At 39.9% G+C, this 144,179-nt stretch overlaps 1 protein-coding gene and 3 pseudogenes across 6 annotated transcripts; 1 reads left to right on the top strand and 3 right to left on the bottom strand.

Moving 5' to 3' along the window:
* Positions 1-19,219: 19,219 nt before the first annotated feature.
* LOC105481459 (tRNA (guanine-N(7)-)-methyltransferase non-catalytic subunit WDR4 pseudogene) lies at positions 19,220-19,990 on the bottom strand (annotated as a pseudogene).
* A 14,560-nt stretch (positions 19,991-34,550) lies between these two features.
* On the bottom strand, positions 34,551-74,078 carry LOC139360663 (histone-lysine N-methyltransferase SETMAR-like; annotated as a pseudogene).
* Positions 74,079-75,761: 1,683 nt separating this feature from the next.
* LOC105481389 (integrator complex subunit 6 like) lies at positions 75,762-138,684 on the top strand. 6 transcript variants are annotated; one of them, XM_071088783.1, is made up of 18 exons: positions 75,762-76,201; positions 76,339-76,416; positions 101,242-101,391; positions 102,202-102,291; positions 102,521-102,704; positions 102,964-103,092; positions 105,449-105,612; positions 108,018-108,170; positions 112,158-112,290; positions 125,541-125,635; positions 126,646-126,756; positions 128,989-129,207; positions 130,107-130,230; positions 131,246-131,388; positions 133,381-133,615; positions 135,974-136,348; positions 137,237-137,330; positions 137,715-138,684. In XM_071088783.1, the coding sequence occupies exons 1-18, from the start codon at positions 76,091-76,093 to the stop codon at positions 137,821-137,823; spliced, it is 2,697 nt and encodes an 898-aa protein (XP_070944884.1). In that variant the 5' UTR covers positions 75,762-76,090; the 3' UTR covers positions 137,824-138,684. The 6 variants fall into 6 exon arrangements, with proteins under 6 accessions (XP_070944884.1, XP_070944887.1, XP_070944885.1 ...); XM_071088785.1 differs by having other exon boundaries at positions 75,809-76,201; positions 133,381-133,483; XM_071088786.1 differs by lacking the exon at positions 126,646-126,756 and having other exon boundaries at positions 133,381-133,483.
* Positions 138,685-139,824: 1,140 nt separating this feature from the next.
* Positions 139,825-141,328, bottom strand: LOC105481388 (protein C-ets-2 pseudogene; annotated as a pseudogene).
* Positions 141,329-144,179: the final 2,851 nt, after the last annotated feature.

The raw sequence follows: 144,179 nt of genomic DNA, 5'->3' as shown, positions 1-144,179 counted from the left end.
TTCCCGAGGAGGACGTGTGCCTGAAACACAGGGTGTGCAACCAAAAAATCCAGCTCTTGTCCTTGTATTCATGGTGCTTAGCATAAAGACTAATCTCATAGTAGGTGGTCAATAGTTACTCCTCAGCAGGGATCGTGTGTATACGTACGTGTGTGTGTGTGTGTTCATGTGTTCATGTGGGTATGTAACATTTTAGGGATGACAAGTTCTTCTCTTTTATGTTATGATATAAAACATTATATTATAAATTATTAGATTATGATATAAAAGAGAAGGACTTGCCATCCCTAAAATGTTCACAATGATGGTTCATATTATAATTTATCATAGAGTTTTTTGAAAATCATTGCTACCAGTTATTCATTGCTTACCTAGTGATGCCAATCATTCTGCTATACATATTACATTTATTCATTCATTTAATGAATATTTGTTCAGCACTGACTATGAGCCAGATACTGTTCTTGGCACTTGAATTAATCGCTGAATAAAAGATGCAAGTATCTTGGCCCTGTGGAGGTAATTTTCTCACAAAAGGAGAGTAAGGGAGAAAACAAAACTAAAAAGTAATAAAATACATGATACGTTAGGAGGCAATAAATGCTACAGAAAAATTTAGCAAGGCGAGGGGGATCCACAGTGCTGGGGAGGGGGATTGGCTCGCATTTTAGAATAGGATGGTCAGAGTAGGCTTCATTGGAGAGCAATAGTTGAGCAAATATTGAGGAAGATGTTGGAGTTAGTGAGGCAGCTATTTCAGAAGGAGTTATCCAGGCAAAGGGAGAGGCCTGTGTAAAGATTGTGTGGCAAGAGTATGCCTGATGTGTTTAAGGGAAAACTTAGTGATTGGAGCAGAGGAAGTGAAAGCTAGAACAGGAAATGTAATCAGAGAGGTAATAGACATTCAGGTAAGAGACTTGTAGGGTCTTGTAGGGCAGTGAAAGTTCTTTGTCTTTTACTGTCCATGATGTGTGAAGTCTCTGAAGGGTTTGGAGCCTTCCAGGGATACCTCCAGCTGCTTGCTTATGAGCACGCTGGAAGGGGCCAAAGCAGGAAGCAGGAAGAACAGTTAGCAGGGTCCAGCTGTAATCCATGGTTGCCATGGATGAAACTTGATTGTCCTTCCTCTTCTGCAGAGAAAACAGGCAAGACAGCTTCAAAAGATGATCAGCTGATGGAAGAGATGGGTAAGGAGGGACTCAAGTACCAGGTCGGAGCAGTGCTGGGGCATAAGGGGAGGCTTACAAGGAGGGGGACAACAGTGCCCCGAGAAGTGGGCTGGAAGTGTTCCTTGGACTTCAGGGATTATTGTGGGGAGGGGTGCGTGGGAATGGATTAGGGAAGCTATAGGTCATGAAGAGAGCATAGAGTGTGGTCTGTCCTTTCAACAAGCATCTGCCTGAAATACATGAGACAAGGGAAGAAGGATGAAGACAGGGTCCTTCCTTGTGGCATTCGTAATAGCTAAGACTTATAGAGTATACTCTCTGCTGGGCACTGTTCTAAGTCCATTAGGTGTGACAACTGATTTAATTCTTAAAGCTTTGCAAGGCAGGGATAATTATCATTGCCTTTGTGTAGATGAGGAACCTGATGCCAAAGGAAGTTGAACAACTTGCCCGAGGGTCCCAAGTGAGGGAGAAATGGGATTTGGTGCGAGTAGCCTGACTGTGTCACTACAGCCCATAAGCACAGTGTCATATTCAGCAGCCTGAGTGGAGTTAACTGCTTAGTGCAGACACCCATCATTCTACTCCCTTCTTCCTCCCTTCATTCAAGAAACACTCTCCAGGGAGAGGTAAAGACCCCAGAGAGAGGGGGTGGTTAACAGATCAGGATGAGGTCAGGTGTGTGACCGTGGCCATCCAAAGACATGGTGGAGGCATTAGCTCCTCACAGAAGGAGGTGATGGGATCCTTAACTAGGGCATCATGACTGCACTTCTGGGGATCTGTGGATTGCATCAGACATGTGGGTGTGGGCATCTTCTGAGGAGAGGGTCCACTCCTTCATCAGATTTTCAAAGACATGGAAATCCCACCTGCATCCCAGCCCCCCAGAATAAAAGTGTGAAGCTCCACTGCTCTGAGCTTTGGAGACATGGTTAGAACAGAGTATGCTCTTTAAAGGTACATATATACATACACACATAAATATACATATATATATGTTACAATGCAATAAGAAGACAATCCAATAAAAATGTGCAACAGATTTGAGCAGGCACTTCACTGAAGAAAATACATGAATTACAGGCCGGGCGCGGTGGCTCAAGCCTGTAATCCCGGCACTTTGGGAGGCCGAGACGGGCGGATCACGAGGTCAGGAGATCGAGACCATCCTGGCTAACATGGTGAAACCCTGTCTCTACTAAAAATACAAAAAAACTAGCCGGGCGAGGTGGCGGGCGCCTGTAGTCCCAGCTACTCAGGAGGCTGAGGCAGGAGAATGGCATAAACCTGGGAGACAGAGCTTGTAGTGAGCTGAGATCCGGCCACTGTACTCCAGCCTGGGTGACAGAGCGAGACTCTGTCTCAAAAAAAAAAAAAAAAAAAAATATATGAATTACAAATGAGAATATAAAAACATGCTCAACCACCATTAGTCATTAGGGAAATAAAAGTTCGAACCGTGAGGAGATACCACTCACTATACACGGATAAAATTGTCTAAAAATTTAAAAACCCACTATACCAAGTATTGAGTAAGATGTAGAGCAATTGAAACTCTCATACCTTGCTGCGGGGAATACAAAAATTATACAATCACCATGGAAACCAGTATTTCAGTTACTCAAAAAGCTAAACATACACTTCCCATGCTACCCAGTCATTCCACTCTTAGATATTTGCTGAAAAAGAAAAGGAAAAAAATCTACAGAAAGGCTTGTACATGAATGAATGTTCAAGGCAGCTTTCTTTGTAATCGTCAAAAATTGAAAACCACAAAAATGTCTATGAACAGGTGAATGGATTGACAAATTATCGTATACCCATACAATAGAATACTCTTCAGTAATATATATAGAAAGAATTATTGATAAATACAACAAATCAAGTGAACCTCAAAATCTTTAGGGGGAGTGGAAGAACACTGGTGAAAAAGAAGTACATACTGTATGATTCCATTATATAAAATTCTAAAAAATCTCAAACTATTCTGTGATGACAGAATGTAACCATTGCCTGGGGATGGAAATGGAAAAAGGGATGAATTACAAAGGAGCAAGAGGAAACTTTTGGTGGTAATAGGAATATCCGTTATCTTGACTCATTGTGTATATGGATGTCAAAACTGACTTCAAATACATGTAGTTTATTGTACATAAAAAACAAAATTGTACATAATTAACAAAGCTGTTTATAAAAACCAATGATGACTTCAGGAAGATGGTGGAATAGGGCTCTCCAGCACTCATCTCCCCACAGAAACATCCATTTGAACAACTATCCATGCACAAAAATGCCTTCACAATAGCTAAGGAAACTAGGTGAGAGATTATGGCACCTGAATTTAGCTCAAAAACAAGAAACCCTCATTAAAAGAGGGTAGGAAGCACAGTTTCATTTTACTCACATCACTCCTCCCCAAGCCTCAGACAGCACAGCATGGAGAGAGATACTCTCTGCTTGGAGGAAGGAGAGTAAAGTGAGCACTGGACTTTGCCTTGGACCTTAACACTGGGTCTGCCCTCAGTAGAAGGTAGTGCCAGAAAGACCCTGATGGCCCAACACTCCAGACTCACCTGGCCTCATGCTTTAGAAAATGATCAGAGCATTCCTCTCCCACCCCAGCAGGCTCACCTGCATTGCGTTTGGGCTGGGCTCTTGGCTCTGACCCTGAGGTCTTCTCCTTGGACACAGATGTCCTGGCCTTGTGGGTACATTGGATGCCACAAACACATGACTGCCTGCCCCCGGACCTAACCCTACATCATCTCACATTCTCAGTTCCTCCCAGGAAGAGGATCAGAGGGGCAAACAGGATCCCAGACAGCAGCCAAGGGGGCTTGGTCACTTGCCACAACATTCCAAATATGACCTCATGGAGAACAGACATTGAGTCTTACAAGCAGGGTGACCAGACTTGCAGAGATAGACAGTCTTGATGCAGGCTGTACCCCATGAGCTTTCCTTCCATTGCCATGCTGCTGGTGGCACACACAAGTCACTATTGCCATCTGCTCCACTCAGCCACCTAGAGATCAGGCTGAACCTCGAGCCCTCTCCCAGTTCTGTAGAGCAGTCCTCCAGGTCCCCTGAGGCTGGATTGACCCAAGCCCTGCCACTGGCCCTTTCTCAGCAGGTTCCCTCTGTGGCTGTCATGACAGCACACTCCCTCTCCCTGGCCACCAGAGTCCATCTGTAACAACTGCAGCTGTTTTTCCACTGACAACACCCCTTCCCACAGATATCAGGGGTCCTCTCATTAACCAAATCTTTCTTCTTTCCCTACCCACACAAATATACACCAATTCATGCCACGCTCTGTGCTCCAGGGAAGGCTTTCAGGACACCCTGACAAGGGACTCCTGGCCTGTTCCCTGATCCCTTTTTACATCTGACACTGTGGTGGGCCGCAGGCACAGATTCCCTGTGGGCAATTAGAGGAGGAGCTTACAGGAACAGGTGAGTGCTGAGTAGGAGCCAAGGTGTGCATGCAGGCTCTGCCAACAGGATTGCAACTCCCCCTACCAAAGAAATAGTATGGGGTATGGGTGTCGTCATTACCTCCAGGGCAAAAGTTAACTCAGAAAAAAAATAGACCGCCCAGTCCTGCGGAGCTACAAGATGGCCTTCCCAGTTCTCAGAGATGGGCACCCAAAGATTTCTTTTTTCAAATTACGAACGTTAAAAATAAATGTCAGGGCACATGCAGCAAGAACCCCAATGTACATACCAGACACCATGGCTGGAAAGTGATTCCACTTATACTCTAGAAGTGCACTCAATGCAATTGTCCTGGAATGTCTTTTCTAAAAGGCTTTCCATGTGAACACCATGGCAAATCTGAGTGCTGGTTAAAGCAGTTTTTGCTCAGATGTGATGCAAAGCCTCACCCCAGACCCTCTGTTGTGTCTCTCATACTCTTTTTCCCACTTCCTTCTTCCATAGGCTTTTGCTTATGGGAGTGCAGAAGGCAAAGGCCAGCCTGGGAGCTCAAAGGCTGGCATGGGGGTTCAGCTCCTGGTTCACCAGCTCTGGGAACATGGGCATGTCACTGTGTCCCTCTGCACCTGCCTCCCTCTCTGCCCCATGGGCGCAGCAGTACATAAAGGGGAAACAACGTTCACAGTGCCTGTCAACATTTGAAACTGGCAGGCTCATCTCTCTTCCACTTCCTAGTTTCTCACTTTCTATGACATTTTCAGGTGACAGCAACTAGCCACATTCATGCCACCTGGGAATCACTGCAGGTCCATTGTCAAATGTAGTAAATTGTCAGATCATATTATCCTGGGAATCACAGCAAAATGGTTAAAGCTGAGGCTCTGCAGCCTCACACTGACACCTGCTTCCCTTACTCCCTTCCTGTGTCCCATGACCTCATGGCCTTTCTTCTCTTTCGCTTATCAAAGCCTGAGGTGCAGTGGTGGCTGTGTCTCTTGCTGAAAGCTTTAGCAATACCCTCCCAAGGGCCTTCGGATGTAGTTCAAGGGAGTGACCAAGAGATGACGCTATTCTTGTTAGTGCAAGCCAGATGAGCTGGGAAAAAGAGCATTTCACCAAACAGCTTTGACAAAATTAGCCTTCTGTAGTTGAACAAACCATAAGAATGAGATAAATGGGTTTTCAAAAGTTATACGAGGTGCCTGATCTTAAGCAAATAAGCACCCATGAGGTTGTTACGTGCTTTTGATTCCTACAAACACTACAGCAGAGATGTGCAAACAGGACTGGAGACCCAGATACCCAGATAAGTCACAAGGGCCTTCTCAGGACACCAGTAAACACTGAGAGACAGTCAGTTCCATGCTTTAAACTAGGCACTCTGTGGTTCAAGCAGGCTTTGGAGGGAGAAACCAGCTGGGCTTAAATCCTGGCTTTTCAGGTTATGAGCTGGGTGACATTGGGCAGGTCACTCACACTCTCTCTTCCTGGCTTCTGGTGGCTGCCAGCAATCGTTAATGATCCTTGGCTTATAGGCATCACTCTAATTGCTGCTTCCATCATCACATGGCTTTCTCTCCTGTGTGTCTCCGTCTTTGTTCTTATGAGAACAGCAGTCTCATTAGATTCAGGGCCCGCCCTAATCCAGTATGACTACATGTAAATGTAACTAATTACATTTTTAAAGACCCTGTTTTCAAGTAAGGTCATATTCAGAGGTTGCAGGTGGACATTGACTTTGGGGTCACAGTATTCAGCCCAGAGCAGTGCTTGCCACATGGAAGTACTAGTCTTTTTTTGTCTTTATTAGCTTTTAGCTTTACTTGTAGCTGTGTCTTGGGGACATCAAATAGGCATCCACCCTGCAGGCTGCCATGGAAACCAAGTACAGCCGTGCTTATACAAGTGTCTGGTACGCAGGGAGGGCTGCATACATGGAATTGGCTGTAGTCATATGCAAAACAGAAGCACCACTGTGAGCGCTCCTGCGCGTGAAAACAACTGATATTTATCCAGCCTCGTCTGCACCTTGTTCATCTATTTGTTACCTGCCAGCCCTCAGTTGCAGAGAAGGGGTAGTGGACACAGAAGGCTTAAGAAAAAGAAGAGAAAAAAGAAGGCAGAAAATAGGGGGCATTCTACCCATCAGCATTGTTTCTGGTTTTGGAAAAGATAGACATTCTCTGACTTTGATGGTTGTACTCCAGCTGAAATCAACAGTGAGCCTTCCTGAAGCTCACAGCCTTCCTCTGCTAGTCCCCAGCTCTGTCTGTGTGTGCCTGAACCCTTGGCTTCCTGCAGCCATTGAAGCAAGCGTCTTGCTGCTGTCTCTCCTCACGAGTTCCTCCAGGAGGAAAACTTAAGGAGAAGAGCTTGGCCACATTCCTGCCCCGGCTCCATTCCTTCCTGTGACTTTGCCTTTTCCCCTGCCAGAGAGAAGGCCTTGGAATGCTTTGTGCTGTTTCCTGTCCCTGCTTCCTGATAACTCCCTAAACCAGGCCCATTTACTCCCCACTTGGAAGTGCAGCCCTGCCAGTGAGGCTCCGGAGCCAGGCTGTCTTTGTACTGGGAAGAATTTTGAATCCCAGCCCAAAGATAATCTGTTTGCTTCTCTTTCTGTTATTTAAGTTCTTATCAGATGGATATAAAGGGAAATGTACATGTACTTATTGACGTTGGGTAGTGCCCATATGGGAATTTCTTAGACTTTTGAATTTGGTGTATATTTGAAATTTTCCATAATAAAATTTAAAATATTACCCCCCCTCCCCCTGAGAAAGGGCTATAATCCATTGCTTTTAAGCTCTTTTTATTTTTCAAATAGAATCTTAGGTGAAGCCCTAAAATGTAAAACAAACCAAAGACAAGCTACTCCTACTAAAACCGGGGAGGGGGTGATGACTTCTAATCTTCAATCCCTACCAGCAGATAGGTAACTGAGACACTTCTGTGGTCCTCTATGCTTGCCTGCTACTCAAAGTGTTGTCCAGAGACCAGCAGAACATAGTCATCTAGGAGCATGTGAGAAATGCAGATTCTGAGGTCCCCACCACAGACCTGCTGAACCGGGACCTGGATTTTGACAAGATCTCCCATTGATTTATGTATATATTAAAGTTTGAGAGGCATGGCCCTGTAGTAGGTTGGGGCTCCAGAGGCTGAAACCCACTGACATAAGTGAATTTCTTTATTTTACAAGAGAACTAAGTGAGATTCATAATGTTGTGCATAAAGTCATACAACTTTTGAGTGGGAGAGCCAAGGCTAATAGCCAAGTTGCCTGGCTTTCACTGCATGGATTTCTGCCCTATTCTTGCTGATTGCACCCTGTGGCAGATCGTCTTCTAGTTCCAGAGGTTGGGATCATGATTTGTTTCTAGGACAAAGCACCAGGTTTATTCCTGGTGCCCACAACGGGGCCCCTCTCTCATGTTCCTGCAGGTAAATCCATGACTTACTTCCTTATTGTCTTAGTCAGCTGAGGCTGCTATAACAAATTACTATAGACTGTTTGTTTAAACAACAAACAGTCATTTCTCACAGCTTTGGAGGCTGGAAGTCCCAGATTAGAGTACCAGCATGGTCGTCCTCTGGTGAGAGCCCTCCTCCTTGTTCATAGATGGCTACCTTCACCTTCTTGCTGTATTCTCTCTCCACATGGTTGAGAGAGAGAGAAAAAAAAGAAAGCTTTTTCATGTCTCTTCTTATACAGACTCTAATACCATTCATGGGGGCTCCACTCTCATGACCCAACCCAATCACCTCCCAAGGGGCCCACCTCTTCATACCATCACGCTGGGGGTTAGGATTTCAACATATGAATTTGGAGGGACACAAATATTCAGACTGTAAAACCTACCTAACACCAAGTTCCACTAGAACTGTGGTCAAACCTTGTCTCCACTCCCTATTTCCCTACCCTCAACACATTCCTCACTCCTGTCCTTGCTAGAAACTATTTTTGATGAGCCTGACATCCTAAAGGAAAAAGGTCTAGGAGGATAGGCACTTGGCATCAGGAAGTCTCAAGACTGGTTGGAGTTCAAGGTTGGGATTCCAGTATCTGGCAAGGACTAGGATGAGCAATGTAGAGACTGCTGTCCATTTTTCCTGCTTCTTGATTAGAGTACTCTTTGGACATGTAATCACCAGCTTCTGCTTCTGCCAAAACTGTGAGGCAGAGCAGCTACCAGCAACAATAGACATTTCAAACTTGTTCCTTCTAAAGACCATTTTAAAACATAATAGAAAATAGAATACTTTAAAATAGAAAGCCTTATTTTCTTAACTCCTGACCCCCAGCTGAGGCCAGGAATGTTGTGTTGGGTCACACTGACTTGGGTGAGAAAAGAAGCAGAGGGTCATGGTAGGTATGGTGTGGCCCACAGGACTGCAGGAGGATGCCTCTATAAATTCCTGGCACCCTGTGGCCAGCAGCAGACTGGTACTAAATATTTAATTGGGCTCCATGCACATCTGAAGTGATCTGAAGTGCATCTATCAGCAGATGGGGGTAAGGAAGGAAGGAAACAATCCCAGAACTTCTTATGTCCCCCTAGGTGTCATTCTGTGAAATCTCAACATCTAAGTGATGATAACCTTGCCTCAGGACTCTCAGCATCCACTGAGCAGGAGAGGCTGGGAGGGACCTCTGGCTACTACCAGATATTTTTCCCAGCATAAATGGGATGTGAGTGTGTATCAGGAGAGGAGCACCCTACATCATAAAATAACTTGAAGCTTTTATAGGCATGATTTGGTGGAAACCAGTGATTTATGTTAAGGAACTGCTATGAGGCATTTCCAAAGCTCAAGTTCATGCATTTCTTCAATTGTGAAAGTAAAAAAAGAAGTCTGACAAAATTTGAATGTTTATGGGCCTTCAATATATATACATCTAATGGCCCAAACAATACAGAATTTACGAATACAAGATGCATTACTTTGCTGGAAAGAAGGCTGTGGTTCTTAGGGTGGTGAGATTAGCTAGAGTACGTTTTCACTAGCTACCTATTGCTGCTGATCAGCAGAAGAAAAAGCCTTCATCTCTCTGGTGAAGTTTTAAGAATTTGAGATAGGTCCAAGGTGCTCTTGGGTGTTCCTGCTAGATTTCCACATACAAGGCAGAGTGTGATTTGGGACATGAACAGCTTAGAGTTGTTTGTGTCCTTTGATGTCTGTATGAAGTTATTAGAATAACATGGAAGTGGCTGCTGAAATCTCTGTAGCCCCTGGATGAAGCTGAAGAACAATGATTTCTGAACAAGAATAATTTCTCCAGGCTTCTGTAAATTATGTGGGACCACTAATATCCCAAGGGTGGGGTAGGGAAGTAAGTGCTACTCCAGCAGGGGAAATTATTTCCTTACCCCGTGACCATTTTGCAACAACTACTAGGAGTGAAAATCTTCTTCTGGTTTCCATAGATCCTAGAAGAGATTTATGAAAATTGACTGAATTATTGCAAAGCCCCATAAATGTGTTTGATTAGGAGTATCAGTTCTGAACTAGGGCCTTGGTAGGGAAAGGGGTATACCAAGGATAAGAAGGACAAGTGTCAGGAGTCTGAGAACAGGTTAGCCAGGTCCTGTGCTCTGGGTCTAACCTAGGCTGAAGCCAAGTTTTTGGTCAAGGCTGCAATTTTCATATGAGGTTCAGTGTCCTCTACAAAACTCACTGATTGTTGACAAAATTCATTTCCTTGTGGTTTAGGACTGAGGTCCCTGTTTTCTTGCTGTCTGGCAGCCAGGGGTCACTTTCAGCTCCTAGAGGTCACCCACAGTTCCTTGCCACATCACCTCCATAGACATTCACAGCAGGACTGTCTTCTTCCTTCTAGGTCATCAGGAACAAGTCTCTTTGAGCTTCATTTTCTTTTAAAGACTACTCTGGTTAGGTCAAGCCCACCTAGGATAATCTCCTTTTAATTAACTCAAAGTCAACTGATTAGTGGCCTAATCACTGGAATGACATCTCATACACTCACAGGTTTCTGTCCACACCCAAAAGGAGGACATTATACAAGGTATGTATACCAGGAGCAGGGCAGGAATCTTGTGCATTGTTTCAGAATTCTGACAACCCCACTGATACATCCCAAATTTGGAAAGTTCTAAGAGTTAGATAAGGACTGATTGTTCCTTCCACCTCAGGGAATATAAATGGCTCATGACCTGTCGGTAAGGTTCTCGTTTGCATAATAATTCCAATGCTTCTAGTAGGGGTCACCTCTAAGGACCTGGAGGGACAACTCTCAAAATGAGGAAAATTCTTATCCTGTGGTGCCTGGTAGCAGCTCCGCCATTAAAAAGGGCACACAGCAGTTTCTCTACCCTAACATTAACTAGAGTAAACAAGCCTGGATCCTGTCCTTCCGTAAACATTCAAGCATGAACAACTATGGGTACTGCACACTTCTACACTGTTGCCATGGCATCCTCAGTGATCTTTTAAAGAAACTGTACAGAAAGACTTTTGTTCTTTACAGGAGTGGAGAGCCCTGGAATCTTATTTTTTATTGTGGCAAAATACATATAACATAAAATTTATCATTTTAACCATTTTAAAGCATACTATGTGATGGCATGAAGTACCTTCACAATGTTGTGCAAACATCACTAATTCCACAATATTTTCATCAACCTGAAAAAAACCCTGTATCCATTAAGCTGTCACTTCCCATTCTCCCACCCGTCCCTGGCAAAAAGTAATCTGCTTTCCATCTCTGTGGATTTGTTCATTCTGTATATTTAATAAAAATAGAATCATCAATATGTTATATTTTGTGCCTGCCTTCTTTCGCTTAGGATAATGTTTTCAAGGATCACCCATGTGGTAACATCTATCAGTACTCCATTGCCTTTTATGGCAGAATAATATTCTGTTGTACGGATATACCACATTGTATTTATCCATTCATCTGTTGATAAGCATTTGTCTTGTTTCCACCTTTTGGCTGTAGTGAATGAATAGTGCTGCTATGAACACTCAGGTACAATTTTTTGTTTGACACCTATTTCCAGTTCTTTTGAGTCTATACTTAAGAGTGGAATTCCTGGGTCATATGGTAATTCTATGTTTAACTTCTTGAGGAAACACTAGTTTTCCTTAACAGCTACAACATTTTACCTCTCCCCAGCAATATATGAATGTTCTTATTTCTCCACATCTTTTCCAACAGTGTTTTCCTTCTTTTCTGTCAATCCTAGTAAATGTGAAGTGGTATCCCCCCGGAGTTTTTATTTTTGTTTCCATAATAACTAATGACATTGTGCATCTTTCCATATATTGTTTGCCATTTGTGTATTTTCTTTGGAGAAATGTCTATTCAAGTCCTTCACCCATTTTCTAATTCGTTGTTTGTCTTTTGTATTGTTGAGTGGTAAGACTATTTTATATATTCTGGATACTAGACCCTTCTCAGATACACACTTTGTAAATATTTTCTCCTATTCTGTGGATTGTCTTTTTAGTTTTTGACAATATCTTTTGATGCACAAAAGTCTTAAAATTTTGATGAAGTCCAGTTTATCTATTTTTTTCTTTTGTTGCCTGTGCTTTATTATCCTATCTAAGAAACCATTGCCAATCCAAGATCATGAAGATTTACCCTTATGTTTTCTTCTAAGAGTTTTATGGTTTTAGCTTTAGTACTTAGGTCTTTGATGAATTTTGTTTTTTGTGTTGTATGGTTTTTAAGGCAGAGTTCCAACTTTATTGTTTTGCATGTGTACATCCAGCTATCCCAGCACCATGTTTTGAAAAGACTACTCTTTACCCTATTGAATTATCTTGGCACTCTTGTTGAGAAGCAACTGACCATAGGTGTATGGATTTACTTCTGGATTCTCTATTCTATTCTATTAGTCTATGTGTCTATCCTTACATGAATGCCACACTGTTTTGATTATTATGACTTTGTAATAAGTTCTGAAATCTGGAAGCGTGAGTACCCAAAATTTGTTCTTTGTCTAGGTTGTTTTGGCTATTTGGAGAGTCTCTTGCAATTCCTTTAAAAATTTAGGATCAACTTTTCAATTTCTACAAGAAAAAGGGCCATTGGCATTTTGATTCTGTCGAACATTTTGGGCAGTATTGCCGCCTTAACATTGTCTCCCAATCCATGCAAACAGGATATCTTTCTATTTATTTAGGTCATCTTTAATTTCTTTCAGCAATGTTTTATAGTTTTCACTGTATAAGTAAAAGGTTACACAGTATACAAGTGTAAGCTGCATATCAAGTGTAAATTTATTCCCATATATTTAATTTATCTTCACAGCATTGTAAATAGAAATTTTTTAAAACTTCCATTTCAGACTGTGCATTGTTAGTGTATAAAAATACAACTGATTTTTGCATATTGATCTTGTATTCTGCAACTCTGCTGAATTTTTTATTAGTTCTACTTTTTTTGAGAATTTCTTAGGATTTTCTATATAAAAGATCCTATCTCTGCACATAGTTTCCCGTTCTCCTTTCCAACTTGTGTGCCTTTTATTTCCTTTTGTCGCCTAATTGCTCTGGGTAAAACTTTCAGTACTATGTTGAATAGAAGTGGTGAAAGTGGGCATTTTTGTCTTCTTCCTGATCTTAGGGGGAAAGCTTTCAGATTTTCACAATTGAATATTATTTTAGCTTTGTGTTTTTCATGAATGTCCTTTATTATTTTGAGTTAATTCCTTTCTATCATCTTATAATTCACTTTTTTGTCTTTCAATTTTTTATTTTGTACTAGCAGGTTAAACATATCTTTAAATAGAGAGCTGCTATATTTAAATATTTTTGTAGAAAAGAAACATAACGAAATTTACCATCTAATAATTTTAAGTGTGTAATTCAGTAATGTTAAGTATATTCACATTACTGTGAAGCAGATCTCCAGAACTTTTTCATTTTGAATATCTGAAACTTCATACCCATTAAACAATAACTCTCCTTTTCCCCCCTCTCAAGCCCCTGATAGTCACCATTCTACTTTCTGTTTCTATGAATTTAACTACTTTAGATACTTCATATATGTAGAATCATACAGTATTTGTATTTTTGTGACTGGCTTATTTTACTTAGCATAATATCCTTAAGGTTTATCCATAATGTATCATACAAAAAGAGTTTCTTCCTTTTTAAGGGTGCATAATAATACATTGTTATGTATACACTGCATTTTGTTTATCTATTCATCTGTCCATACAAATGTGGGTTGCTTACACCTCTTGGCTCCAGTGACTAGTGCTGCTATGAACATGGGCATGTAAATATTTCTTGAAGACCCTGTGCTATGGTCTGAATGAGCCTCCTCCCAATTTGTATGTTAAAACTTAATCACCAATGTGATAGTATTAAGAGGTGGGGACTTTAAGAGGTGATTAAGTCATAAGGGTAGAACCCTCATGAATGAGATTAGGGCCCTTGTAAAAGAGCTTGGAGAGTTGATTCACTGTCTACCATTTCTTCTGCCATGTGAGTACACCACATTTGTCCTTCCAGAGGATGCACCAATAAGGTGCCATGGTAGAAGTGGAGAGTAGGCCCTTTGTACCAGACATCAAATCCTGATACCTAGATCTTGAACTTAGCCTCTAGAACTGTGAGAAATAAAGTTCTGTTATTTATAGATTACCCAGTCTGAGGCATTTTGTTACAGCAGTGCAAATAGACTAAGACATCCTGCTTTCAATTCTTTTGGCTATATATCCAGAATTGGGATTGCTGGATGACACAGTCATTCTATTTTTAATTTTTTGAGAAAACTTCATACTGTTTTCTACAGCAGTTTTCCCATTTTTCAATCCCACCAACAGAGCACAGCGTTCAAATTTCTCTTTATCAACACTTGTTATTTTCTGGGTTTTAAAAAATAGTAGCCATCTAGGCCAAGCACGGTGGCTCATGCCTGTAATCCCAGCACTCCGGGAGGCTGACAGGCAGATCACTAGAGGCCAGGAGATCAGATCAGCCAGGGCAACATGTTGAAACCCCGTCTCTACTAAAATTACAAAAATTAGCCATGGCATGGTGGCGCATGTCTGTAATCCCAGCTTCTTAAGAGGCTGAGGCACTGGTTCTGCCAAAAAAAAAAGTCGTCATCTAAATGGTTGTTACTCTCGTAATTCATTTTTGAAGTACTTTACAAAACTATTTGTTTATACTGGATTGAAAATCGAAAAGCCACAGGTAGTTTGTGGAGAAGCATTGCTATCAAGTCTGGTACTGGGGAGTCTTGGAACAGACACTATGTAAAATTTCAGGCACAGAACTTAGGCAAAGTCAGAACTAAATTCTTGAGTCCCAGCATATTAGTACTTCTTTCCAAACTACCGAATTCTGTGTTACCACTTTTTCATGACTGAATTTCTTAAAATAATAAACTTGAATCCATTTCACATTCACACGCTTTCTCAGGCCTAAACATTAAGTTCTTGATCTTCCCTGGCCTTCAGAATTGTTCCTGTTGTCATTCCATTGGCTTTGGAGGATTTTATATCTCTTTTTTTTTTTTTTTTTTTTTTTTGAGACGGAGTCTTTGCTCTGTAGCCCGGACTGGAGTGCAGTGGCCGGATCTCAGCTCACTGCAAGCTCCGCCTCCCGGGTTCACGCCATTCTCCTGCCTCAGCCTCCGGAGTAGCTGGGACTACAGGCGCCCGCCACCTCGCCCGGCTAGTTTTTTGTATTTTTAGTAGAGACGGGGTTTCACCGTGTTAGCCAGGATGGTCTCGATCTCCTGACCTCGTGATCCGCCCGTCTCGGCCTCCCAAAGTGCTGGGATTACAGGCTTGAGCCACCGCGCCCGGCTTTTTTTTTTTTTTGAGACTGAGTCTGGCTCTGTCGCCCAGGCTAGAGTGCAGTGGCCGGATCTCAGCTCACTGCAAGCTCCGCCTCCCGGGTTTACGCCATTCTCCTGCCTCAGCCTCCCGAGTAGCTGGGACCACAGGTGCCTGCCACTTCGCCCGGCTAGTTTTTTGTATTTTTTAGTAGAGATGGGGTTTCACCGTGTTAGCCAGGATGGTCTCGATCTCCTGACCTCGTGATCCGCCCGTCTCGGCCTCCCAAAGTGCTGGGATTACAGGCTTGAGCCACTGCGCCCGGCCAGGATTTTATATCTCTATAACTCATCTGTGAATACTGTGACTGCCTGAAAATGTTCACCTTGGCTTTGCTGGCTGTGCCTGCCCAGAACTGTCTTCTCCACTTCTGCCCTAGACCAGCAAATTCCTAACACATTTAGAAAGTACAGGCAACAAAACCTTTCAATCCTAAATACCCATCTTCTATGTTTGTACTTAAAAGTATGGTATCAATGACATATTTCTATTTGTTTCTTCGGCTATGGGGCAAGGTGCTAATGACCACTGTAGTCATGGGAGAGTGTGCCCTTGACACAGTCTTTGGTACAGCAGCAGTTGTTGTCAGCACCAAGAGATATGGATGACCACAGTGAGGGGAAGCTGGAGCTGAAGAGAACTGTTCTTCAGAGCACACATGAGAAATCCGTGAGATACACCAAAAAGTACTTAGAAGGCATTAGGGAGGGGATCTGGGGCTTCATCAAAGCAGGTTCAGTCAGAAAAGTACTGATTTGAGTTCATCATTACTATGACCCTATTTTTATCTCTATGCTGGTGTCCTGAGGAACACAGGTATACTAGGTGGTTCTTGCATTGCTATAAAGAAATATCTGAGACTGGGTAATTTATAAAGCAGTTTAATTGGCTCACAGTTCTGCAAGCTATACAGGAAGCATGGTGCTGGCATCTGCTTCTGGGAAGGCCTTAGAGAGCTTTTCCATGGTAGAAGGCAAAGTGGGAGCAGGCATGTCACAAGGTCAGGGCAGGAGCAAGAGAGAGATTTGTGGGGAGGGGTAGGTGCCACACACTTGTAAACAGCCAGACTTCATGAGAACTCATTCATTATTGCAAAGACAGCACCAAGCCATGAGGGATCTACCCCATGACCCAAACACTTCCCTCCAGGCTCTACCTCCAACATTGGGGATTACAATTCAACATGAGATTTGATGGGGACATATATTCAAACTACATCCACAGGTTACATTTTAGGAGCCTGATTGAATTGAAATATTTTAAGGAAGTCATGTTTCTTTCCACATCTGCTCAGCTGCCAAACTACCAGAAAGGTGCCTTGGGAAACAGATTTACTTCTCACAGGCTGTGAAGGTCTTTGAGGCACCATCATGAATGCCTTTTTTCCTCGCTCTGTGGGTTGTCCATTTACTCTACTGACTGTTCCTTTTGTGATGCAAAAGCTCTTTAGTTTCACTAAGTCCCAACTATTTATCTTTGTTTTTATTGCATTTGCTTTGGGGTCCTTGGTCATGAAATTCTTGCCTAAGCCAATGTCTAGAAGGATTTTTCCAGTGTTATCTTCTAGAATTTTTATAGAAAATCCTCACAATCTATACATCTGACAAAGGAATCTAATATCAAGAATCTACATCAAATTCAAACAAGTCAGTAAGGAAAAAACAATCCCATCAAAAAGTGGGCTAAGGACATGAATAGACAATTCTCAAAAGAAGATATACAAATGGCTAACAAACATATGAAAACATGCTCAACATGACTAATGATCAGGGAATGCAAATCAAAACCACAATGTGATACCACCTTACTCGTGAAATAAAGGCCATAATAAAAAAATCAAAAAACAGTAGATGCTGGCATGGATGTGGTGATCAGGGAACACTTCTACACTGCTGGTGGGAATGTAAACTAGTACAGCCTCTATTGAAAACACTGCGGATATTTCTTAAAGAACTAAAAGTAGAACTACCATTTGATCCAGCAATCCCACTACTGGGTATCTACCCAGAGGAAAAGAAGTCATTTTATAAAAAAGATATTTGCACACGTATGTTTATAGCAGCACAATTTGCAATTGCAAGTTCGTGGAACCAACCCAAATGCCCATCAATCAACGAGTGGATAAGGAAACTGTGGTATATATATACAATGGAATACTACTCAGCCATTCATAGAAAAGAATGAATTAAAGGCATTCGTAGTGATATGGATGAGATTGGAGACTATTATTCTAAGTGAAGTAACTCAGGAATGGAAAAGCAAACATTGTATATTATCACTGATATGTGGGAGCTAAGCCATGAGGACACAAAGGCATAAGAAGGATGCAATGGACTTTGGGGACTTGGAGGGAAGGGTGGGAGGGGGGCGAGGGATAAAAGACTAACAATAGCTATGGCAGCTATAGATTTTTCTACCATACTCGTAATGCTGTTCATGCTGGACATGTCAGAGTATATACTGCTCGAGTGATGGGTGTACCAAAATCTCACAAATTACCACTAAAGAACTTACTCATGTAACCAAATACCACCTGTACCGCAATAACTTATGGAAAAAATCAAAATAAAATAAAATAAGAATGACTTTTTTTTTTAGGAAAACAAGGCACTTATGAAAAACTTGAAGCACTCCAGCTTTTGATACAGCTTTTGTTTCTAAGGCCCCAGCAAAACCCCACACCCAAGTTATCACCAACATGTACAGTCATTCCTGTGTTTGAAACTTCATCACTGGAGAGTGGGTAGAAGCTCAAATGAACAAATTACCTGATGTATCTAGAAGCCAAACCATCACAGAATCTTTCTTCCCAAATCACCTCCCAAAAGTGTTCAGTTTGTAACTGAACACTTCAGTCACAAACAGTGCATGCGCCCAAATGTTTTGCTCAATATGTTTTGAGTCTAGTTCCATATATTGCTGCTAAAGATTTCCAGAAAGTCGCAAAAGTTCATCCTTATTGATAGGTGATTGGAATTCAGTGACACCGCTGCTGCTCTGTAGTGTGTGCAAAGGTCAAATCAAAGTAATAAATACGATATTCTTGATCATTTCCCTCTAAAACTGGGTTTCTAGCCAGGGCACATGTCTTCACACTTGCTGAAACAAGTTCACCTTTTGCACCAGTGCTGCCAGAGAGAGCTCCCTGTGACACGGGAATTATGTTTCTGTACTTCCCACACAGAAGCCACTCACCATATGCGGCTCCTGAGCACATGAAGTGTGACTGGAGCTGGGGATGGCTGAAGAGTTAGTTCTATTTGAGTTTCAATAGCCCCGTGTGGCAAGTGGCTACTTGGAGAGCAGCATACCACCTGAGATGGCAAGAACAACATGAAAACATCCTCCATGCCACTACAAAAATGTCTGCCTATACATCTTAGAGGAAGATATGTCCAGCATGAACATCATCACGAGTGTGGTAGAAAAATCAAAAACTGCCACTGCTACAGGTTAGCAGATTGCCTTCAACATGAAGATAAAATGCCTTCAGCACTTCCACTCTGCCCCATAGTCTCTTAGTTGAGCTAATGCCCTGGACAGCTTCTCTTCAACCAGAAGGGGCACAGACACCAGGCAAGAGCCTATGATCAGTGGTACAGAATATTCTAGAACCCAGGAGACCATTCCATCCACTGAGCTGAGCTGGTCAGACCTAATTAATGTCATCTTTTCCTTCTTAAAGGGAGATGTCAGGATGAGGAGGGAACAAATAAAAACTGCTTTTGCTGTTTCAGGGTTGTGAGAGGCACTACCAACCACCAAGGTCAGCAACTCAAAGCCACCTCACTCGGCCTCAACTTTTTGGTTTGGGGCCCAGGTGGGGGACTTCTCTAGCTGCTACTGCAGTCTCTCCTCTTTCTTCTTCAGATAGAAGATCATGTTATCGAAGATGGCCTTATAGAGACTGCTGAAGTTGGCATCTGTGACGTTAGAGCCTTCCAGCATGGCCCAGTTCCCACGAATAACACTGGAGACTTTTTTTTTTTTTTTTAACACAGTGCATTCAGGAACAGAATGCCACTGGCCACCCACAGGCCTGCAGACCACCAGGGGGATTTCATGGCAGTCTGGCAGCACCCACAGCCCCTGGGTCTCCTCGAAAGCCACATCTCACACTTGGTGTTAGAATGACAGATGCTGCCTGTACACTAAGTTAGCTGTCTGAGAGCATCAAGCTGGAAGATGTGGATTACAGGAATACAGTTGCACAGAAGTGCCATGCAGTTCTCCTAGCACCAGAACGTGATCCAGGATGTGACAAACCTCTGGGGCCCCAGGGGCCCATCAGCTCTTGCAGACTGGCCAGGTGACAGCAGTGCAGTCGATGGACCACTTCTGTACTCCCAGAGCCTAAGAATGCAGTCCCTGGAGGAGGACAAGAAACAGTTCGGGCTAAGTGGGCACCACAGAGATGTGACTCACAAACTCTGTGTGCCCGAGGCAGAAGGACTCGATACTGTGAGGTGCTGTGGCCTAGCTGACCTGGATCTTCTCATCCCGGTTGGCGGTGAGGATGAATCAGTTATCAGGACTCACAGTCACCTCTAACAACATTGACAGGTGTGGCAGGTCAAGTCTGCCACATCTGTGTGGCTCTGAAACCAAAAAGGAGTGCACATCTCCAGATTTGTCGGCCACCAAGACCTTCTCTTCAGAGGCTGTAAGGTCAGGGCCATACACCTCCTTACCATGGTCCTGACACTCAGACATTGCCATGGTTTTGTATGGAAAAGAATCAGCCAACTACTTACATTTCATAAAGCACATAAGGTATTTCAGGCTTCCATGTCTTTTCTGGTTGTTCCTTCTATATGGTAGAAAGACATTCCCACATCTGGCCTCAACCTTTTCAGACCCAACTAGAAAACTCTCCATCATGTTTAAAGGCTGAACTTAAGGGTCCTCCCTCCAAGAGCCCTTCCTTGATGGCCCTGTTAGGCATAGCTAACCACTCTCATTCGGTGAACAGTCAAACAAGCTTCTACAGATGTCTTGGGGGGATTCAGTGAAGAGCATAAAAAGTTCACACCAATCCAGGCTCTGGATTCCTTGTCTCCCATCCAGGATGCTCCAATTCCTGACTGCTACTGCTTTTCAAGTGAATTATACTGGAATGGCAACCAGCCTACGTTAAAGACTTGTTTAAAGCCATGGCCAGTTGCAGAATAGACTAAATGCATCATTTAACTATAGGTAAGAAAACCCCAGCATGGCCCCCTAAGGGATCAGTGCAGAGGCATGCCTCTGTTTTATCTGCCTTGGAAACTTTTCAGGGCTGCAGCAGCCTTCTGAGAAGAGTTTGATGAATTAATTTCAAAACAAATGTATTACTCTTAGCTATCTAGTGTAAGGGATAACAGACGGGGCAAGCAGTAGACAAATCAAAAAAGCCTGGGAAATAAGAGGCTAGGGGAAAAGATAGAAAGGAGACTGAAGGCTTTGTAAAGCTTCTGAGTACATTAAGGACTCTATAAGCCCATGCACTGGCCCAGGAATGGATGGATACTCAAAGAAGACCTGAGAAGACCTTGATCTTTCACCTATGGCTGACGTTTAAGCTCTGCACAAGCATATAGTGTAGGCTAGGTCAGAACTGTAACACAAGACAATCTGCTATTTTTATTTTTGTCTCCTAGCATGCAAGGAAATCTCGGTCCTATTATTAGTGGACCACTAAGCTAACAGAACAAAGACTTTAGTGAACACACACAACAAAGAATAGAGTCTTTAAAAATGTTTCTAAAAGTCACCAAACAAAAGAACAAACAAACCTACAACCCACGATAAGCAGTAACAACAAGTCCCGGAGCAAGAGAGAATCTGATTCCCTGAGTTACTGCATTATAATGTTTTAAACGTTCAATTTTCACCAAAAATATGTGATGCATGCAAAGAAATTAAAAACTATGGCTCAAGCACAGGAAGAAAAAGAACAGATACTGTCCCTGAGGAAGTCTGAATGTGCTACTTACTAGACAAAGACATTAAATCAATTGTGCCCCAGTTGGGGCTCCTGAGGCCTTTATGTCCCAACTACTATTAAAATAGACCTGTCCTTGGATCCCTTTCCTTTAACAATACTTTCTGCTTTCTAATCCAGGTTGCTAACTTAACCTGACCATTATAGTTCTCATTGAAAGTTGATTGGCATTCTACTTTGAAAATCAATGCTTGGTAAGTTTGGCTTAACTCTTGGCTCTTGCAAAATGTGTTCATGACTCTGAAAAGCTGAAGACCAGCCCTTAGACATGGTAACCAAGCAGATTCTGATCATATCTCTAAACTGCCTATGGCACACTCAAATATAAAAAATCAAAATGTCCCAAGTTGAACTTGTCTTTTCTCAAAAAAAAAAAAAAAAAAATTCCCTCTCTTCTTTCTTGGTTCCCTCTCTTGAGTGGTGTCACCACCATCTACCTAGAAAGTCAGAAGACATCTCTGAGTCAGCTGCATCCCACTCCCCCAGGAAAAGTAGTTAAGACAGACTTCACTTCTTACAGTTTCAAAAATCCATCCCACACTTCATCCTCATCAGCCTTAACTTGGTTTGGATACATGTTATGTTCCCCTATGTCACTGCAAGTTTTTTGTTACTGTCCCTGTTGGCAGGTTTTCACCCCCGTCCCCACCAATGCTAAATTCATCCTCCTCATCCCAGTTAAGGTATTCCATAGAAAACATAAATATGACCACGCCACTCCCCTCTCCAATATATTTCAACAAAGAATATCAACTAATGATAAAGTTTGAATTATAAGACCCATTAAAAGCTAAGTGTTGGCCAGGTGCGGTGGCTCACGCCTGTAATCCGAGCACTTTGGGAGGCCGAGGCGGGTGGATCACGAGGTCAGGAGATCGAGACCATCCTGGTTAACACGGTGAAACCCCGTCTCTACTAAAAATACAAAAAATTAGCCGGGCGTGGTGGTGGGCGCCTGTAGTCCCAGCTACTCAGGAGGCTGAGGCAGGAGAATGGCATGAGCCAGGGAGGCGGAGCTTGCAGTGAGCCGAGATCTCACCACTGCACTCCAGCCTGGGCGACAGAGCGAGACTCCGTTTCACAAAAAAAAAAAAAAAAAAAAAAAGGTAATTGCTGCCCTTACACCACTTGTTCTCCCTCTCTTCCACCTGAGGATCTCACAACCTGATATATCCTCTACTGTTGACAGAGTGATGTACTCTCACACAATCTAACCTTATCCTTCCTCTTTCAATCCTTCTTCCCACCATAAACATATCCTTATTTCACCTCCTGTCTTCAGGACAAAGTTCAAACTCCTTTATCCCTCTAATGTTAGTGTTTGCTATGCCTACAACTTGGCTGGGTTGTAGATATGGTCACAAAGGCAGATGAAGAAGGGCATACTAAGCAAACTCAGGAAATGAGCTAGTCATTAGTGTCAGGCAGACACTGGCAGTGAGGCAAGGAAATAATATGAACAACTGAAATCCTTCCCAGAATGACTGTAGATAAAATAAGGGAGCAGAAAAGTTATCAAAAACGTAGGCTGGGACCATACAGTGAAGGAATGAACTGAGACCATCACATTCGTTACTCTAAAAACATAGTTGAAATTAATAACATAAAAGTAATAATTGATAACAATATTACATATTGAATTCATATAAATTAGCAATAGTACTAGTATGAATAATTAATATTTATAAAGATGATCTTCAGTCATCAAGGAAAGGGTACATTATTTTCAGGGTACTTAGTTTAAGAAGCAGAGGTCATGTGTAATTCTTTAAATTCCCATGAAAGAAGTATTAAAAGTTTGGGTGCTCAAAGCTGACACTGACATGTAAAGTGTATATATATATAATATACATAATAGTATATATAACACATAGATAATATATACATATATTGCAATTCAATCCCAAAAGATTCTGGGTACATGCAACTAAGACACTTAAACCATATGTTAGACATTTGCTATCTGTTAGGACTTGTACCAAAAGCTTTACTTTGATTTTCACAGACAGGTTGTGGTGAGTATTATTACTACTCTCTACCAGTTAGGAGCTGGAGACTTGGGAATATCAACTACCCGCCCATGATCACAATCCGACTGAGTGGTGGAGATAGGATCCACATCTGGGTCAATTTGACTCCAAAGCTATAATTTCCTTGTATCTCAGTTTCGCAAACTTTCCCTTTCTTTTCATGGCAGAGGGGCCAGAAATTGGCAGACGATGAAGGCAAACATATTTTTTGAAAGAGAGAAATACAAAAAACTTGGATAGTGGTGTAAAGTCTGGAATGGCAGGGTGAAACCCTTCATAAACTTGTTCCTCCTTAAAAAAAATGCAAATACTGGCAAAAATTGTCACAATCAACTATTTTAGAAGTCTGGAAATTAACCAAAGGTTTGCAAGAATCTGAGAAGTTTTTATTAAACAAAAGCTGCTGAGTCTCTGTAAGAGTAGCAAGGCTTATGACTTTTTAACTTGAACTATCCCCATTCCCTTCTCCCCAGCTTCACAGGAGCCTTAAAATCCAGCAGCCTCAAAATCATAGCTGTGAAAACCATCAAGCTGGAAAATGATTCCTCCTCCACACACAAAAAAGCCAAAATGTAAAAAGTCCAAATGTTCTTCCATTAATAATGGTTATCTCTGAGTGTGGAGTGAGATTTGAGACTTTTGCTTTTTACTTTATAACACTTCTATACAATTAAATTATTATGAGTGTAATTTTAAAAATAAAGATAACACAATAAAGATAAAACAGGAAGAAATCATTCCTGAAAATGCTCTAATGAGTGAATGATGGTAGATGGAAATTATACAGAATTGTTTATGACTATTTCTAATTTTAAAAGTATGTAAAATATTGACTTTTTAAATGTAGCGTTCTGTCTTTAACTTTCATTTTAGTGAAAGTCAAAAACAGTTTCTAAGAACTTTTATAGGCTCACAGCTTGTCCTTTGGTTTCTGATTCTACTTTACCCACTAAGTCCTTCAAATATAAATTATTTTACCACAGCGATTTTCAGGGATTTAGCCATAACAAGGGGGAAAGGCTACAGTGTAGGACTTTGCTGGCAAGCTTGCTCTGCTACCCTTGGCAAACGTAACTGTGAGTTAACTCCAGCTGTAATATTAAAAGCTAACTGGAAGTCATTATAAGCAGCTTTTTGCTCACAATGTTATAGTCTGTCCTGGAGCCTGCAACTATTTTTGACAGCATAGAACAATGCATCCTGTGCCTGAGAGATACAGTAGCAGTAGATACAGTAGATACTATATGTAGCTGCCTACTGTGATAACATCTCCCCAATTATTCAGGAAGCCTAGGAAGTGTGAATGAGCCTAGGAAGAAACCTGCTATGAAAAAAGGTCCCCCCACCTCCCACTCCAGACACAACAATTACACATTTTGTCTGAAACAAGGAAGTAACCTGCAACATTCAAATTCTCCCCATAATTATTGGAAAGCATATCTGCTTAAGACTAGGGAGTAACCACCGTAATCAAATTCTTGACAATTTTCTACAGATCACGGCTAGGATTCAGATGGCCTTTGAAGGTCCTGAAATTGTAGCTCTAATTTTTGTGCATCTGTGAATTTGGGAGAGAGACTATTACTTTCATCAGTTTCCCATGGTTGCTTGTGGCCAAAAGAGATCTAAGAGGCACTGATCTTAGGGTTTCCAGTATCAGACTAGGAAGTAATAGACTGGTAAAAGATGTCCCTCTCCTCCCTGCCAGATTCTTCAATGGCAGCTCTAAGTCTGGATTCATCCCTGGAGCTGCAGTTTTTTGACACTATACTCAGGCAGAGGATGGAAGCACCGAAGGGCAAGCTGGAGGTAGGAAAACAGAACAAAACAGAAGGGTGTTTCCAAGATCCTGACCTGAAGGGTCTTCAGGGAGAAAGATCTGTCTGTGTTTTGAGAGTAACTAGTTTTAACCAGGCTGTGATGCCTAAAGAAAGAAGCAGAAAGCTGGATGTTTCTGGATGTTAGGACCAGATAAGAGCAACTGCTGAGTTAGGAGCCACCAAAGATCCAGTTTCTAGTTGGATTCAAGGAAATTGTCCCTGATGCCTAGTCAAGATAAGACCAAGAGCCAGGTCTGAGGGAGTTAATCTGCTTAGCCTAGAGTAAAGCAGGCCAAAGCGAGGCAGTAACATAATATATAGGGAGAACCAAGTGGCATCGCAAGTCCAGAAATCTCAGTTTTAGTCTCAGCTCCTAGGCTAGCTAGCTGTGTACACTTGAGCAAGACCCTTAAGCTTTTGGGATACCATTTCCTTCTCTGCAGATTGTGAGCTTTAGACTAATGACATGCATAAGCATATATCATTGAGTGTTTCAGGTGCAAAACCTTTGTTTATGTTTCTAAAACTCAAAACATTCTAATTTAGGAGATAATTAGAGCCGAGTAAGATGTTATTGATTTATTCATGATTTATTTACTTAAACTGACAAAACTGCACATATTTATGATATGCAGCATGGTGTTTTAAAATATGTATGCATTGTGGAATGGCTAAATCAAGCCAATTAGCGTATGTATTACCTCACATTACTTTCTGTGGTCAAGATTCTTAAAAAGTACTTCTTAGCAATTTTCAGGTATACAACACAATGTTATTAACTGGGATCCAGAGATGCCTCACATTTGTAGTGCAGTAGATTTGGATGTGTTAATTGCTATCTCAGGGTGTTCAGAATTGAATGAAATGCTAGATAGGAAAGCTCTAGAAGTGAAATTATGCTCAGAACTGCAACTGGAAAATTACTGTCATAAGAAGAGAAATAAATGCATTAATCCCTCTGATGGAGGTGGCAGAACTGATCAGAGGGAAATTTGGGAAGGATCCTGTTTGGGGGTGCAACTATATCACATGGATCAAGAAAACCTTTCAGGAAAGATTCTTTTTTTTTTTTTTTTTTTTTTTTGAGACGGAGTCTCGCGCTGTCACCCAGGCTGGAGTGCAGTGGCCGGATCTCAGCTCACTGCAAGCTCCGCCTCCCGGGTTCACGCCATTCTCCTGCCTCCGCCTCCCGAGTAGCTGGGACTACAGGCATCCGCCACCTCGGCCGGCTAGTTTTTTGTATTTTTTAGTAGAGATGGGGTTTCACCGTGTTAGCCAGGATGGTCTCGATCTCCTGACCTCGTGATCCGCCCGTCTCGGCCTCCCAAAGTGCTGGGATTACAGGCTTGAGCCACCGCGCCCGGCCCTCAGGAAAGATTCTTAATCTATGCAGAGGATCACCATACAGGCTGGCCCACATGCTCTAAGCTGAAATATGTTTTTGAAGCATTGAACTTCAGAAATAGTTGATGAAATATATAGGAACAGTCGCCTATGTCACTGGTAAGAATGTCAATTGGTCCAACCCTTTTAAGAAGCAGTTTTCATATATTTATTTAGAGCCACAAAATAAATGAAATAGTTTGTGTGCTCTGACTTAGCAATTCTAATTTTGAGGACTCTATCCTAATGAAATCCAAATGATTGAAAATTCGTTGTGCACAGATTGTCATCACAGTGCCATTTATCTTACCTGAATATGGGAAAATGAAACACAAGGTATGCAAAACCACTGACGTTCATAGTCTAACTGCTTCCCACCTCCTTAGCCCTCACCAAATGCCCAGCATCCACGTGCATCCTTCTTTCCATTTACTTACTTGCATGTTCCCTAATCTAATATGACTATCTTCCATGCATTACGCTAAAGGCACTTACTCCCTTTCTGAAGGATACAACCCAAAGTCTCACCCTTGTTTTTCATCAAGCTTCAAGTGCAATACCTCTGAGTGATTGGCCTTCTTCTTGTTCATTTCTGAATGCAGAATCTCATAGTAGGCATAAGTATATGGACTTTTGCTTCTGGTGGTTGACATCGTGATGATCTTTACTATTCTCTACATAATGGGAGTCCTCTCTTGAGATTAGCAATTAGCAACACCACTTTGGACCTTGATCCAGCAATCCCACTTCCAGGTGTATATCCAAAGAAAATTAAGTCATTATCTCAAAGAGATATCTGCACATTCATGTTCATTGCAGCACTATTCACAATAGCCAAGATATGGAATCAACTTAAGTGCCCATCGGTGGATGAATGGATAAAGAAAATATGGTGCACATATGCAATGGAAAACTATTCAGCTTTAAAAAGGAGAGAAATCTTGGATTTGAAACAACATAGGTAGATCTGGAGAACATTATGCTAAGCTAAATAAGCCAAACACAGAAAGGCAAATACTGCATGATCTTACTTATGTGCAGAATCTAAAAAAGTCAAAAACATAAAAACAGAATAGAACAGTAATTATCAGGGACTGCCAGGTAGGAGAAATGGGGAGATGTTGCTCAAAGAGTACCAAGTTACAAGATGAATAGGTTCTGGGGAATCAGGGCCATGAATCTGGGGATCCGTTCCATGAACGTATCAGGATCTCTTCCAGGCCTTTGTCAATGCTGCTCTTTTCTGCTTGGAATATCACTTCCCGTCTCAAACTCCTTGTCTCACCAACTCTCACTCATGTTTTATGCATTAAAATTACAACATCACTTCTTCTTAAGTCCTTCCCTGCTCTCTAAAGTCTGGGTTAAGTTCCTTTCCTCTGAGCTCCCACAGCTCTCTGGACCTCCCTCATATGCCACTTATCATGCTGCAAAATGATTGCCTGTTAAGCTTCCTGTCACCTTCACCAGACGGGTATGGACTGCCTTTTTCACCTTTGTGGTCTAGCATCTCACCAAGATCATGGCATAGAGTAGGATCTTTTACCTACAGTATGTTTTCAAATGAAATCAATACAGCACCTTGTTATAATACGATAATACGTAAATAAATGAGCATGCTGTGTTCAAGGGACAGAGATTGAATAGCCCCTACTAGAATAGAAGATGCAGAAGCATGCTAGGAGTTGTGGGAATTAAGGATGGGTGGGTGCCAGGATGAGGCCTGAAGGGAGGGTCTTGATAGGCTAGCAGATGAGTTTATACTTTCTGCTATTGGAAATCCATGGAGTCACTGAAAAGCTTAGTACAGGGTAGTGACTAGTGTGTGTGATGTTGAAGGATCATTATTCTGGTATCAGTATGTAGGATGGATAGAAGGTGGGTATCACTGTGGTTATCCAGGCCAGCTAGTGATCATTTGGGCAGGAGGAATACGGGCCTGGGCTAGGTTGGAGGTGGTGGAGCTGGCAAAGACTAGACAGTGATAGTAAATGTTAGATAATCACCAACAGAAGCCTTGGAAAATTACCTCAGAATACATTTATAGTAAACTGATTATTGCAGTCTATTTTTCAAATCCAGATAAAATCAAGTTAAAATTTACATCAAGTCTTAAAAAGAAAATAGTCACAGATCAGAGTAATTGAATGTGGCTGCTAGGGAAGCCGGTCTCACCACTTTACAGCCTCACTTCATGAACCACAGGTAATTTTTATTTTTGGTGTGAGGGACTTATTCCCTTTCCAAGCCTCTGCACTCCCATTCCATGAGTTCCAACATGGAAGGACTCCTAAAATCACCTCCCCAACTGGCCTTAAGTTAGGAATAAATCTGCTGACTTGATACAAGTTTTTTTTTATGTGTAATTCTGCTGATTCTGCTGACTTGATACAAGTTTGTGTGTGTGTGTGTGTGTGCGTGCGTGTGTGTGTGTGTGTGTTCAACTGTTCTTTCAGAGCAATAGCATCTAGAAACACAAAGCTATTATAGATAAGGTCCTTTATTTGATGAATATCTTGAGCTGAAGAGTTGCTTAATACACACACATACATTCATGTGCACACACATGAATGTGCACACATGTATGCACATACACATTCTAAATAGAAAAAATGAATGAATTGAATGAGAGAGTCTAAATTAGAAGAATTTGCCATACAGCATAGAAATAGAACTCTAGTTTCTCTGCATAGATTAATGCCAGTGAGTCCCAAAGCAATGCCAGTCAAAATAAGCTAGGAAGATATATCCAGAATGGGCATACAAAGGTTATTAGGAATATAAACCAGCATAGTCAACTGATATGTAGAATTAATTTCTTCATTTGATATTATATGGAACTCATTAGAGTGAGATGTTTAAGAGAGCTGGTTCTGCAGTCAGTCAGACTTGGCTCAAGTCCTAGCCACCACTTGCTAGTTATGTGATCTTGGGTACTTTGGCCTGTCTACAACTCGGTTTCCTCAGATGTCAAATGGAGGTACATATAATACTAATTCCATGTTTTTGGTGAAGATTCAGAAAATAGATACAAGAGGCTAATACATGATAGTGCTAAATACATAATAGCTATTGTCCTTTAAATGCAAATGTAAGGGTTTATGTCCCTTATTAGTAATGTTTTCTCAACTGGCTAGATGGAAGACCACCACAGTGGAATCAGAGGATGATGATGGAGATTATTAAGAAGCCAGAGAGGAGAAGAGTCTCCACTGAGGTATAGGTCAACTAGAGTCTTCATCATGCTAATGTATGTCTGAAGAATTTTATAATAATTGATTGGTACTGGCTGGTCTTTTATAATAACATAGTATACTTTCAAAAAGCTATCCATATTATATAGTTACTATGGAACTGAATGTGAAATTATGTTCAAAAGGCTTTTCTCTCTCAAATGTCCCTCTTCTGGTCATAGTTCAAGATTTTGGACACCTGGGAGGCTGCTATTCAAGGAGTCATTTTTTCTACTCTATTGCAGTCTTAAGAGCATTGTCTCTAGAACCAGACTACCTGGACTCAAATACTTGCTGTACTGCTTGATAGTTTTGTTGTCTTAGGAGATTTACTTAACCCCTCTGTTTCTTGGTTTCCACATCTGTAAAATGACCATAAAAATAGCACTTCCCTCATAGGATTGTTGTGAGAATTAAATGAGATAATCCCTCTGCTACCATGTATTATTGTGTTTTTATGTACACGTACTGTTTTCCTAACTAGATTGTAGCACATGCCATTGACAGAAGGAACTGTGCCCTATTTATCTTTGGAGTCAATGTCCATGGACATATGCTGTTGAGTATAAGGAAACTTAAAGTAATATTTTTCTTTAATACATAGATTTTCAAAGACTAACACAAGGTGGTTTTAGTTGACATTTTCTATTTAGACTAAAAGTAGGTCAGTGAAATGGGTCATCTGCCACTGTAGCTTTATAAAGCAAAACCAGACAGTTCTCATACAATAATGGGTGTCTTAACTACACTTATAATCCAATGTGCAGCATAAAGTTTTTGCCTTTATTTTGAAGAAATTCCAAAAGGTGAAAGTGATTTTAGCAAAGTGAAGGATTTCTGCTGTAGCTATGGTATTGTATGGGACTTTTAAGCTTGCTTTCTAAAGAGTCTTTTTTTCCGGAGAGCATGTAATTGGCTACAGTTGGATCCATCCTGATTTGTTGCCTAGTGATGGCCAAAGGAAGTCACCCTATGGTGAACCACAAGTCTGTTTGCCATTTTGGTTTCACACAAAGTGGCTTTGTAGCAATGTTTAGCAAAAGCAACACAGCGCTCATTTGATCCCAAAATGGTTACGTTGGGATGATTCTATATTCTGATTCCCTGGTTTGCTCTGGGGTGCCCTAGGACCACTGTAAAGATTTGGGTTGAGATAAGAAAGGGTCCAGTGACTCCAATAAAACTGCTTAGTTACTTAGCATCACTCTCTACAAATCTGGGTTTTTCAGAAACTCCAGGGGGAACTGATGATCCTGCATATCCTTTCAAGATTTCCTAACTGGCTTCAGGGGTCTGGACTCAATTAGAGTCTACTCTCTTATTAACTCGTATCCTTCAGGCTCTTTGACAGCCTTACTCTCCATATACCTTGGATTAGATTTCTAGGGCTACTGTTACAAAATACCACAAACTAGGTGGCTTCAAATAACAGAAATGTATTGTCTCACAATTCAGGAGGCTAGAAGTCTGAAAGTGTCAGCAGGATTGTGTTTCCTCTGAAACCCCTAAGGGAAATTCTTCCTTGCCTCTCTTTTAGCTTTTGGCGGTTGGCTGGCAATTTTGGCATTCCATGGCTTGTAGATGCATCACTCCAATCCTTTGTCTTCACATAGTATTCTCCCTGTGTGTCAGTCACATCATCTTTTCTCTGTTGCATGTCTGTCTGTGTCCAAATTGCCCCTTTTTATAAGGACATATATTATAAAATCATATTGGATTAGGGCCCATACTAATGACCTCTTTATGGATTATCTCTGTAAAAACCCTATTTTCAAATAAGGTCACATTCTGAGAACATGCCCGGGAATTAGGACTTTAATATATCTTTTTATGTGGGGGCAGGTGGGGGAGAACACAACTCAACCCATAACATACCTGCTTGTTGTCGTTTTGGTTTGTTTTTTAGAATTCACCAGATTTCAGTTCCCTGGCCCTTCCATGTTGTTCTAGTCAATTAACCCTTTTCTGTCTTTAATTCTTTCCTGATATAGACTAGACCTGTGGTACATTATTCAATGACTCTCTATTCCCATTATACTTCCATTTCACTTTCCAGAAAAACTCTAACCCTGGGTCAATTCAACTGCACCTGCCTTCTTTGCGCCTTCTTATGTTAGAGTTGCTGAGTGCTGCAAGAGGAAATCCTGCCACCATGTGGATGGGTGCCAGCAACTACACATTCATGATCTCCAATTCCAACTCAGTCCTTGGATGCTGTCCAGGGTCCTCCAGAGAAACAGAACCACTAGGAGGGGTGTGTGTGTGTGTGTGTGTGTGTGTGTGTGTGTGTGTGTGTGTGTGAGCTCTTTTAAAGAATTGTCTAAAAATCTGTGGAGGTTGGAAAATCTAAATTCTGTTGGACAGGCCAATGGGCTGGAGACCCAGAGAAGAGTTGAGACAAGTTGATACATAAAATTAATCATCATATGCCCTCATGCTCCACAAGAACTATTTGAAACCTTCTCTACTCTTCTTAACCTTCAGTCATAGTAAAAGGCCTTTGCTTCCTACTCTTTAGGGAAAATGGCCATTTTCAGTCAGGAAGTCCCTCAGCTTTCTGCCTTCATGCCATTAAAAACCCACCCACCCCAGCCGTGATCCTTGCCTCCTCTCTTCCTGGCACAGAGGAAATAATTCATAAGCCCAGTCTCCCCATCTGCACTCTGGGTTTTAATATCACCACATTTTCAGAACCTGTATAGTGTAAGGAATATGGTGGTCCTTCCTTAAGCATATGTTGAATGACTGAATGAATCACTTCCTAAGCCCTTTCTTTCATTCTCCCCTCTTTCCCTCTATTCTCAACCTCTCCTTCCACAATTAATACTTCTCTGTAGTATTTAAACAAACTCAAGTCTTTACTACTATGGAATTGGCAATCTTGACCATGTTTCTTTTTTGAAAAATAAAAATTGTATAAAAATTATATATATTTAGATGTACAATGGGATTATTTGATATATGTATACATTGTGAAGTGATGACCACAATCAAGCTCATTAACATACTTATCACCTCACATATTGACCCCTTCTTTTGTATGTGGTGAGAACATTTAAGATTTATTCTCTTAGCAAATTTTAAGTATACAATACATTTCTTGTTGTAGAAATGAAGTCTTACTATGTTGCTCAAACTGGACTTGAATTCCTGGGCTCAAGTGATCCTTCCATCTCAGCTTCCCAAGTAGCTGGGACTACAGGCATGTGTCACCACATCCAGATTACAACTTATTATTATTGACTGTAGTCACCATGCTGAAGTGTTGATGGGGAGAGGGGAGGGAAAAGTGTTAGGAGAGCACTGAAAAGGAAACATTTAGTCCTACCTATTGGAAAGGAGAGAATCAAAGGAAATAGAGACAGTGAGAGTTTGATTGTGTTGCAGACATCTTTGTATTGTGCGTGCACCTAGCACTCTCCTGGGCACATGGAAAGCACCCAGCAGTTGATTGTTAATTCACCATTCTGTCTCTTCATCAGCTAGGCCATTTAACAGATTCATTTTGGCCAAGGAATGTTGCATTAGTTATGCTGTGGTAGCAACACCAAAAATCTCACTGTCTGACTACAACAAAATTTAATTTCTGGCTCTCACAAAATCCATTGCAAGTCCAGGTAACACTCTGAGGCAGCTTTCCCTCATGTGGTGACTCAGTGGTACCAGCTGTTTTGATTTTGTGGCACCAGAAATCTCTATACATGCTTCCATAATCACTTCAGGCATGGGAAGAAAGAGTGGAGGGTCTCACTCAGACAATTAAATAATCATAAAATGTATCACTTCATCTCACAATTCATTAGCCAGAATAAGTCACATGGTCTGTCTCAGTAGCAAAAGAGAATGGGAAAGTGGAATCCTTCAGTGTGCTCAGAAGGAGGAGAACCAACTAGACTAACATTTGCTAAGTGAATGCTAAATTTCACCTAAACAGATTTATTTACGCTATGGACTGAATGTTTGTGTTACTCCCAAAATTCATATATTGAAATCTAATCACCAAGGTGATTATATTAAAAGGTCCTTGGGGTTGATTAGGTCATGAAGGATCTGGCCTCCTGACTAGCATTACAATCCTTATAAATGAGGCCCCAGAGAGCTGCCGTGCTGCTTGTACCATGTGTGAAGACGTATAGAAGGCACTATCTATGAGGAACAGGCTCTTACCAGAAAGCAAATTTGCTGGTGCCTTGATCTTGAACCTCCCAGCCCCCAGGACTGTGAGCAATAAATTTCTATTCTTTTTTTTTTTTTTTTTTTTTGAGACGGAGTCTCGCTCTGTCGCCCAAGCTGGAGTGCAGTGGCCGGATCTCAGCTCACTGCAAGCTCCGCCGCCCGAGTTTACACCATTCTCCTGCCTCAGCCTCCCGAGTAGCTGGGACTACAGGCGTCTGCCACCTCGCCCGGCTAGTTTTTTTGTATTTTTTAGTAGAGACGGGGTTTCACCGTGTTAGCCAGGATGGTCTTGATCTCCTGACCTCGTGATCCGCCCGTCTCGGCCTCCCAAAGTGCTGGGATTACAGGCTTGAGCCACCGCGCCTGGCCTATTCTTTATAAATTACACAAAATTCTTTGGTTGGTGCAAAATACTTTAGGTTGGTGCAAAAGTAATTGCAGTTTTGGACCATGAATTTTGAATCATTATAACTAGGCTCAAACACATCTTTATTAATCAAAATAGTAACCATTACAATTGACATAAGAATTAAGAAGAAATTACTTAGGTAGATAGTAAGGGTATGGGAGTCCCCAATAAGGCTTTTCTTTTTAATGAAAAGCAGCCCCAAATTATTTTCCTTTCTAATGAACAGCAGCCTGTAAAATTAAGCTGCAGATATATATACCAGCAGTTGTGTCAATCATGTTCAAGATGGCAGCTCCATCTCCCCTTCTCTTTGTCAACCACATATGTACAGTAAGAAGCAGACAAGATGGCACCGATCAACTAGAATACCCATTTGTATAATAAGATTAGAGTGGGACGACCCTTCTCCCACGCACTATGTAGACGTCATGACTGATCGAACCAATCTAGGAGCCCTGTGTAAATCAGACACTGCCTCCTCAACCTGGACTATAAAACTTGGTGCATTCGCGCCAGCAGTCCTTTTTTTTTTTTCCCTCTTGGAGACCCTCTTTTGGGCTTTCTCAACATGAGGAAGCTTTTTCTCTCTTTTCTTCTTTTTCCATTAAACTTTCTGCTCCAAAACCCACTCCTCTTGTGTGTCTGTGTCCTGAATTCCTTCTCAACTGAGATCAAGAGCTGGGGTATATACCCCAGACAATGGAGCTGTTTCACAAGCAACACATTTTTGCCAACGAGAAATAAGTTTGTCTATTCCTGTAGCATAAAAATCCATGCTTTGGGATTCGATGAACTCTTGGAAAGTATTTTCTGCATCCTGCTGGTTGTGGAAGCATTTTCCCTGCAAAAAGTTGTCAAGATGCTTAAAGAAGTGGTAGTCAGTTGGCAAGAGGTCAGATGAATATGGTGGATGAGACAAAACTTTGTAGCCCAATTTGTTCAACTTTTGAAGTGTTGGTTGTGCGACCTGTGGTCAGGTATTGTCATGGAGAAGAATTGGGCCCTTGCTGTTGACCAATGCTGGCTGCCATCGTTGCAGTTTTGGGTGCATCTCATCAATTTGCTGAGCATACTTCTCAGATGTAATGGTTTCGCTGGGATTTAGAAAGCTGTAGTGAATCAGACAGGCAGCAGACCACCGAACAGTGACCAGGACCTTTTCATGGTGCAAATTTGGCTTTGTGAAGTGCTGTGGAGCTTCTTCTCCAACCAACCACTGAGCTGGTCATCGCTGGCTGTCGTATAAAATCCACTTTTCGTCACATGTCACAATCCAATTGAGGAATGGTTTATTGTTGTTGTTATGTAAAATAAAAGAAGACAATACTTCAAAACGATGATTTTTAAATTTTCGGTCAGCTCATGAGGCACCCACTTACCGAGCTTTTTCACCTTTCCAATTTGCCTCAAATGCCAAACGACTATAGAATGGTCGACACTGAGTTCTTCAGCAACTTCTCGTGTAGTTGTAAGCAGATCAGCTTCTATGATTGCTCTCAATTGGTTGTTGCCAACTTCTGATGGCTGGCCACTAAGCTCCTCATCTTCAAGGCTCTCCGTCTCCTTGGACCACCACTACACTGCACGTTCGTTAACAGTTCCTGGGCCAAATGTATTGTTGATGTTGTGAGTTGCCTCTGTTGCTTTACAACCCATTTTGAACTCGAATAAGAAAATTTATCAAATTTGCTTTTTGTGTAACATCATTTCCATAGCCTAAAATAAACAGCAAGTAATAAGTCGTTAGCAAAAATAAATAAATAAATAAATAGCGAGGACCCATTAAAATGATGTCCAACATAATCACATTATTTAAGAATGTATTCCAATATCAAACCACAATTTCTGACAATGCAAAAACCACAATTACATTTGCACCAACCTAATATTTTATTATAGCAGCCCAAACAGACTAAGACAATTCATGATTATTTGTGCTAAGTCGGTCTGTTAGCTACTGTGTTGAGAGAGGCAACTACTCAAATATTTGGGCTTAGATGCTTTTGTTACAGTTGTTTTCCGTAACTGGAAACTATGCCATCACATGTTTGGGGTGTTGAGCCAACAATACTGTCATCTGGCGAAACAATTACATTACTTTGAGCCACTGTATTATCAATGATGTCACCATTTGGAAAATGTGGTTTGTATATGATGCGAATGAAACAAGACAAACAGCCAAGTGACAGATCCAGGACAGAGCTACTATGCTCTGTAGGTCTTTCTTATCAGATGAAGATTTTCTTCATTTGTGTCCTTTGATGGGCGATTCAGCTATTTCCTTGAATTAGGTTATCGTGCAACTTAAGTCACTTCCATTATCCAGCTCTATCTATATTTCCTATATACAAACTCTATAAAGTTATATACCAAACATACATATGGTGTGTGTTCCCAGAATGAGTGTCTAACATGCCAGGCCCTGAAAAATGACCCCAACAACCTTTTGAGAATATATGCAAGTTATATGGAAGAATGAGAGAGGCCAGTTAGCATTAGCTTCCTAATTCCCCCCAAATATGAATGCTTAATGTATATTGATTACTGGAAATATAAGATATCCTTTTTTGTCTATCCCAGTATGAAAAGTGTAAAAGTTTGATAGTATTAAAGAGGGTATGAACAAGCCAGCACATCCTGGCTGAAAGTATAAATTGGTATGATATTTTCAAAGGGCAATTTGGTAGTATCTGTCAATTTGGTAGTATCTGGTAAAAGAAAACTCATAAGACCCAGTGATGCAACATTTATAGTGCTAGAAATTTTTCCTGTAGAAACGTCTCCACAAATGTGCAAAGATTTATGTATAAATATATTTATTGCATCATTGCTTGTAATAGAAAAAAGATGAAAAGAACTCAAATGTCTATCCATAGAGGAACTCAGAAAAATACAGAAAGGTGCATTTTTAAAAATTAGGTGGATCTACATGTACTGATATGCAAAGACAATTTGTGCTGTATAAGCCATTTAATAAAGCAAACTAAAAACAGTATGAATCGTTTGTTTAAAAAAATAGTTCTGTAATGTTAGAAAATTTTGGAATCAGTAAATGATATTAAACTAGAAAAAAAGTAAACCTTTCCTCCAAAAAATATGCATTTTTATAGATGTACTTTATATTTGTACATATATACATATATAAAATACATATATATTTTATATATCTATTTTTATATATGTATAAATATTTTTACATATAATAAAATTATTTGAATAAAGCTGACTTCTGACAAAGTCCTGATCTACTCTGTAACTCATGGAATAGATTTGGCAGCTCTCAATGTGAGCAGCCAAGTGTAGCAGAGTGGAGCTTAGCAAAAGGCTCGGAGCAATTAAAGCTGCAGAATAATTGGTCAGGGGCGGTGGCTCATGCCTGTAATCCCAGCACTTTGGGAGGCTGAGGAAGGAGTATTGCTTGAGCCCAGGAGTTCGAGACCAGCCTGGGCAACATAGTGAGACCCCATGAAGAAAAAAGCTGCAGAATAATTACCAGCCATCAGAGCTACTCCTCTGTACTGTCATCTTTGATCTGCTCTCAAGCCCTAATCCAAATGCTCAGTGCTTTTGGGACAAGAGTACAGTTATGATCAGATGACTCTCTTTAAAACCATCCTTGGCTACCTCCAGAATAAATTCAAATCATTTAGCGTGGCATTCAGGGCCTTATGCTATTTTCCAACTGTAAATCTCAACCCAATCAAAAGGCCTATACAGCATAACGTTTAAGAGTTCAGGTTTTAGAGTGGGGATGGTTAATGGGTCCAAAAACACAGATATAATGAATAAGATCTAGCATTTGATAGCACAGCAGAGTGACTACAGTCAACAATAATTTACTGTATATTTTTAAATAACTAATAGTGGAATTGGAATGTTTCTAACACAAAGAAATGATAAATCCTTGAAGTGATGGATGCCCCAATTACTCTGATGTGATTAGTACGCACTGTATGCCTGTATCAAAACATCACATGTATCCTATAAATATACACAACTTTTTTTCTCAGTAGAAGATTTTACTTCTTTTTTTATCTTTTTTTGTTGTTTGTTTGTTTGTTTGTTTTTGTTTGTTTTGGAGACAGAGTTTCACTCTTGTTGCCCAGGCTGGCATGCAATGGCGCAATCTCGGCTCACTGCAACCTCTACCTCCTGGGTTCAAGCGATTCTCCTGCCTCAACCTCCCAAGTAGCGGGGATTATAGGCACCACCATACTCAGCTAATTTTCGTATTTTTAGTAGAGATGGAGTTTTGCCATGTTGACCAAGCTGGTCTTGAACTCCTGACCTCAGGTGATCCACCTGCCTCGGCCTCCCAAAGTGCTGGGATTACAGGCATGAGCCACTGTGCCTGGCCTTATCTTTAAATTATTATTTTGTTTTGTTTTGTTTTGTTTTATGTTATGTTCCAGGATACATGTACAGGATGCACAGGCTTGTTACATAGGAAAACATGTGCCATGGATACACACCTATTTTTTTTTAATTAAGAGTTCAGGCTTTAAATGCTTAACCAGATCTAGGATTGAGTGCTCTGCCTTATCACCATTTCAACAAATCTTAAACTATTTGTCCTTTGAAGCCAAATTCACCAATCTTTTCTCCATATCCTCTTCTTCCCAGATCCCTGTGAGAAAGCATGAAACTGTCCTTTCCCTGAACTCCCACATGGTTGTGTCTATACTGCTCTCAAGGCACTTGCACTTTTTTACTAAATAATTTGTTGTTTGTTTTTTGTGACTTCCGTACTAAAATGTCAGGCCCATGAGAATGGGACTCCACCGCCATCCCCATAGCACCCAGCATATTGCTTGCACACGCCAGGCTGATAGTAAATATTTGTGGAATTAAATGAATAAATGAATGAATGCATTTCCCTTTTAGCAACACTCTCAACAATTTACATATGCTACCAGCAAGTGGCAGTAGTCTCCTTTGGCCGTTCTAGCATTCAGCAAGCTGCTGCTCATTAGAGCCTAAAATCATTCTACAAGTAATGCAATTCCCAGTTTTAGATAGTTTGGCAGAGCTGAAAGTGCTGAAATCAGAATCTGGAAATTTGAGCTTTTAGTCCCAGATCTGCCACCGACTAGATATGTGACTTCCAAATCAGTCCTTTACTTTCTGGATCTTTTTCTGCATCTGCAAAATGAAGGATGGGATGATTTCCAGAGTTTGACATTCTGTGATTTTCATACCCTGCAAACTCAAGATAACGAGAGCTATGAGATTCTTGGCTTGTTGCCATTGTCATTTTTTATCTCTTGTAGGATGTACTTAAGATAAGGACATGGACAGAGGTATTTCCTTAGAAATTCTCTCTAAATGCTCTTTCCTTGTTTGGATGTAATGGAAGATCACCAGGGTCTAACCATCCCTCTCTGGCTAGTGTTAACTCTTATGAAGAAAACGGGTAGTGATTCTTAGAAGCGAAGGAAGAGGAGGATTAGGGGAGGAGGTTCAGTTCAAGAACCATGGGATCAGCCAATGTGGGAAGGCTGGGAATCCGCTGATTTGATTCCCAGAAGGACCTCTACTGTATCTGTTTCAAAACCTCTGCTTTGATTCTGCATGAATGTGTTTTTAAAATTATATTCTGGGGAAAATGAATAATTACTGTTTATAATTACTATGATAATTTAACTATTTAACGTTTTTAAACCACAGTTCTATCTTCATCAATAAAATACTGTCCCTAAAACACTATTGGAGAGTGGACAGCTCTCGTAACATAATGCTAAGTGAAATAAACCAGATTAAACTTCTATAGACAATATGATCCATTGTGTTTAATTGTAACGTACACACATAGAAAAGGAAAGAAGGCTCCCTATAAAGGATAGGAAGCAGGAAGCCAGACACTGGAGCAAAATGGCACACATTTTAGAGGCCAGGGTAACTTCAGGTAAGCATCAGGAGAGAGAAAGTCTTCCTGTGTAGGTCGGGTTTTAAAGGCAAGAAGGACAAAGGGCTGCCACGTTATTTAGAAAAAAAAAAAAAAAAAGATGCACATAACTGAGGTTTTATATTTGGTTAACAGATATAATGGATATCACATTCAAAGTTTTGTTACTTAGAAAGATGTAAGAAAGGTAAATATTATTTTGATAAAGAGTTGAACTTGGTGTAGAAGTCTGATTCTAGCTACAAGAAAATATCTTCACTCTTTTCTTATTATCTCGGGGCAGAGAGTGCAAATTACTGGAACAAAGAGTAAATTTGGAATAAGGTCTCCTCCGAGAGGGAAACTAATAGGGAAATAAAAATGTTTTCTAGTTACAAGAAACAACCGACTTAACTTTACCTTAACCAATGATATCAATGCATCTTAAGTGTGCATGAGAGAGAGAAATTTTTCTGTGCATGTGCAGCACTGTCTAGGGGAAAGAAACAATCTCGTAATATAATGCTAAGTGAAATAAACCAGATTAAACTTCTATAGACAATATGATCCATTGTGTTTAATTGTAACGTATACACATAGAAAAATAAGTGGAAAAAAACATACAAAATATGTTCACAGTGTTTATGATGGAATTTTACATAACAGGCAATTTTACTTTTCTTCCACATAATTTTCTTTATCTTTTGAATTCTCTGTGGAACTGATGGAATGTTTACAATGTAAAAAGTAAAACTGATGTCAAGACCTATTATGTTAATAGTGAAAAAGGCAGGTATGGCTAAGGTTCTCTGGATCCTTGAAGCCCATCTTGCCACCCATACTCCAACAGATTCCCAAGGGTAGGATATAATCACAAAGATGCCCCAGGAGAGAGCCTACTTATTGCTGAATTGCTAAAGTATTAGGCTGGTGCAAAAGTGATCATGGTTTTTGCCATTAAAAGTAATGGCAAAATCACTTTTGCACCAACCTAATAGTTACTTACCCCTGGTAAACTGGCCCGCTGTGTGTGAGGTGAAAGGACTCTTTTTGCCTCTTGAGCTTAAATGAGCTTAGACAAGAAGTAAAGCCTAAGCAGGTACAAGACAGTTCTGCTTTTTTTCTCCTTGGCCCACCCTGGTTTCCTTTTTGAGTAAGGTCAAGGCAGCCTGCTTATAAAGAGGAGACCATCCTGGCCTGTCTTGTCATACCAGCCACATGAGATGCAGGGGCAGGGGAGAACACAGAACAGAGAGAACATGCACTGCACTGAAGAGATTAGCCCTAGTCCTGTTCTAACTAAAATCACTTGACTCTTCCCAGAGGAAGCTCTAACCCCTAGTAGGGGAGGAAACGGGAGAAGCCTGGCCTTCTCCTAAAGCAGGATTCCCAGACTTTGACGATGACCCCAGTACATACATACCACACACTCCCACACACACACTTGACGTAAAACTTTCACAAACAGTATGTTATCCTCGGGGCTGGCTTCCTAAGCGTGTGACCCTTTATAGTAGCACAGGGCCCCGTGCTCAGAAGAGCCCCATAGTTAGTTTAATGTTCTGCTACCACTGTCTAGGAATCTTTAATAATTTTATTTTTGAACTTGTGTGTTGTAAAGGAAGTCAAATGCAACAGTGGAGCATGCACGTGAGGGAAGTAGATGCGGAAAATTTGTGTTTCTTGTTCCCTCATTTACATATAGTGTTTGTGATTCCCCCGGAGAAAACAACTGCAGTGAACTGGCAATGCTTGCGAGTTCAGCAAGTTTCAAAAGGAGAAGGTGTGTTCCCTCACAGCTAAAGCGGTGTGGAGTAGGGTAGTGACAGACCAAAGAAGTCTGCTTACCTTTTGAACGAGATCTTATTTCACAGACAGAAAGAATTCAATGCAATGGAAGTCTAAGAAATATGAAAACCGGCCGGGCGCGGTGGCTCACCCCTGTAATTCCAACACTTTGGGAGGCCGAGGTGGGTGGATCACGAGGTCAGGAGATCAAGACCATCCTGGCTAACATGGTGAAACCCGTCTCTACTAAAAATATAAAAAATTAGCCAGGCGTGGTGGCCTGTAGTCCCAGCTACTCGGGAGGCTGAGGCAGGAGAATGGGGTGAACCCAGGAGGTGGAGCTTGCAGTGAGCTGTGATCGCGCCACTGCACTCCAGCCTGGGCGACAGAGCAAGATTCTGTCTCAAAAAAAAAAAAAAAAAAAAAAAAAAAAAAAAAAAAAAGAGAAAAGAAAAAAGAAAAAGAAAAGAAAGAAAGAAATATGAAAACCAAGGAACCCTATTATATCGTATGGTGTTATTTTCCTGTATTAGTCAACCAGTTATACTGAAAATGATGACATAGAAAAAAAGGGAAAAGATACATCAACCCTTTCTCTTTCATCATGCCTTACTCACCAGTAAACCAAAGGCAGAGACTATTTTTAGTATGTGCATGTATCGGAAGTGAAATAAAAACACTTCAATTCATTTTGTGCAGCGTTTCCACTGTTCTGGTAAAAGCTACAAAATATAAATTGTGTAGTTTTGGTGATTCTGCATATAAGTTAAGTGCTTTTATATTTATGTCTTTAAACTGGCCTTGCCTAATAAAGATTAATGGTAAATTTTACGTTAATAATTTAAATTATTTTTTAAACTTAGGGTTGGAATAAATAGCAAATAAAAAAACACTGTGGCAGCCAGGCGCGGTGGGTCTCACTTGTAATCCCAGCACTTGGGGAGACCGAGGTGGGCAGATTCCTTGAGTTTTGAAGTTCAAGAACTGCCTGGGCACCATGGTGAAACATGTCTCTACAAAAATTTAAAAATTAGCTGGGCATGGTGTGCACCTGTAGTTCCAACTACTCAGGAGGCTGAGGTGGCAGGATCGCTGAAGGTCAGGAGTTTGAGGCTGCAGTGAGCCGTGATTGTCCCACTGCATTCCAGCTTGGGCGACAGAGTGAGACCTTGTCTCAAAAAAAAAAAAAAAAAAAAAAATCTCCAATATGGCCAGCCAGTCAAGACAGAGACTGCAGAAAAAAGAAAAGAGCTTTATATTTGAGTCCCTCTAGCAACAGTATTTTCTGTCTTTTAATCGAGAAACTCCATATTTCTATTTTGTAGTGGGCCCAACAAATTATTTAGCTGGTCCTGCCTATAAGGTATGAGATCCATAATACTTTCTATTCTGGTCTTCTCTGTTTTTAAATGTTACTCATGGATACCAACACATAGAAATGATAAATACTTATGGTGATGGATACCCCAAATACCCTGGCTTGATCATTACACATTCTATGCCTGTGGCAAACACTCACATGTACCCTATAAATATGTAACACATTGTGTATCAGTAAAAGAAAAAGGCCAAGCGTGGTGGCTCACGCCTGTAGTTCCAGCACATTGGGAGGCCAAGGCAGGTGGATCTCTTGAGCCTGGGAGTTACAGACCAGCCTGGGCAACATGGTGAAATCCCATCTCTACAAAAAATACAAAAATTAACCAGGAGCACACCTATGGTCCCAGCTACTTGGAAGGCTGAGGTGGGAGGATTGCTTGAACCTGTGAAGTCAAGGCTGCAGTGAGCTGTGATCATGCCACTGAACTCTAGACTAGACAACAGACCAAGACCCTGTCTCAAAAAAAAAAAAAAAAAAAAAAGAAATGAAAAAACTATAACACATGTAAATATGCGAAGAACACAAGAAATAATAATTAATGATGTCATAAAAATAATGCTATCTTTAGTAATCCATATTACTTTACAATGGTCTAGTCCATGAGTGTATGAAATAAAAGGAGTCATGTAAACTGGGTTAAAAAAAGTGTTGCTCATGATCCACTCAATTGATTTCACGACCCCTAATGGGTTGTGACAGGCAGTTGGCAGAACCCTGCCCTAGAGGTTAGAGTGCATGGTTAACATTTCCCCAAATATTTTCTCTTCAACTAAACCAAAGTGCTTAGCAGCCAGGTCTGGGGTCAATCAAAGGTGATTTCATTTCCCCTTGAGGGAGATAATCAGAGGTATCAGGAAAGTCCTACCAGCACCTTCGAAAGGCTGCTTGACTAATTATTGTCATGGCTGCTAGAACCAATGAGATGGCTAATTTGGTCCCTCAAGGCCTTATACAAATGTCTCTTTGATCTTACCTCAGACGTCTCTGTAACCCATCAAAGTAATACTTCAATTAAGTTTATCCCAAAGCTATCCCACGTACTGGGTCAGGAAGTCACCCCCTACTCAATTTCTCATCTAAAATTATGCACAACTCAGTTATCCCAATAGGGTCACCAGACAGGATTATACAAGGTGCGCTAAATATTAATATCCCACAGAGGAAGCTGCATTTCTAACAAAATTAATACTGCAATGGTTCAGAGCATGAGCTTAGAAGTCAATTAGATCAGATACTAATCCTAGCTCTGTCCCTCTCTTAGGCATGTAACTTAACCTTTCTGAGTATTGTTTTACTCATCTGTAAAATGGGAATATTCATATCTATAGTGTTGCTGTAAGGATTAATGTTGCAAAGTGCCTAATAGCACTTAGTAAATAATAGCTGCCATTATTGCTGTTGTCTTTTCCAACAGAGATATTTAAGTAAAATTATCTAAAAAACACCTTCCTTATACAATTCTGTTTCTGTACTGTTCTGCCCAGCCAAAAGGGTCTTTCTTGAGTGCCTGGTTCAGTGATTCTCAACTGGAGGCGACTTTGCCCACTGGGTGATATTTGACAACGTTTAGAGATGTTTTGGTTGTCATGACACGGGGTGAAGGGTTCCACTAGCATCAAGTGGGAAGAGACCAGGGATGCTGTCAAACATCCTACAGTGCACAGCACCCCTTACTCCAGATACACACACAACAAAGAATTATACAGTCCAAAATGTCAAAAGAGCCAAGGCTGAGAAACTCTGCCTTGGTTGAAGCCTGGACCAGCATCTATTAGAAAGTACATAGCTCCTTCACCACCTCCAAAATTGCTTTTTTTTTTTTTTTTCTGATTTTGAACAGTTAGATTTCAGATTTTGTGATAATTCAGTCAGACCTGGCCTAAATTTGTCATCATGAAATTTTTAGGCAAATAATTAATAAACAAGATATGTGTGTGTGTGTATGTGTGCCTATGTGTGTATATTAGTATAGTGGTGAGGGGTGATGGTGAGAAGTACTTCCTTGAAAGAATTAAGCAATTTTAAGTACTCCAGGAATAAATTACAAATGAATTTTATCCATCCATACAATGGAAATCCTACAGGAATCTCTATTAATCTACCTTTTAACCTACTTTAAATTACTGAGTGATTACATGAAATGAAACTGGTAGAAAATTCAACACCTCCAAAATTATATTACTCCAACCCCATGACTCCTATCTTCCAAAGTTCCGAGAGCTATCAGACTATATGGCACGACCAGGGCAAATTTTGATCCATTCATACTACAGAATACAATGCAGTCATAAAAGGAATGAGATAGAACATTAGCATAATAACTAATATTAATTCAGCATTTACGTGCTTTACATTCAGGATCTCATTTGGTTCTTATAGCATTATAAGGTAGATTCTATTATGATCACTACCACCTCCCACACAGTTTTACAGATAAGGAAACTGGAGGTGGAAGAGGTAAGGTGACACGCAAGTAATTGAGGTTAGTTTCTTGAAACTTGAGAGTTTTTTTTTTGTTAACCAAAGATAAATAATTGCAGTATGGTGTAAGTCAATTGGGAGAAACAGATTCAACTGGCTTATTATACTTTTAAAGGCCTGTATTTCTTCACTTGTGATTTACTTGCTTTAAGATCTTATTTTAAGTAGAGAGTAACTCTTCTTATTGAATTTCTCATTATTTTGATTTTTTGTATATTCACTGGGGAACCATCAGTACAGGCACCATGGAATGTAACTGGGATATTAAATCCAAGCTGAACATTTGAATACTTATCCCCATATTATAATGCAGTGCTTCTCAAAGTGTGGTCTGTGGACCCATACAATTCCTTGAGACAGTCTTAGGGGGTCCACAAGGTCAAAACTAATATAATATCAAAATATTATTCGTTTTTTTCACTATGTTGAAGTTTGCACAGATAGTGCAAAAGCAATGGTGAGTAAAACTGCCAGCCTCTTAGAATGAATCAAGGCAGTGGAACTAAACCACTAACTTGTAGTGGCTTTTGTAGTCTTCAAGAACACATTTTATTGTAGTCTTCAATACCACATACTCAGAGAAAAAAAAAGCAGTTTCATTTAAGAATGCCTTTGGAGAAAGAGGAAAAATTATCATTTTTATTAAATCTTTTATATTGCAAAGTAACGAAATGAGAAGTATGCATAAAGTAGTTCCATTTTGCACTGAAGTATAGTGGTTGTTTCACTTGTCCAGTTGTTTGAGTTGAAAGATAAATGTAAAACATTCATTGATATGACTTCACATTCCACGTTACAACTAAACTTTAAGAGGAACTACCAAGCCAAATTAGTTTACTGGTGAATTCTACTACTCATTTAAATATAAATAATAGTAAAACTACATAAACTCTTCCAAAAAATTGGAGACAATAGAATACCTCTCAACTCATTCTTTGAGGCCTACATTTATCTGACACCAAAGCTATAAAAAGAAATTACAAGAAAAGAAAAGGTCTGTGGTTACAAACTAATATCCTTTATAAACTTCGATGCAAAAATTCTTCTCAAAATCTCAGAAAACCAAATTCAACAAGATATATTTAAAAAGTGAATACATTGATATCAAGTGTGGTTTATGCCAGGGAGGCAAAGTTGGTTTAACATTCGGAAATTAATTCAGTTCACCATATTAATGGATTAAAAAATTAAAAACATATTATTTTCTCAATAGACTTAAGGAAATACTACATTTAATCCCAATTAAAAACAAACCTCTCAGCAAACTAGGAATAAAAAGGAACTTTCCGAACATAAAGGGCACTTACACAAAAACCTACATATACCATTATATTTAATTAGGAAAAATTACAGTTTTTCCTCTTAAGATCAAGAACAAAGCAAGGATGTGTGCTCTTACCACTTCTATCCAACAATGTACTGGACATTCAAACCAGTGCACTAAGGCAAGAAAAGAAAAAGCATCCAGATCAGAAAGGAAGAAATTAAACTATCTTTCTTTTCAGAAGAAATGATGGAGAAAATCCAGTGTAACCTACAAAGAAGCTACTAAAACTAAGAAGTGACTTTAACTTAGTTGCAGGATATAAGATTATTATACAATGTTTTTCTATACTAGGAATGAACAATCTGAAATTTAAAATACTATTTATAGTAGCATCAAAAGTATGAAGCACTTAGGGATAAACTTGTCAAAAAAAAAAAAAAACCGCAAAAGCTGTACACCAAAAACTACAAAACATTGCTGAGATTAATTTTAAAAGACTTAATTAAAGAGAGGAAGAGTGTTCACTGCTTGGAATAATCAATACTGTTAAGATGTCAGTCTTCCCCAAATTGATCTGCTTATTCAATGCAACTCTAGACAAAATCTTAACATGCATTTTTGTAGAAATTAACAAGCTTGTTCTAAAATTTATATGGAAATGCAAAGGACTCAAAGTAACCAAAAAATTTTGAAAAGAAAAACAAAGCTGGAAGAACTACACTACAGACCGGCCTGCCCCTACATCATCCTGGAGCCTGAGGACAGGCATGCCCCACCTCTGTCACCACCAGTGCTTTTTTGCATGTCATCTGGGGCCTGGGGATCACCTGGCCCCACTCACCACAGCTGGCACTTGCATACATGATTGAGATTCCTGTGGGCACACCTGCACCACCTGCCACTCTAGGCAGCTCCCTATGCTAAGCTCAAGGCCCACGAACGCCAAGGGGGTCTCCCATGGCTAGGATTGCAGGAATTTATGGTGGTAATGTGTACCCCTGAGGATATCTTCCTTACCTTTTACCCACAATAGGGAATTTTTCCTGGTTCTGAGCCTATCTTGGTTGAGCCAGCTGCTTTGCCTCCCTCTCTTTCTCAGATGGTCCCTTTCCCTTCCCTGTGGAATTCCAGTGTTCTCTCTTAGAAGCTCTTATTTAACACGTGGTTATCTACTGCTGTTTTAGTTTTTCTTTGCGGAGGAGGCGATTGCCAGGTGCCTCTAGTCAGCTATCTTGAAGCCCCCAGTTCAATTTCTTAAAGGGCAGAATATTTTAACAGACACTTTACCAAAGAATATATATGGATAACAAATAAATACATAAAAATTCCTCAATGTCATTACTCATTAACTAAAATAATCATTAACTTTAAATTAAAATAATGAATACTACAACACATTCCTTAGAATGGCTAAAATTTTAAAAATGTATCATTCTAAATGTTGGTGAGGATTTAGGGCAACTGGAACTCTTATACACTGTTGGTGGGAATTTAAATGGCATAACTACTTTGGAAAACAGTTTTACAGTTTCTTAAAAACTTAAACGTATACCTACCATATGACCTAATCATTCACTCCTAAGTATTTACTCAAGAGAAATGAAAACATATGTCCATATAAAGACTTGTCCATGAAGTCTTTATTTATTTGCAACTTTCTTTGTAATATTTCCAAACTGGAAACCACCCAAATGTCCATCAACAGGTGATTGGATAATTAAGTTGTTGTATGTTCTTAAAATTGAATACTACTTGGCAATAGAAAAGAATTAACTATTAATACAGGCAACAGCATAGATGAATCTCAAAATAATTATGCTGAGTGAAAGAAGACAAACAAGAAAGAGTTTATCTATTGATTCATTTTGTACAAAATTCAAGGAAGTGCAAATGAATCTATAGTTACAGAAAGTGTATCAGTGGTTTCCTGGATGAGTTGAGGAGCTGAGAGGGTCAGAACGGAGTCATAAGGGTTATAAAGGGTCATAAAGGGTCATAAGGATAAAGGGTCGTAAAGTTATAAAGGGTCATAAGGAAACTGGCAAATGCTGGATATATTCATTATCTTGATTGTGGCAATGGAAGGCCGAGGCGGGTGGATCAGGAAGTCAGGAGTTCAAGACCAGCCACACGCGGTGGCTCATGCCTATAATTCCAGCACTTTGGGAGGCCAAGGTGGGTGGATCATTTGAAGGCAGGAGTTCGAGACCAGCCTGGCCAACATGGTGAAACCCCCGTCTCTACTAAAAATACAGAAATTAGCCGGGCGTGGTGGCAGGCGCCTGTAATTCCAGCTACTCGGGAGGCTGAGGCAGGAGAATTGCTTGAACCTGGGTGGCAGAGGTTGCAGTGAGCCGAGATCATGCCACTGCACTCCAGCTTGGGCGACAGAGTGAGACTCCGTTAAAAAAAAAAAACAAAACACAAATTCTTTTGATATACCTCCTTTCAAGAGACATAGTCTACTTCTCCTGCTGAGTACAGGCTGGTATCAGTGACTCACTTCTAATTAATAAAATATGACAGAATTTACAGTATGTCACATCCAAGATTAAGTTCTAAAGAGCACTGCAGCATATTGAGTGCATTCTGTGTTGGATCACTTATTCTGGAATCCAGCTGTCACATATGAGAACACTCAAACAGTGCAATGGAGAAGCCCATGTGACAAAAAACTGAGACCTACTCCCAATAGGCAGCAAAAAAACTAAGGCTTTCTGCTCATAGCCGTGCAAGAGAGCCATCTTTAAAGTAAATCCTCCATCCTCAGTCATGCCTTTGGATGCAGCCCCAGCTGTGGTTGTGACTGAAACTTCATGAGACCATGAACCCAAACCACTCACACAATTAAGCCATCGCTGGATTACTGACCCACAGAAATTGTGATATAATAAATGTTTATTGTTTTAAGTCAGTAACTTTGGAGTACTTTGTTACACAGCCACTATATATATATATATATATATATATATATTTGCATGCATGTATTGCATATATATGCATATATATCAAAACATCAAATTATACTCTTTAAATATATGTATTAGTAGTTTATTATATGTCCATCATACTTCAATAAAATTGTAACAAGGAAAAGAAACTACCATTTGTTGAGTTTTGGTGCATATCAACAAAGAATATCCACAATTATCTTCAAAAGTTATGAAGTATTCCTCTTTGTCCCAACTCTGTATCTATGTGAGTCCTGATTCTCTTTCACATACTGCAACCAAAACAACATTTGGCAATTGATTGAACACGGAAGCAGATATGAGAATCCAGCTGTTTTTTTATTATTCTAGATATTGAAGAAATTTGCAAAAAAATGTAAAACAATGCCACTTTTCTCATTAACTTTTTTGTTTTGCATAATGTAGGGTTTTAACACTTATTTTACCAGTTTTGAGAAATACCTAAATTCAATATGAAATTAAAATTACAAATGGGACACAGCCCTCATCACTTACCTGGATTACCATCATATCTAAGAATCATCATTCCGAAAGAAAACATATTATGCATTTTCTAGTAATAATCTAACTGACTTTTATCATCTGTTTTCTAGAGATGGACACAAATAGAGCAAGACTATGAGGACTTCCAGAAAATGTGTTGTTAACTAGAATTGGTTTGGGATAAAAAGAGAATTCCCATAGAAAATGTTAAAATTTTTTAAAGAAGGGAATTGATGAATAAAAGGGGAAATATGTAAGAATGGGTGGAAATTTGAAGTAGACAATGATAGGATATGGCTAAAAAGTGAATTCAGCCTGGGCATGGTGGCTCACACCTGTAATTCCACCACTTTGGGAGGCCGAGGCGAGTCAATCACCTGAGATCAGGAGTTCAAGTCCAGCCTGGCCAACATGGAAAAAACCCGTCTTTACTAAAAATAAAAAAACTTAGCTGGGCATGGTGGCACCTGCCTGTAATCCCAACTACTCAGGAAGCTGAGGCAGGAGAATCACATGAACCCGAGAGGTGGAGGTTGCAGTGACCCGAGATCATGCCACTGCACTCCAGCTTAGGCGACAGAGTGAGAATCTGCCTCAAAAAAAAAAAAAAAAAAAAAGAAAAAGAAAAAGAAAAAAAGTGAATTGAAACTGTATCCTAGTCTACTAATGAAACAATTCAAACTGGAAGTTAACCGATGGGAAACCATTCAAATGTCCATTAACAGAAAGACTGATAAACAAATTATGATTATTCATACAATGGAATGTTGTTTAGCAATAAAAAGAAATACACTCCTGTTATATACAGTTTTGAATGAATCTCAACATTATGGTGAGTTTAAAAGGCCAGACACAAAATAATGTATAAAATATGATTCCATTTATGTAAAGTTCAAGAACAGGCAAAAATAACCAATGGTTATTCAGAACAGGGATGTCTATTAAGGGATTGTTAGGAAGAAGACATAAGGGAAATTTCTGGAGTTGTTTGGATAATAGTAACATGGATGTATACATTTTTTAAAGACCATAAAACTGTACACTTAAGATCTGTGCCTTTAAATGAATTAAATTGTACCTCAAAAAAGTAAGTTAACAAACCAATGTATAGATAGATCATGCTTTGAAAGAATCCGTGTGCCACTGATTTAACCTAAGATACTTGTTTCTTTTCAATTGAAATGATTGAAGTGAGACTGTCACCAGCTGTGGTGAAAAAGACACATTTCTCCAGCAAAAATCCATCCACTACTGAATCTGTCCACTACTCCCCACCTCCACTACTCCACTACTCCACTCAAGCACACTAGGAGCCTCCCGTGTGGACTCCTTGCTTACAATCCTGCCCTGCTACAGTCTTCTCTCTAAACAGCAGCAATACCAATCAGAGCATATCATTCCCATACTTACACCTTCCAAAGGTGTCCCTTCACATTTAGGAAGAGATTCAAGCTCCTTCCTGTCCTACAAAGTCCTACATGAACGGGTCCTGCCTTTCTCACCAGCTACTCTGCCACTTATTACTGTGTTGTAGCTACTCTGCCCATCTTTCAGTTCAAAAGCACCAAGCTCTTTCCTGACCCTAGACACTCACCCATCCTGTTTCTTCTGCCCAGAAAGCTCTTCCCTGACCCTCTTCAACTGATTAACTGTCCCACATTCTGCAAACCTGCTGAAATGTTATTTTTTCAGAGAGGCCATCCCCGATTCTCCAGTCTGTTCGGTTCTCCTGTTATTCATTCTTTTTTTTTTTTTTTTTTTTTTGAGACGGAGTCTCGCTCTGTCGCCCAAGCTGGAGTGCAGTGGCCGGATCTCAGCTCACTGCAAGCTCCGCCTCCCGGGTTTACACCATTCTCCTGCCTCAGCCTCCCGAGTAACTGGGACTACAGGCGCCCGCCATCTCGCCCGGCTAGTTTTTGTATTTTTTAGTAGAGACGGGGTTTCACCGTGTTCGCCAGGATGGTCTCGATCTTCTGACCTCGTGATCCACCCGTCTCGGCCTCCCAAAGTGCTGGGATTACAGGCTTGAGCCACCGCGCCCGGCCTGTTATTCATTCTTATAGTACACTGTATTCTTCTCTTTCGCAGAACATATCCTCATTTATAGTTATATATGCATTAGTGTGTTCATTTGTTTATTGTAGGTGTTCCCTACTAGAATGCTGTTTCTCCAGAGTCTAGCACTTATTCACCAATAAATATTTGATGAATGAATGAATGAATGCACTCATCCTACTAACTAGCTTGAAAAGGTTTTATTTGGGATAATTATGAAGGCTGGCCTAATGAGTAAGAAAAGGGAACATTAGTGGAGAATGCTATTTCTACTGGAAAGAGCAGAAAGAAGAGCAATAGTGCAACAGTGAAGGGCATCTGTTGTTTTAATGAGTGCCCCAGGCAATTTTGAGGCAGATGATTCCCAAATGTAACTCATTCTTTTTGATTCATGCCACACATACTTGATTAGCACTGTGTGTTGGGGAGACAGCGGGGAACAAGGTAATTCCTGCCTTCATGGAGTTCACATTTTAGTGGAGGGCAACAGAAAATAAACAAAATAAGCTAAGTGCCACATAATATAATGTCCAGACTGTAGTGATAATCTAGGGCTCAATCTGTAGCAGTAGCTCTACCTACTCCATCTCCACCTCCACACTTAAAGGCCTAGCAAGTACCAAAATGTATCATTCCAGCCTGATCACTTTGCTTCTCTCTGCCTTCTTGCTATTTTAGAGTGAATTCTGATCATGTTACTACCCTTTCTACCTTCACCGTAGTTCCCAACCAAAGCTGTACAATAGAATTGTTTGAGGAGGTTTAAAGAGTACTGATACGCTGGGCTGCCCTCCCCCAGAGATTCTGATTTAGTTGCTCTGGCATGTGGTGTGGTCTGGGCATGCAAATGTTTTAAAGTTCACAAGGTGATTCTTATGTGTAGCCAAGGTTGAGATGCTGTATAAGAAAGAATACTGCAAGATACAATAAGACTTGGACATGTGTAACTTTTAACAAGACCTTACTCTCAGCTGAAAGCTTCAACCTTAGCCAGAGGCTCTCACTGTGTGATCCTCTGATTGCCTGAATCTGCTGGGGAGCTTGTTAAATGCAGACTTCTGGATTCTACACATGGAAGTTTTGATTCTTTACATCTGGGATGAGGCCCATGATTCTGCATTGAAACAAGCATCCTCCATGGCTCTGAGGCACACTACAGCCTCAGAACCTTGGGTCCTAGAAATTGGCCACTCCCACTAACTGGGGATACAAAGCCCTGTTCTAGATGATGTGGTGAGGTACGTAAAGAAAAAGTAAATCAAGGATCTCACAGCCTAGTAGGGGAGAGAAAAGCTGTGCATGAATAACTGAAAGTCATGGTACAGTAAAGAGGGTGCCATGGCAGAGGTATTTAGGTAGAAAATACGAAATTTCTGATATTTAAACATTATTTTAAGGATTGGTAAAACTTTAATAGGTGGAAATTGGGTTAGAAAGGGTCAGGCCTGTACCACCATTCTCATTTCCTAGTCTGGAGCACTCCATCTTAATATTGCCATGTTTTATTATTGTGTGTGTTTGTTCATTTGCTTGTTTGTTTTGTTTTTGAGATGGGGTCTCATCTGTTGCCCAGGCTGGAGTGCAGTGGTATGATCTTGGCTCACTGCAACCTCTGCCTCCCAGGTTCAAGCAATTCTGCTGCCTCGGCCTCCTGAGTAGTTGGGATTACAGGCCACCACGGGATTATGGGATTATGTGCCACCACGCCTGGCTAATTTTGGTATTTTTTTCTTCTTTAGTAGAAACGAGGTTTCACCATGTTGGCCAGGCTGGTCTCAAACTTCTGGCCTCCAGTAATCCACCCACCTTGGTCTCCCAAAGTTCTGAGATTACAGGCGTGAGTCACCATGCCTGGCTGATAGTGCCAGGTTTTAGTGTGATCATTTTTATTTCTCTGGCATGAATGCCCAGTGATGGCACTTATCATGGGTCATATAATTAGTATCTGTTTCATTTTAAATAAATTTCCAAACTGTTTTTCAGGGGCTATACCATTTTACATTCCCACCAGCAATGTATGAATGATCTAGTTTCTCTACATCTTCACCAGCATTTGGTGGTGTTTTACTACTTTCTTTTAATTTTAGCCATTCTGAAAATTGTACTGTAATGATATTTCATTATTGTTTTAATTTCATTTTCCTACTGACTAATGATGTTGAATAATGCTACGGCTTGCATGTGTCCCCTATAGTTCATGTGTTGAAAAGCTCATCCTCAATGCAACAGTATTGAGAGGTGGGAGCTTTAAGAAGTGATGAGGCCCATGCTAGCTCTGCCCTCATGAATGGATTAATGCAGTTATCATGAAAGTAGATTAGTTATTATGGGAGTGGATTCATGATAAAAGGATGAGTTTGGGTCCCCTTCCCTCCTCTCTCTCACAAATATGCTTTCTTGCCCTTCCACCTTCCACCATGGGATGATGCAGCAACAAAGCCCTCACAAGACACAGGGTCCTCAAACTTTGACTTCCAAGACTCCAGAAATGTACCCCAGAAATTTGTAAATCATTATGTATCAATTAAAAATAAATAAAATCAAAAGAAATAAATATCTGCTCTTTATAAACCGCCCAATCTCAGCTAATCTGCTATAACAGCACAAAACAGACCAAGACAAGTATCTTTTTATTGGCTTATTTTCCATTTGTATGTTGCCTCCAGTGAAATGTCTGCTCATTTTGTTTTCTCATTTTCTAACTGAATTATTTGCTTTGCTACTGTTGAGTTTTAAAAATGCTTTATATATTCTAGACACTTAGTACTGTGTTAAACATGTGATTTGCAAATATTTTCTTCCAGTCTGTAGCTAGTTTTTTCATCTTTTTCACAGGTTCTTCCACAAAGCAGAAGTTTTTCAATTTGACGAGGTCCAATTTATCAATTTTTTTCTTTTATGAATCATGTTTTTGGGGTCATGAGTTAATTTATGCATATGCTATAAGATTTAGATCAACATTAATGTTTTCCCTATGGATATCTAATTACACTATTGCCATTTGTTGAAAGAACTATCATTCCTCCATTGAATTGTTTTTGCATCTTTGTAAAACAAATCATTAGTTCTTTCCCCGTTAAGTATGATGTTAGCTGAACAACATACAGCTAACGTGAAAGGTTGTTTTTTTTTTTTTTTCATTTTCTGAAGTTACCCTCTCTTCCTATTTTTGAGGGTTTTTTTTAAAAAAATCATGAAAAGATGTTGGATTTAGTAAAAAAATTTTTTTTTGCATTGATTAATAGAATCATGTTGTTTTTCTCCTTTAGCCCGTTAATATGGTTGGTTACATTGATTGATTTTTAAACACCGAACCAGCCTTGCATCTCTGGAATACACTCCATTTGGTTATGGTGTAGAATTGTTACATAGTGCTGAATTCTATTTGCTAATTTTAAAAATATTTTTGCATCTAAGTTATAAGGGATACTGGTTTATAGTTACGTGAATTTTTTTTGTTTTTGCACTTTGTCTGGCTTTGGTATCAGGGTAAAATTGCCCTCATAAACAGAGTTGAAAAAGCATTCCCCTCCCCTTTTCTGGAAGATATGTGGATAATTAGTGTGAATGGTTCATTAAACACTTGGTAAAATTCTCCAGTGAGACCACTGGACCAGGAGATGTATTTTTAAGGAGATTTAAAATTACAAATTCAATCTCCTTCATAATTATAGTACTATTCAAATTCTCTATCTTACATTTAGTAAGTTTTGGCAGTTTGTGCTTTTCAAAGAATTGATACATTTTATCTAAGTTCTCAAATATATGCATGTACAGTTGTTTATAGTATTCTTTTATGTTCTTTTAATGGCTGTAGAGTCAGTAGTGATACCTTGTTTCATTCCTGGTTTTAGTAATTTGTGTCACCTCTTTTTTTTTTTTTTCTTTTTCAGTATTGCTAGAGATTTGTTAATTTTATATGCCTTTTCAAAGAAGCAAGTTTTTTTTTCATTGATCTTCTGTACTTTTTTTCTATTTTCAATTTCATTGATTTCTGCTCTTTGCTTTTTCTATCCTTCTCCTTGCTGACTTTGTTTTGCCCTTCTTTTTCTAGATCCTTAAGGTGGAAGCTTAGATTATCGATTTGATCCTTTTTTCTAATGTAAGCATTTAGTACAATACATTTTCTCTTTAACTCTACTTCAGTGGGGTGCCATAAATTACAGTATGTTGTATTTTCATTTTAACTTAGTTCAATGCATTTTTTATTTCCCTGAGACTTCTGCTTTGATCCATGGATTATTTGGAAATGTGTTCTATAGTTTCCAAACGTTTGGACATTTTCCCGTTATCTTTCTCTTACTAATTTCTAGTTAGATCTCATTGTACTAGGGAATAAACTCTGAGCACTTTTAATTCTTTTAAATTTGTTGAGGTTTGTTTCATGGCCCAGAGTATAGTGTATCTTGGTAGTATGTTCCATGGGTGCTTGAAAAGAACGTGCATTCTGCTGTTGTTGGATAGAGTATTCTATAAATGTTGATAAGATCCTTTTGGTTGACGGTGTTGTTGGGCTCTTTTGTGTCTTTGCTGATGTTCTGCATGGTCATTCTATCGCTTGTTGACAGGGGTGTTGAAGTCTCAACTACAACTGTGGACCTGTTTTTCCTTTCAGTTCTATCAGTTTTCGGTTCACAAATTTTTCAGCTCTGCAGTTCAATACATACACATTTAGGATTCTTAGTGGATTGGCTCTTTTATCATTATATAATGGTCCTCTCTGTCCCTGCCTTTCTGTAGATTATTTGAACATTGTTTTAGAATTCAATTTTGATTTTTCTACATTAGTTCTTAGTTTATCTCTTTGTACAACTTTTAAGTGGTTGTTCTAGGTATTACATTATATATACATAACTTATCACAGTCTACTAATGTCATTATTTTACCAGCCTGGGGAAATAATAGAAACTTGATCTCTCTTTGTATTCCTTTACCTTCCCTCATTTATAATATAATTGTCTTGAATAGTCCCCTTGCCTATATTGACAATGAGTTCAGGGTAGTGTTATTGTTTTTGTTTCAACCATCAACAATAATTCAGAAAATTCAAGAGGAGACCAAAAATCTATAGTATTCACTTTTATTTTTATTCATTATTTTAATCTTTCTTTCTTCCTGATAATCTGAGACTCTTTTAGTTATTATTTCCTGTCTGTTTATAGACGTTCATGAACCATTTTTCCTCACTGGCATCATATTCCCTTAATCTTCATGTGAAGATTCATGTCTTGAATTCACCTTCATTCTTGGAGGATATTTTTGCTTGATATACAACTTTGGATTGATAGTTCTTTTCTTTCAGCACTTAGGTCACTTTTTTCTGTCCTCTATGGTTTCTAATAAGAAAATCATAATTATTTGAATTGTCTTCCCCATCTGTAAAATGCCATTTCTCCCTTCATGATTTCAAACTTTCCCTTTTCTATTTAGTTTTCAGAATTTCTAGGGTGATTTGTCTAGGCCTGGATATCTTTTGGTTTATCCCATTTGGGTTAGCTCAAATTCTTGATTTTGTATGTTTATTTCTTTTGTCCAATTTTGGAAATTTTACCCATTATTTTTTGAATACTTTTTTCAGCTCTTCGTTTGAGACTCAGGGGGAGTTGACATGAATGCTAGATCTTTTGTTACAGTTTCACATGTCTCTGAGGTTGTGTTCAATTTTCCCTATCTATGTGCTCTCTGTTATACAAATTGGGAAGGTTTTATTGCTCTATTTTCAACTTCAATGATTTATTTCCTCTGTCTTGTCCATTCTGTTGTTAGGCCACCCATTAAATATTTTATATTAATTTTTGTATTTCTCAACTCTAAAATTTCAATTTTGTTTCCTCTTTACATCTTTTTTTCTGATATTTTCTATTATTTTAATTTTTAGTTTAGGTTCAGGGGTACATGTGCAGGCCTGTTATATAGGTAAATTGCATATCACAGGAGTTTGGTGTACAGATTATTTTGTCACCCAGGTAATAAGCATAGCACCCAATAGGTAGTTTTTTGATACTCTCCCTCCTACCACCCTCCACTCTCATGTAGGCCACAGTGTCTGTTGTTTTCTTCTTTGTGTTCATATGTTCTCAATGTTTAGCCCCCACTTATAAATAAGAACATACCTTATTTGGTTTTCTGTTCCTGTGGTAGTTGGCTTAAGATAATAGCCTCTATCTCCATCCTTGTTGCTATGAAGGACATGGTCTTCTTCTTTTTTATGGCTGCATAGTATTCCATGTTGTAAGTATGTATGTATGTATTTTAGAGACAGGATCTTGCTCTGTTACCCAGGCTGGAGTGCAGCGATGTGATCATGGCTCACTGCAGCCTTGAACTCCTGGGCTCAGGAAATCCTCCTGCTTCAGCCTCCCAAGTATCTTGGACAACAGGCTTACACCATCACAACCAGCTAATTTTTCAATAAAAATTTTTGTAGAGACAGAGTCTTGCTATATTGCCCAGGCTGGTCTTGAACTCCTGGGCTCAAGCGATTCTCCCACCTTAGCCTCCCAAAGTGCTGGGATTACAGGCGTGGGTCACTATGCCTGGCCCTTCTAGAAGTATTTTTATAATAACCCCTTTAAAATGTTTTTTGGCTAATTCTAACATCTCTGTCATCAATAGTAGTTGGCATCTACTGATTGTCTTTCTTCATTGTTAGAGACCTTCCTGGTTCTTTGTGTAACAAGTGAGTTTTTATTGAATCTTGGACATTCTTGTATTATGTCAGAGACTTTGGCTGTTACTTAAACCTTTGGTTTTAGCTGGTTTCCTATGACACTGTTTTAGCAGGGAAAGGGGAGACACTGCCTTCTTACTGAAAGATGGAAGAAATCCAGGCTTACCAGTTGGCCTCCATTGATACCTGTGGGGGGCAGTGGGGTCATTACTGCTGTGAAACGTTGATACTTCTGGGTTCTCATATGGTCTCCTTTATACCCAACTGTCTGAGAGGGGTTAGAATGCCTTAGTACAGCTCTTCATCTGGAGTCACTGACACAGGGCAGGTATAGGAGTGTGCAGTGAATTATTTTCCACTGGGTAGTGATGAAGTCCTGACTCTCCACTAGGCCTCCTCTGCCAACATCCTAGAAGGTGCACTGGAGCACCTTGTTACAGCCTGTTAAGGATAGAAGTCTAGACACCCCACTAGGAATTTATTTGCTTGTGTTCATTGATGCCACAGTATTTTCTATGGGGTTTGGTTGGAGTAGAGCAATTATTACCCAAAAGTTTCCACTCTTGCTAGATTGCCCCTTTCCTTATCCTCTAGCTAAAGAGACCAGGCTTTCCTTGGGGCTTTTTTGCCTACATCTTTTGGCACTTGGGGTTGCCAGTTTCCCTAGTACTCAGTCTGGGATATATGAAGCAAAAAGGAAACTTACCACCAAGGTCCCTACCTTATTTGCCACCTTCTCTCCACTTTTCAGTGTCTTATGTTTGTTTTATTTATTTATTTTTTGAGACAGGGTCTCACTCTGTCACTCAGGCTGGAGTGCATTGGCATGATCATGGCTCACTGCAGTCTCAACCTCTGAGACCCAAGCGACCCTCCCACCTCAGTCTCCCACATACCTAGGACTACAGACATGTGCCACCACAACCAGCTATTTTTTTTTTGTAAAGATGGGATCTCACTGTGTTGCCCAGGCTGGTCTCAAACTCCTGGACTCAAGTTATCCTCTCACCTTGGCCTCCGAAAGTGCTGGGATTACAGGGGTGAGCCACCGTGCCTGGCTTGTTCTATTTTTTAAAGTCCAAAGTTTTTAGCTGTACTTAGTGGGAAGAGTAGTGGTGGTGGGGGGAGGAATATCTACTCTATCTTTCTGTAAATGGAAGTCTCCAAATTTATTTTGAAATTCAGAATTTGGGGGATTTTAAGATGTTAATGTGATGCACAATGGTTCTCAAATAAGTGTGCATCAGAATTTCCTGGAGGGCTTGTTTAAACAGATTTCTGGGCTCATGTCCCAGATATTCTGATTGAGTAAATGTGGGTGGGGGTTGGGAATTTGTATTTCTAACAAATCCTATCCAATACTGCTGTTTAAGGATCACATTTTAAGACTACTGCCTTAAGATATTTAGCTCATTGATTCTCAACTTTGACTACTTATTAGAATCATTTAGTGAGCTTACTTTTTTTTAAAAAAAAAAGAATGTCCAAGCACTACCTATTCCCTATCCCCCAGATATTTTGATTCTGTTGGTGCAGAGTGAGACCTGGGAATTCTGTAGTTTTAAAAGTTTCCCAGACATGAATGTTCATAGCAGAGTTATTTATAATAGCTAAAATGTGGAAATAACCTAAATATCCATCAATTAATGAATAGATAATAAAAATGTGTTATATTTATACAATGGGATATTTAACCATAAAAATAAATGAAATATTATACATGCTACAACATGGATGAACCTTGACAACATATGTAAAGTGAAAGGAGTCAATCATGAAAGGTCACATAGTATGTGATTCCATTTACATGAAATGTCTAGAATAGGCAAATCCACAGAGCCCAAACTTAGACTTGTGGTTGTCAGGGTTGGTAGTGTTGTATGTGTTGGGGGGGTGCTATGGTTTGAATGTCTTCTCTAAAACTCATGTTGAAACTTAACCTCAAAGTGGCAGTATTGAGAAATGGGGCCTTTCAAAGGCGATTGGATCATGAGGGCCCTCCTGACATGCATAGATTAATACAATAATGGATTAAATGGTTAATGGATTAATGGGTTATCATGGGAGTGAGACTAGTGGCTTACTCTATCTATCTATCTATCTATCTATCTATCTATCTATCTATCTATCTATCATCTATCTATTTATTTACTTGTAGACACAGGATCTCACTCTGTCACCCAGGCTGGAATGCAGTGATGGGATCAGAGCTCACTGCAGCCACCAATTCCTGGACTCAAGTAATCCTTCCACTTCAGCCTTCCAAGTAGCCAGGACTACAGGTGCATGTCACCATGCCTGGATCAGTTTTTATGTTTTGTAGTGATGGGGTCTCACTATGTTGCCCAGGCTGATCTCAAACTCCTGGCCTCAAGTGATCATCCCACCTCAGTCTCCCAAAGTGTTTGGATTACAGGTGTGAGTGAGACACTATGCTCAGCCAAGACTTTATAAGAAGAGGAAGAGAGACTCGAGCTAGCATGCTCAGTCACCTTGCCATGTTGGGACTCTAGAAAGTGCCCACCAGCAAGAAGGCTCTCACCAGATGCAGTCCCTCAACCTTGGACTTCTCAGCCTCCGTAACTGCAAGAAATGAATTTCTTTTTAAAATAAATTGCCTAGTTTCAGGTATTCTGTTATAAGCAACAGAAAACTGACTAAGACAAGGGAAATAGAAAGTGACTGCTAGTGGCCATGGAGTGGTTTCCTTTTGGAGGTGAAGAAATGTCCTGGACTTAGAGTTGTGATGGTTATATGACCTTGTGAACATACTAGACACCATTGAATTGTATTGTTTAACAAGATGAATTTTATGGTATGTGAATTTTGTTGTGATTTAAAAAAAAATCCCTCTTGGGTGATATCCAATATATTCCAGAAACTGAAACAACGTATGCCTCACAAGAAGTTGCAATGATGACAGGAATGATTGAGACTTTTTAAAGTCCAGGTAAAGGATTTGTAATTATTTCTTTAAGTTAATGTTTTTTAAACTTTTCTGAGCAGAAGAATCACCTGAGAACTTGCTAAAAATATAGCGTTCCAGACCCCTCCAGTGAGGATTTAGATCTCGGATTGTGATCAGATTTAGGTTAAGAGTGATACCTGTAATGTGTGTGTGTGTGTGTGTGTGTGTGTGTGTGTGTGTGTGTGTGTGTGTGTGTTTAAAAATGCCTAGAGTGAATTTCAATAGATTTAGGGCTACATGTGGTTTTTGGTTACATGAATGACTTGTACAGTGGTGAGGTCTGAAATTTTAGTGCACCTGTCACCCGAGTAGTGTACACTGTACTCAATATGTAGTTTTTATCCCTCATCCCCCTTTTACCCTCCCTGCTTCTGAGTCACCAATGTCCATTATACCACTCTGTATGCCTTTGTGTACTCATAACTTAGCTCCCACTTGTATTTTGGCTTTTCATTCTTGAGTTACTTCGCTTAGAATAATGGCCTCCAATTCCATCCAAGTTGCTACAAAAGACATTATTTCATTATTTTTATGGCTGAGTAGTATTCCATAAATACACAATGTATACCGTATTTCATTTATCCACTCATTGGTTGATGGGCACTTAAGTTGGTTCCACATGTTTGCAATTGTGAATTGTGCTGCAATAAATATATGTGTGCAGGTATCTTTTTCATATAATGACTTCTTTTCCTTTAGATAGATACCCAGTAGTGGGATTGCCAGATTAAATGCATGGTAGATCTACTTTCAGTCTTTGAGAAATCTCCATTCTATTTTCTGGAGTGATTTTGATGTTCAAGCAAATTTGGGTAACAGCCTTAAGTGATGAGAAGCCAATGAAAGCTTTTTCTCTTTTAATTGAAAATTGTTATTTTCTCAAATATCTCATTGTTTTGGTAGTTTATTAGACTAGAGTTAATTTATCCAGAATTTTAATTTACCACACATGTTTGTCAAGGAGCAATTAAGTGTATTTCTATTGTGTTAAACATTGGGAAATGGTCTGTTTATTTGTAAAGTCCATTCGATTTTAAGTCTAATTATGTATCTGTAATTAGTTCCCACAGTTAACAGATGTGAATTTGTGTCAACTGCAGATTTCTAACTGCTTTCTCATCGTTTCTCCCATGTTGTTCCTTCGTCATTTTATCTATGTGTAGCACATTTCTAACATTTACATCATTTATCCAATGTTTTGCAAAATGGAAAATCTCCCTTCTGACAGCTTTTTAAAAAATTCAAACAACAAAGAAAAAAATTAAAGTTATTCACAGACTCTTGCACTTCCCAGAAATAACTTCTGTTAACACTGTGGTATATATACTTCCAGATATTTTATGCATATATACAAAAATGGAATCATACTATACCTTCTGTCTTTTTTAGTTAATATGTTGAACATCTTTTTGTGTCAATGCTTTAAATATTTACCTTGTCTACCTTAATGATTGCATAGTATTATGTTGTATGTATACAACTGTCCCTTGGTGTCTCCCCACCACAGGGGACTGGTTCCAGGACCCCCTCAGGTAACAAAGTTGGAGGATGCTCAAGTCCCTTATATAAAACGGCAGTATTTGCATATCATCTACGCTCATCCTCCCATATACTTTAAAGATGATTTAAATAATCTAGAGATGTCTAGATTATTTACAATAATGAAAACAATGTAAATGCTATATAAATAATTGCTATACTGTATTGTTTTAAAATTTGCATTATTTTTATTATTGTATTCTTATTTTAAAAATATTTTCCATTTGTGGTTGGTTGAATCAGTGGATGTGGAATCCATGGAAATGGATAGCCAATTGTATATTAAAACTTATGTAACCAGTATCCTTTTGAAAGACTTAAATGATGGTACAATACTATACCACTTCTTGGATGAATGAAGTAGATCTGCATGTGCTGCCATAAAAAGACATCCAGGAAGTAGTATTAGGTTAAAAGAAAACCCTAAACTAAATTGCAGAACAGTATGTGAGCTATGGTCCTATTATTGTAAAAATGTTTGTGACATATATGTATATAGGCATATACCTACATACCTAGAATACACACATACTCACACCTAGAAGAATGCCTGGAATGCAACATATCAAATGTTAACAGTAATTACCTCTGACGAATGAGACATCTATTTTTTTGGGTACACATCTATATTATCGCAAATCTGAATTTGTTACAATGAACAAGCAAAGTATGTTTTCTGTAGCTATATATATATATATATTCAGAATATATATGTTTAGAATATATAAATTTGGAATAGATTTATGAAATTCCATGTGGAAGTTGTGTTTTTGTGAAAGTTGACAGTTTTAGAGCAGGAGTATGTAAACAATTAGAGCTGAGCCTTAGTTTAATCTGGAGAAAGGCATGTACCAAGGACAAGGATAGATGGCAGAGACACTATAGAAAGGAAAAACCATAGGACCTGACAACTAATTCTAAGTAAGTGCAGAGATAAGGGTGAGTTAAAAAAAGCTCAGTCACTGAAAGAACTTTGGAGATAGCATTAACCTGAGTAGGGAAGCCAGAGGAGCTGATTTTACAGGGGAAATCATGACTTCAGAGCCTAGAAAGATGTATTAGTTGCCTACTGTTACAAAATACCCTCAAACTTAGTGGCTTAAAACACTAATAATCATCTATTATTTATATGGCTTCTGTAGATCAGGAATTCAGACTTAGGCTCAGCAAGGAAAAGTTGTTTCTGTCTCACGATGTCTGTGTCCTCAGCTGGAAGATCCAAAAGCTGAGAGCTGGAAATCATCTGATGGTTCTTTCACTCACATTGTCTCACAATTGATGTCAGGCTGGTGACTGGTGTCAGCTGGGGGCTTAGCTGGGACTGTCAGCCAGAACATCAACATGGAGCCTCTTCAGGTGGTCTGGCTCCCTCACAACATGGTGGTTGGGTTCCAAAGGAGAACATCCTGACAGAGAGAGAGAGAGATCCAGGTGGAAGCCATATTTCCTTTTAGAAGCTTGTCTTGGACATCACGCAGCATTGCCACTGCTGTACAACATTGACCAGTGTGGTTATAAGCCCCCTTCCCCATATTTAAGAGTGGGAAACACAGACCCCACCTCCCAGTGGGAAGAGTGTTAGTCACATTACATTGTAAGGGCATGCGGGGTGGGATAAATGTATAGGTATGGCTATCTTTTAAAAATGAATCTGTCGCACTGCATTGTACTTTAAGGTGAATTCGACTATTCATGGCTTAATGAATTATCACTTTCAGAAAGATGGGCATTTGGCTAAGGAACCCAGGATCCCCCAATGCCTTAACCTAAATGAACAACTCACTAAAGGTGGGGAAGCTACACTGTTAAAGGACCATGATTTGAGGAAGGGTGCTTTAATCTTTAAAAGGCCCAATATAAAAATTAAAAAGACTCAAAAAGTCTTTAATATGGCATACAAAGTCCTCTATGATCTGGCTTTTTGTCTAATTCTTGGATTTCATCTTCCAACTATTCCTTAACTCATGCCTTAAGTATAAGGTATGCCAAATGTCTAGAAGTTCTTTGAACATACTATTTGAGGTCAGGTTCTCTAGAAGCAGGGGTTCAGGTCCTCGTAATTTACTACAGGAGAGTTTCCGGAAGAAGGGGGTGAGGGAAGCAGGATAGGGCAGGGGAGGAACCTAAGCAAGAATGTGAACTCACTTGGAGAGAGGGTTTGGCTGCTTCCCCAAATCTGGGAATCACGAATGACACCACAAAGATGATCCCATCTTTGTTAGGCAGTCATTGGGTGCAGGTTGTGGGGGATGGCGGGGGGGATGTGACTTGGTGCCAAAGAGGCTCCCATTCTTGAGGACAACTTTTAAAGTTGTCCTCAAGAAGGGGAGGGGGCAGCCGACATTCACAGCAGCTGTGGGATGGGTGCAGTGGCCAATAAAGAGCACCTGAGCAGACCACTAGCTGGGGCTACACACACATTAATCTGTTTCAAGGCTTCAGACCCTGGCTCCTACTAGTCCCTTTATTTTGGGAGACAACTGCTTCTATTTTTCTTTTCATTTTTTTTGAGACCAAGTCTCGCTCTGTCACCCAGGCTGGAGGCCAGTGGCATGATCTCAACTCACTGCAGCCTCTGCCTCCCAGGTTCAAGTGATTCTCCTGCCTCCACACCCGGCTAATTTTTGTATTTTTCGTACAGACAAGGTTTCGCCATGTTGACCAGGCTGGTCTTGAACTCCTGACCTCAAGTGATCTGCCCACCTCGGCCTCTCAAAGTGTTGGGATTACAGGCATGAGCCACCACACTCGGCCTCAACTGCCTCTTTTTCGTCATGAATTCTTCCTTTCAGGACAAGTTCAGATACCACCTCCTCCAGGAGTCTTTCCCTGATGACTGGCTAAGTCCTACCCTTCTGTGCTCACATAGAACCTTGTGCATTTCTCTCTCTCTCTCCTCTCTCTCTCTCTCTCTCTCAGAGCATTTCCCACACTCTATTGAAAATATTTGTTTCTATTCTGGCCTTCCCCAGTGGAATAGAAGCTCATCAAGGCAGAAGCCATGTCCTGTTTATCTTTTCACCCTAGGCATTTAGCAAAGTGTCAAGTAGAGCAGGTCTAAGTAAATATCTGATGAACTGAACACTAAGTAAGTGATTTCTGTGGCTGTACAAGGCCAGCCAGCTCTGCTATCAATAGTTCTTCATTCTCCATTTGGTAGAAGGGAAACAGGCAAAACTGGGAAAATTAAGTCATTTATGACAAATAAGCTAGGTATAGGGGTTCTTACTACACCTAAGTAAAAATATGATCCTACTATTGTTACATTTTAAAGGACATATTTACAAAAAAGGGAACAACAGACAGTGGGGCCTACTTGAAGGTGGAGGGTGGGAGGAGGGAGACGAGCAGAAAAAATAACCATTGGATCCTAGGCTTAGTTCAACAAATTCCCGTGACATGAGTTTGCTATATAACAAATCTTCACATGTGCTCCCAAACCTAAAATAAAAGTTAAAATAAAATAAAGGACATGTTCAAACATAGTTTAAATGTTGTCATTTAGAAAACATAGCCTTAAGGAGAAGAGGGAAGAATGATGAAACTTATGCTTTAGCAAGAATCAAAATGTTTCTTTTTTGTTAGTGGAAATGTCTTGGTATAGAAGCTGTTTAAGGATTTTTCACAATACTAATCCTCCCCAGAAGTTAAAAGGGAAACTAAAGGCATGTAAGTACTATGGACTAAATAAGTTGCAAAGAACCCAGCCAGGAGAAAAGCAGTGAGGGGATGAATTTAAGTGATATAGAAGGTAGAAGTTCAATAGTACTTGCTGGTCTGGTGGATGTGGAGGAGGAGGAGAGAGAGAAGCATTTAGGTTTCTGGAGGCAAGAGAGGCTGAGGCTGGCTGTGGCAAGGTCCTCCCCACCTGAATGCTTAGAATTCACTCTCTGTGCACTGCGTACATCCATGGTGTTCCATACACAGAATAATGACCCTCTTGCCTGTGAGTTCCACAGGGGGCATGGGCAGTGGCTTCAGGGTGGTGAGGTATGAGGAGAACACCACAGAAAATGTGAAGGGGAAAGACCAAGATTCCAGGGCCTCAGCCCAGAGGCTCCAACACCCTGACTTGTGAGAGGAAGTTACCCAAGTGGCCAGACTCGCTGGGGAGCTTTGTGCGGGCTGCCCTGGGTCAACTTTCATCACCAGCTATTTTTATTTTTAGCCTACACCACCTCTCAGAGTAACCAAGTCTATAAATGTCCATATAACTTGCTGTGCCTGAGCCCTGGGCAGAACGGAGCCACTAAGCCCTGGGCAGAAGGGAGCACTAAGATTGTGCTACACATTTGGCTGCCCTTGATCAACAGATGTCTGGATCTCACCTCAGCTCTCTGGGAACTCCAACACTGCCACCACTCCTCACCCCTCACCAGCCCTTCTCCCATCAGGTTTCAGAAAGAGGATTTCCTGAGCATGGGTAGAACAACTGTCCATAGGCAGATCACAGCAAAATCAGGTCCCATACAGTCCTACAAGATGGGTTATCCAAGGCCAGTCTTTTGTGGGCTGAGGGAGGGCAGTCTTCATGCCTGGATGACTCACTCTCTCTGGCCCCTCTGCATCCTGCTGCACTGCAGGGCAGTGCCCAGGTTTCCTGTGCTTCTCTGCCAGTGAGCTGGTTCCATGCTGGGCTTCTTCTAATGTGTGTCTGGGCTCTTAGACACCCAGCACATACCTTCTCGTTCTGGTATTGTTCCTGCAGAGAGGAGAAAAAGAGCTTGAGCTCGGAGGTCAGGCAGCTGACCAGCGGAGGAACCCCAGTTTCCTCACGTTCACCTGGGAAAAATAGTAGGCCCTACCTCACAAGATTGGTGCCTTGAGATAAGATGTGCAAAGTGCCAAGGCCTTTACCTTATACATAGTTAGTGCTTAAAAAAAGCAGCACTCACAACTGTAGTGTATTCCCCCAAAATCTGTTTGGGAAGCTTCTCCCCTCTTCGAGGCTTATTTTTATACTTTGCTCAGTCAGCTTGCTTCCTAGTAATTTTTACATGGGTGGCCCACAGACAAGTCAAACTCACCTTGCCCTCTGCACAAAGATTAACTTTTTACCTGACTTTATTTCTTCCATGGTAGTTATCACCATCTGACATACTAGATATTTACTTGTTTATTTATTATAAATGTGCCAAGACAGGGAATCTTGGCCTATGTATCTAGATCTTGGAACAATGCCTGGCACTGCTTACAAAATATTTGTTGAATAACCTCCAGCTGCCCCAAAATGCATCTCTTCCTTTGTCTTCTGTCTCAGTGAGTAGCCCCACAATTTCCCTATTGCCCAAGCCAGAATGCTGATCACCCTTGACTCCTCCCTTTTCCTACACCCCATGTTCAGTCAATGGCTAGGACCTGACTACCCTACCGTCTAAATGTACCTGGCACCCATACACTTCTCTCCACCCTCTTGTCACCACTACAATTCAGCCCACCTAAATTATAGAAATAGACTCCTCGCTTGTCTTCTGGATTCCATTTTTGTCCTCATCTAACCCATTCTCTGTGCTGAAGATAGAAGAATATCACCGAAACCTGATCTGTTGAGAATCATTCAATGGTTCCTCGTTGTCTCCACAATAAAATTCAACTCCTTACAGGGCCGACTAGGCCCTGCATGATCTGGCTCCTGCTAACCTCTTCAAACTCATTTCTATCCATTTCTCCCCTCTTCCTATTCCCCCACTCCAGCTCCTTTGCATTACAGTCATACAGAACTTCCTTTTTTTTCCAAGGGGTCTCTGTCAGTCTCTCTCACCATCTCATCCACATTCCCCATTTCCTGCCTGGGACACTCTTCCTCCTTCGGTGTGTTATTCCTCACCCCCCACCAGCCTCCTTCACCAGGATAATTCCTAAGCAAAGTCAGATCCTATAAGAAACCTTCTCTGTATGCCCCCCTGACATCTCCACCCCCTCTAGAATATACTTTCCTTCTTGGTGCTTCCATAACACCCTGTATTTCCTCTCTTATAGCACTCAATATAATATCACATCTATTATTTTGACTATTTTCCCCACTAGAATGTAAGCTCTACAAAGGCCAGAACTATATCTATTCTTGCTTTTATTTAACACAAATAGAGCTTACTCTGTGCTTAGCATGTCTCTAAGCTCTTCATGGGCTGGGCACGGTGGCTCACACTTGTAATCCCAACATTTGGGAGGCTGAAGTGGGAGGAATGGTTGAGCCCAGGAGTTTGAGACCAGCCTGGGCAACATAGCAAGACCATGTCTCTAAAAAAAAAAATAAAATAAGTATTCATTCATTTAATCATCATTACAATCCAAAGAAATATTTTTATTATTACCGTTATACAGATGATGAAGTTGAGGCAGAAAGAGGTTAAGTAAACTTGTCCCAGGTCACATAGCTGGTAAATGGCAGAGCTGGAATTTGAACCCCCAAATCCAAGCTCTTAACCACTACAATATGCTGTTTCCCTTTTTCCCACATGCATACTCATTGCCCGTCATATAGAAGGTCCACCCAAGCAGTATTTGAATAAAAGAAAGAAAGAATGACTAAGTGAATAAAGATTGTGGAAATAACAGTCCTTTGTGGAGACAGTGAGAGGAAAAGAGGTAGCCATGGAGTGAGACAAAGATTAACAGTCAGTGAAGGTGAAAACAAATGGTCCAAGGTGTAGGAAGACCCCAGGTGAAATTGCAGGAGATGAAAAACAAGGTAGTTGGGAGTCGGAGCTCAGGAAGGCATGTAACAAGTAGCTCTGCAATCAACAAAGGAAATACAGAACACACCATTGGACTTGGCCAGAAGTAGGCCACTGGGGACCTCTGAGCCATTTCCATGGAGTGCAGGGAAAATAACCAGATTGCATGGGCTTGAGGAGACAGAGGGTGCTGGAGAAACCAGACAGGGAGATTTTACTCCCCTCTAAACCAAGAAAGGCGGGCTTTGGGAGGGGGTAGTCACCAGGTTAAGTAAGGTCTTTTTGTCAAGATGTAGTGATTAGGGCCGGGCCTGGTGGCTTATGTCTATAATCCCAGCACTTTGGGAGGCTGAGTTGGGACGATCGGTTGCATCCAGGAGTTCAAGAGCAGTCTGGGCGACATAGTGAGACCCCATCTCTATAAAAAAAATTAAACATTAACCAGGCATCGTGGCAAGCACCTGTAGTCCCAACTACTCAGGAGGCTGAGGTGGAAGGATCACTTGAGCCAGGGAGGTTGAGGCTCTAGTAAGTTGTGGGCACACCACTGTACTCCAGCCTGGGTGACAGAGTGTGACCCTGTCTCAAAAATAAAAATAAAAATAAAAATATAGTGATTAGGGACTGCTTAAAAACAAGAGGTGACAAATCTTGGGAGAGTGAAAAATCAAACTGACTCTCACCAAAACAAAGCATCAGCTGTATGGTGGCGGATCACACCACAACATAAAATGTAAACATGGGGCAAAGTCTGTGAACATTTGTGTGAAGGGAATGAAGACCAGGAGAGCAGTATATGAAGAGCAAGGACTTGAAGAGGAAAGAGGAAACTCTTTTCAAGAGCTCACAATTTCAAAAAAGTGAGAAAATCGAAAAGAAGACAGGATGGTTAATGCAGGTCATACAGCCTGATATTTGGGAGCAGTTGAAAGAGGATTTGACTGAAGGAGACAAACAGTGAGCAGTGGCCCCAGAAAGAGCCATTTCATAAGGAAGCATGAGTAGAACAAAAGGGAAGTTGCCAGGGTTCTGGGTAAGCAGTGAGGACTGTCAGTTCAATGCCTTGGCCTGAAGGGGCCTTCTGGAGCCCAAATCCAAATGGCCCTGGATCCTCAGGGACAGGGGAGCTGGGTCTACCACCCTGCTTCCATGAGAGATGGCAGGCAGGAGGCAACATGGGAGGGCTGGGTAACCCTAGGAAAGGAGCTATAGGATAATACCCCAAGCCCCTGGAAATATGATGAAAGAATGAAAACCACAGCACATTTGACAATTTCTTTCAATAACCATGTATGGAGCAAGTACTTTGCGCCAGGCATTGGTTATAGGCTCTAGCTGCTCTCAAGGAGTTTACATTCTAGTACAAGAAACAAACCCAAGGCAGAAAGAACCTACAACACGAAGAGGCTGATGTTCTGTAGTAGAGAAAGATGTAGAAAGGGCTTTGTATGGGCTAGTGTTGATGTATGCCAAAGAAACACAGTGGAGAAGTCTACACACTTTCCAGCATAATACAGAGCTTACTTTCCTCCAGGAAGTGATGAAGAGAAGGTTCTTGGTGATAGCTTGGGGTCTGGTTTAATCTGAATAAGCCCATAAATCCATTACATGGTTATTTTTTTGTATATTGCCATTTTTGTAGTTTATACTGAGACGCAAATATTTTTCAATTCTATGTTTACATCATTTCAATTCCATTTGCATTTATGCCAGAAAGAATCAATAACATGTCTTGTTAGAAAAAAATAAATACGTTAAAAGGCATTCACCTGCATGGGGAGAATATCTTGTCCCTAGAAGGTCACTCTGTGGGACCATGCATATGCTCGACCACAGGAGCATTGTGTGACTGAGAGTATTTTCGCTTCACTAATGCTGGTAAGTCATTTTTGAAAATTGTCTCAGTAATATTCACATTGGAATAACTTTTACAATACTTCTAATGTAATTTTTAACATAGCCCTTTTTCTGATTATAAAAGTAAGGCACACTCATTGAAAAGTTGGGAGGAAAGTATAAAGGAGATTTTTAATGTCATCTTAAAATACCATTTGTAAACTGGGGTATATCATGGCTCAGCAGTCCTTATTCTCCTCTCTCATACACACATACATATATAGATATTCACAAAATAAAATATAAACTCCTTATGGGAAATCTTACGATTCTTCAACCAAAGGGTAGTCTAAGCAACAAATCAACCCAAAGCATTTATTTGGTGGGCTGAAAGTTTGTATAGTATTACTCAAAATTGACTTTAACAGGCTGGGCACGATGGCTCACACCCAGCAATTTGGGAGGCCGAGGTGGTTGGATCACTTGAAGTCAGGAGTTTGAGACCAGCCTGGCCGACATGGTGAAACTTCATCACTACTCAAAATACAAAAGTTAGCTGAGCGTGGTAGCACATGCCTCTAGTACCAGCTACTCAGGAGGCTGAGGCAGGAGAATCGCTTTAAGTTGGGAGGCAGAGGTTGCAGTGAGCCGAGATCACGCCACTGTACTGCAGTCTGGGCGACAGAGCACGACTCGATCTCACAAAAACTGTGAACTAGGCAAAGTTGCTTTCCAGGAAATAATCACATCCCCATCTTAATAATCCCATCCCTATCTAATGTTAGGCAGAATTCTTAGGTGACCCCATGATCTCCAACCCTTGGTGTTACATCTGTATAATATTCTTCCCTTGAGTGTGGGTGGGACCTGTGGCTTGCTTCTAGTCAATAGAATATGGCAAAAGTGATGGAGGTCACTCTCGAGATTATCTACATTATATAAGGCTCCATCTTGGAGTGACAGATTTCTCTGCTGGCCTTGAAGTAGCAGCTATGTTGTGAACAGCCAATGGAGAAAGCCATATGGCACAGACCTGCAACAGAAGGTGGACCTGAAGGTAGTCACTGGTCACCAGCATACAGCCCCAAGGAAATGAATTCTGCCAGAAATCTGATGGAGCCTGGAAGCCAATTCTTTCCCAGTTGAACCTCCAGATGAAAACAGCCTGGCTGACACTTTGCAGACTTATGAGACTAAGTAGAGAACCCAGGTAAACTCAGACCCCTGACTCATGGAAACTGTGAGATAGTAAATGCTTGTGTTGTTTGAAGCCACCAAATTTGTGATAATTTGTTACACAGCGGTAGAAAACTAACACACTGCCCCCAACAGTCCTATATTTTTTGTATCCTAGCCCATGTAGGCATTGCCCTTCTACATTAACATTTGTATTGGGATGGAAATGGTGGCTTCTAGTATCTTTTTCATACTTACTTCTTCATTAATTCCCTACATTCCACCAGAATGGCCTGAAATGCACCATACATAGTACTATCTTTGGCTGAGTTTTTGTTCATACCATTCCTTCCAACCAGATTCCCTCTCTTCCACCTTTGTGCCTTGTTCATGAAATCCTCTGAATTTGTAGACCACTGGACGATTGTTTCCATAGTACTTTTTAATTTGCATCCTTGTTTGTCCCTGATTCATATACTGCCATATGACTTATTTTAAAATCGTATTTCTCTGAGAATGTATTGAATGTATACATATAATATATAAAAATATATAATACACTGAATATATATATATAATGTGTACATAGAATATATAAAAGACTTTTTATTTTTTTTGAGACGGAATCTCATTCTGTCACCCAGGCTGGAGTACAGTGTCGTGATCTCAGTTCACTGCAACCTCCGTCTCCTGCGTTCAAGTGATTCTCCTGCCTCAGCCTCCCGAGTAGCTGGGATTACAGGCACATGCCACTGCGCCTAGCTAATTTTTATATTTTTAGTGGAGAAGGGGTTTCACCATGTTGGCCAGGCTGGTCTCAAACTCCTGCCCTCAAATGATCCACTCACCTTGGCCTCCCAAAGTGCTGGATTACAGGCATAAGCCACCGCGCCCGACCAAAAGATATAAAATATTATATATGTGTATGTCATCATCTCTCCTCAATGAAATTGCAAACTCATTGGAGCCCTGGATTCCACATTGTGCATAGTAATTGCCAGGAATACACAAGTCCAAATTTTAAAACTGTGTCATATGAAGTAGTCAATCAAGTGTGGTTGGCTCTTCACAGAGCCAGACCTGAGAGTATCCGACATTGTTACCCTAACCTCAGGGATCTGCATTTTCCTTTACTGAAATGAATATAATGCCATCTGCCATAATTAATTCAAAGACTAAACAAGGCTACCATGGGTGCCTGGCTCTTCATAGGTGCTCAATAAATGTGAGTTGAGAGCCCGCCCCTATGGTCCCAGCTACTTGGGAGGCTGAGATGGGAGAATCGCTTGAGCCCAGGAGCCGGACGGTGCAGACTGCTATGATGGGGCCACTGCACTCCATCCTGGGCGATCAAGCGAGATCTTCTTTATTTATTTATATAAATAAATAAATAAATGTGTGAGTTGAATCACAATCTAGGTTTGCAAACCTCCTTGTGTAAAGGCTGCGCAGAGAGAACAGTGGTGGAATTATCACAGGCAGGCCAATGTTTCAAAGAGCTTAGTGAAACTGAAGAAGCTTGTGCATACAAAAGGCCAGTTTAGGTAACTGTGTTTAAGCTTTAGTTTCCTTTTCCACATAGATATATGTGGAATGCAAGGCCAGCAACCGACTCACAAATACTGATCAAGACGGGGGAGGGATCTAAAGGAATGTGAGTACGTCCTGCCAGGAAAGAAGTTTGCTGCTTCTGAAATATTTTCGTCTTCGCCACTGGCAGGATTGATCGATTGCAGTTAGCAAAGCGTTTTCTGTGCAGACTGTCCAAGCATCTGCTTCTGTACTTCTGTGCAACTGTTGCTCAAATTCACTCTTCCTTTCGAATCACCATCTTTGAAGACCGACAGAAAAATCCATCTAAACCACCCGAACTAATCATTTGAACTGCTTCCAAGTCCTTTAAAGGAGAATCCTAGCGAGGGTCCTTAACACTTCCCCTTACCCTCTGCCTGGGTTCAAACTTCAACTCCCAGGGTTCGCCCAAGTCCCTCCCCCAGTCCTGTCATCTAATGAATATGCAAATACCACATAATTGGCAGCCAATGGCTTGGGTTCTGGTCACATGGTGCCGATGGTAGGTGAGCAGACAGAAGTTGTCAGTGAACAGAGACGGCGCTCAGTCTGGGGCGAGCGCTCTAGTGAGCGCGGACGGATGCTTAGGCAGTAGTCCTGGCAGCGGCAGTAGTGGTGGCAGCAGAAGAGAGGAAGGGGGAGGGCCCCGAGGGCTACACACGCTCACACTTTCAAGTTCCCTTGGAGGGAGAGGAGGTGGGGCTGCAGAAAGAGGAGGCCAGGAGCGGTCCCATCCGTCCCGTCCCGTCTACCCCTCTTTCTCTTGCTCCTTGCCCCCTGGCTCTGCGAGAGTTGAGGGTTCGGGTGGCCGTACGCGGCAGTGAGGGCAAGAGGGCCAGGAGAGTGGGGAGCGGAGGCAGGAGTGCGGGAGAAGATGCCCATCCTGCTGTTCCTCATAGACACGTCCGCCTCTATGAACCAGCGCACTGACCTGGGCACCTCCTATTTGGACATTGCCAAAGGCGCTGTGGAGTTATTCTTGAAGGTAAAGGGAGGGGAGGGGAGAGATGGGGAGAGCTCCCGAGGGATTTCGGGGTGTGGATTGAGGTGCTTCTGTAACGTTTGTATCGCCCTCCCCCCTACTTTCCTACGCGACCCCCTCCGTCATCCCTCGCCCCGCAGCTGCGCGCCCGGGACCCGGCCAGCCGCGGAGACAGGTACATGCTGGTCACCTACGACGAACCCCCGTACTGCATCAAGGTAAAGGGGCTACGGGTGGGGGGACAGGCGGGAAGCGGGAGCAAGTCGGCGGGGGCTGCTTATCCCCCTGCCCCCGCCCGAGGCGGTCCTGCGTCGCCCGGCGGGGCGGGCGGCGGGGGGGCGCAGAGGGCGGGCGGAGTGGTGCCGTCGGCGGCTTCGGAATAGCTGTCGCACCTGGGGTCGGGGAGAGGGGACCAGGGAGGAGCAGCCCCAGGGAGAAACCGCAGGAGGGCCGAGCTCGTGGCGCGACAACCGCAGCTGCCTCGGAACATGGCGGACATTTTGCTTTTGTATGAGCCTGCGAGAGGGAGACTGAGGGCGCTGCTGAGATGGAAAGGAGGGAGGGGAGGGAGGAGCGGGGAAGGAGGGCCAGAAACCCGGAGGGAGGCTGCGAGGCGGTCCCGCCCCTTCGAGGCGCACCGCGCGAGGGTGCGGCCGCGGCCGGGGGGCCGGGCGGAGCCTGCGACTCCGCCCCGAGGTCCTGCGGGCTGGGCGCGCGGGCTTTCCCGGAGCGTGGGCTCCTCCTCCGGCCCCTCCTTCCTCCCCCGGTCTTCCTCCCCCCTCCTTGGGCTCTTCGCCGCTTCTCCTCCTTCTCCCCCCCTTCCTCCCGCTCCCCTCCCCTTCCTGCTGAGAGCGTGGCAGAGCCAGCCGCCGGCCTTCAAAGACCAGACAACCGCCTTTGCACTCGTTGGCCTCTCACCACCCCCGCCCAATCGGAAATCTGTCCGCGATGCCAGCCTCCCCACCCCCAGACCCGGAGAAAGTCATTGCCTTTCTCCTCCGGAACTGGCCAGGTTCAGCCCCGCTCTCAGTTACCTTAGCTACTGTTACTGTTTCATTGGAAATTCCAGCGAAGCAACGACACGGAGGGGGACGTGCCGAGTGCGAACCCACAGGGGAGAGCTTTTTAGGGACCCGCTCTACCTATTTACATCATAAATTAGGTTTGTGCCAGCCACGTAGGAATTAATCCAGGGACAAGAAAGAAAGGAAGGGGAGGACTCAAATGTGAGCATTTGTAATAGTCAAGTTCGATGATTTGATTCTGACCTACAGGAGAAAAGTAGGGAGGACGGCCTCTGGGGAGTAATTGATGTTCCTATGGTGAGGAGATAAAGAACTGCTGCTTTGCCTGCAGTGGCCAGATAAAATGGAATTTAAACTGTTAAACCAACCTGCATAGGAGTCCTGCTTGCATATTGAAAATTTAAAAATACTACCACAATCCTTGACGTTTTTTGTTAGGCTTTTTCTTTTTTCCTCAGAATAATCGTTAATAGTGGTAGGGAGACGCAGTCTGGATGTGTTGTGATCCGTTTCTGTAGAATGAGGTGTTTTAATGAATGGAACCTACCAAGCTGAATAGTTGGCCAAAGAGTGTTCCTTCAAGCATAGGGAAACCAAAGAGAAACTAATTTTGTAACTCGTAGCTTCGGTTAACAGTTTAATTAGTAGGTTCCCCTTAAAACTGTTCTTTTTTTCGATACTTTGTTTTCAGTTTGTGATTCTATCCATTTAGAAAAGTGGAACAAGTAGACATCTTTCAAAATGCCTTAAGCTTTTTTAAAATGTCTGTTTTCCCAAAAGGATGTGATCATTTTTTTCCACATAGAAAAGGAGATGTTTATACATCCTAGGTCTGAATATCTACACCCTTTGACTACTAATATAGATAAGAACCGACCATTTGTAGTGTGACTATTTGAAGACATGCTCCTTAATTGGAAGTAGTAAAAAAGATAAACCACAAAGCAGTGTGCCTTCTTTTCCTTAAAGGAACAACTTATTGGCCGGGTGCGGTGGCTCACGCCTGTAATCCTAGCACTTTGGGAGGTCGAGATGGGCGGATTGCCTGAGCTCAGGAGTTTGAGACCAGCCTGGGCAACATGGTAAAACCCCATCTTTACTAAAATACCAAAAAAAAAAAAAAAAAAAAAAATCTGCCGGGTGTGGTGGTGGGCGCCTGTAATCCCAGCTACGCTGGAGACTGAGGCATGAGAATTGCTTGAACCCGGGAGGTGGAGGTTGCAGTGAGCCGAGACCATGCCACTGCACTCCAGCCCGGGCAACAAAGTGAAACTCTGTCGTCAAAAAAAAAAAAAAAAAAAAAAAAAAGGAACAACTTATTTATCATTTTTCCATATGCCAGGAAGGATTGTTTAAAGATAGTTTTCCATCTATAAAACTTAACAAAACAGTAGTTACAGAAACTTGGGAAAGGAAATAAACCTCATTCTTAATAACCATCATTACATCTTTTAACCTAGCATTGTGATTACAGTGCACATATTACTTTGTATTCTGCTTTTTCCACGATTTTTATCCCATGAATTATTCCAGGTCGCCACATAGCCTTCATACTTAAAATTTTTAATGGCTGTGTAATTCATTCATGCTATTTTAAAGGCTCCAGATAATCCTATAGAACAGACAGGAAAAGTTGGATTTTGTTTTTAGTGGAAATTTCATCAGATAGTTCTTTTTATCCTGCCATTTTTTTCCTAAAGCAAAAAGCACGTTTCCAAGTTGAGTTTGATTTTTTTTTTCGTTACGTAGGTCAGATATATGGGAAGATACTTTTTGTAATATGTTTAATTATTAATCGTTGGTTATCTTCTTCTTAGTCTATCTTTCCAAAGTTTTTCATTTTAGGTGATAACTACATGTTCTAGGAAAGGTTAATGATCTTAACGATGTTCTTGTCATTTTGCTCTCTATACCTGAATTAATAATATGCCATATTTTGGTAGCATTTTCTTTTTCTGAGTCTCTTTTCAATCACTCTCTTGCCAGCCTGCCTCCAACCCTCCTCTCAGCATGTGGTAACTATTTGTTCTTTGCTTTTAGGATCTAACCAGCTTGGAAGGTCTGAAATTTTAGAACATCTGGTGATTTTTTTTTCTTAAAATTTAGTCTAGTCTCACTAGCTAATAGCTGGGAGCCATAAATGTCTGTTTTCTGTCACACTGATTATCAAATAGGTCTTTCTTTGATTGTCAGCGGGCACCTTAGTTCCTACTTAAAAACTTCACTCTCATAAGGTCTTTTCAGCAAAGTGATGTTGGCTAGGATTTTATTGGTAGCTTATTCTTTTGCAGAATATGAGTGTATTTTTTTAAATTTCTCTAAGGTTTGAGGACCATTGTTTCTCTTTTTTCACAGTAACTGCTTATTTCTTAGGTCTTGGTTGTATCCAAGTCTAAACACTGTAAAATGAACTTTGTTTTCTGCTCGAAGGTTTGTTTCTATTGGTGTTATAGCAGACATGAGTTGTGCGTTTGGTTGGAAGATTTTTTTTCTTAATAGGCGTGCAACTCTTCCCAGTATATCCACTTACAAGCTCCGACAATAAATCTTGTGAAAAGTTACTGTGACTGAAAATTTTCACTAACGTATAATGTTGAATATGTGAATATAGTATTTCACCAAAGACTTCGGACCTTTTTACCACGTACTCCTTACTATATAGCTGTGTGCTCTTTTAAAATTAGTCATACCTGTTACTTGCAGTCCAGGTTTGCATGGATGGAATTAAGTTTGACTTAAGTACCATATAAAAAGTATATGAAATGTAAGCATCATGTGCTACGTCTGTTATGTTGCTTTCTAGACAAGTTTTATGCATAGTGTTACAAGTGTTAACCCCACCTTTATACCGTGGTATCTTCAGTGTACACAGCTAGCATGAAACCCTGTTTAACATTTAAAAGTGTCTAATGTATCCTTGTAAAACTAATATGTGGTTTTAAAAAGTGTTATGTTTTGGGATGTTTTGGTATAATTGTTCTTTTTAGTCTTGGCTGAGGTTCTGCTGTCTTGTATGTTTTGTTTTGCTATGAATAATAATTTCCTTTTATTCAGTGAATAGAAGAGGTAGGCTTGTCACTACTATTACTTTGAAAGAAAGTAAGCTATTAGAGTAGGGTATATACTAACAAAGGTATTCAAAATAGTTTTATGTTGGAAGCTACTTTCTTAAAATTATTTCTTTTTCGTTGAAGGAAATTTTTTTTTTTAAACATAAAATGGAGTTACTTTTCTAGAAATAGTTGAAACATATGTATAAAATACTGGCCAGAAGATTTTTATAAATAGGAAATGATAATGTTTCAAAGAAATATTCTAAGTCTGTAATTTGAAAACATACATTTGAAAAAGTAAAATTTTCCGAGTGTTGCCTTTTCACATCCTGTAGCTAGCTTTGCTTACTGGTGTCTGCATGCCTTTGACAACATGTATCAGAAAATAGCAAAATTTTGGCTTACAGATTTAGGAAGTAATCTAAGCTTTTAAAATGATATATGTCACAGGCATTTTTAAGAATTTTAACTAAGACATAACTTTTTCATATGCCCATGAATATATTTTATAGACCTTATTTGCAAAAGGAGTGACTTTTACGGGAGCCTTTAATTGTGGTTAAGAAGCTATGGAAGAGCTTGTCAGTGAAATAGTAGCAACATGGCCTGTGAGAGCAATCTTAGACAATGAAAGATGCTTTTAAAACTCAAAATGCCACACAGGCAGTGCATTGACTTTTACAATGAATTGCCTCTCCCATGATCTTGCTTTCTTATCTACCTTCCTTTACTGGCCATTTATGGCATGCAGCCATAATTATTTTGAAATAAGAAAAGGGGAGAGTCAATAGTAGAAGATGAGACCTCTGGGCAATACAATCTTCAGACTAGGGACCAGCTGGAAGATGACTAGGGAATATGCCTGACAAAATTGTGGAGGCCTGTCTGTTCTGTATCCCCAACCTCTCTTGTATCCATTCATTCTTATTTGCTCCTCATTTCAACCTTCATCATTTCTCACTTGCAAGCAGTCACTCAATTGTTCTCCCTACTTCCAGTCTTGCTTTCCACTGATTCCTTCCCCTCATTGCCCTCAGATTGATCATTCTTTAAATAAAGTCATTTCCCTATGAAAAAAAAAATCCTTCAGTGGCACTCCATTACATTTCCCAATAATAGTAAATTTCTTGGCCTGGCCTCCATGGCCCTTCATGATTTGGCCCTATCTTACCATGTCTCTGCCCTCTCTTCTCTTCTCATGGACCTCAGGCTTCACTCACAATGAAAAATTAGGTCCTCTCCAAACACACTATGCCAGTTGCTTCTGTGCCATTGTAAATGTTATTCCCTCTGCCTGGGACACATTGGTTGGCCTGACATACCTCAGTTCTTTATTCTATGTTCTTGAAAGTCATTTTGTCCATCTGCCTTTTCCCTACTCCAAGCAGTGTAACCATTTCCTCTGTGATCCTTTAATGTGTTGTCCACACCTTAACTATACAGCATTTAGCATGTTATATGGGGACTATTAGTGTTCATGTTGACTTCCCTAATGTGAGCTCTTTAAGGGCAAATATTTGAACTTCTAGGTATTTGTATCCCTAGTACCTAAGGGGGCATGTAGATTTTAATATGTACTCAACAAATGGAAAAAAGGTTTCAAGCAATATGTAAGTGTCAAAGCTACTCATTTCTCTCATGTCAAAGCTTACCTCATTCTTGGAACTCTTCCCCATAGAGTAATCACTGTTAACAATTTGATATATTTAATGTTTATTACAGCTAGCATTTTCATATAGGTTCAAGTTTATAATATGGTAGAACCTTATTGTATTTTTTACAAGATAATTGTATATATTTCCCTTTTTTCCTTTTTTATCGAAGTATAATTTATATACAGAAAATACATGAATCCTGATGACTTGATGCATTTTCATATTTATACATTCATGTAACCACCATCCCAGGCCAAGATATATAACATTTCCATCAACCAGGAAAATGCCTCTTGCATCTTTCTGCAATCCATCTCTCCCCTGCATGTAATTACTGTTCTGACTTTTATCACCATTGTAGTGATATGATCAAAATGGTGTTTCCAAAAGACAAGTCTAACAGTAGATCAACACTACAGCAATCTAGGCATTCATTTGCCATATACTTCTCGAGCATCTCCTCTGCACCAGGCTCTGTTATAGGGGCCTAAGGTGAAATCAGAAAGATCTGGCCTAAGGAGGGACCAGAATAGTAAAAGACATGGTCCTAGTCATTAAAGGTCTTGAGGATAGTCACTGGAAAAAGCTGACTGGAGAAGGTTGCTTAGGATATGGGAAATGTCAAGAGCAGTGGACTCTTAACCAGAGAATTGGAGATGAGGGAGGAGGATGCACAGGACTCGGAGAATCTGATGTGTCTCAAGACTATAACTAGTTAAGACTAGACCACAGAAAGGCTTTGAAACCTACAAGCTAGAGTTTGTACATTTCTTCTGGGATGCAGAGCTCTTAGGTAGAACTGAAGAGAAATAGGACAAAACTTGTTGTCTGTATGCTTGTTTGCTTATAATTACCTTTTAAGTGAGCTAAAGGGAGGGGAGAATAAAAGGCTAGGGAGACCCAGAAGTTGTAGTTGTATTAGTGCTTGTTGCTTGAGAGCTTTTGGCCTTATGGTTGGGATTGGGGTGGGAGTAGAGAGATGGTGAAGTGCAGGGCACAGGTAAGGAAAGGGCAGATCATTTTTTCTTTTCAGTTTGCCTTTGCTTTGGGAAGATAATTATAATTTAGAACACAGGATTCTCAGTTTCACAGAGTGAAAAAATATGGCAGTGGTTCCACATCTCAGGAAGAAATGTGTTTTCTAGAGAAGGATAGGATTGAAGGACCCTCCTTATGGGAGTGAGAAGGGCAGTGAAGAATGGAAACTACATGTTTCATTTAAGTCCTTAAATGAAAAACTCTGTAAACATGGCCTCCTCCCAGTTGCCTTTTACCAAAAGAGTGTAAATGAGAGACCCAGGCAGTCCCTTTGTAACTGTGTATTGGGAACTTGGAACACATTATCTCCTGGATACAATGTTGGAAGTGGTGATTACCTTCCCAGACCTTCCTCCCAGGAAAGCCTTTTTAACTCTTAATGTCATTTAGCCATAGACCTATTGTGTTTATCATTGTTTCTAATGGGAAATGGGTTTAAGTTTCCAACTTGATTTGTGGAAAACATATTCCTTCTCTCTTCTTCCTCACAACTCGGTGTGGACTGTGGTTCCATGAGGGGTGGGAACACTGTAAAGGTTCCAGCAGAGAGGGTGAGGGGCTGAAGTGGCAGTGGTGGTAGGCGTGGCTCTTCACATACGCCAGTTACTCCTATTCATAGATTGGCTACATTTACAGGGTTCAGCACAGCATCCACTTAGCCACGTATGGTTATTGAGCACTTGAAAGGTAGCTAGTCTGTCAGTGGGTGCTGCAACAAACAGTGTAAAATATAATATTTTGGATATATTGAGTTAAGTACATTATTAATCTAACTTGTTTCTTTTTACTGTTTTAATGTGGCGAGTTGAAAATTTGAAATTCCATATGTGGCTTGCACTATATTTCTATTAGACAGCAGTGTTCGTCTATATTCTTTCTTAAGATATTTTATGATGTTCATATCCTAGGAATTGTTTCTGAAGGAGGATCCTTTCTCTGGAAGTTCCGTTTAAAATGAACACCGCCCCCCACCCCGTGATAAAAGACTCATTTGTGCATGAAAGGTTATCATATAGTTCAGAGTTGATGGCTTGATAACCCTTGCTCACGGAGCAAAATATGAAAGCATCCCATTCTTATTTGTATTGAAAGCCAGTTTGGTTGCTTAGTCTTTTGGATGCAGTTGGTGATCCAACTGGTTGGGTTAGAAGTCTTTTCCTGGGCTAAGTATAATGGAATATGTATGTGAATGAATGTAACTGCAGTAATTCAGAATTCCATTTATAATATGTGCTCACCAGTAGTACTGAATGTTTCATGCTTTCAGTGTTATTAGAAATATGTAACATGTCCCTTGTTAGATTTACATAGCTACTTTGCCCAATAATTCTCAGGAGCAGCATTCTTTAGGAAGTTTAGAGGATAAAGTTTAGAGGATAAAGAATAAATACTCTAGTTTGGCATAGTGTAAAACTTAACAGAGGGGAATTTGTATCATTGCGGTTTTTGAAAACTTTATTGATGTTCCCCAGCGGAGCCCTTGTCTTGTATCATGGCAAGTCATCAGTAGCGTTAAAATGAGGGAGAGGCCACATGACTGGAGGGCTCCTAGGATTCTTACTTCTGACAGTCGTTAACTTTTTCAAAACTTAATCCTCCTAGTGGAGGTCACAGGAGTGATTGTTATTTTTTGGTAACTATAATGGCTCCCATTTAAGGAAGAAGCGCCAATGTCTAATTCTGAGGCTGGGTGGATGTATAGATATGCTGATGAATAGCATCTATAAGAGGTAGGACCACTTTATATCCCTAATTTTGGATCCTCCTAAATCCCATCTTATGGTCGAAGGTGTTATCTAGCTTGTATAGCGTATCCCTGTATTTCAGATATGATTTGATTTATTTTGCTTCCTTGTAATAATGAACAATCACAAAATAGCTTTCAAATAATAGCAGCTGACATTTATTGAGTAATGCTTAGGTACAGGGCAATGTGCCAATGAATGTAAAATGTTTATTTAGTTTCTCTTCCTAGTCAGCCTGTGTACTGGTATTACTAGGTACTATTATTATCCTCATTTTATAGATGAGGGAACCAGGGCCCAGAGAGGTTAAGTAACACAGCCAGTAGTAACCCAGGTCTGTCTCTATTCCAGTCTATTCAGTGATTAACCTCTTCACTTTTCCTATGAATTGTGACACAACATTCCTTTTGATAACTTCTCACTGGTATTTTCTCATTATGATGCATGTCCTAGAGCCATCATTTTTTAAACATAATTATCATGCTGTTATTTATAGCTGCTTTTAATGTAATAGTGCTTGGTATTGTAGCAAGCACTCAGTGAATGAAAATTATTACTGCTAGTGTTATTATTTTTAATATTTCTCTGACTTGCTGGGTGAGTATTGTGGTACATTTGTTTGTAAAACATTTTTGCCTTTGATGTCCCACAGTTATGCCCCTACTGATGACAGATACAGAGTTGTTGAGACTCTCAGTTGATGGAGTATGAGATAGTTGAGGACTGGAGGATGTGAACTGGTGGCCTAGCCTGAGTAGGCCCTATAGGAATAGTGGTAGTTTTGTAAAAGCAGCAGGGTAGTCCTTGGCTATCTATTCATAATAGCCACTAGAAACTGATATGCCTTCTTCACTTTACCAATCTCCTGATAAATGCTTTTCTTATGAGGAAAAGAAAGATATTCAGTGTACTCCACATTAGCCATTTGTTTTTTCTAATCCATAGCCTCTGGAGGAGGTAGATATGGTTTTTAAAAAGGTTTGGATTACCATCATGCCTTTGCAGAGTTTTGTGTATCAGCCTGAGCCTTATCTGCTGGTGTGGTCCTCATTTCAACCACTTCTCCCATTTTCCTCAAGCCACACCCCGTCATAGTCAGATTGTTGGTTTTCTTCCCTCCTGTCTAGTTAGATGGCCTGGGGTAGAAGAGGGATTTTAGAGGAGAAATAGAGATGTCAGTCAGTGGGGTCTTAACCAGAGAAACATTGCATGAAGACTTTTGGGTGGTGTGCCAGATGTTTATAGAAAAAGTAGAATTCTGTATCTTAAACCATTTCCCCCTGGTTATACTACTCATTAATGTCAGTTGCTCTTTCATTATCTATATCCTGCCCTGTAGCTCAAATAGTTCAGTGAAGTTAGTATCAGGAGCCAAACACAGGATTTAAATGCAATTGAACAAAAAGTCTTGAAACATTTTTGTTTGTGCAACGGAAAAACAGTACTGTTAAGAAAAGTAAATATGATTTATTAAGGTCCTAAGATTTATTGTCAAGCTACTTGGGCAAAATTACTAATATTCATCCTCTTTGTCCTTGACTACATTTGAAACTAACTACTTCTCCCTTCCACAACTTATTACTTCCTATATTCTGTTTCTCCACTTCTCTCTCTGATAATTATTTCTCTATCTTCCAAAGTCTTTCCCTTGGGGAATGTATCCTGCTTCATTCGTGGTTCCAAATATTTCGACACACACTGATGCTTCACCATCTTCAGCTTTCACTCAGGCATCTCAACTGACTGCATTACATCTCCACACATCTCCCCTGACTGTCTGTCCTGCTATCAGCTCACAGTCAGACCTCTGTCATTATTCATCTGTTTTGTTTGTTTGTTTTGCCTTCCATCTACTCTGGCCTATCTGCCATCCCTTTGAAATTTCTTTTACGTGTGTTCCTTCGACTCAATTTCTGTTGCCATCACTTTAGTCTAGGTTCTCATGTTTTTATGCTTTGACCACTGTACCAATCTTCTAACTGGACTCCCAAGTGCCTCCAAAATTCCTGTCTTGACTTACATCAACTGCTAACTTTCGAAAAAAGTTGGTTTTATCATATCACCCTCCCCACCAGCCTTCAGTCTCCCCATGCCTATGGGGTCAAGTCTAAATTCCCCAGCATGCCATTCTGAGCTCTCTAGTATCTGTTCCACGTGTCGTTAAAAACTTATTTCCCATCATTTCCCACAGAAGCCCTGCACTGTCTCTTCTACTCTCTGAGTGTATCTCCCCATTCCTGATGCCAGCCCTTAGAGCATCAGTTAATCAAAGGAAGAAGAGATACAGAGCCAGGAGAGCTGAAGGCCTAGGGGAGAAGAGGAAGTAAACTGAAAGCATTCCATTAAGGGTGTGACTTGAGGGTGAGGACATGACAGAACATGCTTTAAAATGCTATTATAATGATGAGAAGTTGCAGAAGGAAGGAGGGTGGGAGCTGGAGTATGACCTTTAGGGTTTGATTAGCCTGAACTCTAGACCAAGATGGTTTAATTTAAATTGGCCTGAAGTTGCCCGGAGGCACTGCTGTTTAATCAGAAGGGCCAGTCCCTCTGCCAAAGATAGCCCACAAAACTAGACAGGGGACAACAGGATTCCAGGGAGAATATCTACCCTTTAATATAGCCATGACATTGGAAAGTGGAGACCCCCTCCTGTTTTATTTCTTGAAGGAGGATGTTGACGATAAGCAGAGCAAAGCTCTCCACTTTTCTTAATAGCGTATATGGGTTTGTAAACTCCATTTCATAGTGATGCCTTTGAGTTGTGTGTTAGAGGTAGATTTAGGCAATAGCTAGGTACTTTTATAAAATCAGATTTTAAAAAGTGGATATAGTACATCCTGTCTAGTAGATCATACCATCTACTGTCATGTAGTATGGCAAACTGTGTCCTTTTCACTTCAATAGCTCTGTCAAGAGTGCTGGACTGGAAGGCAAGAGATCCATGTTCTTAGCCTGAGTCTGTTACTAATTACACACATGACCCCAGGCAAGTCACTTAACCTTTCATGGTGTCAGTTTCCTCATCTATTAACTGAAGGGATTAGACTAGATTATTTCCAGGGCTCCTTCCGAAAAAGTACAGGAGAGAGTTGTATAACTGAAAGGCAAGAAGTGGAATAATTGAGGCTTGGAATTCAGGGTGACTTAAAAATTACTTTAGGCCGGACATGGTGGCTCACACCTGTAATCGCAGCACTTTGGAAGGCTGAGGTGGGACGACCACTTGAGCCCAGGAGTTTGAGACAGCCTAGGAAACGTGGCAAGACCCTGTCTCTACAAAAAATAATTAAAAAAAAGAAAATTAGCCTGGTATAGTGGCACATGCCTGCAGTCCCAGCTACTCAGGAGGCTGAGGTGGGAAGATCACTTGAGCCCAGGATTACAAGACTGCAGTTAGCTATGTTCACACCAGTGCACTCCAGCCTGTGCCACAAAGTGAGATCCTGTCTCAAAAAAACAAACAAACAACAACAACAACAAACTTTAAATTTTAGAAAAGAGGTCCTGGAGGTGTTTAATGTGCTATATCACACACTTAGTGGTTAAATTGGTAAATGCCACTCAATCTTATTGATGTCAATTCTGTTTGCTGTAAACAATTTAATAATGTTCATGACAGAGTCCTATCAATACTTTGGAAGAGTGAGAGTGAGGGTTTGGTGAACAGACAGACTAACTAACTTTGTATTTTGTTGGGATTTTTAGCAATGAATGCATATTACTTTTACCATGTAAAAAGTAGCTCATAATAATTTTTTGAAATTATTTATTTTCATCAACTTTTAAGTTCTAGGGTACATGTGCAAGATGTGCAGGTTTGTTAACATGTGCCATGGTGGTTTGCTGCATAGATCATCCCATTACCTAGGTGTTAAGCCCAGCATCCATTAGCTATTCTTCCTGATGCTTTCCCTTCCCCAGCCCCCCTTCACAGGCCCCACCCAGTGTTTGTGGTTCCTCCCATGTGTCCATGTGTTCTCATGGAAGAATTTTTCCTAAAAGAATTAGTCCTGGGGAAAGAGGTGCTGTGTAATCTTCAGAAAGTAATAAATGGCCATTCTGCTATCTCATATGTTCAACACTTTCTGCAATGCTTAGGTGGCTTAGTCTCACTCCTGTCCATGTATGTTTTTTCCAAGGCCAAATATTTTTATTATTTTGTGTATCTGTCCATAAAATGAGCCAAAATGTAACCAACTGAACGTGTGATACGCGCAATAGTAGTTTTTTTTTTTTTCCTGATAATAGGTATTAGTTGATAGCTGCAGTCGAAGTGGTCTGAGACTGGGAAAGGAAACTTTTCACATTTACATATGACCAAGTTTAGTAAGTTCTAAGATATTTCTGCTTCAGTGGCAGTGCAATTGACTTTTGGAGGGAGGAGAAAAGCTTCTAAAATTATTGGTTTCTACATGTTACTGTCCACTGGTGAAGGTCAGATTCTTTTGATATTATCATGTTTTCCAGTAAACTTTGAGAAGTGTGCTGCTTCACGATTTTATCGTAATTCCCTGGGGTAAGAATTGAAAACTTCATAAACGTATTTTGTAAATTTTCTAGATCCTTATAATTGTTTATATGCTTAAAAAACTTCATACTAAGTATTACTTTAAAGATGTCAGTAACACAAAATGGTGAACTATGTGTCAGTGGAACCAAACTGTGAATCATTTCTTTGCCCAGTTTCATTAAAATATGTGATCACGTGAGTCTTTAACTGTCTGCTGAAGATCAGTGCAGCAGGCCACAGACTGTTAAATATATTTCTGCAATATACTGGGGGAGGTAAATTTCTTAATATCTTTGTTAAAAAGTAGAAGACACAAGTAAGCTAGATTTCATATATGTAGTCTTGGTTGGTAGTATCTCCTGAAGTGTGTGGAGGAAAATTGGTAGATCAAAACACAGAATGATAGCATTCAGAGTTCTCAGGGAGAGAACTGATTTAATCAAATAAAATGAACTTTGCACATTTTGGCAAGTTCAGGACACTAAGAAAAGCCCTTGGGGAAGTAACTTTTATAAAACTGAATCCAAGAGAACGGGTTATTCTTTTTTTTTTCTTTTTTTCTTTTTTTTTTCTTTTTTTCTTTTTTATTTTTTTTAAAGATAAGGTCTTGCTCTGACACCCAGGCTGGGGTGTAGTGGTGTTATCATAGTTCACTGTAGCCTCAAACTCCTGGGTTCAAGCGATTACCACTTGGGACTACAAACACATGCCACTATGGTTGGCTAATTTGTATGTTAATTTTTTGTAGAGAGAGGGGTCTCGCTATGTTGCCCAGGCTGACCTTGAACTCGTGGGCTCAAGTGATCCTCTCTCCTCAGCCTCCCAAAGTGTGTTGGGATTACAGGCGTGAGCCACTGCACCCAGCCTTGGATATTCTTTAAAAAGTAATTTTAAAGCTACACTAGCCAGGTGCGGTGGCTCAAGCCTGTAATCCCAGCACTTTGGGAGGCCAAGACGGGCGGATCACGAGGTCAGGAGTTCGAGACCATCCTGGCTAACACGGTGAAACCCCGTCTCTACTAAAAAATACAAAAAAAAAAAAACTAGCCGGGCGAGGTGGCGGGCGCCTGTAGTCCCGGCTACTCGGGAGGCTGAGGCAGGAGAATGGCGTAAAAACCCGGGAGGCAGAGCTTGCAGTGAGCTGAGATCCGGCCACTGCACTCCAGCCTGGGCGACACAGCGAGACTCCGTCTCAAAAAAAAAAAAAAAAAAAAAAAAAAAAAAAAAAAAAAGCTACACTATACATTTAAAACACACAACAGTAAAATACCTCCTTTGAGCGTTGAAGTATATTAGTACCTTGAGTCAAGTGAGTAAAGCACAAAAAAGTGAAATCCAGCCAAATTGCTAGAGTATCAGGGAAAAAGTTGTGTCAGGGTCAGAAAATATAAGCAAGAAGGAAGCTTTTAGGGGAGGTACAAGAAGGAAGACAGTTCTATTCTTATAATGATATCGTGTATTCTTAGTGTGTACTTCATAATTGTAACAACCTCCTTTATAGGTGTGCTAGCTGTAAAAATCATTTTACAAAGATGTTTTAAACAGTTTAAAGTGATTCAGCTGTCACAGTGTTCTGTTACCTAAGAGAGCAAGTAAACCTTGTCTTTGTTATCAGAATTGGAGTCCATTGTAATTGTGAGAAGAAAATTCTCGAAGTTGAGAAGTTTTAACTTGCCCAGATATTCAGGGCAAAGACCAAGAGAAAAGTCATTTGTCTCCTCGGGAGACAGAGATGATTGGAAAAGCAGGGCTTCTTATTTTTCATGTCATTCCATCTCACTGGTGAGTTTACCAATGCAGGAACAGTTTGTGATGACAAAGATGACAGAATGCTAAATTGAAGAAGAAAGTAAGTTGGTTGAAAAATACTGTTGGAATTGATTTATGCAAATTTTCTGGGTTGTTTCAGAGCAAGTTTTCCCCAAACTTATGGAGAGCAGATGGAAAAAGGAAAATAGTTTATCTTTCAACAAGAGAAATGATGGCCCTGCTAAATTTAGACTCTTTGGCTTTAACTTGTGACATCTGGGAAAATACTCAAATCTGTTAATCATTTAGTTTGTATAACCACCTAGAAGAGCCCAATGTCCAGGATAGACCTCTAACATGGGCTTACGAATGGCAGATATTACCAGGCTGATTTAATTTCCTTTAATAAAAGATAAAAAGTCTTGTCGAGGAGAGGAAAGCAACATGCATTGGCTTTCTGGATGTCAACAAGGTTTTCATTCATTCATTGTGAAGGGCTTGCTAACAAGCTAGGAAGATTTGGACTGGACTGCACTGCTCAGGGGAATGTCCAGATAGGCTGTGGGATGTATGTGCCTAAAACAAGTCAGTGCAGTGGCTCAGCACCAAGTCAGGGGGACACAACAAGTGGAGCCTCCCAGCAAGAAGTTCTGTCACTGCTGTGTGAAGGAGCCTGGCTTGTGAAAATTCATAATGTACAAGGATTCTTTTTACTGTTTGGAAAGATTCACTGCCAGTCCCTTTAAATAACTACCATCCTAGAGAATATTAATCATTCAACTATTTTTTTGATTTATAAATAGTCAATTCATATACCATTCATAAGGGTTACTTTTCTTGTGGAAATTTAGGTACAGCTGCCCTAAATATCTTTATCAGTTACCTTGGCTGGGGAAATTAACAGCATGTTTATTGAACTTGTACATTATACTGTATTATAACATTATACCATTTTCCAAATGTTAGTAAGGTCGCTAACATTTTGGAAAAGGATTACAAGTGACCTTTAGAGATAGAACAGAAGTTTTCAGAAAGGCCTCTGACACCACTCCCACATCCCCTTCGAGGACAGTTGATCTGCTTTTATCTCTTTTACTTGTTCTTAGTTCCTGGCAAGATTTCAATGGAGGAAAAGGCTTCTCTATTTTAAAAAAATAAAAATCAATGAAAATCAATGAATCAGAGAAGTAGCCTGGCTAAAATGGGATGAAGTTCAGGAAGGACAAGTATTAGGATACTGAGGGATACTGAAGTTTAGGGGAGCCGCTGAATAACACTCCTTCATTTCCCTCCTCCACTTGAAATCTATTGAGAAATAAGACCCAGAAGCCAACCAGAGTTCCAGATTACAGCTTTATTCCTGATCAAAGCTGGAGGAAAGGATATAGCCTACATGTGTATTCATGAAAAACTTCCAAGTAGTTCACATATTGACAGACCTACCCTATGGGTCTGTTGTAGGGGTGGAACCTACCCCTTAAGCACCACATGTCAGAGAACATACCAGAATATTCAAAAGAGCTTCAGCAACAGGCCTGCAGAGAGCATGCTAGTTTCCTGTTTGCAAACCAACCAGTCAGATGAGAAGGTGGAAATGTGGGTGCAGAGGGTAATAAAAAAGAAAATATTGCTTTTAGGCTTTGCCGTTCTGAGGAGAAAAGTGCAAATTCTCTCCTTCCTGTGGTGATGTAAGTGGAGAATAAATAGCTAGTGGCTAGTCAGATCAAGCTGGGACAAGAACCCAGGTCACTTTCTGTCAGTGACAGAAAGGCCCATGTTTTTCTGTTGGTATGAAAAGACATTTTTAGTTGACTATGGAAACTTAAACCCAACCTGAATTAACATATTTACTGAGACAGGAGGTGTTCTCTTTCTGTAAGTCAGATTTACATAAAGGATTGTTACAGGGTGTAGAATTATAAGATACATAAGTCTGATTTATATTAAAGGAAGGTATAGAATTATAGGATATAAAAACTGTAAGGGACCTTAGAGTTGGTTTTTCAGCTCTTTCATTCCTTGGGTGAGGAAACAGCCCCAGGACTTACTCTGACTTACTCTGACTTACTCTGGACCACTTGCCAAGCGAGTTTGAGACAGCTAGGAATAGACCAGACCCTTCTAATTCTTGATTCACTGTTCCCGACACCTAATTGTTCTGTACTTAGATGTCAGGGAAAGTAGGCTTAAAGTGAAATTTTAAAATTTTATTAAATGTATAAACTAATCTAACAAGACATATCTGTGAAGTGAATATAGGCTTACCATGAAGATAGTGCAGGTTCAATTCCCAGACCACCACATTGAAGTGAGTCACAAGAACTTTTTGCTTTCCCAGTTCATAGAAAAGTTGTTTACACGATACTGTAGTCTATTAAGTGTGCAATAGCATTATGTCTAAAAAACAATGTATGCACCTTAATTGAAAATACTTTATTGCTAAAAAAAAATTGTTAATGGGCCGGGCGCGGTGGCCCAAGCCTGTAATCCCAGCACTTTGGGAGGCCGAGACGGGCGGATCACGAGGTCAGGAGATCGAGACCATCCTGGCTAACCCGGTGAAACCCCGTCTCTACTAAAAAAATACAAAAAACTAGCCGGGCGAGGTGGTGGGCACCTGTAGTCCCAGCTACTGGGGAGGCTGAGGCAGGAGAATGGCGTAAACCCGGGAGGCGGAGCTTGCAGTGAGCTGAGATCCGGCCACTGCACTCCAGCCTGGGCGACAGAGCGAGACTCCATCTCAAAAAAAAAAAAAAAAAAAAAAAAAAAAAAAATTGTTAATGATCACCTGAGCCTTCAGCCAGTCATAATCTTTTTGCTGGTGGGGACTCTTGCCTCGATGTTGATGGCTGCCGAGTGATCAGGGTAGTTGTTGCTGAAGGATGGGGTGGCTGTGGTAATTTCTTAAAATAAGACAACTACGAATTTTGCCGCATTGGTGGACGCTTCCTTTCAGGAAAGTTTTCTCTGAAGCATGCAGTGCTTTTTGATAACATTTTATCCACAGTAGAACTTCTTTCTATTTTGTTTTATTGGAGTCTGTCCTCTCAAACTCTGCCACTGATGTATAAACTCAGTTTATATAATATTGTAAATCCTTTATTGTCATTTCAACAATGTTCACAACATCTTCACCATGAGTAGATTCCATCTCAGGAAACCACTTTCTTACTTATTCATAGAAAACAACTCAATCATTAAAGTTTTATTATGAGATTGAAGCAATTCAGTCACATCCTTAGGCTTCACTTCTAAATCTAGTTCTCATGCTCTTTCTACCACTTATGCAGTTACTTTCTCAACTGGACTTTTGAACTCCTTAAAGTCATCCATGAAGGTTGGAATCACCTTCTTCCAAACTCCTGCTAATGTTGATCTTTTGACCTCCTCCCACGAATCACGAATGTTCTTAATGTCATCTAGAATGTTGAATCCTTCCCAGAAGGTTTTCAACTTTGCCCAGATGCATCACAGGGATCACTATCTGTGGCAGCTGTAGCCCTACAAAATGTACTTCTTAATAGCCTTACAAAATGTATTTTTTAAATAATAAGACTTGAAAGTCAAAATGACTCCTTCACCCATGGGCTGCAGAATGGATGTTGTGTTAGCAGGCATGACAACAACGTTGATCTCCTTGTACATCTACATCAGGGCTCTTGGGTGGCCAGGTGCATTGTCGATGATCAATAGTATTTTGAAAGGAATCTTTTTTTCTGAGCATTAGGTCTCAAGAGTGGGCTTAAAATATTCAGTAAACCATGCTGTAAACAGATATGCTGTCATCCAGGTTTTGTTGTTCCATTGCTAAAGCACAGGCAAAGTAGATGTAGCATAATTCTTAAGGGCCCTTTGATTTTCAGGATGGCAAATGAATGTTGGCTTCAGCTTAAAGTTGCCAGCTGCATTAGCCCCTAACAAAAAGTCAGCCTGTCCTTTGAGGCTTTGAAGTCAGGCATTGACTTCTCCTTTCAAGTTATGGAAGTCCTAGATTGTGTCTTCTTCCTATAGAAGTCCGTTTCATCTACATTGAAAATCTGTTCTTCAGTGTAGCCACTCTCATCAGTGATCTTAGCTAGATCTTCTGGATAACTTGCTACAGCTTCTATATCAACACCTGCTGCTTCACCTTGCACTTTTGTGACATGGAAGTGGCTGCTTCTTCTAGCTTCAAAGTTTTCTTCTGCAGCTTTCTTACCTCTCTCAGCCTTCATAGAGTTGAAGATTCATTCTGTCAACTCTAGGAAGAGTTAGAGCCTTGCTCTGGATTAGGCTTTGGTTTAAGGGAATGTTGTAGCTGGTTTGATCTTCTCTGCAGACCACTAAAACTTTCTCCGTATCATCAATGTGGCTATTCTTCTTCTTACTCCTGTGTTTCCTGAAGTGGCATTTTAAATTTTCTTCAAGAGCTTCCTTTGTATTAACAACATGGCTGTTTGGTGCAAGATGCCTACCTATCTCAGCTTTCGACATGCCTTCCTCACTAAGTTTAATCATTTCTAGCTTTCGATTTAAAGTGAGAGAAGTGCAACTGTTCCTTTCACTCGAACACTTAAGAGTCCATTGTAGGGTTACTAATTGGCCTGATTTCAATATTGTTGTGTCTCAAGGAATAGGGAGGCCTGAGGAGAGGGAAACAGATAGGGAACAGCTGGTCAGTGGAGCAGTTAGGACACATACAACATTTATCGATTAAGTTCACTGCCATCTTATATGGGTATGGTTCATGGTGCCCCAAAATAATTACAATAGTAACATCAAAGCTCACTGATCATAGATCACCATAAAAGATATAATAATAGTGAAAAAGTTAGAAATATTGCAAAAATTACCAAAATGTAACAGAGAAACACAAAGTGAGCACATGCTGTTGGAAAAATGGCACTGATAATACAGGGCTGCCACAAACATTCAATTTGTAAAAAATGCAATATCTGTGAGGTGCCATAAAGCAAAACACAGTAAAATGAGGTATGCCGATATCCATAATGTGTGGAAGAGTGGTTTAAATTGGTAGGCTCTGAAGTTAGGCTATCTGGATTCAAATCTTGGCTGTGCCATTTCCTAGTTGTTTGGCCTCGACAAGTTGCTTCGCTTTCCCAAGCCTCAGTATCCTCATGTATAAAGTGGAGATAATAACAGCACCTACCCAGAGGGTGGCTGTGAGGTTCATGTAAGAAGGATGTATATTACATGCTATGCTTAGTATAAGTGAGTTCCTAGCATATAAGCACTGATAAATATTAGCTATCCTTAGTCATCATCATGATTATTTTACCTCGGAGAGACTTTTAAAGTTTGACCTGTGAAGATAATAAACCCTTAGCTTAGGATTTTACCCATCCCAAGTTACTCCTTTGTCCTAAACCTCCATTCTTTAGGCCTCTTGTAATCATCTTTTACTGTCTGTCCGTTGGCCCCATGCTCTGTCACCAAGTCCTGTCCTATTTGTTTCACATGTTTCTCATTTAACTCTTTCATCTGTATTTCCATACGAATTCAGGTCTTGATTCCCTAGGTGTGACTTACTATTCACGCCTCTTAGCTGCTGCTCCTCCTCCTCCTCCTCCTCCTGCCCCCCTCATCTTCCCCCTCCTTTTTTTTTTTTTTTTTTTTTTGAGACAGGCCCTGGTTCTGTCACCCAGGCTGGAGTGCAGTGGCATGATCATGGCACACTGCAGCCTCCACCTCCTGGGATCAAGTGATCCTCCCGCCTCAGCTTTCTGAGTAGCTGGGACCACAGGTGCGCACCGCCATACCCGGCTATATTTTTGTGTGTGTATTTTTGGAAGAGACAGGGCCTTGTCATGTTGCCCAGGCTGGTCTCGAACTCCTGAGCTTAAGCAATCTGCCAGCCTCTGCCTCCCAAAGTGTTGGGATTACAGGTGTGAGCCATCGCGCCTGGCCTCAAACCTCCTAGCTTCTTCTGACTACAGCTTCACCTTCCTCCAGGCTGTCCTGTATGTAACTATCAGACTGATTTTCCTGTTTACCCCGCCTTGGATTCTGTAGTGTGTCTACTGTCTGCTGCTTTTAAGGCCAGGCTCTCATACCTCAACTTCAGGTCTTTTAGGAACATCAGTGTCCAATAGAAATACAATGCCAGTCATACACATAATTTAAAAAACTCTACTAGCCACAGTAAAGAGTAAAAACAGGTAAAATTAATTTTACTAAAATATTTTATGTAACCAAAAATATCTAGGACATTATCATTTCAACATGTAATCAGTACAAAAATAATGAGATTTTGGCATTTCTTGTTCTGCATCTTCAAAATGCCAAATGCATTCTATACTTACATCACATCTTGATCCAAATTAACCATACATCAAGTGTTAAATAACCACATGTAGCTAAAAGCTACTGTATCAGATAGTGCAGCTGTAGAATGTGACTTGCCACCACATAAACAAGACATAACTATGTTTCACTTCTTCCTTGTCTGTTAAAATAGGGATGTTAATGCCATGCCTATTTTATAGGGTTGTCCTAAGCCAATGTGAAGTGTGAAAGTACTTGGTAAACAGTAAAGTTCTGTAAGAATGTATGGAAGTTATTATCAGGAGTGAAGGTTTTTACTAACATAAGAATACAATATCTTTGGAGTAAAGTAATTTAAAAGAAAAAACCATATTAAGGAGGCAAATTAGCTGTCCTGAATTCATTTGTGAAAAAAAATTAAGCAATGAACGGAGAGTATAAATGTATACTCACTATCTCTTTATAATTATCTTTTTGGAAGAAATTTATCACATTAATAAGATTCTCTAAATACTTCAATAAATCTGTGGGCCTTTTTTCCTTCAGCATGTTGAACAATGGTCGTAGGGACATTTGGTTCTTCTCTTGATATAGGGAGCTGGACCCCTACCAAAGAGTTAATTGCTCTTGGTAGTAAATGTAGCCTACGTACTTTGTAGTACTGAGGTAGGAGTGGCATTAAAAATTTCCCATATCATCCAATTCATTGCAAAGAATAGGAATTAACCTAAAAACAATGTCAGAGATTTAGATACAGAAACTATTAATATCTGGGCCGGGCACAGTGGCTCACTCCTGTAATCATAGCACTATAGGAGGCCAAGGCAAGTGGATCACCTGAGCTCAGGAGTTCAAGACTACCCTGGGCAACATGGTGAAACCCTGAATATACTAAAATACAAAAAGTTAGCCAGGCATGGTGGCACACGCCTATAGTACCAGCTACTCAGGAGGCTGAGATACAAGAATCGCTTGAGCCTGGGAGGTGGAGGTTGCAGTGAGCCGAGATCGTGCCACTGCACCCTAGCTTGGGCTACAGAGTGAGACTCCATCTCAAAAAAAAAAGGAAAGAAAAAGAGAGAGAGAGAGAGTGAGAGAGAAGGAGAGAAGGGAGGGAGGGGAAGGAAGGAGGGAAGGAAGAAAACTATTAATATTTGTAAAATGCTTTCATTCCATATTCTAAAGGAAAATTTGAAGACAGATTGATGAATAACACCACTAACAATCAGGACACATTATTTTAAATCATGATGAGTCATAAAGTGGTACCCAAATCTTATCCTAGCCCTTTACCAAACCAAACAGTCCACTAGTTTTTTAAAATTATACCTTGAACTACCACATGGCCCTTCAGGAGTTCAAATTTGATATATAACCGTTGTTTCCAGTGTGAAAATAAGATTGCTAAACGAAGTAACTCCAAAAACAAGAATCAATTTTATATAATGGCTTCAGGGTAAAGGACCCCTGCCCACCATTACAAGTTTGCGAAAGCCAGAAACTTCAACATAATGCGTGACTCTTTCTCTCTCACCTGTCCCTCTAATTAGCTACTAAATCCTTAGGACTCCTCCTCTGAAATACTTCTTTAATCTGCAACATCCTCTCCATCCCCACTGCCCTAACTCAGGCTTTCATCACTTTTCTCATAAGCTCTTTCAGCAGTCTCCAAACCAGTTTCCCTGCCTCAAGCTTCAGCCTCCCTTCCACCCCACAATTTATTCTCCAACTACCAGCAGAGATCTTAGTGAAATACAGATCTGATCATACCACTCCCCGGATTTAAAACCTTGAGTTCTTCCCAGGGCCAGCAGATAAAATCCAGTCTGCTGAGCATGGTGTACAAAGCACTTTATAGTCAGAACCCAAATTATCTTAATCAGCCTTGCCTCCTGCCATGTGCCCAGAGCAATGATAATCAGATTACTGGTGGTTCTCAAGTAAGTCCTATCCTTTTATCTGTTCTCTTCTCTTGCACAGTCTCCTCCACCCCTCACATCAGTGAGTCTCATGATCTTCACTTCATCCCATCAGGCTTTCTCAAATGTCCCATTTTCAGTGAGAAGCCTTCCCTCACTCTCTGGTCACTTGTTCTTTCAGTCTCCATAAATGCATCTCTTATTCCTTTGTGGCAGGAACCCCTCAAGAGCTCATTCCTCTCTATATCCCCAGCACGTAGCATTCTGCCAAGTATAGCATAGTTTGTCAGTAAAAAAATTGTTGAATAAATACAAGAAAGAATTGATCCTCTCCTGCACCCAGATGTACACCTTTCTCTTTTACCCCAAAGAAGAAATCTAACTTCCTAATTCTGTATGATTTATAATCAACTACTGATAGTTCCAGGTATTTGAAAGGACACTTTAAACCATAATGCTTCCTTTTCACTAAAGTTTAGTTTATCTAGTCCAATAAGATTTTCCTTGGGCCATAAAGAGTTATTCTCATTCCCTATATTCCCAGTGCTAAAAGTCATATATATACAATTTGACCAAAAGAGCACCTGGAAAGTTTTAACCTTTAAATGCTTCGACCTATAGGATATGTTAGGAATATTAAAATAAAAGACAACAAGCTAAGCACATCTTTAATTTCACAAGAATCGCCAGCTATTGGACCTGGAGTGAATCTTAACCAAGATCACCTTCATCTTGTAGGGTTATGCAGGTTGTGTTCTGTTTAACCCTAGGGGGCGCCACTCTCACAGATTACGATGTGAATGACTCTGCGAGGTGGTATTCTCAGCCTTACACAGTGTCCCTGCTTATCAGATCATCCTCCTTTTCAACTTAGGTCCTAATAAGCCAACTGGTTTGCTCAAGGTCACACAGGTATTTCATAACAGGGTTCATAGCCAATAACCTGACCCCTTTCTTACTTCTCAGTCATTCTACTAATCCAAATTGCTCTGGAAGACCATGAAACCAGAAAAGAGTGTTTGATGTAGTTGCATGGATAATGGACTATATGCCTTCAGCTAAATGTGAAATTCAAATGGTTTGGTTTATCTCGGTACCATTTGCTCTTGTTTTCCACCTCCCGCTGTACTGGCCTGGTTGGCATAACTTCAGCATTTAGCATATCACACTGCTCCTCTCAGGCTCTCCGAGGCTCAAGTGGCTGTTCCACTCTGTTGCCAAGCTGTGCTGTCTTCTCTCTTTCTTGCTGGCCCATTCCTCTGTGACTTCCTGTTAGCTGCCACCTTCTTCTTTTAGCTTCTCTTCTCAGCATTTTTTTGCTGCTTTGTTTCTATACCCATCTCAGACCAGTCAGCACGATCCTTTCCTTCCTTCTATTCTACAGAGCAATCAATCACAGCATGTTGGCTGTTGACCTTGGATCTTTGGTTGTTTGCTGCTGTTCATAGCTGCTGGGCGTGGCTAGGGGACGCTGCTTCTTTGCCAAAACTTTTTGTTTCTTTTTCTTTCTCCTCTTATTCTAGATCTTGGGCTTTCTGAATGCTTGAAGATGCCAGAAGGGTTATATCCAAATAAATGTGGCTCTATTCCTATTATTCCCTCTTTACTCTTGCTTAAAAGTGAAAATATTGCTTGGGTGGAAGAATCTTGGTTAGAAGAATTAATGTAGCTCAGACAGTCAGTATAACTAATTGTTTGTCTCAACCAAGGACAATGCATTTAAAAAATAACTACTCCTTCCTCTGCCCCTTACTCCATGCTTACCATCAATGTCAAGCTAGGGTAACGTGTGTTGGCAGGTTTGGTTGAGCCTGAACAAAAAACTGGACCTCTTGAGCCACAGTCCTTCAGCCATAATGGACGAAGTATTTTTGACTTCAGTTCTTTGCAGTTGATCGTTAGAGCTAGCAGGTCTTTCCGAAACTGCTTGCTTTAGTTCTACCTGATCAGTGAAGATATAGAATAGAATTAGGTTAAGGAGTGGTAAATTTCTTGGAGTTTTGATACTTGCTGTTTATGTTTGTACTTTATATATTGTTCATTGTGTAATTGAGAAATTCTTTGTAAATGTTTGGTTTGCAGGCTGGTTGGAAGGAAAATCATGCAACATTCATGAGCGAACTAAAAAATCTTCAGGCTTCTGGACTGACTACTCTTGGTCAGGCTCTAAGATCCTCATTTGATTTGTTAAATCTCAATAGATTAATATCTGGAATAGACAATTATGGACAGGTAAAAAAAATTTTTGAGTGAGTACAGCTAATTTATTTTGGTGGCTTGGGGTAAGAATTTAAAATTGGGCATGGTTACTGAGTTTTCTGCTACTTTTCATAACCTCCAAAAATGAGATTCATATTACCTTTTAAATATATACTTTTAAAAAACCCCTCTTCTTTTGGTTCTTGTATATGGCTTGATAATAGAATAGCTAAAATTGTCTACTATGAGATAATCAGATGTTTGAGAATGTTGCGAATAAACGGCTGAGAAATATCGGAACAAGACAATTGGAAAGAAACTTTCAGTGTCCTTAACTCCTCTGCCCCTCCCAATTTGATGAAAAAGCTCTAGGATAAGAAGGCAGAGTAGCATTTGCTGTTGCTTCCATTGTCCTTTCCTCCTCTAAAGTCTGTGCTCACAGTAACCAGAGTCACTCTCCAGGTTGCAGCACGTAAGTCACTAGTGTCCTATCTGTGCCAGGATTTTGACTCAAGTGAATGATTCATGAGGGTGGATGATAATGCCAGTATAATCTTGTAATATTATTTTATGATTACTTGGAAAGCAGAGTGAGAGAGGTATTTAAATGTTAATGGTTTGGGGAGTTACTGAATTATAAGAATTTCTCAGTTTATACTGAATATTACCTCTTCAGGGGTTGTTATTTTGATTCCCACCTATTTCGTTCCCTGATCATTTCTTCCGTATTTATCCAGACAAATTTTATCATATTCTTGAGAGATCATTGGCAAGGCAAATGTAAAAGTTTAAATACACTTCTATTACTTTACATGGCTCTAATGCTTTTTAAATGTATTTTAGGGGAGAAATCCATTTTTTTTAGAACCATCTATTTTAATTACCATCACAGATGGAAACAAGTTAACAAGTACTGCTGGTGTTCAAGAAGAGGTGAGATTTTTTTTTTTTAATTTTGTTTAAATGGCAGGGAACATGTAGCTATTTCTGTGGGAGGCATTTCCAGTTAAGAATAAGTTTGGTCAAATCACCCATCTTGGTAATCCTTGAAAGATGGCTTAATTTTATTGAGTTATATGAAAGAAAAAGTCAACCCTTTAATTACTTCTTCATTTTTATATGGGTTGTTATGATGAACCTTTTCACATTTTTGCCTTATCAGCTCCATCTTCCTTTGAATTCCCCTCTGCCTGGAAGTGAACTAACCAAAGAACCTTTTCGTTGGGATCAAAGGTTATTTGCCCTGGTGTTGCGTTTGCCTGGAGTGGCTTCTACCGAACCAGAGCAACTAGGGAGCGTACCAACTGATGAATCTGCCATCACACAGATGTGTGAAGTCACAGGAGGTATTGGCAATATTTAACGTTTCTGAAGGAAAAATTCAGAGCATAGAGTATATTTTTCATTAAATGCCATATCCAATCTTTACTTGTTTTCCTTCAAAGCCTTTTAACTCTGTTGCTTAAAGTCATCATTGGTATGATACTTGCTGCCAATGTAGTTATGATTATTTCAAGCTATATTTTAGGATTTTAAAATGCTTATACTATGAAATTATATTTTATTTGATCAAACTTGTGCTGTTTATTTTTCCTTCTGGGATAGGTCGCTCCTACTGTGTGAGAACACAAAGAATGTTGAATCAATGTTTAGAATCTCTAGTTCAAAAAGTTCAGAGTGGTGTAGTTATTAATTTTGAAAAAACAGGACCAGATCCACTTCCTATTGGAGAAGGTATAGTAGATAAACTTTTTTAACCCTAAAGTGTTATATAGGAGAATGAGAAGACATTAAATAAATTATTATAGACACAGTCTTCACTATCCACATGCATTTGAGTGGTTACAAACATCCATCCAAACAACTACCTATGTATATGTGTCAGGTAGCCAAATTCTAACAACTTTAATTTCATGTTGGATGTTCCTAAGAATGTGTTTCCTTTTCCTGGTGCATTTTATATTCTCTGGTCCCAGTCTTTGGATTGCACTGACTCATTCACTTCTCTATTCACAAAATGTCTGGAGATTCACTATGGTATGTACTTAAATAATAATCTGGTTTTTGTTTTGTGAGTGCCAAATATGCTAAGCCATCTTTATGAAATATGTGTTAGTTTCTGCACCTCAGCAAGAAATTATGAATGTTTATCCAGGAACTGCTCATCTTCTCTAAGATCCTACACTAGTATTTTCCCGGTCAATTTTTCACTTTGAAGTTAAGGGTTGAGCAACCTTTTCTCCAAATGAGATTTCACAGAAAGTTTGACATCCAAAAATTGATGAAAGTAGGGTGACTTTTGCATAGGGGAAGTTAAATTGTAGTGAATCTCCAGATAGTTTGTGAATGGATGTTTGTGATCACTTGAATGCAGATGGATTTCAGAGGGATCAGGGAACTAAACAAGCACCATGGTAATGCATTGCAAGACTTCCATGGTAATGCATTGCACGAACAGAGCTCCTAGGAAGTCCATGTGTATGTATGTGTGTGTGTGTGTGTGTGTGTGTGTGTGTGTATTTTCCATTATTATTACCACAGTGCTTGTCTAGCCTGATTTATATGTTTTAATTGCCTTGACCAAGAACAAAGCGGTCAAATGCATAAGGGCAGAAATCTATACATTTCTGTCTGAAGCAGTGGATCCTGTGGCTCCTGATCTTTTGTTGTTGTTGTCACTGTTGTTGTTTTGCTCTTTAGTTCCTCATCCTTTTGAGAAGCTGTTGGAAAAAATATAGACCCCTTTCCCTATAAATACAGACATAAGTAACACATCCACAATTTTGTATATAATCTCAGGGATTTTTTGGACCTCCAAGTTAAGAACATCTGCCATAAAAGACTGAGGCTCCACAGCCTATTTTAAATTAGCTGTGTAGGAAGGGCATGTTATACTGCTAGCAATCCAAAATTTCGTGCTCACTATCTTAGCATAAACTGGGAACTTACATATTGAAGTCCTAGTGGGATCTGGTGTCATGTAAATGGCTCAGATTTTTTTTCTAGCTCCAGTTCTCCTTTGTCCAGAGTTCTTAACCTTTCAGGTTCTGATGAAAGTGAAGAACCCTTTCCTCAGAAAAATACACATTGTCAGAATTGTGAACTCAACCTAAGGGGGGTCCTCCAAAGCCATTACATGTCTTTTTCCCTAGTGCACAGTAGACCCATTAAATCTCCTAGTCTAAAGAAATTACTTGTTTAAAGTAATGCTTAAATAAGTTATTCAAATGACTGGTAATTTAAGAAAAATGAGACTGAAATCATTAAAACATATCTTTTACAAATATTATCATTGAAAGGTTATGTAAGTCTGCCTTGCCCTGATTTGGGGTCGGGGGGAGAAGGAGGAAGGAAATGAAATATGCCGGTTTAAATCATTAAAATGCATTCAGGATACATTATTCAGCATTATGCAGCACCTATTGTCCATGGAATTTTGATGGTGGATGGAGAAACCATAGTGAATTAGCCCATGATAAACTTGATGGGTTTGCTTTGTGCTCCCCTCAACTATATACACATTGTCTGCATTTCTTATATCTTTAAGTGAATTTGGCTAGTTTTTATTTTGCCTTTGTGGTCATTGGGTCTAATTGTTTGGCAAAGAACACTTTTTTTCATGTATTTGGAAATAGAAAGAATATATAAATGGAATTTATTATCTATTTGTGTCAATTCCAGAAATGTGAAAGCTATACCAGGGAGTGAACAATTTCATTTGCCTAATTTAGTAATTGAATTCTTGAAAAATAACTGTAGTGTTTTGATGTTTTTAATTTATGTGTACGAGTCTCAGAAAATTTAAAACCGGTTTTACCATAGTTTTCTGCATAACTGCATATTCTCTTACTAGGTTAAGAATGGTGGGGGGCGGGGTGTTGGGTTAGAAGAGACAGATTAGATGAAAAGAGTTGCTAGAGAGAACATTTAGAAATCCTAGTAGAGTTACTTTTTTTTTTTCTTTCATTTTTCATGAATCATTGTTCTTGTTTTATTTGGGACTTTGCTTTCAGCTGGAAAATTTGTACAAGAAGATCAGCAGCTGTAAAAGGAAATTCACACCTTAGTTTGTCTTTTGTTTAACTTTTAGATGGACTTATGGATTCATCTAGGCCAAGCAATTCATTTGCTGCTCAGCCATGGCATAGTTGTCATAAACTCATTTATGTACGACCTAACTCTAAAACTGGTGTTCCTGTTGGACATTGGCCAATTCCAGAATCTTTTTGGCCAGATCAGAATTTACCTTCACTAGTAAGTGTCATAAAACAAAAAGGTAAACATCATTCTGGATTTTCAATTTTCTGATTACAGTGAACTTTTTAAAATAGCTTTGAGGCCTTTATGCCATGCCACAGACAAGTAAGTCTTCCCTCCTTTGCCTTCTATCTCTTACTGGAAGTCTAGCTTTGTGCGTAAAATCAAAGGAGGAGTTCCTTTATTTTCTGATACTTGTCATTCTTCAGTTGCCTTTGCCACTTGAGCTGCCCTTTTTGATGTTAAAACATTGCTGTTTTTGATGCTGTTATAATCTGTTACTTGGTTTTCATTTCAGAGCAGCTGACTTGATTTATGTGGCAAACACAATGTCTAAAATGTACTGGCCTTGGTTTTCATGCACAGCCTCAGGAAGTTTGAACATAGTTTATACCTTGGATAGGTTCTGGGAACATATTAAAAGCATATTCAAAATTCTACTTCTTCCTACTTGTCATCTTTTTGTCATCAATGGACTTTTGTAGCAATATACCTTTCAATGATGGGTAATTAAACAATATTTAAAAAATAATCTCTAAGCAAGAACTTGTCTTTTTGGTCACTGCATTTGGTAGGAGAGACTTTGCTATTATAGTTGCTCCTAGTGCCAAATCAATTGGCCTTTCTTTTGGAGGGAGGGCAGTGTCTAGTAAGAAGGGAGATGGTATGAAACCCACTCTCTCTTTTCTCTTCTTTCCCCTTCCCCAAATTGTAAGAAGGCCTGAGTAATCTCCCTAGTGTGGGCTCAGGAGGGGACACAAACAAATCACTACTTCTTCTATTTAACATCTTCCTGGTTCAGTTAATCTATATTCTGTCTCAGTTTTAGAAATTTCTGACAGTGAATTGCATTTTCTCCTGGATTACTGCTTTTAGGCTTCTGCGCTTTTTTCAGAAGTGGCCATGAAAGACCTGAATGTAAGACTGAAGAATCCTTTCGGCCCCTGCTGTGGGTGAGGGTAAATGTCCCACTCCTCTCCTCAGGGCTTCAAGGTGTTACGCCTGCGAAACGTCAGCCCTTCCAAACTCCAGAGTATAGGTTTTATGGCAAATTTACTTCATTTTTCTTAGCAACAAGTCATCACTCTTGTCTTTATTACATTTTTACCTGTTCAAATCTAAGGAGTCAGAAACCTTTCACGAGGTTAATTAAAACTAAGTCAGGAAAAAACAAAATAGAATAAAAGACATTACAAGTAATTCACACATAGCTCATGTTACCATTCCTCCATCTTTTTTTTTTCTTTTTAAATTTTGTTTATTTTTTCTGATAAGTTTAATCAGTCATATTCTCTTCTATTACCTTAAGGATAATCAACATGAAGAGGCAAAACACAAACACGCCAGTAAATTGTGAAGCACACTAGATCTGTTGGTTTGTTTGTATCAACCATTCTATGGATAGATATACACACCAAATACACCACATTTTAACTGTAATACATTGTCCTCCATCTTTATAAGTTCATTTAAGAGCTATTTTTCTCAACCCCCAAACATCTTAAAATTGTAAATTATAAAGGCAAATGCATATGTTTTTCTTTTTATAAAGGAAGCAGAGATATTTTATCGTATTCATATTAGCCTTACAGATTTCTCAATAAGAATAGGCTGACCCACTTCTTACTTTGTCTCTGGGACTTGTCCTGTGTCCCTCTCTCTCCATGTTGCCCTTGCTGTTCGCCTTTATTTCTCTGGTGCTCTCCAATCACACAAGCTAAACCTGTTACTTAAATGGCTTCTCCATTAATCTGCTCCAGTACCCCAGGTACACAGGCCTTCGAAGCCCAGCACAAAGCATCCCCAGCTCCAGCTATTCAAGGCAAACACATTGGTGTTAGCAATGCTGGAAAAATTCATCTAGGCCCTGGCGTTATGACTGGCTCTTTATCAGTCTCTATCTTGCCCTTTCCATCCCTCTACTGTTTTTCATCTTGCTTGTTCATGGCTTTAGCCCTCTCATTACCTTATTAGAAAGTTGCATGGATTTCTTCATTCCCAACGTATCTGGACTATCTGTAACCTCATGGTACAAAGGAATGAAGGGCAGGGAATTCTTGGAGGTCATAAAATAGATCTGAAATTCAACATTCATCCTACGACTCATAATAACTTCTTAAACATATTCAAAACAGTTTTTTTCAACTCACTGAAATTTTAGTTATGAGTGTTGTAATTTACCTTTCCTCTTCCTAATGTCAAGTAGATAGTAAAGAATCTGAGCCCTCCCGTGGAAGCCATTGGTGGTTCCTAGAGATCTAGTAATCTTCTTTCTCAAAATGGTAGTCTGTATCTCAGTGATAATGTAACAAAATATAAAAGGACTTGCAGAATTGTCAGAAGTATAAGCTTGTTTTGAGACCTAACCATTTTTTCTGCTTTTTTTTTAAAAATTGTTTTAGCCTCCACGAACATCTCATCCTGTTGTGAGGTTCTCCTGTATAGATTGTGAGCCAATGGTAATAGACAAACTTCCTTTTGACAAATATGAACTTGAACCTTCGCCCTTAACCCAGTATATCTTGGAACGAAAGTCTCCCCATACCTGCTGGCAGGTACTTATCCTTACCTATTAGCCGAATGTCTGTAACCACTCTAGGATCTGGGAATTGTTTTAAGAAGCTTCAAAGGTTAATCTCAAAATAATTGGACTGACTCTGTTAATAATGTTTCTCACGAATGCTGTCAAATAAGCAACAGGGCCAGGCAAATAATTTCAGACTAATATGAACCGTTAGTCTACTGTACATTGCCATTTAAAGCAATAGAGTCTGATGAAACATGTATATTTGAGAATTTGGGGGACCCCTTGAAGTCTACCCATGGACCCCAGCTTAAGAATCCCTAATCTAAAGGATGTAATTCACTTCAGGTACGGCATCTGCAGCTGAAACAAGGTGTGTAGCCCTTACTTTGAACTTGACAGATTGGGAGTACAGGATAGATTAGGCAGAGAACCATAAGCCCTGAAACTAATTTCTGTATTAGTGTAATATAATAAAAGTCTTCATCCTGTAGTACAAATCACACTAATGTGTGTAGTGTGGATTTTGCAACTTGGATGAGACAAATGCATAGAGATATAATACACTGGCTCTTCCAAGTGTTACACTTAAGCCAGAAGGATTTGCTAATTGGTTAATAGAGTCACCTATGGAATTTAATTTGTAAAAATTCAGAGATGGCAGTCACAGCCTTTTTATGTGGATACAACAAAAAAGCCCTACACTGTAAAGATGTATGTTCTATTTCTAAACTGTAAAGATATATGTTCTACTTCTATTAATATATAGGACTCTATAGCAATCAGTAACTGTTAGGCTCTATTTATGCAAGGAACACTTTCAGACTGCCATCTGTTTTATCTTAAAATGTGAGATTATTGCTACAAGTTGTCTGTAAGCTACTTAAATTCTCTCAAGATGCTACAACTAGTTAGAAAAAAAGGAGCAGGCTTAAAGCAAGAATGTAAAAGCACAAGAAACAGAATAATCTCACAAACATAATACTGAGCAAAGAAGCTAGACAGAAAAGATTACATATTGTGTGATTCTGTATTATATACTTTCAGAGAGAGGTAAAACTAACTTACTCTGTTAGAAGTCGGGATAGTGGTTTCTCTTGGGGGGATGCAAGGTAGTGGATAGAAGACGACACAAGGAGATGTCTGGTTTTGTTCTGTTTCTTTCTTTCATTCTTTTCTTTTTTGTTTTTTGTTTTGTTTTGAGAAGCGTCCAGCTTGTTGCCCAGGGTGGAGTGTAGTAACACAATCGTGGCTCACTGTAGTCTCGACCTCCTTGGCTCAAACAAAGTGATCCTCCCACCTTAGCCCCCCGCAAAGGAGCTAGGACTACAGGCATACACCACAATTCCTGGCTAATTTTTAAATTTTTTTTTAAATAGAGACGGAGTCTCACTGTGTCGCCCAGGCTGGTCTCAAACTCCTGGGCTCAAGCAATCCTCCCACCTCGGCTTCCCAGAGTGCTGGGATGATGGTATCAACCATTGTGCCTGGCCATGTTCTGTTTTTTGACTCGTGTGCTGTTTACACATGTACTTTCACTTAGTGAGCATTCATTGAGCTATATACTTACAGTTTACCCCCAAAAGTGCTAGAAATGTAGAGATATGGATAATAGATTGCTAATTTAAAATAAAGATAAGACCTTTGAATTTATGGGTTGAAAAACATTTTTACAATGAAAGCAAATAAAATTACAAATTATAGCTTTTCCCTAAAATAACCCCTCTTTTCTATATAGCACATTTCTTGGAAACCTTCTTCCAAGAAACTTAAGAAATACTGTCCTTGCTCCTGCACAACCCCTTAAATATGTCATTTGCCTCTTTCCTGTACTTTATGTTACTTTGTTTTAGAGTATTCTTAATGTGATGAATTAGCAGTAGTGAAAAAGAATAAAATGAACCAGTAGCCAGGAAATTTGGCAAAACCACAAAGGAGACCAGAGCCTAACCCTAGCTCTGTCACCAACTATGTGGCCTTGCACGAGGCACTTATTTTGTCTGAACTAGCTCTAAAGATCCTTTGGAACCCTGAAAATCTATGAATCTGTGGCTGATGAGGAATTTGGAAAAACTCAAGGGGCCAAGGAAGGTAGGAAAGAGAAAGAGAGAAAGAAACAAAATACAGTGCTTTTCCTTTCATGGGAATCATAGAGCTGACCCTTGATTGCCTTGTGCATGTGATTTTTTAAATCTTTCTTTGATGAATTTTTCCTCTCTTCTAATATATACACTTAGGAAATAAAATCCAACATGGTTTATTGCAGTTATCTGTTTCTATTATCATTCAAATTATGACACAAAATCTAGTAGACTCATGTTTTAGTACAACTCATGTTCTGTGGGGTCATAAATTACATTACGTAAATTATAACAACTTATTCTTAGTGATAACTTAATATTATAAGAAGGTAGTGAATTGGTAGGTGATATTGGTGGTAGCGAGAACTAGCAAGGTAAATGGATTCTGTTAAATGTCAGGGTTTGACTTTTGTTGTAAACGATTCTGCCAAAGGACTTTGGAAAAGTAAAGGTCCAGGTCTCCAAAAGTATATATTGGTGGTTTGGACCAAAGACTGAACATGGAACAGAGAAAACATGGCAGCTAGGGGACCCCAGCACAACATATCAACTGTATGGGGGCTGATGATACAGGAATCACATCAGGAAATCAATAAGGAGTAAGAAAATAGTCACATGGAATGAAGATCAATGTTTTAATCTTCACTGAATGTTTACCAGTGTAACTTTTTTTTTTTTTTTGAGACGGAGTCCTGCTGTGTTGCCCAGGCTGGAGTGCAGTGGCACAATCTCAGCTCACTGCAACCTCCACCTCCCAGGTTCAAGTGATTCTCCTGCCCAGCCTCCCGAGTAGCTGGGATTACAAGCGCGCCACCACGCCTGGCTAATTTTTGCAATTTTTAGTAGAGATGGGGTTTTGCCATGTTGGCCAGGCTGGTCTGGAACTCCTGACCTCAGGTGATCCACCCACCTCGCCCTCCCGAAGTACTAGGATTACAGGCGCGAGCCACCGCACTTGGCCACTACCAGCATAATTTATAAGAGAAATGCCTTCCAGGTTGACCCAAAGTATCTCTTTGCTGCCTCAAAATAATTAGCACCCGTGCCTGGCTTATTATAATACATTACTCCGTAAATATTTATTGAAAGAAAAATGAATAAATGGGTAGGGGAAGGAGGCAGCAAAGAGCATAGAGCAAAGACTTAATAATAGTACAATGAAGACTGTTTACATAATCCTTTAAGTAGGCTTTGTTTTTGTAATTTCATGCTTCAGGCATGGGACTATGTTCTATTTTCCTCGCAGTCTGCATTGGTTACCACTTGTTCTTTTGAGAAGTTAATTTGTTTTAGTGGCTCGTTTCCTCTTAGCAGTATTTCAGCTTTATTTTTCATTTTGCTAAGTAAGTAAATATGTGGGTACCGTTGATGTGGCCTGTGGTCTCTGAATGGTTGTTGCATAGTATAGTTTCATTTCTTAATATAATTTATAGAAGAATTGCAATCTGAACATTCATATTTAGTATGATTTTTTTGAGACAGGGTCTCGCTCTGTCACCCAGGGTGGAGTTCAGTGGCACAGTCATGACTCATTGCAGCCTCAAGCTCCCGGGCTCAAGCCATCCTCCTGCCTCAGCCTCCCAAGGGTCTGGGACCATAGGCTCGTGCCACCATACTCGGCTAATTTTTTAAATTTGTTATAGAGATGAGGTCTCCCTTTGTCACCCAGGCTGGTCTTAAACTCGTGGCCTCAAGCAGTCTTTCCACCTCAGTCTCCCAAAGTGCCAGGATTGTAAGTGTGAGCCACCTGTAATCCTAGTACATGAGTCTGGCCTAGTATAATATATTTTAACATAACCATAGGCTAAAAACACTATTGCTATTTTAAAATTACAATCAAATTGTGCCATAGATGCTGCTATGGAATGTTACTGTGGGTTTGGTTTGACATAAAATCCTTATTGTCATCACTGTGCATTACTTCATGTTCTTCTCAGGTATTTGTTACTAGCAGTGGAAAGTACAATGAACTTGGATATCCATTTGGTTATTTAAAAGCCAGTACGACTTTAACTTGTGTAAACCTCTTTGTGATGCCTTACAACTACCCAGTTTTACTTCCTCTTTTAGGTAAGTAAAACATGTGCCATTGAATCATCTTTAAAATACATCGGAAATGAAAAATCCATAATGGACTAAGCATTTTAAATGTAGATGACAGTAAAAAACTGATTTGAAAGGATAGAATTTGCATACTGTTTTCTGTTTTGTTTGTCTTCTTTTTGTTGTTTTTACATCAAACAGAAGAGAAGCTTGACCTTCAGTGTGTGATTCTTATGCTGTTCTTCAGGTTGCAACTTCCAATGCACGCCCCACCCCCAGTCCCCAGTTTGAAGTGCACTTGGCTTTTTTGTATAGTTTGGGCCAAAAAATACCAAAACAAAGCTACCATGGGGTGGGAGTAATGGCTTATGCTTGTTTCTCCTCAGAAGATAAATGCTCTTGAGGCATCTGTTTTAGGCAGAGTAGCAAGTTAGGGAAATAGGTACCAGAGCAAATTCTGCAATGACTGTGATTGTAGAAGCTGTGGTTTCCATAACAAGATTCTAAAAGGAACAATTCAAGAAGCTGTTACTCAGATACTAATGAAAATGGAGTGGAGATATTTTCCCCTTATTTGAAGAGCCACATCTGTTTAGAGTAATGTAGTACTTACTGCACAGTATCCTTCTAGTTGTAAAGTTGTAAATGTTTTTATTTCATGGAGTTTCTTAATTTTTGCAAAAATGGTCAAATCTTTACTAAGTTTTCATATGATCACTAAAACTATGAGACTTTTAGTGCTATAAATACAACATACATTGAATATACTGAAATTGCAATACTTTCAAATGTTGAGTTAAGAAGTTTAAGAATGAGTCATTATAAATGTATTAGCATGATTATTTTATATAACCTATCTACTTTATTTCTTAGTCCAACCTAAGAGGGATGTTCTCTTTCTAAGAGCTGATTATCATTAACATATAATATAGGTTATAGCTTTCAGATTAATAAGACTGCCAGTAAAAAAGTATCTGTATTTTGCAGATTTATTTATCCCTTTTCTTAAATATGTCTTTATGACTTCAGTTTCCACAACTATAAAGTGAAGAGATTAGACTATGTAATCTTCACTTACACTGTTAATGGTATTATTTTTCTATTTTTAAGTACATTTTTTTGATCTACTTGATCTATTGACATACAAAAAGCTGTACATACTTGATGTATACAACTTGATGAGTTTGGAGATAAGTATATACCCATTAAACCATCACCTCAATCTATGTCATAAACCTATCAGTCACCTCCAAGAGTTTCCTCCTGCCCTGATAAGATCTACCCTCTTACTGATCTTTCAAGTACACAATCCGTACTGTTAACTGTAGGTACTATGCTAGAAAACATTATGCTGAGTGAAATAAGCCAGACACAGAAGAACAGATACTGCATACCACTTACACACTTTTTATTTTGAGATAATTGTAGATTCACATGCAGTTGTAAGAAATAATATAAAAAGAGATGACCTCAAAAGCACAGGCTACAAAAACAAAACTAGATACATGGGACTGTATCAAACTTAAAAGCTTGTGCATCAAGGAACATGATCAACAGAGTGAAAAGGCAACCTGTGGAATAGGAGAAAATATTTGCGAACCATATATCTTATAAGGGCTTAAATTCCAAAAAATATAAGGAGGTCTTACATTTCAATAGCAAAACAAAAACAAAACCCTAAATAGCCTGCTTAAAAAATGGACAAAGGACTTGAATAGATATTTCTCCAAGGAAGAGGTACAAATTGTCAACAAGCATATCAAAAGATGCTCAACATCACTAATCATTACAGAAATGCAAATCAAAACTACAGTAAGGCATTACATTACACCCCTCAGGATGGTCACTATCACAAAAACAGAAAATGAGAAGTGTTGGTAAAGATGTGGAGAAATTGGAATTCTTGTGCACTCTTGGGAATGTAAAATGGTGCAACCAATATGGAAAACAGAAGTACCTCAAAAAATTAAAAATAGAATTAACCATATGATCCAGCAATCCCATTTCTGAGTATATATCCAAAAGAATTGAATCCAGAATCTTGAAGATATATTTGCACACCCATGTTCACTGCAGCATTATTTGCAATAGCCAAAAAAAAAAAAAAAAATGCCACTGTTGGATAAATGAATAAAGAAAATGTGGTATATATACATGCAATGGGATATTATTTAGCCTTAAGAAGGAAATTTTGTGACATGCTACAATATGGATGAACCTAGTGGACTTATGCTAAGTGAAATAAGCCAAATGACAAATATTGTATGATTCCACTTATATGAGGTATTAAAAGTAGTCAAACTCATAGACACAGAGGCTGGGTGAGGGGGAAATGGGGACTTGTTCTTCAGTGTGTAACTGAGTTTCAGTTTTGTAAGGTGAAAAACCTCTAGAGATCTGTGGCACAACAATATGCATACAGTTAACACTATTGGACTGTACAGTTGAAAATGGTTAAGATGGTAAGTATTACGTGTTTTTAATCACAATTTCTTTCTTTTTCTTTTTCTTTTCTTTTCTGTTTTCTTTTTTTTTTTTTTTTTTTTTTTTTGAGATAGAGTCTGTCTCTGTCACCCAAGCCAGAGTGTAAGGGCATGATCTTGGCTCACTGCAACCTCCGCCTCCTGGGTTCAAGTGATTATCCTGCCTCAGCCTCCCAAGTAGCTGGGTTTACAGGCGCGCACCACCATGCCCAGCTACTTTTTGTATTTTTAGCAGAGACGAGGTTTCACCATGTTTTCCAGGCTGGTCTTAAACTCCTGACCTCAAGTGATTGGCCCACCTCGGCCTCCCAAAGTGCTGGGATTGCAGGCATGAGTCTGCACCCAGCCTAAACACAATTTTTAATAACATTTTTTAAAAAGAAATAACACAGAAAGATCCTATATACTCTTTACTCAGTTTTCTCAAATGGAAATCTTGCAAAACTACAGTACAGTATCACAATTGTGATATTAACATTGATGCAGTGAAGATACAGAACATTTTCATCACCATAAAGATCCCTTATGAGGCCCTATTATAGCCACATCTACCTGCCTCCTGTACCCATCCCCTCCTTAACCACTGCCAACCACTAATCTGTTCTACATGTCTATAATTTAATTATATCAAGAATGTTATATAAATGGAACCATTCAGTATGTAACCTTTTGGGATTGGCTTTTTTCACTCAGTGTAATTCTCTAGAGATTCCTTCAGGTTGTTGCAAGTATCAATAGTTTGTTCCTCTTCACTGCTGAGTTTACAAACTATGACATGAATATACCACAGATTCTCCACCTGTTCACCTGTTGAAGGACATCTGTGTTGTTTATGCTTTTTGGCTATTGTGAATAAAGCTACTGTAAACATTTGCTTCCAGGTTTGAACATAAGTCTTCACTTCTCTGAGATAAATGCCCAGGAGTGAAATTGCTAGATCCTATGGTAGTTACATGTTTAGTTATTTGAGAAACAGCTTAAGTGTTTTCCAGAGTAGCTATACTATTTTACATTCCCACCATTAGTGTATGAGTGAACCAGTTTCTCTGCATCTTCATCAGCCTTTGGTGGTGTTAGTATTTTTTAAATTTTAGCCATTTTGATAGGTGTATACTGATACAGCACTGTGGTTTTAATTTGTATTTCCCTAATGGCTAACAATATTGACCATCTTTCTATGTGCTCATGTGCCATTGTATATGTTCTTCGGTGAACTGACTTTTCCCTATATTTTAATTAGATTGTTTGCTTTTGTTACTGTTGAGTTTTGGAAGTTCTTTATATATTGTAGATACTAGCCCTCTGACAGATAGGTGACTTGCAAATACTTATTTAGATCTTTTCTGATCTTTCATTGGTGTTATGCAGTTTTCCACATACAAATACAGTGCATATTTTGTTATATTTATACCTACTTCATTTTTTGAGTAATTGCAAATGGTATTATATTTTTGATGTTGGTATCTACATGTTCACTGCTAGTATATACAAATACGGTTGATTTTTATGTTAATATTGTATCCTGCAACTTTACTGAGCTCACTTATTAGTTGTAGGAGAGTTTTATAGATTCCCTGAAATTTTCAATGTAGACAATTATGTCACCTGCAAATAGAGACAGTTTTACCTTTTCTATTCTTATCTTTATGCTTTTTCTCTTCTTTTCTTGCCTTACTGTACTGTAGAGAACTTCCAGCACTGTGTTGAATGGCAGTGGTAAGATGTATGTTCCATCAGTGCTTGACTATGCACTATTCATTCTTCAATTAAGCATAATGCTTTTGTAGATTTTCTTTATCAAATTGAAGAGTTCTGGCTGGGTGCGGTGGCTCACGCCTGTAATCTCAGCACTTTGGGAAGCCAAGGCAGTCTGATCACCTGAGATCAGGAGTTCAAGACCAGCCTGACCAACATGGCAAAACCTCATCTCTACTAAAAATTACAAAAATTAGCTGGGCATGGTGGCACACACCTGTAGTCCCAACTACTTGGGAGGCTGAGGCGGGAGAATTGCTCGAACCCGGGAGGTGGAGGTTGCAATCAGCCAAGATCACGCCACTGCTCTCCAGCCTGGGAGACAGTGCAAAACTCCATCTCACAAAAAAAAAAAGGTTAAAGAGTTCCCCTTCTATTTGTATTTTTCCGAGTTTTTAAAAATCATAAATAGGTGTTAGAGCTTCTCAAATGCTCACTCTCTTTTTTTTTTGAAATGGAGTCTAGCTCAGTTTCCCAGGCTGGAGTGCAGTGGCGTGATCTGGGCTCACTGTGAGCTCCACCTTCTAGGTTCACGCCATTCTCCTGCCTCAGCCTTCCAAGTAGCTGGGACTACAGGCGTCCACCGCCACGCCTGGCTAATTTTTTGTATTTTTAGTAGAGACGGGGTTTCACCATGTTAGCCAGGATGGTCTCGATCTCCTGACCTCCTGATCCACCCGCCTCAGCCTCCCAAAGTGCTGGGATTACAGGCGCGAGCCACCACGCCCGGCCTCTTTTTTTTTTTTTTAAGATGGAATCTTGCTGTGTTGCCCAGGCTGGGGTGCAATGGCATGATCTCAGTTCACTGCAACCTCCACCTCCTGGGTTCAGGCAGTTCTCCTGCCTCAGCCTCCCAAGTAGCTGGATTACAGGCGTATACCACCATGATTTGCTAATTTTTATAATTTCAGTCAGAGATGGGGTTTCACCACATTGGGCAAGATGATCTTGAACTCCTGACCTCAGGTGATCCATCTGCCTTGGCCTCCCAGAGTGCTGAGATTACAGGCGCGAGCCACTGGGCCCGGCCTCAAATGTTCTTTCTGCATCATTTGATATGACCATATGACTTTTCTTCTTTAGTCTGTAAGTATGATGGATTACACTAATTTTCAAATATTGAACCAGCTTTCTATCCCTGAAATAAATCTCACTTGGTCATGGCATATAATTCTTTTCATATATATTACTGAGTTCTATGTGCTAATATTTTGTTGAGTAATTTTGTGTCTATATTCATGAAAGATATTGGCCTGTAGTTGTCTTTTTTGTTGTTGTCTTTGGTTTTAGTATCAAGGTAATACAAGCTCTTCATAAAATGAATTGGGAAGTGCTTCTCCTATTCTGTTTTCTGGGAAAGATTGTGTATAATTGGTATTAATCATTCTGTAAATTTGATAGAATTCCTGAGTGAAACTATCTAGTTCTAAACATTCCTGTTGGGAGTTTTAAAATTATTAATTTTAAAATTCAATTTATTTCATAGTTATAGGGTTATTCAAATTATGTACTTAATTGAGTGAAATGTGGTTATGTGTCCTTTTGAGGAATCAGTCCATTTGTCCATTTCATCTAAGTTGTGAAATTTGTGTGTGTAGAGTCATTCTTGGCAATCCCTTATTGTCCTTTTGATGTGTACAGAGTCTTTAGTGATATCACCTATATTATTCTTGGTATTGATAACATGGATCTTATGTCTTCTTTGTCTTTGTCAGCCTTGCTAGATGTTTGTAAGAACCAGCTGTTTCATTAATCTTATCAATTTTTTTCTTTTTAAAATTTCATTGATTTCTTTATTTCCTTTCTTCTCCTTTAAGTTTGTTTTGCTTTTCTTTTTTGATTCTTGGTATGGGATCTTAGATTATTGGTTTGATACTTTTCCTCTTTTCTGTTGTAAGTAGTACTTAGCCTTTAATTTCTCTCAGAACTAATTTAGCTGATTTCCACAAATTTTACATGTTGTCCTTCATTTTCATTCACTTTACTTTGTCTTTTGATTTCTCCTGAGACTTATTTGACCCATAGATTATTTAGAAGTGTATTGTTCAATTTCCAAGTGTTTTGAAATTTACCTATTATCTTTTTGTTACTAGTTTCTAGCTTGAATTCCATCATGGTCAGAGGACACATCTGTATTTGATATCTACTCATAAATATGTTGCCATTTGCTTTATGGCAAATGATATTTTCTGTCTTAATATATATTCCAGCGGTGCTTGAGAATAATGTACGGTCTCATGTTGTTTGGTAGGATATTCTAGAAGGGTTAAATTATTCCTGTTGGTTGATGGTGTTCTGCTATATCCTTGTTGATTTTCTGTCTATTTGCTCTATCAGTTTTTGAGAGAGGGGTATTGAAGTCTCCAACTATAATTGTGGATTTGTCTATTTCTTTTTCACTTCCATCAATTTTTGCTTCAACTATTTTGCAGCTTTTACTTGGTTCATATACATTTAGAATCATGGTGTATTCTTCCTTGATGGATCATTATGTAATGTATCTTTGCTAATTTTCTTTGCTCTTAAGTCTGCTTTATCTGCTACTAATGTATCCACTTCTGTTTTTCTTTGATGTTTGCATTATATATCTTTTTCCATCATTTTACTTTGAACTTGCCTGTAACTATTTTGTTTAAGTGAGTTTCTTATGGACAGCACATTTTTGGGTCATGTTTTTTAATCCACTCTGCCAATCTTTGTTTTCTAATTGATGTATTTAGATATCTGCATTTAATGTGATTATTGTTATGTTAGGGCTTAAGTATGCCATCTTATAGTATTGTTTTCTCTTTGTTCTATTTTTCTTTTCTCTGTTTTCATTTTACTGGCATCTTTTGGGTTATTTAAACGTTTTTTAGAATTCTATTTTCTTTTACCTATAGTACTTTCAAGTATATTTGTTTGGATAGCTTTTTTAGTGATTGCTCCAGGTGTTATATATGCATAACTTACCAAAGTCTACTCGTTCTCATTATTTTACTAATTTGAGTGGAATATAGAAACTTTATCTCTCATTATATTCCCTTACCCTCCTCCATTTATACTAAAATTATCTGAACTATTTTATGTACAATTAGAAACACATGCGGCCTTGTTATAACTTTCGCTTCAACTGTCAAACATAATTTAGAAAACTCAGGATGAAAGTCTATTGTTTTAAACCATATTTTGGCATATCCTGTTCTTTCTTCCTGATAATTCAAGATTTGTTCTTTTATATTTAATTTCTGTTTAAAGAACATCTTTAGCTGTTTTTTAAGGATAGGTCTGCTAGTGACAAATTCTCTTAGTTTCTCTTCATCTGAGAATATCTTGATTTTCCCTTCATTCCTGAAATATATATATATTTGTGTGTGTGTGTGTATATATATATATGTGTGTGTATATATATATGTATTTTTTTTTTTGCTAGGTATAGAATTCTTGGTTGACAGTACTGTTATTTCAGCACTAGAAAAATGCTGTGTAACTGCCTTCTGTTCTTTTGGTTTCTAATAAGAAATCTACTTTAATTCGAATTGTTTTTCCTCTGTAAGTGAGGTATTGTTTTTCTTTGCTTTCAAGATTTATTTCTGCCTTTAGTTTTCGGAAGTTTGATTATGATGTGTCTTGGCATGCATTTCTCTGAGATTATTTTGTTTGAGATTCACTGAGCTTCTTGAATCTGTAGGTTTATTTCTTCTTCCAAATTTGGCCACTTTTCAGCCATTATTACCTTGAGTACTTTCTCAGCCCCACTTTCTTTCTCTTCTCCTTCCAGGATTCTGTTGACATGAATGTTAGATCCTTTCTTGTAGTTTCATAGGTTCGTTAGGCTCCGTTCATTGTTTTCATTCTATTTTCTCTGTTATTCAGATTGGGTAATTTACATTGTTCTATTTTCTAGTTCATTGATTATTTGCTCTGTCCCCTGCATTCTGTTGTTGAGCCTATCTACTGAGCTTTTTGTTTTGGTTATTGTATTTTTTTAATTCTAAAATTTCCATTTAGTTATTCTTTATATCTTCTATTCTTATTTTCTATTTCTTTGCATGTGTTTTCATTTGTTTCGAGCCTGCTCATATTATTTTTTGAAACATGTTTTATGACGGCTGCTTTAAATTGGATATTTTTAACATCTCTATTATCTTGGTGTCAACATCCCTTAATTGTCGTTTTAAATTAATTTTGAGGCCAGGTGCGGTGGCTCACACCTTAATCACAGCACTTTGGGAGGCCAAGGCAGGTGGATCACTTGAGGTTAGGAGTTCCAGACCAGACTAGCCTGGCCAACATGGTACAACCCCGTCCTTACTAAAAATACAAAAATTAGCCGGGCATGGTGGTACACACCTGTAATTCCCACTACTCAGGGGTCTGAGGCACGACACTCATTTGCATTTGGGAGGCAGAGGTTGTAGTAAGCCCAAATCACGCCACTGCACTCCAGCCTGGGTGATGGAGTGCTACTCTGTCTCAAAAATAATAATAACAATAATAAGTTTGAGATCTTCCTGGTTCTTGGTATAAGTGATTTTTTTTCCTGTACATTTTCAGTATTTTCTTATGAATCTCTGGATCTTACTTAAACCTTCTGTTTTAACTTACTTCCTCTCACACTCTTTTGGAGAAATTGGGAGGTGTTGCCTCATTCATGCCAGGTAGAAGTTCAGGCTCGCCACTTGGTCTTCATTGACACCAAAAGGGAGGGGTCTCCTTGTTATTGTTGTGTGCGGGTGGGAGTTCTGGATCCCCCCTAGAATGATACCTTCCTGGCTGGAAGAGGTAGGAATGCTTCATTGTCTTCCACATTTGACCTCTACTGACACCATAGGGGTAGCGGTGACCTCATTACTACTGAGCAGTGGTAAAAGTCCTATGCAACTATTATGGGCTGAGCTATAGGGTCCCATCTTTCGTCTAAATCCAGCCTGCCTTCTAGATTATTCCCTGAAAATTCCTTTAACTAGAGTAGCTGGTCTTCCAGTAGCTATCAGGATATAGAGCACTTTACAATAGCAAGACCCATCCTCTCATCTTTGCCTTTGCTCATCTTTCAGGTAATAGAGGTCAGATGAAGGCATGACATAATGGTTAAGAGGAATGATTATAGTGTGATCAAGCATTCAGTTCTTTTTTGCCTAAAACCTTCTTTGCTTAAGTTGCCACGTGGTGCCCATCCCCAAACTCCTCAGCACTCTGCCAAGTCAAATCCTGACACTGTCTTCCTGGCCACCTTTTAGTTTGTATCACTCTATTCCTCAAATGTCAAGTGTTTCTTCTGTTTGAAGTGTCTTCTGTCACCAGTAAGATATGTGTGGCATCTGTGCCTGGTCTTCCTTAGCCTATAACACTGAGACTCCAACCTTGCCTAGAGCATGATGACCTAAATTATTTCGGTTGCCCAACAGCCTTCTGGATGTTTCAAGAGTGTCTTCAAGCCAAGCTGAACTCTTACCTTACCATGCTCTTCCTCCTCTCTCCACAGTTTAGTTAGTGGCATCACCATGTCTATGCAGACATCCCACACCAGAAACTCTGGAGGCATCTTTGACTCTTCCCTTGTTCCCTAATCCCATACATTCAGCTAGGGTCCATGCCGATCTTGACTCAGTTCCCATTCTGCCCCCTGGCTTCAAATATCCATCTCCAGGCCTTTCTGTAACCTGTGTTTTCTGAGGAGTATAGGGTTTTTGACACCCTTTGAGGCTGGAGGTCCTTGAGCTCCTGAAGTCCAAACTTGGGATTCCTTGTGAGTTTCTGAAATAAACAAAAACTCAACATTTCCATAATTACTTAATTCTCTGGGTAGTTTAACATCTATAGTGGTTAAGAGTTTGAGCTAGTGGTCATAGCTGCCCAGGTATGAATCTGGCTCTGCTACTTGCTAGTTTCATGACCTTGGGCAAGATACTTAACCTCTCTATGCCTCAGTTTCCTCATTAGTGAAATGGGGATGATGATAGTACTTACCTCAAAGGGATTTAGTTGGAATTAAATGAGTTAATACAGTTAAATTGTTTAGAACTTGCCTGGCAAATAGTAAGTGCTCAATAAATGTTGTTATTATTTTCATTATTAATATCTACATTATCTTAGTAGCTCTCGAAGGCACTGCTTTCTTATACTAAGAATATACTGTACGGTTATTGTATAATTTTACAGTTTTAGTGGAGAGGGACAGTTAGTAAAAGGGCAAGTTAAGTTACACAGACTTCATAAGTCCAGAAGCATCACTATATTACTGCATAGTACAGTAATTGTTCATAATAGTGTCCCTTGTTTTCTTTTTATTAATACCAGATTTCAATCAAATTAAGGTCATGAAAGTTTAATTACTTATGCACTAAAACTTACTAGAAAATATAAAACATCTCATTTTCTGGAATAGATAAATGAGGCTTAATTGTATCAATAAGCTACCAGAATCATGTCATTAAGGAGGTCACCAGATTGTTGTAGTTAGCAAAGGACTCTTTCCCAATTAGGAAATTAATTTTTCTATTGAGACCTAATAACTGCAGAAATTAGAGCATTTGTAACAAGTTTTTTTTCCTTTTCTTAAATATACCACATTCAATCAACCTGTTCTTTTAAATTCAGAACTGAGGGCTTGTGTAAAAAATAAAATGTAGTTCCATATTAAAACCAGTTATGATCAGGAGGAAGAAAGGGAGAGGTAGGAGGATAGAGAATAGAAGCAGGATACTTTGATGTGTATCAGTCACTATGTATCTGGTGCTTAACAGCTTACACTGGTTTGTTTGTTTTTCATTTTGTATGGGGCTTTCACACATATATTATGTAGTTCCTTAGAATAGTCTTGTGGTAAGGCAATTATCATCTGACCCATTTTATAGATGAAATGGAGGCTTACAAAGGCGATTTCTCCAAACTCACTGAGCTAAGGATGTGGCTGAGCTTGAACTCAAACCCAGGTCTTCCTTCTCTTTGAAGAAAGAAATGGGAGAAAGGAACTGGAAGAGAAAATACCAGTCATTTTTGAGGTGTTAGCAGTATCATTTTACTTTCATTCATTCTACACTCTCATCACCTCTTCTTTCAAATGTTGATCAGCTAATTGTTCATATGACACCTTTACTGTACCATCCTAGGGAGTCCATGTGAATGGGTATTTAATCCTATAGAAATAATTTGCTGAGCTACAGAGGTAGTGACTAAGGCAGTGTCACACTAGAAGCTCTCTACTCTTAATCTAGACTGCAGAAGATTATCTTTCTTCTCCTGACCCCCATTTTAAAACTCTGGCAGAAAATAATTAGCCTAAACGATCTCCTTGGTGGAATCATTGCACTTGGCATTGTTAGAAATACAAAGAGTATTATATATCTAAAAATTTCTCCAGTATTTATGTTTGTCTGTTAGTTTCCAAAATCTGCCTAATTCCCAACAGACTCCACATAAAGACATGGTATAACAGGATATACCCATGGTCTCTCATTCCTTTCTGTCAGGATATGAATGGTCGTTAAAGGCTCCACTTGCTGCAATGAACCAGAAATATCTTCAAATCTTTAACAAAAGACCTATGTTTTATGACTTTGTAAATTCATTTAAATTTGTTTCAGCAGGAGTGAATAATTTATTATAGCTGTAAAAGGAAGGAAATATGTCACTTTTCTTAACTAAAGTAATTCAGAATTTCAAAGAATAGCCCTATTTGTAAGTAAATTATGCATGTGGGATAGGGATGGTTTTGTCTCTGTAAGTAAAGCATTTTTTAAAAAAAATAGTAATAAAACCTTAAGACACAAAATAAAGCATGAATTTATAGTGTCTTTGGTACCTATAGTATATGTGGCAGATTCATGTTGATGTCTGGGGATTCCAATTTTTATATTTTTATTATATTAGAAAAAATATTTTTTTCTTACACTTGGAAATAATGAGATGTGAAGGAAATTTTCATGCAGTATATAAAAATGTATTTAGATTATTAAAATAATTAAATTTAAGTGTGAAAAGATAGGGAATGTCTACTTAGGTAAATATTTTTAGTTCAAATACTTTTAGTACATGGTATTCAAGAAACATGTTTAGTTGTTGTACAGAATTTTAAACTTCAACCTAACATCTGTACTTACTTTTAATAGTGCTTTTAGTATCACCCAATGACTTTAGGTCAGTGAGTGGCCTAAAGTTTGGCTCAAAATGTGTGATCATGGAAATTAAAAAATAAAATGAAGAGGCAGGGAAATATGGTTAAACAAAGCATAGACTGATTAAAATTTTTATTTTATTATTTTATTTTATTTTATTATGTTTTTTGAGACAGGATCTTGCTCTGTCACCCAGGCTGGAGTGCAATGGTACGATCACAGCTTACTGCAGCCTCAACCTCCTAGGCTCAAGCAATCCTCCTGCCTCAACCTCCCCAGCTACAGGCATATGCCACCAGACCTGGCTAATTTTCGTTTGTTTTTTTAATAGAGATGGGGGTCTCATTGTGTTGCCCAGGCTGGTCTCAAACTTCTGGGCTCAAGTGATTCATCCACCTGAGCCTCTCAAAGTGTTAGAATTACAGGTGTGAGCCACTACGCCTGGCCCAAAATATAGTTTTAGAGCTTGCTCATCACTGCCTAGAAATTATAGGCTTAGCTTTTGTTCATATATACTTTGTAAAGTCTCTTACCTTGACCTTTCAGCAAAATGTATAACACCCTCTATGTTTAGATGAAATAAATGTTATTCCATCAACCAGTGACCATGGATTGCCCCTGAGGTGAAAATTACTAGAGTTACCAATATGTAAGAGGTTGGGAAAATATTTCAAGTGGATCAAAATCATTGTTTTAATATTGTATTTCATGTAGCCTTGCAGATGAAAGAGGAATATGTAACTTAGGAATTTATTTCATTTTTTAGAAAAAATACTATATATAATTTTGGTAAATAATACAACCACTAAAAAAGATAATCAAATAAACGCCAGTGAAATTTTCATCTACATTAAAAGCTGAAGTTTCTAGATGTGGGTTGCTTGATTATATCTTAGAGCTCAGTACTAGAATGATGTAATATTTTATTTTTCTATTACAGATGACTTGTTTAAAGTTCACAAGCTTAAGCCAAATTTGAAGTGGCGACAGGCTTTTGACAGCTACTTAAAAACTCTGCCTCCGTACTACCTATTAGTATGTATTTGTGTGTATATATGTATTAACTGTATCAATGATGATTCTTGTCACAAAAAATGTTAGTGATCAAAAGCTTTTACTGTTGCAATAAGAGAGATATCTTTTTATTTTACAGATATTTGTGTTGTCACTGTCTTCTCAAATCATGTGTAAGAGTTTGGAGATGTCATGGCGGCACAAAAGAGAACTGTTTTCTCTATTTTATTCCTTTAACTGCCATGGTTATTTTTATAAAACACATCTATGTTTCTCTTATTAAAAGTAACCTTATGAAATTATAATATTGGAATTTAAGAATAAATAGATCCGGATTCATATATTACATCAACTTCCCTTTTTAACTCTAGAAATTCTCAGTATGGGGTTTCCCTCTGGAAAAAGAAAATCTGAAGACATCACAGTTGCCTATTGCCTCTTAAATGTGTCCTAGACACAGCATGAAGTTGGGGCACTGGTGGTGGGAGGTGAAATCTAAACAGATTAAGAAATGACTTGACCTCATTTTGGTTTTTATAATGTGAAGTATTCATGATTTTGAACTGGTGATATAACCTAAATCAAGATTACCAAAATCATTTCAGAGGTTGATGTGACAAACTTTAAGCCAAGTTTCTAGAGGTGAAAAGGCAGAATCTTAAATGGTACCATTGGTGTCACTGGGAGGAGAAATTGGGGTGTGTTACTGTTTACCATGGCAGTAATGGGGCAAACAATAAAATGCAATGTGAAATGATTTGATGATTTGGGAAATAAGATTGAATGCAATTTACTTGTTTGAATTTGCTGTTACTTGCTCTTCTTATCCCACTCTCTTCTGATTTTTTTTACTTTCTGCTCCTGACTTCTCTGCTATTTTCATTGCCACTTTTTAATGTTCCATGTTTGGTTTTATGTGCAGCACCTTGACTTCTAAGAAATGAATCATGTCCCTTTGCCCCTTATAACTGAACTTTGAGTATTTTAAGATTTATTCTATTCTTACTGTTGTGTATTTTGTTTCCTTATAGCCATTAAAGAAAGCACTAAGGATGATGGGAGCTCCAAATCTGATATCAGATAATTTAGATTGTGGACTTAGTTACAGTGTTATCTCTTACCTTAAAAAACTCAGCCAACAGGTAGTATTGGTAAAAACAAACAAACAAAAATCCTTTGCCCTCAGAAGTGCATTTCCTTATTCTTTAGTGTAACTGTAATTTTTCAAATTAAATGTGTATATATCTCTACACTTTATGGATTAGTAATAATGTGATTCTCTATGGCTTCTAGCTTCACCATTAAGCTGCAGTTAAGGGTCTGTCAGTATCATTTGATGCTGTGCCATTTCTCCTTTTGCCTGCCAGTTTGTCCTACCCACAAGCTGGTTGATATGGGGCAGAGGCTTAATAGACTTCTCTCATGGGTCACATTTTGTCTATCTTCAACCTAGTTCCTCCTCAGATCACTCTGGGCTACAGCATCCCTCCTGTTTAGATCAGCACACTGAGGCATGGTGTGATTGAATGACTTGTCTGAGATTAGTTTTCAGGCATGTGAAGGACTTATACTCACATGCTAGCCCTTGGATAAAGAACTATATGCTTTCCCCTGGAGAGTGGGGAGATGAGACCAGTGTTCCTCACACTGGAGGGTGATAGACCCCAAAGGGAGCTGAAGAGTGGAGCTCAGTTTCCTCTCTTCTCACCCTCCACCTGTTCCTCATTTGCCATTATTCACCTTGTCCCTTGCCTGCCCCTCTCTATTAGTACCTCATCCTCCACTCACCGTTCCTTATCATACTTCTCACCTCTACTTAGCCCATTCTTGTAGGATGGAAATATTTGAGAACTACTGAGTTAGAGCTTTACTTCCATATGAATGTGTTACGTTATATGACAAACTAATGTAGCAGTTTTACTTACCTTATGCACAAAGGTATTCCCAGGTAGGGGACAATAGTAGCATTCGCAGTGGTGATAATGCTTCAAGGTGGATGTGTTTGGAAGTTTGGCCTTTAGGAAATGGAGAGTAGTGAGAAAAACATCAGATTTCACCAAAGAACCAAAGTGACTCCACAATTGGGATGCCAACACACCTTGCTAGGAACTGACAACTTAAGTATGGTCTGGAGCTTACCAGCTCCTACCAGTCCAGTGTGCTTATAAGTGCAAAAGAAAGTAAGGGCAACCCCAGATTTCTAATCTACCAAGTATCCCCCTAACCTCCTTACCTCTCTGCTAATAGATTTTTTTGTGGTTGTTGTAAATGTTTTGGTTTGGTTATTTATTTATTTATCTATTGATCTATCGATTTTTTAAAGATTTGATGTTTACCTAAGCCTTTAAGGCTGTGTCACCAAGGTATGGCCACAAGGAAGAATAGTGTACAGATATTTTAATTAATGCAAGTTCTGGGACCTTTTGGGGCACATGTATCATTTTATGCATGAGCTTTCAAGACCATTTAAGGAAACAGACGCTTCATTTTCTCTTATCTCATGTTTCATGACTTAAGAATTTTTTAGCGATAATAAGCATAGACTTAATTCCAATAATTAGGGAAAATTAATAAATATCTCTGACCAAACCACAGGAAATCCAAAATTATTTTAGGTTTACCAAACATTGGTGGAATTCCATCTTTCTGAGAAAAAGAGAAGATCATAGCTAATTTATAATAGCTCAAATTACTAATTTAATAACTAGGTCACCGGTGTTTCTTGAGCCATTTCAGATTTATGTAAAACACAAAATATGCCAAATATATATTGCTAGAATACACTCACGCAATATTAATCAATATGGTATCACAATGCCTATTAAGAGGCTTTTTACAAATTATTTACTTGGTAATATCTGTTAAATTAAGCAATATCTTCTAAGACCTTTTTTGGATAGTCCAATATTAGAGATAAATAGTTCAATTTTTTCAGATATAATGCCAATCGATGAATTTTAGCACTAGTTTACATATATAAATACAGAGTCTTAAACCTTTATGTCTGAGTCTGAAATGAACCTGTTCACTTAGACTAGATTTTGTCATAACAAAATGTGCTTTTAAATGTCTATGAATGAAATTCTTATTCATGGTTTTTATTCTCTCCATGATTTTATTATAATTTTGACACTAGACGAGAAAGAAAAAAACAAAAACAAACAACAAAAAGCCATATTATTTGTCTTTCCCGCCCCCTATCTGTTTGCTGTGGTAGTGCAGAGAAGCACAGGAAAATGTTTAATTATCCATTTTTCTGTGATTTGTAACTGAAAATTGTTCTGTGGGGTTCTGAAAGTATTATCTTTCTTAAGTAGTAAAAATGACAGTGGTAATGTAGATTTTTTATAACACATTGTGTACTTTCATTTTAGACCAAACTAGAGTCAGAACGAATACTAGCATCAGTGGGGAAGAAACCTCCCCAGGAAATTGGAATTAAAGTGAAAAATCATTCTGGAGGTGGCATGTCCTTGACTCACAATAAAAATTTTAGAAAACTATTGAAAGAAATCACAGGGGAAACTGCGCTTAGGCTGACAGAATTGAACACCAAAGAATTTGCTGGCTTCCAAATTGGGCTCTTAAACAAGGTAAATTGTGACATAAATAGTTTGTATTTGTTTGAACTTGTCTGATACATTTATGTCTTTCATATTCCTTTAATTTTGAAATAATGGACAATCCTATTTTGGAGTTAGTAGTTAATAATGGACCAGTTTAGGAATTGTCAGCAGATATCAATATGGAATTAAATGGATAAGATTTATTTTGTGGATAACACCCATGAAAGATAAAGGGGAGATGAAGCTGGAGTAGGCAGGGAGAGCTTCCAAGCCACAAAGCTGACCCATCACCTATGAGAGGAATGAGAAATGAAGAAGAATTAGCTGTGAAGAAGCTCAGACATTGGTGTAGCTTGGAGAAAGTCTTGGCCAGCCCACTGGGGAACTCTAGCACCAAGATTTCCCATAGAGGAGGACCACGCTGGGCAGAGCTGGCCAGGCCCTAACACCCTGCCATTCTCTGTTACTGGCCATGGGCAGCCTGGGAAGGGCATGGCCTCAGCTCAGTGCTGCAGCACCCTATGGTACCACAGCAGCGGGAGGCTCTCTGCTAACTGCATTCCTTGCAGGATCAGCCATTGCTTTCCTGAGGGGAGATCCCAGCAGCTTACCTCCCCTCCATGGCTGCCAGGAATACATCTAGAGTACAAGCAGTGGTCCTGCAAGGCGGCCACAGGTATCAATCTGGGGATTTGGTGTTTTAAATGAAATATTTGAAAAGGGATAGTCCTGTGGCTTTAATACCCTGTAGGTGTGTTACAACGCAGAACAAGGCTAGCAAGTGGAATTTTGCCACTGGGAAAATTCTGCTGTAGTCAGTTGTATTGATATAATGCTCTTCAATAACATTTTAAGAGAGATAAGTATTATATTTCTATATTAAAAGCCTCAGGAATAGCTGAAATTATTTGTTTCCTTTCAAATAGGATTTGAAACCTCAGACATACAGAAATGCTTATGATATTCCCCGTAGAGGTCTTTTAGACCAGCTGACCAGAATGAGATCCAATCTGCTGAAAACGCACAAGTTTATTGTTGGACAAGATGAAGGTAAAATAACTGTGAAATACTTTTTTTTTGGAAAATGCCAGGCATGACTTACAGGAAGGTGTTTATTGCATAATGAGTAGGTTATTTTATAGTATTTTAATGTATAAAATACCTGTTTTCACTGAATCCCTATGTCTGTTTACCAGGCACATTTTTTTTTTTTTCAAGTTTAAGGGCAAGTGTGCATTAATCAGCACGTACACTCCACTTGCCATGCTTTAGCTATTGTAAGCTTCAAACAACCCCAGGAAATAGATACTGTTTTTATGTCCACTTCATGGACATGGAAACTGAGAGTGAGCATTTTAGTAGTTTGCCCAAGTTTAGCCAGTTGGAAAGCGGCAGAACCTAGATCTATGAGATTTCCCAATCTGCACACCTAAACACTATAACACCCAGCCTACTGTGATAAACTCAGTAGAGAATACCTCATTTAAATGAAAGTAATCAACCTAATGGTATCGAGGATAATTGTGACTATTTACAAATTCCATTTACTCCATTTTGTTTATTTTAAAAAGGCTCACCTGTTTACTAAAATGAGCAAATCTTATTCTGGCCAATTCCCTGAAATTATACACAAAGTTTTGTGTGTAAGAGGGCTTTTCTAGGAAGAGAACCTACAGATTTAATCAAATTCTCAGTGAGTAAGACCTACTAACCAAGATTCTCTGGATGATAAGAGAATGCTGTAGAGCCTAGACTCTTTGAAATGCAGAAAATATGTGGTGATTTGAGTTGGGATGGTGGTGTAGGGTCAGCCCATTCTCAAACCTGGTTTGAAGGCAAGGGAGTTGTTCTAATCCTAGCGATGTGAGCCTGTAGGCAGTAGTAATGGTAAGACTAAGTTATGATTGGGGTGAAGAGAGATGATTCTAGATCCTAGAATGCTAGATTCGAGACTTTAAATACTATTTGATGCCAAGACACACTGCTAAACCAAACTATGATGTCTTCTCAAAAGGACCATACGCTTCAGCTATAAGCATCAATTCCTTTTCCTGTGATTTTGCAGATTCCCTTCATAGTGTTCCAGTTGCACAAATGGGTAACTATCAGGAATATCTGAAGACATTGGCTTCTCCGCTACGAGAGATTGATCCAGACCAACCCAAAAGACTGCATACTTTTGGCAATCCATTTAAACAAGATAAGAAGGTAGGATACCTATGCCTATGTCTGCCTAAATTGGGATATTCTTGCTATATAATTATTTTCTTTTTGGCAAGATGAATACAAATCAGAAGTTCTCCATTTGTTTGTTTAAACAATAAAATATGACACCTAGGCTCTTAGTGGGAGCCTCCTGATGCAACAGTGTTTTGGTTGAATAAAGTCAGAGCTGCCATGTATTGGGTACTAGTAGGAGCTGGTGTTTTAAATGATCTCATTTAATGCTCACAACTGTTCTGTAAGACGAATTCTACTGTTTGCCCCTTAAAAGGGAGAAATCAAGGGCTGCAGTGGTCAAATGCCTTACCTGTGACACAGCACATAAGAGCAAGGATTAGAATCCACGTCTTTCTCACTCCAGAGTATATATTCATCCCACCACACACTAATTTCTTTAATATCGAAATCACAGTTTATTTCCTGTTCCCGTGGTTCATATTTGTAGTGCTTGATCTAGAAAACGATGAATGCGTCCCTTGAAATATGAAGTACTAAGTGATGTTGTTTTACTTGAATGGTCCTACTAAAAATCTAAATGTGGGACGTGTGTGTGTGTGTGTGTGTGTGAGTGTGAGAGAGATATACTGACTTACCTATTAAAGCATGAAAACAGATGGGATTATAGCTGCACTCATGGAGGAGACCATTGGTATTAAGGCCCAGACCACACAATAATCTCTTTTGTGACAAGACTAGATTCAGAGGTATTCCACCTCACCTCAATCCTCAATTAAATGGTAGTCCACCTCACCTAAATCCTCAGTTTATCTTTCTGTGCTTCGCTTTCCTCATTTTGTAGCACTGGGGATAATAATTACACCTAACTAGGCTGGACGAGGTGGCTCACGCCTGTAATCCCAGCACTTTGGGAGGCCGAGGCAGGCAGATCACTTGAGGTCGGGAGTTCGAGACCAGCCTGGCCAACATGGCGAAACCCTGTCTCTACTAAAAATACAAAAATTAGCCAGGCATGCTGGTGGGTGCCTGTAATCCCAGCTACTGTAGAAGGCTTAGACAGGCAAATCACTTGAACCCGGGAGGCGGAGATTGCAGTGAACCAAGATCGTACCATTGCATTCCAGCCTCGGCGACAGAGTGAGACTCCATCTCAAAAAAATAAAAAATAAAAAATAAAAATTACACTTAACTAATAGAACTCTGCATGATATTAAATGAGTACATGTACACTGTTTACAACATGAACAGGCATATAGTAAATTCTCAGTGAAAATGTTTTCCCCTTTCTGTATTGTTTATGAGTAAAAAATCCTTTGGAAAAGTCATTTAATATGATTTTATTCAAATAATAAGGGCACATGTTCTTGGATTGTCTTTGGACAAGAACAGCTCTTGGCTAGACTTCTACACTGCTGCCTCTCATCTTTTATCTACCCCCAAGAGTGAAAAGCCTCCTCACTGCCTGCCCAGCATCAAAGTGGGCATATTTGAATCCCTGTGAGGCTGCAGACGGGGGAGTTACATTTTCCACCTGCCTGCCTTTCAACATCTACACGTAGCATACTGTACAGTGATAATCAATGTTGTTTAATGATATGAGTTTGAAGCACAAAAAAGGAAAGTATTTCCCTTATGAAGGGTTGATGCAAAGTGGTTTGTACTTCTCTCATTTTGATTGAATAATGCTGCTTATTTGCATACTTTCTGTTTTATCATTATTGTAGTATGTTTTGCTTGGAACAACATCCTGCATGTTAGTTTCCTCCTTGTTCCATTTAAATTGGATTAAAATTGAGTTGCATTTCTCTAAGAACAAAGTTGGGGTGGGGTAAGGTAAATCTTCGGCCCATGATTAATATTTATATTATATTAATCTGGCATGAGATTTAAAAAAATGAAAGAAAAAAAGACAGTGATACAATGTAAGATTGATTATGTATGCATATTAAGAGTGCTTGCAGTTTTATAATAGTTGCATTTTGGTCTTTAATGAAATACGTTCATTTATGTGTTTTTTAGGGAATGATGATTGATGAAGCAGATGAGTTTGTAGCAGGGCCACAAAACAAAGTGAAACGTCCAGGGGAACCCAGCAGTCCTATGTCATCTAAGAGAAGGCGGAGTATGTCCCTGCTGTTGAGGAAACCACAAACACCACCTACTGTAACTAACCATGTGGGCGGAAAGGGACCACCCTCAGCCTCGTGGTTCCCATCTTATCCAAACCTCATAAAACCCACCCTTGTACATACAGGTATAGAGTAGTGGTTGTGATTTCCTTATGGCTCCTAGAGGACTAAAACGCTAAACAATTTTATTTTCCTTTCTGTATTCCTTCCTTTATGTTCAGTTTGTGTTCATTAAGTAAGCCATTACTAAATCATCTATGTGGTAGGTACAATAATCCCCACAGAGAGCAGAGAACCTGTTTCAAGGATCTCAATCTACATAAGGTGAAAAAATTATATAGTAATTAACAGTGATGAGTACATTGCTTAGCAAGTAAATACCACAGTAATTAATGGAGAAATGGAAAGAGGTGAGCATGTTTGCTGCGACCTTTTGTAGTGGCTGCAAGGGTGAGGAGGGTAAAGCAGGTTTCCCTGGCAGTAGGGGCAAGAGTGGATCTGCACTTGCTCTTTGTGTTATCACCACCTCTGCATGCTCTAACCCAGTGCAGTCTGGTATCTGCCTCCTTGACCCCACTGAAACATTCTCATCAAGGTCACTAGTGTCTGCAGCACATTGCCATTCCTTCTCTGCAGCATTTGACACAGTTATTCACTCCCTCCTCCATGGGTACGTTGGGTTCTCAGACACCATAAGCTCAAAGCTTTCTTTTCCCTCTAATAGCAACTCCCTTTCATCCTCTTTTTCTGGTTTTGCCTTTTCTTTCCACCTCTAAATATCATAGGGCCTCAAAGCTCAATCCTGGGACCTCTCCTATTCTTCACTGCACTCTCTTCCTAGGTGACCCCATGCAGTCTTGGGGCCCTAAATTTGATCTATGTTTCAACAACTCTGATATTTATATCTCTAGAATATTACTTGCTCCTCAATTTCAGAATCAGACTTACTTGTGGACATACATCTCCACTTAGGTGTCTAATAGACAAATAAAGCTCAGTAAGTTTCATGAGTTTCAACTGAACTCTTGAACTTGCCCCTCTCCAAAACAGCTCTACTTATAGCCTTCCACATTGCAGATAATGGCACCATCCAGATATGTGCCAGTAAAGCTTTAACATCTGTCAGGGTTGAGGAGCATAGAAAAGCTCTAGATTGTAGTGTTTGCAGATTTCCTTTATGTAAATAATGATAATATTTATCAATGTCAAGCTATCAACCTGAGATCATTGAACCAGAGTCAGGAAGAATGCTCTGGAGGGCAGTTGTGCCCTGACTCCTGCCACACTTCAGCACTATTTACCCAGTGGTTCAGGTGACAAACCGTAGAGTCATCATGATTTTTCTCTTATTCTTCCCTCTCTTTGATACCTTTCACAAGTTCAGGAAACTTGATGTTCAACATCCCTAAATCCCACTATTTCTCTCTATCCCTCCAGTGCACACTGCTGTGACCTCTCACCATGCTAGTACAATACCTTCTTATCTCAGCTTCATGTTTCTAAACTAGCCCCCATCTATCATATACTCTCTAACCCTGTGGCCAGATAATTATGTCCACATGTATATCACATCATGCCATGTTGCTCCTGAAAACCCATTCTCAACTCTCCTAAGCACTCAGAAAGGACCCTGAACCAGCTTTAGTCTGCAAGACTGCACAGCCTGGCCTCTGTCATCTTCTCCTAACACGGGAGCCCCTGGGGCTCCCTCTGCTGCTGTCTCCCAAAGGCCTGTAGATGGCTTCCCCAACACCAGCCCAATGCTGCTTCTTTCATTTGCTCATTCTGCATGTACTGTCTGACTGCCCCATGAGGATGTGAGCTCCACAAGGGCAAGGGAACGTTGCTCTCGGGCTGTTTACTGCTGATCCCCAGCTCCCGACACACTGCCTGCCACAGGCGATGAATAAATGAAAGAGGTGTCACATCTGGAGTGAAAAGAAAGTCACTTTTCTGACACAGAAAAGAAGAATTAGAAAGATAATACACTAAAAGGGATTTTTGGTGATGGAGTGTGTTATAGAACTTTCAGCACTAATGGCCGCCTCTATTTTCTCAGAATGTATTTGATGTAAAGAGGAGGCAGCTTGTGGTGTATCCAAGTTGTCTGGCTTCCAGCTCAGTAAAGCATGGCAGGTTGTATGTGAATTTGAGAAGTCATGAAATAAAGTGAGACTTGCTGTTTTCAACTTGTAAAGCATAACAAGCTGACACTAACGCATGAGTACCAGGGATCTGTGAATGTGTGTTTAGAGTTGTACTGTCTTACTTGGTTTCCATATGTATTCATAGGGCCAGAAAATAAGAGGTGGTTTTATTGTATTATGTGTCCTGGCCTCAATTTGAGGGGTCTCAGATCGCCACCTGGTATATCCTCCTGCTTTATGAGATAATTTCCTAGAAATTGAGCATCAGAGGGATATACCTGTGGGGCTGACATAATACACTTACCTCACAGCTCAACCTCTTCATTTGGTTTCCAGATGCTACTGTCATTCACGATGGCCATGAGGAGAAGATGGAAAATGGTCAGATCACACCTGATGGCTTCCTGTCAAAATCTGCTCCATCAGAGCTTATAAATATGACAGGAGATCTTATGCCACCCAACCAATTGGATTCTCTATCTGATGACTTCACAAGTCTCAGCAGAGATGAGCTGATTCAAAAACCTGGTATTAACGCATTTGTAGGAGGAGCCAAAAACTGCAGTCTCTCTGTTGATGACCAAAAAGACCCAGTAGCATCTACTTTGGGAACTATGCCAAATACATTACAAATCACTCCTGCTATGGCACAAGGAATCAATGCTGATATAAAACATCAATTAATGAAGGAAGTTCGAAAGTTTGGACGAAGTAAGTAGTGAAAGAACGTCTATCAATAATGCACCAGGAGGTCTCTCTCATTCTATGATTCACTATAGATTCAAACTACCCCTTGAGGTACACTGGGGGCAATATTGGGCTTTCACATAGTTTAAGGCAATTCCTCTTGCTTTAGCTAAAAAGGTACAGTATATATTTTCCTGTTTTTTCCCCTTATTTCTTGTAATGTTTCCTTTTGCTGCCATAACATGTTACCAAAAGATTCCTAGCTTAAAACAATACAAATTATTATCTTACAGTTCTGGAAGTCAGAATTCTGAAATTATTTTTGCTGGGCCAAAATAGTGTTGGCAGACCAGCATTCCTTCTGCTAGTTCTAGAGAGGATTTCTTTCTTTGCCTTTTCAAGCTTCTAAGGGCCATCTGTATTCTTTGGCCCATGGCCCCTTCCTCCATTTTCATGAAAACACCCTTAGCACTTTTTCTCCTCTCTGACCTCTGCTCCTGTCTTTACATGTTTTCTCTCTGACCTTAACTCTACTGTTTCATCTTATAAGGACACTTGTGCTTACATTGGGCCCACATGCATAAACTTGGATAATCTCCCCATCTCAAGATCCTTAACTTAATTACACCAGCAAAGTAAAGTCTTTTTTGCCATATAAGGTAACATATTCACAGGTTCCAGGGATTAAAATGTGGACAATTTTAAGCAGCTGCTATTCAGCCTGCTACGTTTGGTTAGTGTTAACAAGAGTTGCCCTAGTAGATGCATGCAGATATTTTGATCCGAATGTTTAAAATACAAACTACATCTAACTTTCCACTCACAAAGAACAATTACTAAGGATGTACAATAGTTAAATTTTATTTCCCCTTCATCTTTATAAAAATACTGAAGTTTTTTAAATATCTTCAGAATATGAAAGAATTTTCATTTTGCTTGAAGAAGTGCAAGGACCTCTGGAGATGAAGAAACAGTTTGTTGAATTTACCATCAAGGAAGCTGCAAGGTGGGTAAAAACAGGAACTCTTCAGTTTTTCATTTTTGTTTTTAGAGCAGTAGGGCCCAGTGCAGGACAAAGAGAGGAATAGGCTCTGCCTTGCTTTTTTCTCAAACCCTGGCCCTCACTCATAGTTAAGGTTGTCTCCAGAAGTATTTGGGTTTATGTTACCTGAACTCAACTCATTCATCCTTCTAGTTTTATCGTAGTCTCAGGTAGGCTTGGGCCCTCAATTGCCACTATTGGTACTTGCTCTAAACCGTATCTTTCCATGAGGACAATCTTTATATTCCCATGTAGATTGTAAGCTTCACTTTGTATCCCACACAGTGCCTTGAACATCATGAGTACTTTAAGTATCTTTTGGTTAATAAAATTTCTCTTTATTTTCAGGTTTAAAAGACGAGTCCTAATTCAGTACCTCGAGAAGGTACTAGAAAAAATAGATTCCCACCACCTTCTCAGCAACATTAATCACATCAACAACAGATCGTCATGTTAGTGCAAAGACCAATGAGAAAAAAATGACAAGTTTTCTGTGCTGTAGGATGGAATGGGATATTGTTGAAGCCTCCAGAAATGTTTGAGTCAAGGGAATTGCCTTCCAGATGCTAAGAAGAGCAGTGGGGCTTTTGAATTTTATGATTATCTGGCAGTGAAAGCTGGGCTTTTGCCTTAATAATTTTTTAAAGTATGAATTGTTTTTCTCAATTGAGGAAGGTGATGTTATTAATTCAGCAGGCTAAATTCAGTAAACACCGCTGCCCCTACCGCAGGTAATGAGAGGTCACTCTTTTGAACTTTGCCATTCCAGGCATTCTCAGAGTGGCTAGGGGCCACCTGCAAGTGGAGCGCAACTTAGTGCTCTTACTGTGTCCTTCAGAAAGAATAGGTGTACAGAAAAGAAATGGCAATCTTATGTGTGCTGAACAAAGTTTTCAACAATGCCTAGTTGTGCCTTTTAAACCATGCAATATTCAGGATAGTTTGAATCAAAGAAGTAAGAAGCTGCTATTCGGGTAACTTATTTCTCTGTGGGAAGGGGCAGGGAGAGTCACCAAACAATCTACCTCCAACTCTCTTCTCTTTTGTCTAGAGACATTACAAAGTGCACTTGAGGCTGCCCCCAACCTCTGACATTTGTTCTTGCATGTGATGATAGAAAGTCTTCAGATGGACTTATACATTCTGTGCTTTGGAAGCACAAGAAGAACAAAAAAAGTGTATATTTCCTTTAATGTTTATACAAAGTTTATATGGAGCAGTATTGTTATGTTTGTATGAATTTGCAAAAATTAAAGTGTACAACGAGATTTTGACTTTGCATATATAAAATAAATCATTTTATTGATTTTCACAAGTTCATTAATGCTGGATAAATTTCTAGTTATATGTTTCTTGTGATTTGTTATTCCTTTCAGAAAAAGAGCGTATGCTGTTAAACAAGATGTTAACATAAGGATTTAAACTTCAAAACATCACTCACAGAATTGAGTGATGTTAGTGAAAATGGCAGAGTAGAGTACCCTGGGGACTAGTCACTTTCAAGAAACATGGAAAACACTGGAAAAAAAAACCTGTCAGAATCAAGTTTTATTGGAACTCTAGAATACAGTAAAAGGTTTACAGCAACCAAGTCAATCCTGAATTAGGAGAGAAGTCATTGAAACATGGTAGGATTGCTTTTTGGCATTTCGACCCACCCTTGGAATGGCCGAGTACAAAAGAAATTTGAGGCCAGGTGCAGTGGCCCACATCTGTAATCCCAGCACTTTTGGAAGCCAAGGTGGGAGGACCACTTGAGCCCAGGAGTTCAAGACCAGCTTGGGCAACATGGTGAGACCCCATCTCTCCAAATATATGTATTTTTAATTAGCTGGACATGGTTATATGCAACTGTGGTCCCAGCTACTCAGGAGGCTGAGGTGGGAGGGCTGTTTGAGCTCAGAAGGTGGAGGCTGCAGTGAACTATGATCACACCATTGAACTCCAGCCTGGGCAACAGAGCAAGACCCTGTCTCAAATAATAATAATAATATATACAGACTGACCTCTGAAATGGCATGGCTGTTTACTTCCCACCTTCCTACCCATCTCAAACAAAGAGGGAGTTTTTGCATTTTCTGTTCCTGGTTGCAAAACACAAAAGAAAATGGAAAAATAATTTGTGTGCATTTATGATATGCTTGCTCCTTTGAGACTCTCAAACAGCCAGTACCATCCCTTCCCATAGCCTGCTAGGAGCCAGGATGGCTTCCCAGTGCCTGTTTCTTGACCATTTTCATTTAAAAGCACTGTGAGTAGTATTAGCTTTGCCTTCTCTGCCACAAGAGAGAAAGCCTGGTCAAGAGGTGTGGTTTTGGATGCAATAAGTCCACTGCTTCTTGGAGACATTCCTGGACATATTCATTCGTGTCTTTCCTGGGTCCTTGGAGTAGTTGGTCAGGATGGACTTCCATTCAGTCGACGGGCCTTGGCCTGATTCATGGTGGTTCCAGAGACCTCAGCCCTCTGTGTTGGGCTGGAAGCCCAGAATGGTGTACAGTTCCTCAGGCATGAACCCCAGCAAGTTTTGGAGGTCACACAAAAAGCAGCACATATAGCAGTTTCCTGACATCTTATGGAGGATGTTCTTGTCCTAATAGTAGTGTAAACCCAGGCTTAGCTTCTAGTAGTTCATCTTGGGCTTATTTTTCCTGATTCCCCACTGGCAGGAAACATTGTCAGGGTTGGCAAGTTTAAACTCCTACCTGTCCCTATTCCAGCTGATGAAATGACTGGCAAGACTGTCTTAACAAAAATTCCAGGAGAAACTGCCGCAGGTGAACAGGTCCACTTTCTGTGAAGCCGGACAGCACAGCCACAGGTATAACTGGTTTGCCTTGCTCCACCGGGTTGCTCCTCTCTTGGATGTAATCCTTGAAATGCACGGTCAATTTTTTGAGGCAGAGAGACTGGCTGCAGTTTTCTTTGAAGCTCTCGAAAAAAGGAACCTGCTGCGCATCCAGTAAGGATGACTGGCTGTTCCAGGTGCCTGAGCTCTCAAAGCTGTCTGCTTCGTGATTTAAACGTTTAAAAAAAGCAGACAGCTTTAAATGTCTGCACCATTCTCAGGGGATTTGTGGTCTTTAGGCTTCCCAGAATTGTTGGTGAGCAAATTCAAGTTGCCTAAAAAGTCCTGACTGATGGAGCATAGTTGAGGCTGACAGAGCTGAGCTGAGACTTGGAGAACATCTGAAACTCCTGTTCAGAGCTGGGCATGCTGGTTGCAGAAGCTGGACACATGCCATCCAGGAGGCTGCCTTCGGGGTAATTGTGTGTTTGCATACCATAGGGTACCTGCTTTATGCCAAAACCTAACGTATTGTTAAACCAATGAGGAATTGAGTTCAGGCATGAATTTTCTTTATATTGATCTTTTGTCTTTTCTTGGTTTTCTTCGGTCATCTGGTCCAGATGTTCCCAGAAAATGTCATCCACAAAGTCAAATACCAGCTCCAGAAAGTACTCCTTGCCAAGGTTATACAATACCTGGCCACTCATGTTAAGCCTCTGGAGATTCACGTTCACCAGACTGAACTTGTTGGTAGTGCAGAGAAGCCACTGGCATACTTGCTGCTCACTCCACAGCCAGGGTTTCTTTGGAATGCCAAAGCACTTTTTCTCCTTTTTGAAGCCACTGAAGGTAGCTTTTAAAGCTTGATTCATCACAGCCTTGCTATACAGAGTTAACAAGGGCAATGTACAGTTGGCAAGTCATGAGAAATTGAGTCCAAGCCTGTTGGCACTTCTTACAGTGTTTGCTCTTTATTTAGAGAGTGAAAAACAGCAAACAGAGACCCATAAAAAGTGTCAAAACCTGGCTGGTGCCTCAGTGTCCCTCCGTAACTGTTAGCCACAGGGGCTATGTGGTCCATATTCTTGATTCTAAAATCATTCATTGTGCTACTGCAGGCAAGTCCGGTGCATGACCGGGGTGGTGGCTGCTCAGGGCCCATGGCTGCTCGGTGTGCAATGTGTTAGAGCACACAGGTGCAGGCATGGGGCTGGACAAGAGACAGTCAGGGAGGCTGGATGCAGGCCAGATGGCTCCCAGCACTCAGGGCTGGGGTGACACCATGCTCATCCGCCACTGGAGCAAGTAACTAGCCCGTCCCCCATGTGGCATGCTCTTCAGCAGTGGGGGAAGGAGGGAGGATGGATGGCTGAGGGAAAACGGAAGGGGGGAGAGTAAGGAAGAGGGGAGGAGAGAGAGAAGAGAAGGGAGGAAGGCAGGAGGAGGGGCCAATAGCAACTTTGATCAGGCAAAATAAACAGTCAGTGAACTTGAAGATAAGTTGATTGAAATTATCCAGTCTGAGGAGTAGAAAGAAAGAATTAAGAAGAATGAACGTAACTTAAGAGACTTATGGGACATCATCAAGCCTAACAACGTATATACAATAGGATACCCAGAAGGAGAGGAAGGAAAGTAGCATAAAGAATATTTAAAGAAACATTGGCCCCAAACTCCCAAATTTAATAATAGACATGAATCTACACATGCCACAAGCTCAAGGAATTCTAAGGGAGATAAACAGATCCACACTGAAAAGCATTATATCAAACTGTTCAAAGACAAAGAGAATCTTGAAAGCAGTGAGAGAGAAATTACCTGTCAGAAAAGATCCTTACTGAGATTAACAACCAATTTCTCATTAGAAGCAATGAAAGCCAGAAGGCCATGTAATTACATATTTAAAGTGTTACCAGGAGAAAATGCTGCTGTCTGTAAAGAATGGGGTCTTTAAATGCAAGGGATTCCCCCATTGAACATGGAACAGAAATACTGCATCTTTTAGAGGCTGTGCATGATCTTAAGCAAGAGGATCAAGACATCAAAAAGGAAAAACGATCAGAGACATCAAAAAGGAAACTCCTAGTCTCATTGGACAATGCAAGGGCTGGCAGGGAAGATAGGATGGTAACTATGGAAGCTGTAGCCCAGCTGGCCTTATTCCTCTCTGCCCATTCTCTTCATTTTATTTTACTTTTTATTTTTTTGAGACGGAGTCTCACTCTGTCACCCGGGCTGATCTGCAGTGGCCTGATTTCGACTCACTGCACCCTCCTGGGCTCAAGTAATTCTTCTGCCTCAGCCACACGAGTAGCTGGGACTACAGTCACATGCTATCATGCTGCTAATTTTTGTACTTTCAATAAAGAAGGGGTTTGCATCCAGGCTGATCTCGAACTCCTGGCCTCAATTGATCTGCCCGCCTTGGCACCCCAAAATGCTGGATAACAGGCATGAGGCAGCATGCCCATCCCATTCTTTTGGTATAAATTCATCCTATACTATACTACACTAAGAAATAGCATGGGCTAAAGAAAATCAGAGGAGCCTAACACTTGAGGGTTGGTGGCTCGTAGGCCAAAAGCTCTTGCTTCCTTAGTCCCATAGTGGCAAATTGTCAAAAATTTACATAATTCCATCCATATGGGCAGGATGCTACAACCACCTGGATATACCATAACTTTACAGGTACAGGCCTGACAGCCACAATAAAAAAGGTCACTCTGGCCTGTGAACTTTGCTCTCAAAATTACCTTGGGGGAAAACGAACAACAACAACCAAAAAAACAAGGGCCGGGCGAAGTGGCTCACGCCTGTAATCCCAGCACTTTGGGAGTCCGAGGCGGGAGGATCATGAGGTCAGGAGTTTGAGACCAGCCTGGCCAACATGGTGAAACTCTGTCTCTACTAAAAATACAAAAGTTAGCGGGGCATGGTGGCGCATGCCTGTAATCCCAGCTACTCGGGAAGCTGAGGCACGAGAATAGCTTGAACCTGGGGAGGCGGAGGTTGCAGTGAGCTGAGCTCACGCCATTGCACTCCAGCCCGGGTGACAGAGTGAAACTCCATCTCTGGAAAAAGAAACAAACAAACAATGATGATGAGTACTGGCAAATTCGGTGCACCCAAATACCCACTTTCAGGTTTTTAAATATCTTTTAGTTTTTGTAGACACCATTCTCGAATGGGTAGAAGCTTTCCCCACCAGAACAGAGAAAGCTACAGAAGTGGCCAATGCACTGCCAAAAGTGGTCATAGCAGGATTTGACCTCCCCTGCTCCTTGCAAAGCGACAAAGGACCCTGTTTTCCTGCAACTACAACCCAATAGATAGCCTAAGCTTCAGAAATTAAATATCATCTCCACTCCTCATGGAGGCCACAATCCACCAGCAAGGTTAATAGGACTAATCAAACTTTAAGGCAGACCCTGGCAAAACTGTGCCAGGAAACTTCTGAGTCGTGGTACTCTCTGTTGCCTATAGCCCTCATGAGAATATGAGTGGCATCCAAAGAAAAGACAGAACTTAGTCCTTTGGCAATAACTTCTGGGAGACCCTTCCTTACCTTAGACCTGTTTATCAAACTGGAAACCCAATCTACTATACAGTATAATCAAAATCTAAGCCAGGGACCAGGTGTGGTGATTCATGGCTGTACTGTCATCACTTTGGGAGACTGCAGGGGGTGGATCACTTGAGGTCAGGAAATCGAGACCGCATGGTGAAACCCCTGAAATACAAAAATGAGCCAGGCGAGGTGGTGGGCCTGTAATCGCAGCTACTCAGGTGGCTGAGGCAGGAGAATCTCTTGAACCTGGGAGGCGGAGATTGCAGTGAGCCAAGATTGCACCACTGCACTCTTTCCTGGGAGATAGAGTGACACTCTGCTATCTAAATAAATAAATAAATAAATAAATAAATAAATAAATAACAAAAATAAAAAATCTAAGCCCAGTACATCAGGCTATCCAGGAATACAGCAATACAGTGCTGCCCTCACCTGGACAAACGAAAAACATCCC

This window comes from Macaca nemestrina, chromosome X (genome assembly GCF_043159975.1).
Source record: "Macaca nemestrina isolate mMacNem1 chromosome X, mMacNem.hap1, whole genome shotgun sequence".
In the NCBI taxonomy this organism is placed as follows: domain Eukaryota; kingdom Metazoa; phylum Chordata; class Mammalia; order Primates; family Cercopithecidae; genus Macaca; species Macaca nemestrina.
Note: the sequence above shows the minus strand (reverse complement) of the source record. Positions and strands in the feature narration are given on the sequence as shown.

Coding starts and splice junctions, on each gene's coding strand:
- LOC105481389 (XM_071088783.1), top strand. CDS start 76,091: ATGCCCATCCTGCTGTTCCTCATAGACACGTCCGCCTCTATGAACCAG. Junction 112,291..125,540: donor AGTTTTACTTCCTCTTTTAG/GTAAGTAAAACA, acceptor TTTCTATTACAG/ATGACTTGTTTAAAGTTCAC. Junction 125,636..126,645: donor TGCCTCCGTACTACCTATTA/GTATGTATTTGT, acceptor GTTTCCTTATAG/CCATTAAAGAAAGCACTAAG.